Source organism: Apteryx mantelli, chromosome Z (assembly GCF_036417845.1).
Source record: "Apteryx mantelli isolate bAptMan1 chromosome Z, bAptMan1.hap1, whole genome shotgun sequence".
Lineage (NCBI taxonomy): Eukaryota > Metazoa > Chordata > Aves > Apterygiformes > Apterygidae > Apteryx > Apteryx mantelli.
The window spans coordinates 75,993,308-76,107,296 of NC_090020.1; the positions used below are offsets into that span (position 1 = coordinate 75,993,308).

The 113,989-nt window shown below is 43.4% G+C and overlaps 1 protein-coding gene across 1 annotated transcript; it reads right to left on the reverse strand.

The window, feature by feature from the left end:
* Nucleotides 1–21,502: 21,502 nt before the first annotated feature.
* Nucleotides 21,503–97,134, reverse strand: LOC106492908 (phospholipid-transporting ATPase ID-like). Its single transcript, XM_067315338.1, has 28 exons — nucleotides 96,918–97,134; nucleotides 90,167–90,245; nucleotides 78,271–78,329; nucleotides 67,465–67,578; nucleotides 65,063–65,161; nucleotides 63,941–64,002; nucleotides 62,288–62,360; nucleotides 62,026–62,096; nucleotides 60,357–60,439; nucleotides 56,758–56,916; nucleotides 55,715–55,803; nucleotides 50,144–50,340; nucleotides 48,169–48,377; nucleotides 46,225–46,268; nucleotides 44,448–44,613; nucleotides 43,478–43,666; nucleotides 42,511–42,626; nucleotides 40,806–40,970; nucleotides 38,145–38,256; nucleotides 36,881–36,986; nucleotides 35,948–36,095; nucleotides 33,653–33,836; nucleotides 31,558–31,781; nucleotides 30,249–30,332; nucleotides 29,089–29,334; nucleotides 27,955–28,093; nucleotides 26,030–26,157; nucleotides 21,503–24,288 (listed from the first exon to the last, which is right to left on the reverse strand). Exons 2-28 carry the CDS (start codon nucleotides 90,207–90,209, stop codon nucleotides 24,067–24,069), a joined length of 3,531 nt encoding a protein of 1,176 aa, XP_067171439.1. The 5' UTR covers nucleotides 90,210–90,245; nucleotides 96,918–97,134; the 3' UTR covers nucleotides 21,503–24,066.
* Nucleotides 97,135–113,989: the final 16,855 nt, after the last annotated feature.

A 113,989-nucleotide genomic window follows, 5' to 3' on the forward strand; every position in this document is an offset into this window, starting at 1 on the left:
TTCCCTAGCTGACCACTTGCAACTACTTTGGAAAAAGAATACTGTGCTAGGTGGATCCTTCATCCAAGCCACTATGGCGATTTCTGTCTTCCTGTATTAAGGTCTGATCCTTCCTATTGTTAGCAGCTACCACCTTATTGCCCAGGAACAGAGGCTTTTACAAGCTCCATAAAAAGTCACAGCTACCAGAGAGGGCTAGTTCTGGCATGGATCCCTAGAGGGCTGGGCTGAGTTCCACATACCTCAATAATACTGAGACATCTATGGGAAAACCAAACCAAACTCACAGTCAGCTGCCTGTTGCTAGTCCCTTCCAGCCCAGGATCCCAATATTGTCATATTGCTTTCCAAGGAAAGCACTGTTATCAATATTTTACATGCAGGAGACTAAGGCAACATGGAGATATGGTTCACTTGGTATTACACTGGAAGCCTGTGGGAAAAGCAAGAACAGATCCTAGGATGCCAGTGCCCTTATTTCAGCCCTAATATTCAGTACTTCCTAAAGCAAGAGCACAAAGAAATAGATGAGCAGTTGAGATAGATAGAGGGAAGTCAGGACAGATATAACAGAACAGCTCCTGAATTGCTGTCTGAAGTCTCAGCTTCAATCTGATAAAGAAAGCTCATAAAGTTGTACAGAAAACCTTCAATTAAAGCAAAATTTGGACATAACTGATGCAGTCTATGCTTTCAGAGTGCCTGAAGCAGGAGCCCTGCTATAACAGCAGCCCTGTTTGTTCAAGCACTCACTCAGACTTTGTTGATATAAACCTTTTCAACAAGCAAAGCACTGGCAAAAGGAGCAGAAAGGGTATTATTACAAAAAGATATGCCTTCTAATTTGGCAACCAACCACTTGTTCTGTGCAGACCACAGTAACAGAGGATATTAAGGTGTTATTGGCTTCACTTATATGAAAATTAGCTTTCAAAAATGTGATCAGTGCTGTCGCTACAGCACAATTTACCTCAACTATTAGTACATTTTCACTGTGACCTAACAGTTTCCCACTGCCATGGGGAAAGCCTCAAGTTGCGACATCGGCTCACACAGAGAAACTGATGATTTTGGCAGCCACAACTCTGCTGTATTCACTGGTTTGTATTCTGACCTGAAATAAAAAAAGATACTTTATTTTATACTTACTTTCCAAGGAAGCAGCACAGAAACTGCAGGGCTGAGTTGAACCTCTGCAGCCATAAGCCGGCTCACTGTCTAAATATTAAGGACAAGCAGAGATTGCTGCATACATAGAGAGCATTGCTCAAGAAAGGTGACTGCTTAGGATTCCCAAGATGTACTCAAAGTGACACTGCTTTCCCACTGCAGAGGCATCTCCTGGCTGCCTCAAAGCAAGTGTAACTGCACTGCAAACAAGCCTCAGCTCACAGAGACTGTAATGGATGGGTGCAAACAGGAAAAGGGCAAAACAAAGAAGAAAAACATCTGTTGGACACAAGAGAGGCTACACGCAAGAATAGAGAAAGCCTCCTGCCCTCCTGTCAATAGGATCCAGTCATAAACATTCCAGTTTTCTGAGGAAACAGCAAGTATAGAAACTGCTTGGGACTTCACACAGAAAACCTACTCTCACCTCCCTCTGCACATGTCTAAGCCCTTTTTTGCCATCACTGCTCAGAGCAGCAACACAAGTTAAGCAGTGATATCTGTCAGCTCAAGGCAAAGTGTTCCCAAAAGACCTCCCAGCTCTCAAACACACTCCCATCTTTACAACAAACCCCAGGGAGCATGTAATCACCAGCTGATTTAGAGATACTATTATTTATACTGCTTTTTCCTACATTTCTTCATTTATCACCCAAACTGGCCATGCTTGCTGCTCTGCAGTGCTCCCTCCCCCAGATGGTTATTTTAGCGGCAAATAAAGTAATCCCTAGATAGCTTGTGCTTCTGCAAAGCCCTCTGTGATTAAAAGAGACTGTTGAAGGTACACTCAAAAACCATCCACCAGCAGCACAACACTGGCATGCTTAAGACAGTGCCACCAAAGGGACTGCCAGTGTTCATGAGCATCCGAGCAGGCACTTACAAAAACTGCAAAGAAGAGGGAAAACAGTCCAATTACAGGAGAACTGTTGAAAACTCTTCCTAAAAAGCCTATGTAATGCAGGCTTGCAACTAAATCCTGGCGGTCCCATCTACCTCTTATGCTTTTAACCTGCTGGCTCTTAGAGGGAGTGGTTGTCTCTTACTTTCATCTGTACCACCTCTAGTACAGATACTATCAGCAAAACAGATAAGGTCTACATATAGACAGTAAATAGACATAAGTTATAATCATTACCATGACATCTTAAATAGCATACATTGGACATCCCCACCTATAATCACTGTGCACGACCTGCTCACTCAGAAGGGATCTGTGGTTACTGTAGATCACAGGTTGAACATGAGTAATAGTGGCATTTTGCTTTGAAGTAGACAAACAGTATGTAGGGCTGTATGAATAAGCATCTCATATGCAAGACATGGAGCAATCCTCCCACTCTACGCAACATTGGTTAAGGCCTCAGCTTCCACCAGTCCTGCAAAGATTTGGACAAACTGCTTAGAGTCCAAAAAGAGCAAGAAAAAAACCAGAAAGGAGGAAAGCGCAAAGCAACTGCGTTACTTGTCTGTAGAAAACTAGGGGACACACAAAAGCAGATCTGAAACACATAAAAGGCTGCTGCCAGAAGCAAGAGAATAAACTGTTCTCCCCTGACAACAGGAATAGGCTGCCTGAGGGGCAGCCAGGGAAGTTTAGGTTAGGCATCAGGTGTGACAGATAGAACTAGCCATTTATTACTCCACCAAAAAAGCACAGCAGTCAGGAGATAAGGATGGTTTCTTAATATTTTGCATAATCTGCAACAGGTTCTGGCTCAGAAGTTCTTTGTTTGACATATTTAGAGGCAAACATTCTCATTAATTTGCCCAGATCCTTAGTGTCATAAACTGGAAATGGTCTAAGATCACTAAGAAATGCCCATCAAATGCCTTGGCCATCCCAGCGTGCCATGGCATCAGCAGAAAGTGATGGAGGGAGGGGATTGGGGTGCGAGGCTGTGGGATGCAGCAGCTAATGTCACCATCACTGGAAGTTTCTAGAGACAGGTGGAACAGTAACACATAAGGAATGGCATAGTCTGAGTCAACTTTGCTTGGGTCAGGGAGATATAATTACATGGCTTCTGGAGTTCTTACTTTCTTATGATTTCTGTTTGACTCAGAGGAGCAGGAAGCCTCTGATGAAGAATTAAAAGCCTAGAGAAGTTTATTCTGTGAGGCAGAATAACAGGAGAAACAAATATGCTTCTGGAAAGAGACAGTAAATATATATGTGAAGGCACCACATGGCTGACTGATCCAACGGCTAATCCACCTGGCTGGTAAAAACCATCCTGAGGGTTTGTTTCTTTTTCCCTAAAAGGAATGTGCTTAGTACCGGCTTCCACTCAGTGAATTCATCCTCCTTTTGTCTACCATAGCGAAGAGACACTTCTCTCATGTATTTGGTCTTGCTGAAGATGTTACTTCACCGCAACTGAGAACCCTCTTAGCCTTTTCTTTGGTTATTATAACCTCTTCCCATCTAACAAAGCAGGCTGTAGTAGATTTTCAGCCAGTTGTACTCCAGATCTCCACATCAGGTCATCCCATGATTAAACAATCTTTTGGCTATATGTGCCTACAGGTGTATGCTTAAGCAGCACAAAGAGTCTAATCTGCAGCATCTAGCTGCAGTACTGCCAGTCGTGCCTGGTCTACATCCTTTTCATGCATGTTCCAGCTAAGAGGCACCATATATGTCTGTATGCAGACAGACACACATGCATATGCGCATGCACACACACATACACAAACACACAGAACTAGGAAGGATGTGCCTTTATACTGTGTGGAACAGAGAGCAATTTTGCTCAGGACTGAGAAACACCCACAGCAAAGGAGATGGTTTGGGAAAAAGGGGATTCCTGCATGGGAGGAAATCCTGACATATTCTTTAAAATAGAAAACAAAAGCTGTTAAAGGCAAAGCCTAGTCCAGGGCTCACACAGTGCCCATGATCTGGCACCAGTGAGGAGGCAGATCATAAAGGCAAAGCAGGTCACGGGAGACTCCTGACACACCAGGCTTAGACTGTTTTGAAGAGACTGAAATAGGGCTCAAACCTCATATAAGGCAGACAAAAGAGATGAGGCACTCTGCTCTACAGGGCTCCCTGTGGAGTCATCTTAGTACTTTGAGAACTGCTGGAAACTGTGGTGTGGGGCTCTGGCACCTTGCAGAAGGCTGATGATGAACAGCCTGTAAAGAAGCACTTACAGAGGATGAACAAGGCCATGTATCCCCATGCATCCCAGGTACATCCCATGCATGAGAACAAGAGCACACCAGTGCGGAAAGAGTCCTGAAAGAGCCCTGGGAGCTCTGTGATACATGCCACGACAATACAGAACCTTGGCTCAGATGTAATAATAAACAGGAATGATGATGACTCAAGGCACCTCATATGCTGGCTGAACATTTACAGAGGAGTAGGACCCCCCTAGTGAAGGACTAATCACCCAGAGCAGGTTATTCTGCCTTACAGAATACCTGGAAAAACAAATATGCTTTTCACTTCTGTGATATATTTTCATCTTTGGACAATCCTAAAAATCTGTACTTTGAACACACATGTAAGAAAGCACTCCAACCTTTGCACAAACTCAGCCAGTGCCTTTCATCAGAGAGCAAGAAAAAGAGAAGCTCCACTAAATGGCAAGAAAAGGAGGAATGCTACCAAGGGCTGAGAAAGCTAGATAAGACAGTCAAAGACCAAACATGAAAAGCTGCTGTGCTCTAATTCTCAGTGCAATTGCTGGAGAAAACTCTCAGTCATGACGTTCTAATGGGACCTGCCCTCCATCCCTGAGGACATCTGCCAGAATTAATATTTCCATATCAGAAGAGGTGAAGCATGGAGCACCAAACAGCAATTGTGACCTTTTCAGCAATTTCAAGGCCTGCTGCTTTCACAGCAACTTTTTGTATCAGCTTAAAATAAATCCAGCCCTTCAGAAAATGAAGTACTCGGAGACTGCAGAAGCATCTCACCCTTTCTCAACAAAGCCAGAAACTGGCACAGACGGATGTCAGGTTGCATACACAAAGGCCAAAGAGCTACACAGAGGGATTAATGCTGTCATTCAGAACCTCAATATGTAAAACAGAAGTGCAGTCTCCCCTGCCCACAACACTGCTACCTTCAATTAAAAGCAGATAGGTGACCCCAAGCACTGCCTCCAAGCTCACATCCAGGAGACATCTCAGCTCTTTCCTTCTTCTGCATTCACGGCCCCACATGTTAAGCCATGAAACAGCAATAGGGTCTGCACTGCCACACTGGGTAATGTGAGAGGGTGGCATCTCCTATATCCCATATTAGACCAGGCAAGAGTGGAGCCTCAGCACCTGCCTGCAAGAAGAAGGGGCATCTCTGTCTTCAGATGCTTCTCTAAGCACGAGCCCCTCCAGAAGCACTTCTGTGAGCTCTGGGTTCCATGCACGGGACACAAGTGGTCAGTAGGGTCTCCTGACACACACAGCCCTGAAGCAGGAGAGACTGATTCCAGCAGCATGGAAGCAGGTGTGTACATGTTACATTATCATAGGACTTGACCAACAACAGGCAAAGCCCAGCATGAGGGAAACAAACTGCAGCATTCAGCTCCTCTAGTGAGAAGGGGCAGCCTGCACTGGCTACATATTCCAAGGAACACTACTCCCCAGTATCCCAGCAGCCTCTGCAGTGTGGTCCAGTTTTTAGTTCTAGGCACTGACCATGCCATGAAAAGAGCAGGATTTTGGAATTACTTTTGTGATTATGTGGATAGCAAGAATGTCCAGAACTATAGCTGTTAATTCAACATATAACTTTAATATCCTTTCTGCAATTAAACCAGTCCCCAGCTACCAGTCCTCAGGACAAATTTAATGTAGGGGCAGAATCTCTGCATGTGCCACGGCCAGGGCCCAGGACCTTTTGGAGAAACAGCTAGATAGATCTGGCCACTGTCAGGGACTTGGTGGCAGGCTAGAAAAAGCTCAGGTTAACCCCTTTTGGCATTTCCTGTCATTAGAGATAATACTCCGAACTTATAGGGAAAGCTCAGGAGCAAATAACCTAATTAGAAGTGAAAGTCTCACATCCTCATGATGAACAGCAGATCTGCTGAACCTGAAGGTCAGTGACCTCTGTGGTCAGCAGGGCAGCAAGAACAGAAAAACACTGGGAGCCACGCTGGGCCCTGTCCTGCTCCCCCCACTCAAGGGGCCAAGGCTGTTCTCTGTGGAAGATTCCCCAACACTTTGGCTGAAACGATGCCAGCATTTGGGCAGGGCTTAGTGTTATTTTTAACACTTGTTCACATAACTCTTTGGGTGTACCCTGGGAAGAGCTTGTCACCAAAATAGTATACTGTGGGCACTATTTATACACCCACTGTCAGCAGAGCAGGGCATGCTAAAGAGTTAGAGGACCCTTTTCCTTCCTCAGAACCTAGGAACTGGGGATATGGGGAGGACATGGTTTTCTGTTTCAACTAGTCCTCAGAACAAAACCATCACTTGCAAAAGGCCTGACCTCCTTGTCTGTCCTGTTTAGGAGATTTCTCCGCCACATAGAAGGAAAGCCCAGTTACAACAAGCTTGAGGAAGATGAATGACTGTGTATATGCACGGGCAGGCACACCCAACTGCTGTGGAGAGAAAAGGGAACAGATCTGCCTAAACACAAGCTGGGTCAGAAGAAAATGCTACTGCCCTCTCATTTTATCTGTCCTTGGCTACAACAGGGACATTCAGCAGGGGTAGTGTCTCTTGGTCATCATCTCTTGCCCCTCTTCAGCTCCAGTTAGGGTATATAGAGCTGGGAGAAGATGAAGCACCAAATGCCAAACAGTGAGGGGTTAGCTGAGAAGGAAGACGTCAGCTTGACAAGACTGACTCTCCTCTACTCCCAGAGACAATAGCTGCTGTAGGTCTTTCTGTATTGAAATGGCTTGTCCTAAGGGACTGAAAGAAAAAAAAGATATCCTTTTGAGACTATCCTGAGAAACAAAGCTGTTCCCCTGTCTAATTTTCTGACATAAGAATAATTTATCTTGAGCCATTTCAGTGCCTATTGAACTTCCTTGATTTTTGTTTTCCATAAATTTCTTCTCCCTTCCCCTTTCTCCAGAGACATGTCCAGACTGTTCTCTACTTTCAGAGTGCCCCTACCTCCTGGAAAAGCAGGTGACAAAATTGCCACAAAATGCATAGGATGCTGCACAACAAGAAAGAAGAGAGAGAAGCTCTGGAGTACCAGAGCATAGGGAGCCAGAGTTTTTTCTGCTAAAAACAAAATGGATGTATGCATTGCTCTTCCATGTCATATAAGCTACTGCCCAAGCAGCATACTGACTGTTCAGAACTACAGAACAATACAGAATAAAAACACATATACACTACTCATTCAGGCATATTCAGGTGGCGGTATGACTGGTCACATTACTTTTAGCAGTACAAATGGAAGGATTCAGCTCCTACCTTGCCATATACAATCTCCCCAGATCGTGGACTCAGCTCACTGCAGCTGGGAATCAGGTACAGCAGCAACTACATGAGAGCAGCATGAATTCAGCCTGTAAAGCCAGAGATAATCCAAAGCAAACCAGCTTGTCCCAGTGTCAGCTCAGGGATCAGCAAGCCCTGCTGCAGGGAGTCTCTGCAGGTAGCTACCCAGCTGCTGCAGGGTGGTAGGCAAGAGGCAACATGACAAGGCACTTCTCCCAGATGGGAGCTGGCTCAAGGATTCCTCTCGCTGCCAGTCACCTGCCTCTCCTTGGGAACAGCGATGCCAAGGTACTTATCTCACTCACAGAGCAAGCGGGCAGGAGGGGAAAGCAAGGGCTGCTGGCAAAGCAAGGACCAGATTGCTAATGAAAGCCCCAGTGTAAATACACATGCACTCTGGGGAGGACTATGGCAGAAATGCATCTCATGTTACAGAGAGCCATTTAGAGCAAGCTCAGAAAGAAGCGAGTGTGATGGGGCTGTGCGGGCTGACTCTGCAGCCTGCCTGCTCACGCAGCAGGGATAGGAGGGCAGCTGCCTGTGAGAGAAGGCCATGGGGTGAGATGACTGCTAGCAAGGGGAGACGCCCAACTCCACACTCTCTAGCTGCTCCTACAACTCCATACACAGCAACTGCTAGCAGTAATGCAAACCTATGCAATTTTCAATCCCACACCACAGTCTGGACAAGCTATGACCCCTTTTCCACCACCTGGAGATCCAGCCCCACGCTGTCCCTGGTGTGCACTGCTACGGCAGCCCATCATGCCTGGGGAAAAAGGCTGATCTGAGCATTGCTCCATCACTGCACATGATCAACCCATGGTGCAGCAGCCACCTCTGCTGTCCAGGCCCTCTCCCCACGCACAGGGCACTGCAGTCACTGTGACTTAACCTCTGTTTCCAGTTAACTGCATTTGGCACCTACTGCTAAGATTCTTTTCCTTCCATTTTAGGATCATCTACAAACCTTACTGGACCTGGATTTACACCAAATAAGGAAGATGGGGAAATAGAACCTAGGTCAGCAAAGAAGCAATGTGTCAATGTGAGCTTTCCCTTGTTGACCCCATAGCTGGAATCAACACTAGAAGGGTTTTGCAAGCTTCAACCACAGCCCCTTAAACTAGTACTGGAAGATCTCACCAAAAGGCTGAGAAGGAGCTGTGTCAGGATGCGTACTACAGCGGGCATAGCCTATTTTCACTAAGCCCCTAATGCCAGACAAGCCTATAGCTCACACCAGTGACCTCTGAGTGCAACTGGTGGGAAAGAAGAGGGAGTCCATATGGCTCTGTAGCAACTGATGTCTATTCTATAGGGGTTGGGAGTACCTCCTTTGAAATAAAAAATACTGCATATCCTCAAAAGGAAGCTGAAAACAGTTGATTTAGGCCAATCACATCAGAGAATGCCATTAAAAACCTAGACTCAAAGAGAGCACAGGGACCCCAGAGTAAGCTGCAGGGGGAGCAGACGTATGTCCTGGTGATACGTATAAGAAGGGTTAAGTAAGCCAGGTATTAGGCCAGCCTGATGTGCTCCCTATTCCTGAGAGCAGCAAGGTTGTATTATCTATTGTCTCCTGCCTCCAGCAAACTGCTGGTACAGCCACTACCCCTTCACATGGCTCAAAGGACAGGTTATTGGAGTTAACACTTTCTCTCCCTGCACAGGCTATCCATCCCCTGGGCTGCTGGTGTCTGCAATGAGAAAGGTACTTTCTGCTTTTCCCCTCTGTGGTGTAGACATCCTCCACCACAGCATGGCTCAGCCGACCCCAGGATAAGATACCTTTGTGCTACTGCTGCACAAGAAAAAGGGAAAACTTCCCAGGCATGGCTCCCCAGATCTGTTGGAGACAGAATATTGCCAGGACTTACTCTCCGAGCACATATCCATCACGACGGGCAAGACGGCTCCACATACGAGGATACTTCTTCAAACTTGATGAGCCTTCATGACTTATTCCTGCATAGTGACAAATTGGGACATGCCTCTCCTGGGGCGAAGCTACTCTACACTGACAGGCTGGTTCCCTGCTGAAGAAGACAACACTGAACCCACATCTTCAACTAAACTACTACTGCAGCAAAACTGGTCTCAACCACTAGATGAACCCAAAGGGTTTGAAAATCATTCACAATAGGCCAGGCTCAGACAAGGCATTTGAGGGTGTTTGGACCAAGGCTGCAGTAAGGCTTACCACATCTCCAGCAAGTGCAGCTCTGCCAATGTGCAAGTCCTAGCCCTGCTGCATCCACAGCCTGCCACAAGCATGAGCACTGACCCTGGCTGAGGAACCCAGAGTTCTCTCCTCTGTTCTCTGCCACACCTGGAGAGATGGAGGACAGTGACATCCACAGAAAACGTGATTTAGAAATCTGTACAGCTTGGCCTCATCTCATTTTGGAAGCTGCTCTTCCCACCAAGCACTGCTTCATCTCAGTCTGACCCACTGTCCACACTCACCTTTCACTGGAGGAATTCAGCTATTATAGGAGAGAACAGGCACCACAGTCAGCACCACTTCACAGGAACTTACTTTTCCAGCTCTAGCTGCTTAAAACCTCAAGTAGACCACCTCCCTGTTCTGTGCCTCAGCTTCCCCACTTGTGAAATAAGGATCATAACACTTACCAAGTTTCTGCAGATGCTGTGAGGATAAGTTCATTATGGGATGCAGACATTCTGTAAATAGTAATAAGCATGTTGCAAGATTCATTTTCCACTCATAAAGCAGAGAGTCCTTGTGGCTTTCCCAGATATACAAGCTACTGCACTCAGCTTTCTTCCTCCTCACCAACACAGGTATGCTGCAAAGACAGTGATTCCCATTGGCCTCAAAAGCACAAGCTTCGGTAGCTCCACCAACTGTGTCCAGACCAGCAGCAATGCAATGCATCAGCTGAGCCCTCAGCACGAGCTGTCAAGGCACCGGAAGGGCTGGGGCTGCACCGCTCTGGAATTCGAGCAATGCATAAACACCCCATCAGCATGTACCAGGAATGACTCCTCCCTGCCCCAGACCAGGCTGAATCACTGGAAATACCAAAACAACGATGAGGTCACGTTCCCAGAGCAAGGAATTGGAGCCACATATAGATGCACGGAGAAGCATGCTAAAAAGGGACTCGATGTACAGGCTGGAGGCTCTGGCAGACAGGCACCCCAGTCATTTGTCTAGTTTAAAAACAGCTTGAGGCTGCCAGGAGACTTTTTTTTTTTCTAGCAGGGAGCGAGGAACTGCGGAGCACTACAGGGGCTTTAAACTCTTTATCTGGCCTACTGAAAGAAACACAAACATTAGAGCTCATGAGTGTCTGGATTTGAGTTCAGCTCTTCACAGGAAAAGACAGAGGTAAAATTATGACTGGACTCTGAGTCCAGTTTTCCCGAAATCTCAGTTTTGCTGTGATACCAGACGCAGATTGCTCCACCTGCAGCAAGCTGAATGGCAGGCACAAACCCCATGATCACTACTCTCTGGTTGCTTTTGCTGCAGCCTCAGTCAGCTTCAAGAAAAATGTTGGTTTGGTAAGTTTACAATGGGGTGAGCAGCAAATAACAGTGAATCTTGCTATTGCTCCTAAAATGAGCATCCAAGGCACACTGCCATCAGTAAAATGACTTTTCAAAGCAGTGCAGTTCCAGCCTTTCCCAATCCTCAGTGGAGGAAGCCTGGAGACATTTACTGCTTAGATTGTGATGGAAATTACAACAGAGGACTTGGAAGAGACAGAAGAATTTGCAGCAGAAGCCTGCTCTTTCCTCTCTCTGAAAAAATAGGCATTTGGACAGATAACAAGAACACCCACAGTTATAAAAAGAGGTTCTAAGAATCCAAATCTAATTCCATCAGGACATAAATCAGGCCCTGGTAAGAAGCCGTGGGGGAGCAAAGATGGGACCAGGCAACTAAATCCAAGCATCTCACCTGCAAGGCTGGACTGCAGTGGTTGAAGCTAGCATACTTTCTGCAACAGCCACAACAGTGTCTGGCACACTGAACCGGTGTGCTATGCCTGCACCAGTCTTTTTCTCCTGCAAGTGGTTTCAGATTTGCTAATAAACGATGTGAAAAAAATCTGTGGTGTGAGGTCCAGGATATGATCCTGTGCATAACTCCCACACATTCCATTAGATCAGAAGTGCTGAAAACCAGTTCAGCTTTTTCTTTCCCCACTGTTCCAGTGCATTCTGGTCATAAGAACCACCATACTGGCTCACACCAAAAGTTCTTCTGGTCTAGTGTCATATTCTTGACATTTTGGCACTGGCACATACTTAAAAAGAATATAGAGTACAGAGTGATCTTTCCCAAGGCTATACTCTTCCAGCTTGCAACAATCAGCAGTCAAGAAACTTCCAGAGCTGGAGGCTGCAAACTCATCACCATTTTTAGCAGCCACTGAAACACATATCTGCCATTTAGGTATCCAGTTTCTTTTGGAATCTGTGTATATTTTCAGCCTTTACACCATTTTGCAGCAACATGTTCTGTAATTCAGCTGTTTTGTAAAAGAACTTCCTTAATCTGTCACCTAATAAATAATTTTGTTGGATGTGCTGCAAGAAACAGCAAGTGCTCATTCCTTATTCACCTTCTCCTCACCATTTTATAGAGCTTTACTAGTTCCCACCATCATCCCTTTCCAGGTGAAGTCCTTGTTTAATCTCTCCTCCTACAGAAGCAATCCTGTTCCTTTAATCCTCCTCTTTGCTCTCTTCTGTATCATGCCCAGATCTATACCACCCTTTTTGAGAGAGGATGACCAGAACTGCATGTGGTACTCAAGATACAGACACATCAAGATTGTATATATAAATAAACAAGAATATATACCATTGTTTTCTGATTTATTCTTTATTTTCAGTAGGAAGATTACCTTTTTGGCTATAACTGAACGTTGAGCTGATGGTCTCAGATAACCATCCACAGTGCCTCCAAAGGGTTTCCTGCAGGCATGAAGAAATCATTCACAATTCATCACTATATGCATAAAGTTGTTCCATTTATCAGCATGGAATTTTATCATGCTAGTAGCTTTGCAATATCTTTCTGTAACTCTTCAGTTTTCAGACTATCCTGATTAACTTAGAATCATCAGAAAATTAAGTCACCATAGTCTTCACCTCTTCTTCCAAATCATAGATAAATGTGCTGAAGAGTACATGTTCCACACAGATCCCTGAGAAACTCAGGCACTGCAGGTACCAGAGCTTTGATGCATAGCAAAGACTGGCTTATGACAAGGAGTACTGTAAGCAAAGACACTGGCAATCACGATGAAATACGTGAGCTGAGTGTAGTGGGCATATCAGTGAGTCAGGCCTGTAGCAACAACAGACCTAACTCTTATCTCCGTATTCACTTTAAAGGAACTAGAAATGAAAGAATAGGAGCAGTGAGGAGACAGAAGTATGAACTGGAAATGCAGCTAGCTTCCAGGATGGATGACCAGTAGAGCAACAAAACAAGAGGGAGTGGGGACACAGAGAGCCACCAGCACTAAGGAAGAGATAGGCAGGATAAGCTAAGTATCAGGCCAGGCAGGACAGAGGATACAAAGCTATGGCTGCCAGAGATAGGAGAGTATGATGTTGCCTGGGAGTAGGAAGGGAAGGAAGGAGCCAAGGCAGAGACTCAGTATTCACAGCGCAGCAGAGTACTATACTCCCCACTGCTTAGACATACCTCATCATGCCATTCCCTGGGAGAATCATCAACCTGGGGGCATCAGTTCAGCTTGGCAGAGATGTGCAAACATCACCAGAGTAAATTCTCCAAGCCTCATGCACAAGAAAAGCACAGTTGCACTTCAGGGGGAACTGGGACCCATGCTGGCCCCCAGGCAAAGGCTGCCTGTGTTGCTGCCACCACCACCTCCAAACCAAAAGTACCAGACTCCCACCACCACCCCAGACAGGAAACTCTCCTCACATGCTTACATCACTTGCCTCTGCCTTCACTCTAGAGCAGTGAAAGAGGAGGATCAGGAAAGGGCACAGACAGGCGTTGCCCTTCCTCTGATAAATTGGAGCCCACAATGGAGCAGGGCAGGCTGACTGGCTCCCTCTCCCCAGCCTGACAGAGGGACACAGCAGTGGATTGCAGCAGGTGGCACTTGACAGAAAAGGTATTTCTAATCTTCATTGAGGCAGACCTCTCCTTCCGTCACCTCCACGCACACCACACAGCCTGGCCTCTCTGTCCCCTTTCTCATCAAGATGTGGCTCAAGACAACTGAACTGTTTGTCCCACACTAGCTCCTAAGAGCCTGTGCTGCCCTGCCTGTGAGGGATATCCCGCTGCTTCCTGACACAAGGACCTGTGGGAGCTCACATGGTACAACACTAATGCTTAGCTGCTGGTTCATGCTCTGAATCTGAACTTGTGCTCTCATGGGACAGAATATGCAGGGCCGTGCACAAGTAGACACCTCTACTAAAAGGCCAGGCTGTCCTCAAAACTTTTAATACAGCTGCTGCCAATGGACTAAGATGCACAGGTATTTTCCCTCCTTTCTGCTTTCACCTCTACACCCAACTAGAGTCTCAAAAGAAACCTCCCAACCCCTCACCCCATCACAGACACCTGCCAAATACACCACAGGCTTTATCAGGCACAGTCTCAAAGCTCCCTATAGGCAGCTGTATATGGTAGCACCTGACTACCACAGTAGCAGGGCCACACCACATCCCAGCACTGGGATGAGATTAATGGCACATCAAATTTGTTCTTACACAGTGCCATCTGAACCAGTGTCATGCCCTAGCAGTCACGGAGGATCCTGGTGCAGTTTGAACCAAGCCCTGTGAAACCAGCCCACAGAATCTCTGAAGTCTCAAAACAATTGAACTAGCAGACAAGTGGAACGCAGCCTAAGACAACAACAGCCTTTACACCTTGTGCGAGACTGAGATACCAGTGCCACCAGAGCACCCAGAACAGCAGCCTGAGATCTGCTCATTAGGGAATGTAGTTCAGACAGACCAACTAAGCAGTCCTGAGGAGGACACGCACTCCCATCCCAAGCTTTACCAAGGACTCGATAGGAAGTGCAGAGTCCAGGGCAAGGCTCGGGGCTCAGCAAATACCAATTCCAGACACAACATGTGCAAGTTGTGTAAAGCAATATTCCCAGTCAAGGCAAACACACACAAGAATGGGAAGAGGGGGAGAAGCTATGCGTTTCAGATGAACAGCAGCTACCACAAGCAAAACCCCAACCAGGCCGCACATTCCAGAATCAGAGGAACAGAGTCCTGTGCTTATGCCCAGCAAACCCCTGAGAAGACCCTGCTATGCATCCAGGCCTTTGGTGAAGAACTGGGAATCAGGTGTTCAGCAGAAGGCAGGCTGTGTGAGGCCAAGCAGAATTGGGGGAATCAGCCTCCCTGAACCTTTGGGAGGGACACAGCAAGCAGGAAAACTCCTCCCAGCCAAGTTTACCCTGAAGCACTCCAAGCTGAGCTGGCAAATCAACAGGATCTGAGCCTGGCCCAGCTTCAGCAGAGCTAACCGCAGGAAAGAGTGGCAGGCAGCTACAACTCCACGCAATTTCTGTTTCATTTATTCCAGGGGCTCAAAGGTACCCTTGCCAGATGGCAGCTTGCTGGAGGGGTGTGGGGAAGGGTGAAAGAAGCACTACATCTATTCCTTATCTGTTCTATGCAAAACCCCTGCAGTCACAGCAGAGAGGTAGAAAGGACATTTTAGCAAACCATAACCTCTATGAGCCGTCTGGGATATTACATACTCCAGCTCACATAAAAAGAGAGCAGTCACATTCCTGTACATTGCCCACCCCACACTGCCCAGTCAGCCAAACTGCAACTCCAACATATACAATACGTAGTACAACCAAGCCACTACAGTAGAGAAAAGTCGCAATGCCAGGCATCCTTCACAGGAAAAAGTGGCAGGCAGTGTTTGCAGCCACTGCAAAAATTGAAGCAGCAGTAGAACTGCAGGCAGAATACAGGGCAACCATAAGCCAGGCCAACACCTTTCGAACATTCGATGTTCCCTTATCCATAACCTGAAGGTTCTTGAGGCACCTGATTGCCAGCAGGGAAGGAAGCCTCCAAAGCAGCTGCTCTAGGTGTTGCCATCTAAGCCCAAAGGATGCAAACCCATTGCTGTCAATGAAAGGACACCAGGCTGGGACCTGGTCTACCAGATTCAGGGAAGCACAGGAACTAGGAGACTTTCGGACTACAATTTTTAAACATGAGAGTACAAATTAGTTTTCTAAATACAGACCTGTACTCTACACAGTATGAATGGCCTGAATGCCTGCAGGGCGGATGGAGGGTAACACTCTGCTCAAGAAGGCACAAAAGACTTTAGTTTAATTCAGGGCAGCTATTGACTCCCTGAGTCATCTTGGTCTGCATACTTCAGGTCCCAGCTCTGTACTGCATAAGATACTGATCCTGCCTGCTCCTCAGCAGAGTGGAAATGCATAAGGCTTAAAAGACCCCAGGATCTCTGTCATAAATCCCAAGGGGGGTAAAGGGAGCAAACAGGGTTGTTCACTATGTATAAAAGCAAAGCTTCTTTTATTAAGTGCCTAACATGGATGTGGAGGCAGGATGCAGTCAGTAGCAAAAACATTGGCCTTCCCTTGAGACACAACCCTCAGATCAAACGGAGCTTTGTTTGTGGTGTTTTGCACCGGGCTGGTCACTGGACATAGCACCTACAGGTCTGCCCAAGCTCTGCATTCAAGCCTGGGAATAAACCCTCTCACAGCGCAAACAGGCAATTCAGCAGCATAGCCTTCCCTGGGGCACAGACAGCTAGCCCCCAAACCAGGCACACTGCTTACAGAGAACCTACTAAAAGCCAGTGGTAGGAACTTATGTTTTCCTAATTAAGAGGAAGCCTGGCCCAGCTCTGATTTCCCGCAACATCACATGGAGTTGGGGGGGGGGGGGGAGTGGGTTGGAAGAGGCCGGATCCATTTATAGCTAAAGAGTCTGGCAGAGAGCTCAGCTTTGTGTGGAAAGGCAGGGAGCTGACAGCTCAGTACAGCCAATTCCACCCAGCACAAGAGGCAGACTGGGGGAGATACGGACGTATGAAAAAACACTTCCCTTCAAGCAGAGAGCGACAGGAGAGAGGTTGCTCCTTCATAGTGCCAGGCAGAGAAAAATCTTCTTTACTTCTGAGAGAATTATAAAAAGTAGGGCAGCAGAAGACCAGCTTCTGAAACACTGAATAGCAGCTGAGCTGTAGCTAAGGCCAGAAGCACTCTCAGGTCAAGCCCAGCCAGCAGGGCTCCGTACCCATCTTCCAAGCCCTGTGCCACATCATCCCTCCAGGAACTCAGTCCCCAATAACTGAAATAGAGCCAAAGACTCCTGGACAGACAGCTGAAGCTAGGAATTTGCCTTCCCTAGGGGGAAGGAGAGCTCCCTCTCCCCAGCATATTTACAATGGCCTAAACAAAAAGTCTCACACAGCTGTCAGGGAGAAAGCTTCTCCCTGGGGACAAGAAAGACACCAGTTTAATGCTGCAGCATACACAGACTCACGCTATAACGACTTTGGCTCCTCCCCACGTTACTGGGCATAAGACAATCCAAGACAAGAAGTATTCATTTAGCCAAAATCTAAACTTCCTCCAGACACTTGGGAACTGTGGGTGCTAGATGCCCTAGCTGGACAGATACACAGGAATGCAACCTGCTCAGGGGCCTCTGTTAAAAGCACCTAGTCCCATATATCAGGAGGCTGTCCCAAATGGACATCCCTGTGCCTCTGCTCCACAGGTGAAGTCTCCCTGGATAGGCACTGGCATGAACTGGAGGAAAGATGCTTCTCATAGTAACAAACAACAAATTTACAAAGTCAGAACAGGAAGATTTAGATCTATCCAAAAGGATGGTGTTGAGGGAAAGGCACATTTTCAAGCTTATCTTCTCCCATGTCCTGTGGCTTTAGAGATTGCTTGAGTGAGATCTTGGCTGTAAGTACCGAGCTGGACAAGTCTGCATATTCACAGAAAAGTTAGGAAAAATAACCATACAGCAGTTAATCAAATCAGTCATCTACAAAAGCTGTACTAGGGATTACAGAGATAATGTGGCCATAAGAAAATCAAATACAGTCTAGACAAGGCACTGACCTATCAGTACTATTGCAGAGGCACTGGTGACAGGAGCATCATATATAAAATTCCAGTCACCACATTTAAAAATGACAAACTTAAATGAACAGGTGCAGAAAGTGCCACAAACATGACTGGGGGAAAGAGAAATCCTATCAAACAAGAAACTTAAGAACCTGGTTTTTTTAGCCTAGCCAAATGTAGGCAGAGAACAGATAGGATTGCTCTCTAAATATATCACAGGAGCCAAACAGGACTGCTGAAGCAAAAGGATAATGCTGGCACAACAAGTGAATAAATGTGCTGTGAATACATTTAGGTTGAAAAATTAGAGAGAGGGGGAAAAAAAATGTCAACCATCAGAACAGGAAGCTTCCCAGCTGGCACAGCTGGTTTTAGGATGAAGTTCGATCAGTGGTCTGAAGGGGTTATATGACATGGTACATATGCCCAAAGGTACCCAAGAGGTCTCTTATGCTCCTCTCTTTGATCCCATCTGGGAATTAGCACGGGTCATGATTCAAAAGGCTCCTTTCTTACAGCAATCCTCGTTCAGGAACACTCAAGTTGGATACCTGAAGGCAAGCATGTGGCACTCCTTTGCCCTCCCACTCTATAAGAGCTGCTTATAACTAATCACTTCTAGACTACAGGTCAGTGGAAGAGAGTTGCCTGGATGAACACATATAAAGTGAGAGCCACAAGGCAGCAGGAATGTACGTGTTGCATTTAGTTATGTAAAACACTGTAAAGGTGCCTCCACCCAAAAGCACATAATGCTGCACTCTTATTTGCAGAGGTAGCACAGGTTACCCCATGGATTCTAGGGGGAAAGAAGCTATCATAATCTACATCTTCCTCTGCTGCAATAAAACTGAAGTAACCATCTTACTCACTGGTTACCACCACAGCCTTATCATTCCTGACCCTGAGATTACTATCCAATGGGCCAGTGAGTTTTTAGGTGCTACGCTGGAACTGAACCCACTGTTCAAACCATGAACCTCTCCATTATGGAATACCTAGAACAGGAAAAAACACCCCAGGGATTAATCTTTTATATACCTAACTCTCTATCAAATATTGGAGGCTCCATGAAAGACAAAATTATCATTCTCAATGATATTTAAAAAATATGCTGTACAACAGATCACATGAGGCCTAAACACATCATGCCTGATCCCCCCTGTGGAATTAAGCAGGAGTACTGTGCATTTTCACAGAACAAATGATGACTCCCCCAGGATCTTGGCCTATTTATCACCACTGGTTTTCAGACATTCCTCCATGTCTGTAACACAGAGTGCAGACAAACTCCAGTTGCAACACGCTCAGCTACTGTCTGATAAACCGGGTAAGAATGTATTTATAATACTTTATATAGCCATTTATTGGATTTCTCTACGACGGCCACTCAACACTGCTGCGTACATCGATGACCCCTGTAACTAGGAGGCTTCCCTGCCTGCAGCAAAGCCTACTGTGAGGTCTGCAGGCAGAGGAGCATTCCAAGCTGGTCCACGCTGCTCAACAGTGCTCCCTTCACTGCCAGCCCAGGGAGCCAGGACAGCACAGACTCAAGGCCAGCCTGCTGGAAGCGGACACACACAGTGATGTGGCTGGCAGAAAGGAAAGCCGTGGTAAGGAAAACACCCAGCTGTTTTAACCCAAGAGCCTGCAACCGGAGCCTTTCCAACGCGAAGGGGCCATCTCCAAGGCAGCAGGTCACGTCAACCGCGGCTCCAGGCCCACCCTGCGGGCATGGCCCGGGCAGCGGGCGCCGAGCCCCCGAAGCTCCCCCCTCGCCCCTCACATACTCTCGGCGCCTCGAAAAAGGCCGCGGCCGCCTCCCCGGCCCCCACAAACAGCCGTCGCCTCCACTGTCACCGACCCCCGGCCACCCCCCGCCGCCTCTTACCGGCCCAGCCCGCGCCGCGCCGCGCCGCTGTTTACAACCGGGCGGCGGGGCGGGGCCTCGCCGCCTCCCGCCCACTGCGCGCGTCCCGACCCGCCTCGCCGCCAACGCCCGCAACCGCCAACGGCGGCCGCGTTGCGGCCGGCGTGCGGCCGCTCGGCCCCGCGCCACAGCTCCGCCACCCGGGGCCGACCCCCAGGGCAGCCCGGTACTCACAGCGAGCCCGGCAGCAACACTGCGCCATTGGTCATACACACATTAACTGCCCCCTCAGCCAACAGCCACCCCAACGGTCACAACCACACTAACTGCCCCCTCAGCCAACGGCCACCCCAACAGTCACACACACACTAACTGCCTCCTCAGCCAACGGCCGTCCCAACGGTCACACACACACTAACTGCCCCCTCAGCCAACGGCCACCCCAACGGTCACACACACACTAACTGCCCCCTCAGCCAACAGCTACCCCAACGGTCACACACACACTAACTGCCCCCTCAGCCAACGGCCGTCCCAACGGTCACACACACACTAACTGCCCCCTCAGCCAACGGCCGTCCCAACGGTCACACACACACTAACTGCCCCCCTCAGCCAACAGCCATCCCAATGGTCACTCACACACTAACTTCTCCCCTCAGCCAACAGCCACCCCTATGGTCACTCTCACACTAACTGCCCCCTCAGCCAACAGCTGCCCCAACAGTAACACACACACTAACTGCTCCCTCAGACAACGGCTGTCCCAGCAGTCACACACACACACTAACTGCCCCCCTCAGCCATCCTCCCTGGGAAGAGCTGTTTCAGCTGTCACAAACTAATTGCCCCCTCAGGCATTGCCCCTGGGAACAGCCACCCCAACAGCCACTCGCAACACCCATCACCCTCTTATCCACCACCACCATCCACAATCACCATCCACAACTGTCTCCCATGGCAACAACAGCTCCTGAAGCCATCACACGCATTAACAACCTCCTCTACTGCCACTCCCGACTTTGATGGCGCCTCTAACTGCCACCATGGCAACAACCACCTCCCTTACCACGCACCAGCACCAACACTCCCCCAGCCTGCTCAGTGGCCCAGTGACACACAGGCTACTTGCACCACCTATCCCAAACTCACTGCACGCTGGGCAGCAGCCTTGCCTCTTGTCACCACTGCCAGTTTCACCAGCTGCATTCAAAATGGGGAAACAGAGGTGAGAGTGTCCCTGGCCTGCTGCTGCTTCACTATGTTACTGCAGTTGACATGTCCCTTCATCAGAGCATGGCTATGAAGCGACTCTGTCTTCTGCATTCACGCAAAGCAGGGTGCTGCTGTTGCCTCATTGTGCAGAAGGGGAATAGCTCAGGGAAGTGAAGAAATCATGGAAGAGCTTCTGTGACCTGCTAGCTTCACTGGGAATAGAAATCAGGCACTCCCTCTTCACTCCTCCTACCCCCACAAGCCATTTTTCACAAAATGTTTGTCTGTAAAACATCTTTGAGAAAACATTACTATAAAGCACAATCAAACTTTGAATTTGCTGTTACCCTTGACCACTGAAACCAGAAGCTCAAAAAAATGGACAGCATTATATGGCTGATTGATAAGAACACCTAGAGCTCACTTGTAGGATACAAAGGAAGTTCATTGTGGGGAATTCCAGCTTCTTGGCATAATAACCAGCTATTAATTCACAGGGCTGTTCCTAGGGGCTCACTATTCAGAGCTGTCCACTGTAGCTTCCTTACTTTCCTGATTGTTTTCCAAATCAGGATACCAAATTAAAAGAACCATTATTCCAGATCCATCCTCCCACAGCCTATGCTTTCACTTCAGGAGATCCAGGAACAACATACACATGTCTGGTTATAAACTCCTTTAATCATTAGCAGACTGGCAACGAATCAGTCATCTCAATGGTCTCTTTTTATTTTAAAAAATAATTTTACAAAAATCAGGAGTGACGTAGCTTGAACATCACTACCAGTTGATATGTTTCAAATGTTGAACTTGTCAAGCCATTGAAATATTTGTAGCTGGAGCAAGTTCACCAACATGTCCTATGCAGCATTTGCAAGTCCCCTTCAGCCACAAGGCAAGCTAAGTGCCTTGCATGTAAACCATGTGAGAAGAGTGACACAGTCTCAGAGTTTCCTTGCTCTGTTAGGAAAAGGTCTGCCTCTACTGCTCAGCATTATAGTCCACTGCTTTACATACTTGGAACAGCTTTGACAGGTTTGTCAGTCCACAGGCCAACCTGGGTATTGTGGGGTGTCTGCTCACCTGCATAAATCCTCCTTTTTCTTCTAGCCCCATGGAGGCTGACTGTGAAAGGCATTATCCTAACTAGAAAGCTATGATTGTCTCTGCAAAGTGACTTGTAAATTAGAGGGAGGTGAAGAGCAGTAACTATCACAGTAGAGTTTTCTCAGTCAGGGTGCAGGCTCTCCCTTTATTTGGATATATCCTTGCAGGGGAGATCACTGGGTTAGAATTTGCTCCTTCCCTAGCAAGCAGCTCCAGGCTGCTGAAATCTGGATCCAGGCCCAGGTCTAATTTGCACTGGCTATACTGAAATTTAATACTACAGTTTGCAATGAGCCTCTCAAAGCAGCAGGTGCAACAGACCGCTTTTTCTGTGCTGAGTTAAATCCAGGCAGATGAAACCTTTTATTAGAGCTTAAAAAAAATTATACAGTAACTGCTGAAACTAGGACCACAGGCAGTAGGTAAGGTGCTATACGCAGACCAGATGAAGTAGGGACATGGCTGGATTGTTGCCATGACACATTGCCTCCACCGATAGCTCAGAGACTCAAGGCAGAGAACTCCCAATAAATATCAGATGGTTAGTGTGCAAAAAATCCCAATTCAAAACTTCTATAAAGGAGCTGAGAAAGTATACCAGCAAAGGCTGCACAAAAAAAGCTCCATTTAGACAGCTCAGCAGCACTGGCAGGACAGATTCTCATTTTGGTTTTCCACCTCGTAATCCCACTGGTGCTAGTTTTATAGTACTGTGTAACAAACCAGTGAGCAAGTCCCAGTCTCTCAATATCACTATGTCTTTGGCTGTGTTTATGCATTTTAGGTCCCTCTGCTGGCAGTCAGATTGATAGGATTTGGTGGAGCCTTCAGCTCTCTGGAACTGATGATTGATACATGAATCTTTCTGAATAAAATACCAGCCACCACAGAGAAACTCTGCCGAGGCCCCTGAGCTCTCACTAAGTTCCTCTGAAACCTGACCACACTGATCATCAGGGAAGGTGTGATCACCAGATCACACTTCATCTGTTGCACTGACCAACAGCACCAGCAGAGTAAAGGGCAGGACACCCTACACCAGCAGTGAAATAGCATCTGTCCCTCCACTATTTCTTGTGTAATTTCCATCAAGTCAGATGTGCATGTGCCTCAGAAGACAGAAGTTGTCTCAGTCTGTTACGGTGAGAAAAGCCACCTGATGTTGGAGGCTCCCAGCTGAGTCCTAGCTAAGGTATGGGCTCCTCCGTGCTAGATTTTATGGCTTGATCTATATAGGAGCCTGAAATTCTTTTGCCCTTCTATTTTAAGTCTAAAAGAAATGGCTGGTACCCAGCTACAACACCTGAGACGGCTCTGACAATGATCATTTACAACAAGAGCAGATTTGCATTGCAGATACAGGGCAAACTGATGAATGTTGAGTCCTTGTCCCTTGATCAAGTAGGCATTTCTCTGAGCTTGCAGCACCTCCAAACTGCAGATGCAGGAAGAGGGTTGCACTTGTGGCACTGGCCATCTTCTGAGAAACTGGATTAACCATTAATTTGGAAGGAGGTTATTTGCAACTCATACTTTCCGAAGTGCTTTTGCACATTATAGTCAAAAGGCTACAAAATTACACATATTACAAAGATTGGGGATTTGGGGTTTGTATGGCTGGACCTAAGGCACACCTGGGGTCAATACTGTCAACCCAGGAATATGGCCCAGAATGGATTCATGACAGAAACAAAGGCAGGCACATGAACGAAAAAGGCATCACCAATTCTGTCTGTTCCTCAGCCTGGGCTTCACTTTGTTCTGAGGTATTTAGTTAAAGGGAGAAAAAAATGGCATCATAAACAACCTCGGTGACTGAAGAAGCCTCCCACAGCATGTTCTCTCTCTTGTTCCAGGGAAGCCCTCTGGAATACAAAACAGCTTTAATTCATCCTGCTCTCCCCACTCTTCCCTTACTTCCCTAGGAGCAGCACATATCTTTGGAACAGAAGCTGCAGTCGAAGACTGCAAGTGGGTAAAAGGAAAGGTCCGAGTCCTTGCTTTGGTAGCCCACAGGGCAGAGCTCTGAGCAGCCACTGGCTCGGTGTTTTGCAGGGAGCACAGCCTCCTTTCCAGACAGCCCTTTAGGTTTTCTTTGTTTGTTGGTTTGTTTGTTTTTTAAAGTCCTTTGTGTTTGTTTTTGTCACTATTGGGTGAGAATGTTCCTGTTGTAGCAAAAGGTGATTTTGGCCGCATGTTTCTTCCAGACATTATGAGTGCTCCAAAGCCATGCTGATGGGAGAAGGCATAGCCAGAGCGGCGGGTACTGGTCCGACGCAGACGCCTCTTGGGTGAGGGTGGAGGTGGCCTCTTCTTGGCTTCTTTGATCTTGAGTAGGATCTGAAATCAGAAAATAAGACTGAACAAGTGGGAAATGCATCGTTATTCATGAGCACAGCAAAAGAGGAGCTCAGAAGGGGAAACAAAAGCATGGGTCCAAAGCCAAAAATGATTGACAAAACAGGAGGATGGTGGAAAGGGCTGCAGAGCAGGAACTGAACTTGCAGCACTAGGGTAGCACTTTGGCAAAAGGAAAAGCATATCTTACTCCAAAAGGCATTATTGGGAATGTCATCTATAAGACATGGGAGAGAATGATATCCATTTGTTACTCCTCACAGCACTGTGAGGCCTCAATTAGGGTATTGCTGAAGCTCTTTCAGGCACTTCAGTCAAAAAAATGAACATATGAAAGTCAAAGAAGTCCAGAAAGCATGATCTATAAATGAAGATTGAAAAATTGGCTTACTTAATCTAGAAAACAGACTACTAAAGGGGATTTCCAATATATAAAGGCTTTTTATGATGAGACTGGTGATCAGTAGATTCTCATATTTCTTGGGAAAAGGGAGAGTGCCAGTGGCTCAGCAGGATCCAGAGATGCTCAACCTCTGTCCTGCCTGTTTGGGACAATGGCAGCTGCAGGTACTTGGGCTCTCTGGCCATCAGGCCTGTGTTTAGTTCTTTTCAGGTTGGGGATTTCTCTAGCAAGAAACCTAAACGCTCCTCTCCTGTGACAATTCACTTCCCAGACAAATTCTGAAGGAGGTAGAAAAGTTAAGTGATTTGGCATTAGAGAGAGAGGCCAACCCAAAGCATTAAGACTGGGATTCTGGGTCACATTTGTGTCAAAGTGTTCTACTAAGCTGAAAAGTAAATCCAGCCCACTTCTGTGTATTTTGAACAATCTGAACTTCCTCCTCTAACAGTGTGCTGAGGACCTTCCAACCAAGCAATCTTCTCTAGCACCCACCTACCCCCTCTGCCAGGGCTGGGAATTCCCCTTCACTCATCCTCAACAGTCCTGGAACAGGACTTACAGACATCCCAAGAATGATTAAAGCAGCCACTGAGGACCAAGTGCCATCCCTTGAGACTTTACTCAAGGATACTGGTGTTTCACAGCTTAGTGTAGGAAGAGGAAGGAAGCACCAGGTGGCAGCAACATTTAGCAGATATCCCTGTTTGAAAGACAGCCCGGGGATCTGTATTTATGCTGATCTTGTTCAGGAGTTCCTTGGCTGTAGTGAGCTGGGCACTTTCTGACCCTTCCATCTTTCTCAGCCTCTCCTTGCCCTAATGGCCTCATCTTCATATTTTTGGGCATGGGGGGCAGCTTGTTTCAGAAGGGGAATATAACCATTGGCTGTAAAGGAAGTAAATTCTCAAGCCAAAAAATCACCAGCAGACATGTATGCATGGCTGGAGGGTGAAGAAGTGCAGTCTGCCAGGCTAAAAACTGTATGGCAGCAAGGTGTCACTGCTGACTGTGAAATATGTTCCTGCTTTGCCACTGAGCCACACCCTGAAACCCTGCACCTAAAAATAGTGGTGCTTCCTCACTCCAGTGCAATTTAATCCATGTCTAAATAATCTCAGCACTGCTCCCAGCTGCAGATGGTTTGAACTGTGCCAAAACACACGCTCAATCCTCCTTTTAAGGGACTAGAAGACAGAAGGATGGCAGCACTTGCACCTCCGGGGACATACACTAAGCAATGCCAGGCCCCTGCAATAAGGCCCTGCAGTAGGCTTAGGTGGCAGTGAGAAGGGTTTCTGGTTTATGAGCATATCTCCTTACTTTATCAGTCTCAGTGGGCTTTAACTGAGCCTTCAGTCGATAGCCAACTATAGGCAGCACACAGAGGGTGACGCTGAGGAAGATTGCTAGCCACGCACTTGGTTGGCTGAGGGTGTTTCGAGCTGTACCTGAAAAACAAGAGCATCATTAAAACCATGACAGCAGCACCTCTCACCTTATTCACCTTGAGTCTTCCATTCTCTGAGATCCCACAGCACTTAGCAAACAGATCAGAATATAAAGTAGATCCTTTTATCCAACAGTGAAATCAGCTTGCTGCAGAGAGGACAGTAACACCATCATCATAACTGTCTTAGATGAGCAAAGAAGAAAACAGCATTCAGGCTGAACTGCAGCAACTACTCAGGGAGACAGAGATGTCAGAGTGAATGCCTTGTCCCATTACGAAGAGTCAAACCACTGCAACAGGTTGATAGGTAAACGTTCAAGAAACCTCCTTCAGCTGCAATCCAGCCCGCTAGCCTTTTGCCAGGACTCCAGTTAAAAAGGAAGAATACTATTTCCTTATTTGCCAGTACTGTTTCCTGAAGCATATGAGTTGCTAACTCTTGAGTGTCCAATAGATGGTAGGATCACAGTCCTTTATGAAAGGAGCATGCATTGCTCTGGGTGTCTGCACAGAGGGAGTAGCCTAACGGGTATACTGGCAGAGCAGCTGCCATGTGGTAACATGACACTGACACATTCTTTGAAACCAAAGTGCTCACTGTTGGCTCCTCCAAAAACTGAAGGAATGTAGGATAGAACAAACAGTCTGCAAAAGCCTCATTACAGCATTTAATGATGCTTTTGTTGGCAGTAAAGTTGCTGAATGTCTTCTTTTCAGTTAGCCAAATCCTGCTGTATTACAACTCTGCTGAAATTAAAGTAACCAGGTTAACCGAGTCCAGACTTGAAAAACTTTCATTAAAAATGGTCTCACAGTGAGACCTTAGTAAGTGGTACTCAACATTATGGGTATTTTGGCCTAGGTAGTATCAACAGAGCAGCATATATAGATGTCCCTGGTAAGTAGGTTACCAGCTGTCTCTGGAAACTGAACAGACACTCTGCCTTCTCTCACTCAGAACTTCTGATATTAAAAGCCATCTCTACAGTGGATCTGGCCACCAACATGGAAAATACCTTACAACTGACCTGCATCTCAGATATTTCTAAAATGGCCAAGCACCTTGGTACTGCAGATGGGCAGAACAAATGGCTTAACAAATCCCAAAAGAAAGGCATTGATTATTCACCAACTTGAGATTTGAAACAACAAACTTTGGGATTTTAGAAATAGAGTTTCATAACAAAGCTCTATCAGTACTGGATATAGATGGACAGAGCTATTTAAAATGGCTAAATTACTTTGCTAAACTTTTGTCTTCCTCCTGCTCACAGTCTCAGGAGAGAGATTCATTTTTATATTATTCTTCACCTTTTGCATGTGTTCAGAAAGATTTTACGTAGAGTAAGGTTGCTGGATTTCTATGCCTTCCCACACCAACACATTAACTTATTTAGAAGAGAACACACATACTTCTGCAAACAAAATGCTCCTAAATATTTGTAAGGATTGGACATCTGGAAATAGAATAGCAAAGAGCTATCAGAAAGTTTTCCATCCACTTCTGTGGACTTATTTAAAGGATCATTCCTGTGGCTGTTTGAATGTGCATGCTTTTGCAAGGAAATGAACATGGGACACATGTCCACATGGATGGGTGGGATTCAAAATAAGCATTCCCAGCAGCCTGCAGAAATACCACGGTATTTCTTGTAGAAATGGCAATAAATATGTTCTGTAGCATGTTATTGCCTTTTTGAGAGCTCTTCCTATGCACATACTAGAAATACGTGACAGAGTTAAGCCCAGCAGTTTGCCCATTTTGAATGCAATTGAGATTTGTCACAGGGCTTACCAACAAATGGGAATGAGGCTGTGAAGATCAGGTACATGCCATCACTATACATGGTGAAGGTGATGGCAAAGTAAACAGAAAGGCTGCCCCAGATGAAGAACTGGTTCACAACTGTCCAGTAAGCAGTGTCCAAGCCAATCTAAAAGAATGGAGCAATACAGCTGCTGTCAGTGCATTAATTATTTAGCATAACTATGCTGAATGCAGCTAGAAATCTTGCCCACCAATCTGTACCCCCCTCACCCCTCGAGACGGTTATTTGTTATGCCATCTGTACTTTCCTGTTCCAAAATCGCTGTATAATAACTAAGAGAGAAGCTCCCGGCTTCTCCCATGAACTCTTATTAGAAACAGTATGTACTATCAGATACACAGACACGATTCAGGGCTCAAGAAATACCCAAGCCACAGATCATAGGATCCTGGAAGAACATTCAAAGCAAGCATTACTACATTTGCCTTGTTCTTGCCCTTTTCCAGAGCATTCACTGGTGGTGCAGTACTTGAGACAGGATACTAGGTTCGAAGCGGCCATTGCTTATGTCCTTACCCCATGCTGAGATCTAGCTATCTAAAATTAGAAGGAGCCTATAACACCTCAGACAGCAGAAATCATTATCTAGAGAGGTGAGACAGATTAGTTTTTCTTTTGAGAAGTTTCTCTCATCCTGCCAGTATCATCTGAATTTTTCACCATCCTAATCTCAGCCACTTCTTCCAGCCAGTGCAGCTCTAGCATCTGCATCACACATCGAACCAGGCTGCAGAAGCAGCACCACAATGGAGACCTTATAAATGACTGCCTGATAGTGGACAGACAATCCTGTGCTTTAAACTCATCCTGAAAAACTGATATGAGTCCTTCTCTTCTCCCAGCCATAACTGCTTTGTTTACTATGACTGTAAACTTCCCAAGGCAGAGGTTCTGTCTTCCTGTGGCCCTGATCCTTCATGACACACAAATTCGTTGTTCTGTTGAACTGAGGAGAATAATCTGGTGTCTAGAGACATTTTTTGAAAGACTGCAAGATGAAGCAGCAAACAGAATGCTATCAGGATTTCAAGTGGCCCATCCAGATGCTGCCTTCATAAAACAATAACTAATTCCTAAAAGCATTACCAGGGATGCTTTACCTGTACAGACACCACAATCAGTAGGCTGGTCTGGGCCATCAGCGCAAAGGACTGGTAGTCAGCAATGGCTTTCCCATCGCTTCTCATTGTATTATACATGGCCCCATAAGGGATGAAGAAGAGAATGAGGGAACTGTAGATCCCGTGCAACATGCATTTGACAAACACTATTTTGTTAAAATAGAGGTTTTGCTGGCCAGGCACATAGAGCTGAGGACACAGCATGCTCCAGCGATCATCCACATCCTGAAAGTAAAGAGGAGATGATTAGAGCCTTTTGCTGGCACCCACCCAACTGACCTCACAAGACCACTTAATGTTGCCACGCCCCTGAGAATGCACATTTCCACGAGAAAAGGCTTTGCACACAATTCACTCATTTGTGCCAACTAGCATGCCACATCCCAAGGTCACCTAGGCACATTTTACATATTGAATTTCATCTTTCTCGTGCTGAAAAAAATGACAAGTGCTGCAAAAAATGAAGGCACATTTCTTCTTAAGCAGGCTGCATGTCCTTCTGTCCTGAAAGGTTCCTGGAAGCTAATGGATAGGAAATACCTCCACTGGGTCCACACATAGGCAAGGCCCTCTGACTTAGATTCCTTAAAAGAGCTGCACACTGTGAACCACTGTGTAAGCAGCAGGTGCCTACTCACTTGTAAAAGGCATGTAGGAACAGCTTTATTGCTTCTATGTATTGCTGAACAATAATAGCATATGAGGTAGAAATGCATATGTAAAATTACTGCAAGAAGAGCTCCATTAAAAAGGCTGAACAAAGAAAGCCTGGCTTAGGAGATCTTCAGGTGTCTAGTTCATTCACTGTTCTGTATGGTCATTAAAAAGGTACTAGTCAGGCTTTAGGGAACAGAGCTAATAGGACATGACTATGTCAGGGGAGTGTTGCAATAGCAGGTTTTACTGTAGTCAACAGGCTAACCCAAAAGTCCCACCACACACTGAAACCCACTGTCCAGTTCAAGACAATAAACAATCTCCTCCCTTGTGCATCCTTTTTTTGTGCTCCTAGTTGTCACTGGCAAGAAACTACTTCAGGGGCTACCACAATAGCTAGCCAAAGAGTCAGCTGCTTTTGCTTCATGGAACCAGTCCAAAGCACCCCTATAAAAAAATCCAAATAGTGATAGAAACAATACCTGATCAAAGAGGCTCATTCCTAGCACCGGGAGGGAGGTATATACCAAATTGTAAAGCGTAATGAACCACTCATCATATACAGTCTAAAGAGAAAAGCAGAGCATGGAGTTATCAAAAGGCTGTCTTTTCCATCTCTCCTAAAAGTATACACAATGAAACACTGGAACATCTTGTTCAAAACAGTTCTGAGACCAAAAGTATAATGTCAAGCTCAACAGTCCATAACTGTTCATTACCAGAAGCTGAGGGAATACACAGGAGAAGGATCACTTTATGATAGTTCTGTTTTCTAAGTATCCACTACTGGCCACAGCCAGAACAGTGTACTGGGCCAAAGAGCCCTTTGGCCTGGCCCAGTATGACTGTTCTTGAGTCCTAATGAAATGGCAGCCCTGGTGCAGTCTGCCTGTAACTATTTCATGCCTGTATTTGCAGAAAGCAACATTCACCTCTAGGCAGAAATAAAATGCCAGAACACCACTGGAGTCCCATCTAAGCCCAGCTCAAAACGCACATTGTTGGTCACTTCAAACACACTGACCAAGGTACTCAGCTCTCAGTGGCAGTGCTCCTGTGTGAGAGAAAGCTCTGAGCACCAGGACAGCAGTGACAGGGCAGACACCCCTGGTCCCCAGCTGGCCCAGGGCCCTCAGCCCCCTGCAGTGCTGCCCCAGGCACTGTTGAGCAGCTGGCACAGCGGCAGCCGCCAGGTGGGAGCTGCGGGCTACTGCAGGCTGCAAGCTAGCAGGCAAGGACGGTAGCATGCTTCCTGCACCATTGCACCCTTGGCCCCAGGACTAATATTTTCACACTAACTGTGCTTTCCTGGTGCTGGATTGGGGTGGAGATACATTTGTCTTAAACTAATGCTGCATATTTCATTGCATAGGATTTGCTTCTCTTACAAGCTGCTGAAACACACAGGCAATCTGGGGTTAAACTAACTGCTTTAAATGTACTACTAAGGCAGCCATAGGCCCTATACAGATCTGCGTCAAACTGGTCAGGCGTCTGTCTAGACTGTATGCTTATTTGATGGCTGTAGTCAGTCTGAACACTTTCAAAAATCCCATGAGGTAGCTATCTGCTTCATAATGCACCTAAACATCTTCAGGTATCTGTCCTTTACCACCAGTCCAATGAAGGAAGCCGTATCTGCATTAAACTGGTACAGCTGGAGAAGACAGGCCTATGTACCTTTCAGTGAGGCAGAGGGAATGGCTTATTTTATTTACACTTTTAAAATATTTCCAGATACTTTGCTTTAAAATGCTAAACATGATCATGAGAAAACAGAAGCTGACTTGCCTGTGCTGAGAAGCCAGAGAAGAATCCATACCAGAAATGCACTAATGTGAAGGCAAAATTCTTATAGAAAAAGTATTTGAGGAACTTGCTCATGCGGATGTAGGACCACCGGCCATGGACTAAGAGCAGGCGCTGGAGGTAACGGAACTGTGCAAAGGAGAAGTCACTGGACAAGACTGCCTGCATCCCCTCCTGGCCACTGATGCCAACCCCAATGTGGGCAGCTGCAACAAGAAGATTATTGGTCATGTCATTAAAATGAGAGCTTTGATAACTCCAGTTTTTAAATGTCCCCCACACTGGGACACTGTGTTAATTCCCTCCCAGCCTGAGTAGAAAAAGTCAAATGTAAAGCTATTTATGAAAAAAAACACTGATTTGGGAAAACTAATTTTTTCAGCAGCATCACAGTTTTTGCTATGGTGGTACATTTACAATAACTGGGCTTATGTTATTTGAATGGAATTACACCCTCAGTGACAATACATGTTTTCTTTCTTAATGTTTATCAATGGCACAAAACATCACCGCTGTTATGAAGAAATACCTTTAATTTCTATTGAGATGTGACCTGTATTTATATTCATGCATGTTCTTCTAGCAGTCCTAAAACGAACGTCGCTCCAAACCAACAAACTCCTTACAGATTTCTAAAATGCAGTGGTACAAGGCAGACTGTAACCATTTTACATTTTCTGGGTCTTATTAGTTCAATCAAATAATTAGACAGAAGAGTCACGTCTCTTTTAATAGTAACTTGGGTTTATTAAACATGGACATAAGTTTAATGTGACAGCTAATTATACAGCTTTAACTAATGAGAACAATCTTGATGGCTGGAGGTTGCTTAGACTGAGAGGTTTCCATGGAACAGTGAGTTGATAAAATCCCAAAGTCCCAACCCTCTCGTAGTGGTGGGGTTCATTTCTAATTATCATGTACATTTTAACTTGCTTTTCTTATCCTTTCTTGACTGGCTGCCTGACTTATCTCCCTTGAAGCTCCCTACTTAGCCTTTGCTTTCTTAATTAAAAGGCTCCAGTTAATCAATTTTTGCAAATTAACACAAGGAAGATTAGTAATAGGCCCTTCTGAATAATCTTAATTTAATTATACCTAGTTAAGGCATTTTTTTCATAAGTTCATTGAGGTAATGTAGCACCAAATGATGCTCAAGGACAAAGGGGCTAGAGGCCTGTTTTTTATAATATAAAGGAGATAAATGACAAGTAGCCCCAAGCCACATGGAAATGTTAAAAAATTCATATAACATTATACAGACTGTTTACAAGCATGAAGATTCTCCTTTTGCATTGTTGATAGGCCATCTCTCTGATATAAATTTGTTTATTCTTAGCATTGCCACTGCGATGGTAGTCACACAGACATAGGTGGACATGTGTCACAGCCCCTACAGGCTTTTCTGTACTCTGGAGGCAAGAAGTGAGCAACACTTGACCCCAGGGAGCAGTGGAGTGAGGGAACCAGTAGATCTAAATCAAAGGACCTCAGGGGATGGTCAATTTGACACAGTCAAGGATGCTGACAAAAATTGAATCCTTGTGTATTGGCACAGGACATAAGGGTTGAGAAGTCTCCCTGCGAGCAGGAGCATAACAGTTGAACTTCCTATTCTCTTAAGCCTAGTAAAGTGCCCATTCTGCCTCAGCATTGCCAGGTTTTAACATACCCTCCCAGTAACAAAGCTATAAACAAAACATGCTTGAAAGATCAGTGGATAGAAATGAAGCAATAGACAGTAAGTGCAGTCTTAGCTTCCTGTGTCTCTGGTGGTGGGAGCACAGCCACTAGAGTACCAGTCTTGTGTACCCTCGAAGGCAGTAGATGGGAGTGGTCCAAAGTGACAGTGCTCTGCAGAAGCCTCCAGAAACTTGGATCCAGCCACCTTGATTCCACAAAGAGGAATATACAGAAGCCACTCAAATAAGCATTTCTGCTGCAAAGCCCTATAGTCTGAAGTATGCTCACAGCAAAGAGCTGCTCCTGCCCACTTCACGTAGCAAGTAACAGCAGCACAGCAGCCCACCAGCTAGAGCATGCTGGTCATCAGCCAGGACACAATGCTGTTACTCACTTTTGATCATGCTGACATCGTTGGCCCCATCTCCAATTGCCAGGGTCACAGCCTTCTTGTACTTCTTCACCAGCTCCACCACTTGGGCCTTCTGCAGTGGAGTCACCCGGCAGCAGATCACCACTTTGCACATGCAGGCTGTTCTCACCAGCTCCAGCTCCAGATTCCCTTCCAGTGCATAGGCCTGAGAAGAAAGGGCAAGGGCGGGTCAGACTAGCAGCAACTCACAGCCTTACAAAGCAGAAACAGTGGGAAGAAAATAAGAACTAAACTAGTTCTTTCATTCAGCATAAGGAAGGTATGAGATGCCTGATATTCTCAGTGCTGCAGCAAGTGTTTCTCTCACCAAAAATGTCTATCCCGTCTCTTCACTAAAAGTGACCTCAACTGAATCTGGCCGTTCGGTCAAAGGGAATATCCATGTTGCACAATATAATGCCATGCAGAATACACCTACCAGCTTGGGTCTTGGAAGCATCACAGCCATATTAACACAACACTTACTCTGGCTAATGTATCCTGACAGTGCAGTAGAACTGTCAAACAATAGGAGCAGTGCATTAACACAGCTGTTTCTGGACCTGAGCTAGCTTACATATCTCCATGAGAGTGAATTCTTGCTCATCCTTCCTGGTTTATTTTTTAAGCTCTGACAGATCTGTGCTATAAATAGAATAGATTTCAACTTGGGAGTACTTAATTTAAAAAAAAAGGAAAAAGCTATACTCAGGCATGAGAAAGCAAAATACAAAATCAGACAGAACACGACTTTATTCTGAGTGCTGACCTTTTAATTAAGTCAGCGTGTTATTTCTATTCTGGAAGTGTACAGTTAATTGGGTGTCTGGTTACCTCTCCAGCTCTGCATGGGAAGGAGGGAGCAGTGTTAGCTTTTCATATTTCTTACTGATTGTGCTTCTTGAGTCTGTGCTTTGGTGTCTCTACTCAGTAGACATTCATGGAAGGAATCTACGTGACTGTCTCCTCCTCTAAGCCATTGCAGCAGGGCAGCTGCCCTTTCTGCATAAGGCAGCCAAACCTTAGGCCAGATGCCCTTTCTTCTTAAAACAGAGAGCTGTGAGTCACTAACACCCCCGCCTCCCTGCCATCAGTGACAGGCAGGTTTGCTCAGCAAAAGAGACCTTTTCATGATTTAGTTTTAGTATACTGGCCAGTCACTGCAGTTAGAGATGGTTTTTTCCCACAACATCCTGACTGCACAGCACTAGCAAAATGTTATCATATAGTAACTCTACTAATGGCACTGCACACAAATCAACTAATTGTGTGATGATGCCATTACAGACACTGCTGTGCCTCTGTTCTTTTGCTTTGTTTAAGCAAGACCACATGCACACATAGTCCCAGTGCTGCCATCAGCAGCCATCACAAGTCTTGCAGATGATGCTCCTATATACCTATCTCTCTTATCCTTTGTGTGTGCAGTTGATTACAAGAAAGTGGAGAACAATGCATTTGTTCTTACTGAATTGCATTCTCTATTTTTCAAAGTATCACCCCAATTTGTTAAAATTATTTTCAAATCTAATCTTGAACTCCCTCAAATTTGCAGTTCCTCCCAGGCTGGTGTTATCTGCAGATTTAAGAAGCTTGCTCTCTTTTTAAGCAGTTAATTAAAACACTCAATATTGAATAGATGTGGGATAGCCCCCTGCAGATGCCACTTAACTGTATGTTTTAGATCAACAATGAGCCATTAAGAGCCATAGTTTCCAAGCAGTCCTGCATCTGCCACATAGCAACTTCATCTAGATCATATTACTTCAGTTTGCTTAGAAAAACATCATGGGAGAGAGCATCAAATGATTTATTAGTCAAGTTATATGATATCTATCCTATCTATTAGTGGAAAACAGATATATTTAAGAGGGTATGTTCTTGACATACTTGAAATCCATGTCTGATGTTATCTTATCTTCTTGGTGCATCCATAGACTGCATGGTTATTTTTCCAGTAACTGTCTGGAAATCAAAATTAACCCAGCTACCCTATTCCTCTTTCTGTTCACCTAACATCAGGGCCAATTTTTCCCTATTCCAGTCTTATGAAACCTTGCTCAGCACCCCTGATTTTTCAGATAACCTCTAATGGTTCTGAGTTGCTGCCGACAATTTTACAAGAATTATCAAGAGCTCTGGATCTAACCTTCATCTAGGAAAAAAAATCCAGAACCCTAAGGTAAATTTTTTAAAGCATTTTCAGATTTCCCGTATGTCCCTATCACGTTAAGTTCTTATGAGAACTCAGTCTTAACATGACTGAACCTTCCTTACCAGGCTATGGCCATTGATAACAAGACCGTACACCCCATTTGCTTGTTCATCAGGTAGAAGTTTTGCTTTTTTGGAAGATTTTTCAAACTGAATGTTAACTTCATCACTGTCCAGAAAGGAGTCTGGCTTCATCTTTTCCCTTGCATTCCTACAAAAACACCCAGAATAATAATTAATAGATTGTAAACAAAGATATATATATATTTTATTAAATCAACTTCATGAAAATAAAAATATTATGCTTCCTTTTGTTAATTTAGTTCAATTTTCCCTGTATCCCCACTACAACATGCATGGATTAGCTGCTCTTGTTCATGCAGTTCACCCATGTGCTTCTGAAACTCTAATAAGTGTGTGCTAAATGCGAGCTGACCTAAAGTCTCACAAATCGTCTGAGTGTCATGAAGAACATTATCCCAAAAGCCATCCCAACTTTCTGTGCATATTGTCTGGCAACTACCTCCTTCAAAAGAAAAGGGCCTGACTTCCCCATTTTTCCCTGAACCTAAGAACTGGTGTTAGGCAAGTTCCTAGATAGTGCTAGAAGAGGAACATATCCAGGGAAAGAACCACAGTGTGGATGAACTGCAACAACAGTGCAGCAACTTCATAGCTCAGGCATAGAGTCAAAGGCTTTGTGACTCCAGATCACCAGTCCAATGTCAACCCATTGTGCCTGCCTGAGTCTGCTTCCTTATACATCTGTGTATATTTAACATCTTGGATCAAGAAGCTTCAGAGTTTCTCTTCACAGAAGATTTCTACACCATGTTCAGCTAGCTGCTGGATTATTCAGGGAGTCAGCTAACCCTTAGCTAAGGTCCCTGCAGTGAGCTGCACCAGGTAAAGCACACAGAAAAGATGGAATACTACAAAGCTGCTTCATTCCAGCATCAACACACAGCAATGAAGCTGCATATTTCAGCCATTTACCTGAGTTCATTAAGTACGTCATCAGATGTGCTGCCTTCAATAATGAAAACATCTGCCATGTCATCATTCAGCAAGTTACAAGAGTAACCAATATTCACTGCAGTTTCTGGGAAAGATAAATCAGGAAGATAAGCCATCTTAGGAACCCTGAATTCACCCCACAATCTCTGTGGCCTTTTTAGATACATGACAAAAACTCTCCTTCTCATCCAAGAAAGTCCTGAGCTTTTCAGAGCCAACAGTTTAAGTGAGCCAGGAGAGTCACCTTGATGAACACTGTGGCAAATCTCCACTAATGGCTTCACAAGGCCACAGAAAAAAAAGAATTCTACCAAAACAAAAAGCTTAAAGCATCCATCAAGTCAATGCCCTTGGATCATTCAAAACATTTCAAGTTCATTCAAAATTTTTTCAGGTTATTTCAGTTTTTAAATTTTTTATTTCTTTGTTGGAATTTAGGTCAGATTCCCCCCCCCAAAAAAAAAAAAACCCAAAGCATAAGTTCTGAAGAAGAATATCAAGAATTTTTGTTTAAAAAATACTGAAAACCAGTGTTTTGGCATTTCATAAGCAAAACTATTTCATTCCGAACATGACAAAATGAAACACTTGATTTTTCTCAAAAATTCTCTGCTCTTTTTTTGAATTAAATGTATTGCAAACAGTTTTGTTCTCCCTGAAATACCATTGTTTCAGCAAAGTTACTGGATTCTATTCAAAATTTCTTCCAACTTAATGCTTTCTTCAAAGGCCTGTGTTTCCCCCATTTTCATTCCAGATCATTAATCCCAGGACCAGATTAAAACTGACCTAACATCAACTTTAACATTAGCCCATATCCCAGTTCCTGGAAAGCAGGACTAGATTTTTCCAGTCTTCTTTGCCAGGACAGGTGATTGTACTAAAGGGATACCTCTTCTTTCTCATAGTGGAAAAGAATATGAGGAATATTGCTTCCTGGCTGCTTTTTTCCTTTGCGTATGACAGGGACCATGAGATCCCCTCTGTCACTTCTCCAAAGGCAAAGGATGCTATATTCATACTATCTCCAGCCTTAGGACAAGAATTAAGAACATCTACTAGCTACAGTTATTTGGTCCAATCCCAGTTAACTGGAGTTTTGTCTAGATGGCAACCAAGCAAAGCCCTGTAAGTTTATCCTCTGTGCAGTTTTTAAAAGGAGAAAGAATCAGAACATGGGTCTTTTCAGAATCATCCCACCAATGGGAGAGAAGAGAAACATCCAAAATTGTAGCCTCTTTACCTTGTTTGTCTCCAGTGAGAACCCATATCTTAATGCTGGCTTTGGCAAGAGTCTCTATCGTCTGTGGGACTCCGTCTTGTAACTTGTCCTCAATCGCTGTGGCACCTAGCAGCTTAACAGAAAACAGTAGGGAATCTGTAAGTCTTCCCATCATTAACGAAGGAGAAGCATTGGACCTCCAGGTAATTACTCAAGCAAGCACAAATGAAATCCAGGAGCAAGGTGGAGCTGACTTTCATTTTTCCTCAGCAAATCTACTATACAGAGTACAGCCCTGATCCTGCAAACAATCTAGTCTGTAATCTCCCAGACTAAGATGGACTATGAATTTCTGTGAAATTATTTGCCAACATGTTTGCAGGGCTACAAATAGTCTTTATATTTTTCCATGTGGTCCTTTCACAGCAGGTAGAGATTTAACTATGTGACTAAAAGAACTGTGGATCCCTGACCCCTAACCTCCATTGGCATCTTCCAGTGTGGATCTTGCTCCCAGCCATACTGTACAGCAGCTGTCATATGGCTGCACAGCATCTCCTCCAGCCCACAACAGAGCTGTCTCCACCCCTGCTCCATGCTGCCACACAATACTATAAACCACAGACTGTACAAGAAACAAACTTGCATTATGATACAGTTATTGCTTTTTCTGCATTTGGAGACACTTGCTGGCTTTAACCTATCGTGAAAGGGACATGAAGCTTTCGCTGCTAGCTCAGGTTTAGGCAGCATCTGCCACCACCTACCTCCTGCTGTTGGGGGACTAAATTCAGCATTTGGCTTTCATCCCAAGGTCCTTTTTGGCTTCCTGGGATGTTCATAATTCATCTGTTAAGAGTGTTATTAAAGCACACAACTCTGAGGGAACTTCTCTGTAGGGATCTCAAAGCTACACAATATACATTTTACATCAGTGGTCCATGGTCCAGCTACCAAGAGCTTAAATGCTTGTAGCATACAAAACCACCTCCTGGGAGTACCTGTTCATTCTTGGCAGACCTCTGAGTCTGGGTTAGAAGCCCAAAGATGGACACAGATATCAAATATGCCCAGCAACACAGAATAAGGGTTTGTATTCCCCACAGACATTGTCTTTCTGGAGCTGCAGAAAAACACAATAGCACTGTTGTATCTGTGACTGGGCACTAATAACAGGGACAGCTGTGCAATCATGCTATGAGTTATGCCAGGCCTTTGCCTGTCTGCCCATGGCTAGGTATAAGAGCAGTTGGAGGAACAAGCATGCTTCCTTCCTTACTGTGGCTCTTCCTTAGTTTTTAGGAGAGTCAATGTTAAATTGTATTTTTGCGTTATTCAAAGCTCTGAACATAACCATTCCATCCCTGTTCCACCTTGCTGCCTTTATCTCCTGACTCCTTCTCAAGATCCCTAGCATTAAACACAGGGACTCTCATTCTTAACTGTCAACCAGACTGTGATACTTGGCAGTTCTCTACACCTACATAAGACCCTGCTACTTCCTTCCTGACACTGTCCTTCAAACTCATTCTCTGTCACAAGACAGGCTTTCCTACACCCACTCTCTGTCCCTTCCTGCAGCACCTTCTGAAAGTAAAGCCATCCCAGTACAGGGTACAGAGAAGGTCTAGTGTAAATGGAAGTGTTCTCCTTCTGAACCACACTACTTCCTCCTGCAAGCCCATGACCTCTTCTATACTCAGACCATGAGCTTCATAGTCCTTTCTTGCAAAGCAGGTGGTTCCTTAGCCTCCTAAACCTCCATGCCTTTCCTGCTTTGAACATAACCCATAAGGCATTTGTTTGATGTATTCTCTGAACTGGACAGTTAGCACTTTCCACTGCTGTATTGAGATCCAGGAGGGCAGTAGGCTCTGCCCCATGTACTATGCAATTTCCACCTGCCTCCAAAGGTCAGCAGCTTCTAGGCTCACACTTACTTCTTCACAGGCCCTGCTGGCATCCTGAACATACAGCTAATGGAAGCAGCAACAGTACAACTCCCAGGGTTTCCAAGATTTCAGAAGAGCACAGTTGTGTGTGCAAAGGCTGAACTGCTTCCCCTCAGATCCCACAGATCTTATCCTTTTCATTCATTATTCATGGCTCTAAAACATAGGCAAACCCTGTGGCATTCAAAAAGCTGTAGTAATACTCATGGAGAAAAGAATGACTTGAAGATCACAGTTTAGCCCTATTTCAAATTGACACAAACAACTTCATGGACATCATCCCCCATCTTGCCCAGGGCTGCAAGAACAAAGACGACACTCTTTGAAATGGAGAGGGACCTGGGGATTATTCACTGCCTGCCATTTCAAAGATAGAAGAATAAATACATCAGCCATTTGCATGTACAAAGGATAGCTATGAAATATTTGTGTCCCTGTCATCTCCCTTAAGTTCTGGTATGCTGCTTCATCACAGAAAGCTACTCTGACACCCCTGTGGGTTAAAATAAAACTGTTCCCATGCACTGATGGCTGACATCCCAGTTACTGGCTCCTCACAGAGACGCCAGTGAAAACCCAGGACTGCCATGCTCCAAACCACTCCAGGCACACAACCCACCAAGCTGTTTGCAGAACAATGTTTACTGAAGCCATACTGAGCTGTTTATTGACAAACTGCTATCCTTGCCACCTCCCCCAGAGCTTGGCCCAGATTCCATGAAATACTAACCATTAAATCTTTTTCAATCTCTTCATACAACTCCGACAATTTATCTTCCCTTCCTTCCAAGGCAGTGCTTGCTACATGGTGACGCTTTATCCAGTCCTCAAAGTATTCTTCGTCCAAGTTTTTATAGGCCACAACGAGCGTCCTCAAACCTTCACCAGCAAACTCCTATGAGACAGTGGTGAGGCAGAAGAGGTCAAAGAAGGACAGCCGCCTCACTCAGGTTTACAAAGAACCCTCTTTGCAAATAACCATTTTCTTTCAAACTTCTTCCCTAAAGTCTGCACAGGAAAGGTGAAAAATCACACCTTAGACCACAAACCTAGGGGTATTTTTTAATAACTAGTTCCACATCACTTTATAATTGACAGCCACTGTCCTTACAGAGACCAAATTTAAAAGGGCTTTCCTACATTTTCGCTCTAAAACTTTACATTAACGAAGCACTTTTTTCCTTTGTTGATATTTCTTAACATGAAATTCAGAATAATGAGATCTATAAAACACACTGAGCTCAGCCTTGAATTGAAACTGAGCAGTGTTCAACATTTTTATAGGTGCAAGTGCTGGTCCAATTGTTTGCTTAGTATGAGCACCATCAGACATGACATCTCAGCAAGTCCTTGTAAGTGGCCTTTCTGCTTATGCTTAACTGGAGAAATGAATCTCAATGTTTGGTGGATAACAGAGAACCCTTTCTGCAAACTGAGGGCCTCCTCCCCATAAGATGACATAAAATTTCTCTCTCCTTGTGGATTCTGAAAGAACAGGCTTGAAGTAAAGTTGTATAAGGAACCAGCCACAGTGGCAGCCCATCTCCCGGTGCCCTGGCCTTTCCTTCACCAGCAACGTTCCCTGGCTCAGGGCAGTGAGCAGAGATGTTTGTGCCCTTGCAACTTCTCTGTCAAGGCTTTCTGTTACCTCGTGCTCTGTACCAGCAGAATCTGGCATTACAAGGGAGTAAATATTGGCCAAAACATCCACCCGTGTGAGTAACCACCTCACAGTGTACACCATCAATGATATAAAAATCCACAAGTTTGAATGCCACATTTTCCATGCTGCCCAGTCAATATGCCCCTATATGATCTGGGAGAAGGGGAGGGGAGTCAGCGTATGCCACAGCACCTGTGTAGTCCTTTCTGACTGAGGCCTCTCAGATCATAATCACTGCAGATCTAGATTGTATTCAAGAAAGGGAAAGGTTCAGTGGCCCTTTACTGTTTGCCTGAGTCATTCCAATCCAAGGCATGTTCAAATATACTGGGTGCATGCATTGCACAGTAACAGCAGACTTAGGTGCAATTTAGTTACCAAAACACAGATGTGCAGTGCCATTTCAGATGCCCCAATTATCTTGTCTGGCCTCAAGCTCCTACTCCAAAGAAACACAGGTCTTCTAAATGTCCTGCGTTGTATTTGCCATCTGTGTGCAGATGTCTCGAATATACTAGAGCACTTCAAATGGCACCTGGTGCATATACTTAGGCAACTGATTTGAGACCAAAGGCTTTATAAATTAATTTCTTTGTCCATTCCCCATGAAAAATAATAAAATACTTGGTGTTAGGGTACTGCTTTTGAGACCTGCTTTTCGTCCCAATACAAATTGCATTTCCAGCCCAGAGGAAGGCATGAGAGAGGTTTGAATACATGGACAAAAGGGAACCATCAAATGCAGAGTCGTTGTGCAGAAGGAAGCACTTACATTCAGGTGTTCTGTTGTCTCCTCTTTGAGAGAATCACAGGACGAATGAAGCAGTTCAAAAAGAATGGTGTCAGCCCCCTTGCAGTACAAAGTCAAGTCACCTTCTGGACTCCGCACTACAGGAAAGAGGAATAATAATTCTACAAATACCAGACTAAGATACTCAGCATTCATAGCACTTGCATCTAAACAAAGAAAAGTTTTTAGAGACATCCCTACTCTGCCATGTGTTGGCAAATTGCGAGGAATCAAGATGTGCTTTGCTTACAACAGAAGATAATGCAACTACCCTCAACTTTAGTGGTAGCAGCACAGACAACATTTCCCAGACTGTACTGGTCTGAACAGATGCTCTGTTAGATTATGTGGTTCCTAACAAACAGCACCTCAAGGAGGACATGTATGTTCAATAGACAAAAACAGTCTGTTCTTAGAGAACCAGTCCTGCTGCCAGTAAAGGTACTGCCACTCTCTTGTTACAGTTGTGCCATCCCAGTCCCTAAAGTATCTGAGGACGTTGCAAGATTAATAAAGGCTACACTAGGTTTCTTGAACTGTTTCTCCATTTCCCATGTGAGAAATTGGATTTCTCTACTTGTCTTTGCTTTCTCAATTCCCACTTCCTCAGCTTTTGCTGATAATTTTGAAGCTGACTGGAAGGAAGTAGGTTCCTGCTTTGTTATGAAGGAGATGAGATGTGTAGAAAGCCTAGTGTCTTCAGGAAGCTGCTCCATCATTGTGGTCCAGCTGTGAAGATATCCTCCCATCTACTCAGTTTAGATCTTTATCTAGCACTGTTGCTGTGTTATTGAATGGTTGAGGATGCCCATCGCAAACACTTAGAAGTAAATGTTATTCAGAAAGTGATACAAAGGAGCTGTCCTTGAGAAAGGCATCAAAGCAGAATGAGGGCAAACTTGAGAGCATAAAAAGTCAGGAAGGAAAGAAGGGAGTGAGGGGGACATACCAATAACAGACATTCGCTTGCGCACATTGTTGAAATCAAGAATAGCCAGCAGCTTGTAGATTTTTGTTTCTCCCATTTCCACAACAGTGATGGTCTCCGGTGTGCGAGCCCGAAAAACAAATCCAAAGTTTCTGGCAGCAGTGACGAGGGCTCCCTCATCAGGAGATTGGGCCTGATACACCAAGTTACCTGACGTGCAAGAAAAAAAAAGTAGTATCACTTCTATCTTGCTCCTGAGGCTAAACAAATACAAGATCAAAGACCTTCCATAGCAGTTAGCCATCTGTTCTTCTGTCTATCTGCAAAGATGTAGCACTAAAAAGCACCTTGACTGCAACTCTCCATACAGTTCCATCCACCCTATTCTCCAGGTGAGTGCAAGAGAGACCCTAGCCTCTTTTGGGGGCCTTTATCACTCTCTTTGGAGTCCAACAGATCTCACTGGGAGGGCAACTTCCTTGGGTTTAACGACTTCTAGTTACATCTGCATGTGTTTTTCTCATCAGTACTTTCACTTTACATGTATTAACAGTTCTAGCCTTTAAAGCACCAGGAAAGACAGAACTTCATCCTAACAGGGCCAGTACTTGCAGGAACACTGGATGAGAAGACCTAATGAGTCTCCAGTGGATAAGTGCCATATGCTCTACTCTTTATAAGAGTTGGTGCAGAGTAGAGGCAGAGTGACGCAAAGCATCTACGCATCTTCTTGGGGAAGCTGTGGCACTGCAATTTCCAAACTCCAGAGATGTGGTGGTTGCACTAGTATCATTCCACCACAGGAACACATGAGGAGTGGGGGCACTGGTTGTCCCATGTGGCACCTCCAAAGACACAGATTTGCATGTAGCCACATACTACAGAAAATCACCAGGGAGTCAAAAGGAACAGTAACAGCTTCTGTGGAGAAAAGACATACTATGATGCAGGGACATTAGCCACTCAGTCTGGTGCCTTCAACAGTCCTCACCTTCCTTTTTCTCTTCTGGCATCACTGTGTGACAAAGTGAGAGTAGCCGGAAGAACCTATGTGTCGGGACATCACCCAGCTTCACAGCTTCAACCAGCCTGTGGTCATAGAAGGCAAACTTTGGGTCGGCTAACTGGTTGTATGAGAAATCAACCTTCTCTGTTTTCTGCAAAAATATTGTTCAGCATTATCTGTAAAGCTCTCACATCTCTGTACACCAGTGACCACCCACCATAGCCCCCTCTCTTTCTTACTTTTACAAAAATCCCTCTCCTATAGCACTGTTCACAACAGTGAACACTGTTCACATCACCAGAGGCTGATGAATCTAAATAAATGGGAGGCCATGTAAGCTATTGAATCACAGAACAGGACAGGCACTTGAGGTGCCTTTCAAAGCAGCACTCTAGCTGATAACCTGATTAGCTAAAGATGCCTCCTGTATTAAGCAAATGCTCCTATAGAATGCCTGCTAAAGGATTTCTGTAGTGCAGAAATGCCTGCCTTCACAACACACGCCTGTTTGGAGCTGTTATGCTCCTGATTTCAATGGCTGTCAGCAACAGGGGAATGTGGAGGCCCAATTTAAAACAATTCAAAAGGCTGTGTTCCCCACCCTATTCTCTCACAGCAAGAAAAAAAAAAGATATGGAAAAGGATGGCAGACAAGTGATGTAAAGGTTCAGCTCCACAGGCGCTGCCCTTTTTGCCTCAAACAAGGAGTCCCAGTCAGAGTGGAACGTAGCAGAGAAACATCCAGAAGCTCAAAGCATGATGTGTCATGCAGGAATGTACTTCTGAGCCTGCCCAGGAGAATTCAGACTCCCGCCCCATCCCTGGAGAGCTCAGAGTTTCCAGGATGGGAGTCATGCTTTTGACCTGCGCATGCTGGCATTTAGCACTTACCAAAAGAGCACAGCCCCCTTTGCTCCCCCACTAGCCAGCACAACAAGCTCTGGACACTGCTACACCATGGATGCGTGAGAAGCAGCCCTTTGGCCTGCAGGATTCTGTTCCGTGGGGTAGCAGGGGCAGGAAGAGCTGCCAGGCAGCTCGTTGGCAGCAAATCAGCATCTCTCCCCAAGCAAGTCAGCCCTTCAAATTTTTTTGCCTGAGCAAGGGCAGTCTGTAGGCACAGCACTCGGTACAAATAGCCAATTTGAATGGATAATTTAAGTTTTAAAGGGCTTGGAAATTAATCACTGAAATGAGGAGTGGGATTTTTATCATCTTGCCATTTGTTACTTGGATTACTGCATACAGTTTTCAAACATTTTAGGCAGTGAAATCCCAGACAGGCAAGTTTGTGACAGCAAGTAGAGGCTAGATAGAAATGGGAAGGTCACTCATTTTCACACTTTCTAATGTCCAGGCATTAGGAGAATTTGACAGCGACCTTCTTACAGATACAAGCTGAACTCACTGATTCCCAGCTAAAATTTTAATTCACTGCCAAGGATAATAGCATTCACCAAAGTCCAGGTTTCCAACAAACAGCAATGGCCAAGTGTTCAGAGGAGCTGGGCATGCAGTAGGATACTATGTGAAGCTGAGGGACTAGCAGGCACTCAGGATGCCCTCCCTGCAGGTTTAAACCAGGCCTACTGAAGGGGAATGCAACTCTGACAATCCTCTGAGGCCCATCAGAACAGACCTCCCTGTTGTCAGGATCAAGAGGACCATGAGCGCGAACCGTGCCTGGGTGGAATATACCAGGAGTCCACTGGCACCTATGGAGAAAGCACAGAGCCTGCCTGGTTAGTACTTGAGCACTTACCTCATTTATTTCTATCCTTTGGCCAGCTAGGTCATACACATCACCTGAAAGCAAGAGAGACTGGGGTTATAGCCACAAACGCCAGCTAAGTGCAGTCTCTAAGCCTCTCTACCACAGGAACTAGTTAAAGTTTTAAAGCTAGGATCAAGTTAAAAAGTTTCAATAATCACACATATTTTGACATGAAGACTGAGGACTGATGATCCATATCAATCTGTCCCTTTGTTAGTCCATAACAAAATCCAGAATCTCATCTCAACTGCATATGAGTTTATCCTCTGAGAACTGTAGCCAAGAGACCTTTAGACACCTCCTTCTCAATGGAAAGCCTAAGCGTCCAGAGTACCTTCCCAAGCAGCAGAACCAATTCATCCTTTCTGATATGGCTTTCCCAAATGCACCTGAGCAGGCAATCCAAAGAAGTGTATTACAAGGAAGAAGCTAAGCACTTAGAAAACAATAGGGAATAGACAGTCTGCTTTATTTCTGCACATTTCCCATTCATTTCTTGAACCCACATCCTATGTCTATGTTCTGTGGTGACATCCACTTTGGAAAAGTCAATTACAAGATATGAATAAACAGACTGAATATTTCTCAAACTCTGATTAGCAGTACTAATGCTGGTTAGCATAGTAGTGCTATTGTAGATATGATGGTCTACAGATACAAGCAAAATTTACAGGAAGAAACAACTTCTTTTATTGGACCAACGAATAGCACTGAGAAAAAAGACAAGTTTTCTGGCACACTATAGTCCATCAGCAGGTCTGACACAGGCACAACAAACATCAGTCTACAAATAAGCTGTGACTAATTTCTCTGGGGGAGTATAATGATGTCAATCAATTAGACAGTTTGTGAATCCTTGACACCTCCTGAGGAGTACGGAGAAAACAGTTCTGGACCAGACAATGAATGAGCTTGTTAAGCCAATGACTATTAGGATCAAACAGAGCTAACAACTTTTGTTTCCCATTTTTTCCAACTCCTGACAACCTTTTCTCTCTTCTAGTAGGTGAAGTAATAGTTATGGCTGCAGACAAATAACTGAGCCATTGAGTAGGCCTTGGCCTAAGGTTAAGCTACCTGAACAGGATGTGGAAAACCACTGCTCATGACACGAGAAATTGCTGAATGCAATAGATAACCACATGAGAAGCTGACAAAAGTTACAGATAGAGCCGTGATGGATGGCTGATTTCACAAGTGGTTAAGAGGGAGTTACATGAGAAACAGCTGAATGTCACAGATAGTTGGAGGGAAATCCTGGGGACCTTTTGGGGGGTGGAGTCTTGCAAGGTTAACAATACCTAGGTAACAATATCAATAATACCATATAAGCCTGAGATCACCTTGACAGCAATATCAGAAAAGACAAATGTGGGTACAGATGTAGCAAAACTGGGACCAATGGGAAAAAAGTAATTAGGGGCAGGTTCTTTATTTAGGAGGATACTAGGACAGAAAAAGGGAGGTACCACAGTGGCAAAAAGGAGAATCAAGGTTCATAAAAATGATATTAAGATATGCAAACAATGTAATTAGGACTGTCCAGGAATACTTGAGAGGCAGCCTTGCACTTGATCACTGCAACTGGAGTAGGACAATAAACCAAACCTCTTTTTCTGAGCATAACACATGAGTGAGACAAACTTCCATGGTCAGGAGGACTGGGGTAGGTAGAGGATACTTTCCCCTGCAGAGGGGAACACCCAGACAGACAGACAGATCGAACATCCTGGCATCAGCATATCAGCACCCATTCCAGGCCTGACGGCATCAGCAACCATCCACCACTTCAGAGCAGTAATTCTCACATAATACAATTTAAGTCTGTCCCACTTCTTATAAGACTGTCTCTTCTAGATATCATTTTAGTTGCTGTGGACTGAGGCATATAATGGAATAAAACCCAGAGAATAAGATAAACACATATCATACCATAGGATTTGCCATTGATGGAGCACTTGTTGAAACACATGATATTCTGAGTGAGAGTTCCTGTTTTGTCTGAGAAGATGTACTTGATTTGCCCCAGCTCTTCATTGAGTGTGGTGGTACGGGCCTGAGCCGGTGTGTCATTCACTGGGTAATACATTTTACGGTCCCAGTCAATGTAGAAGCTGTTGCCCAAGCGTATAATCTCTACACTGGTGAAAGAGGAAAAGAAGATGATGAAATATTCATTAGTTTAAGGGACAAGATCTTTATCTTAAGCACTACCATTAGTAATTGAATTTAGAAAACAACTTTGAAAGTAATGACAGGGAGTACTCATCAGGTGGTCCTTAAAGTCTGAAAGACATGAGTGTCTTAAAGAGCCTATATTAAGCACTGCTGAAGTAAGTCCAGTTGAAAAAAACAGGTTTGTGGTAAATTCTTTTCCTTTATTTATAAAACAATTTATAAATACATTTGAAAAGTTTCAGAAGTACATAAGAAACTTTAAACATCTGATGCTTTCTTTCAGTCTGTATTTGTTTCTGTCAGGGCCATCCTTCCATGACAGAAAGCTTTAGACTGGACACTGAGTTAAAAAAACAGCAAGAAGTCACTCTCATCCAGATTCCCCCAAACCTTCATTAATCCCGCTGTGAATGAGCAGCAGCACTGCACACCAAATAGGCTGTGCATAGGCCACGTCATTGGACCAAAGAGCGAGACAGCAGCAGCAGTGTGTTTCATTTGTTGCAGTTTAGGGAGCGGTGATCAGACTGAATGCATTTTCAGCGGACTCTGGGCTGGGCTGAGCTGCGATGCCTGGGTTTGAGTACAGCCATGGCTGAAACAGCCCAGTCTTCCAGAACAAGTGAGTCACTGTGTAATTTAATATAATCACAGAGCTTTATCAGCACACAGACAACATGAATTTCCATTTTGTTGGCGGTGTGAAATATTAGGCAGGAATGGAATGAATTCTTCATATTTCCTAATACAAAAGAGAGTCTCAGAATGCAACTTCCAAACTCCTAGCCCTGAACACAACTCTTCACCCCTCTCAGCAGCTTTATCGAAAGGGCATCACCAGCAGCTATGAGCTGTCCTTTGCAGTCTGACATCACAAACTTTACACGAATGATCTGTATGAATTATACACCAAGGATTCACTCTGCAGTCAGTAGCAAAGCTCCCTGAAGAGTTAGAGTCAAACAAAAAACGACCCAGGCCAGGTCAGTCTACACCCCAGCCTAAGGGTTTCAAAAGCACAACAGGCATGTTGCCTGCCCTTTACCCCTGCCTGCTTATCTGCAGTAACCAACATAGCACTACATTCTCTAGGCAAGTGATGACATTCTCTCTGTTCATACTGCACCAAGGACAGCAGATCCTCAGCCTGGTTAAACATACATATCTGGAATCCACTCTTCACATGAGCCCTACAGCCACATCGGAGAATGTGACATTCACTTTCTTTGGTGGGCAGTGTAACCATGAGAGAGCAAGGTGCTATTGATAGCAGGTTTCCAGTCTCACTCCCATAGGATCCTAAAGGAAAACCTCCCCTTCAACTGCAAAGTCATCCTCTCCTAAGACCTCACTGGTATCCCAGCTCCAGCCCTGACAGAGCCCTCCCAAGGCAGCAGAAAGAAGAACAATATCACTGTGGTGTGGAGTTATCCAACAAGATGATTTTGGACCCTGACAAATAAATGGGGGAATTAAGGAGAAGAAGAAAAGGTTAACCCCCCTGTTCTTTAAAACCACATGGGGCTTATTCTGTCTAGTCAAGACCCACAGAGAAAGCAGTGGCTATCAGAGGTCCTCATTAGGTGGCAGTGGCATACAGAGCCGGCCTTGGCTGTGTGTCATACCCACAATGTAATTCATTCATGTATTGGGAAAAGAGCTGCTCCCAACTACGCTAAAAGTCAAAACTCTCCTAAGATGAAACATGAAATGAGGTTTAGGCACGTACCTGACATAGAGTGAAATTGGCACCACCGTGTTTAGAATGATCACGTATGACCAGAACATGAGGAAGCCAGAGTAGGGGGCAGAACTGACACCTTCTGCCCACGGCAGATAGACCTGGAAGTAGTAGCCCTTATTGTACTCCCAGATGCCATTGCCAATGGCTAGGATAAGACACATCAGTGCTAAAAATGCAAAGATCTGCAAAAACAACAAAGATATTGCATTTTAGAAAGAAGGAATTTATTATGTACAGGTTAATCAAAAGACCCTAATCAGATTGGGTTGGACAGCCTGAATCACATGGAAATGGTTCCTAGAGAAAGGAGGAAAAAGAGCAAAAGCATGACAATTAAATTCAAAGACAGAATTACACTGTACAGCCTCTTTGGTGATTTGGAATCAAAAGGCAAAAAACACAAGGGAATTTAAGTTCCAGGTAGGGACCTAAAATGAGGTGCTCATGGGTAGCTGGCTACAGAATGTCAAATCTGAGTTGCATTGAGGTGAGCTGCTGCTTCTCAAACATCTGGCAGCACACTTGGGAACAGAAACCTCATGAAGCACCTTATCTGGCCATTTGCTGGATGTACCATGGGCTAAGAATAAAGTTTTTCTCAGTTTCTGAAAAAAATACTAAGGATAATTTTTAATACAGCAAGTCCTGTACTCAACAAGTTGGAATTCAGTACTGGATACCATTCTGATGGTCAAAGGAGAGTTAATCACTGACTCAAAACTAATGGTTGCCTTGGTACCTGCCATCATAATCTGATCATATTTCCTTTGAGCAAACAGAGAGCAGTACTAACCAGTGATGTATATCTTCGGACTTTAAATAAGCCTATTTCCCGAAGCCTAGAGCAACCAGTGGCACAGCAAGGGGGAACAGAATTTCAAAGTGGAACACCTTAGTGAAAACTGGGAATTGCTCAGGAACACCATTCCATAGGCACAGAAATATTACATAGGTCATAAAGCATTTCTTGGTTAAAAGACCATAGCAATAAAATTATTTGGAAATGAATACAAAAAGAAGGGAAAGAAGGGAAGTTAAGAGAAATTAATATAAACAGTGAGGAGTTATTGAACTATGAATATCTAATGGTCATATAAAATATCAAGAAAAGAAAACAGTAAACTCATAAATAGAGATGTGGGAAAGGCAGTCATGTTCAACAGACTGCTTTTCTTCATTTGAAATGAAGCAGAAGGATATATCTATCCCATATAATGTAGCAGATGGAAAAAACAGTTTACCTTCTGTAACAAGGAACAATATGTAGTCCTATGTGCTAATAATAAGCATTGTCAAAACAGAAGGTCCAGGTAATTTAAATCTAGCAGTTTAAAGGAACTGGCTGAGAAATTCTCTTAACCAGTAGAGTTAATTTTTAACAATGCTTGAAAAGCTGGGAAGCTCCACTATACTGAAAATCTGCCAACATAATTCCAATATTTGAAAGGTAGAAATGGTGACCGTGGGAAAGATAAACTGAAGTTAGCATGACATCATTCCTGGAGAAATGATGATAAAAGCAATTCTGTTGATATGGAACATTTGGACTTTTCCAAATATATGACTGAACATGACCAACATCCTAATAAAAACATGAAGATATGGAATCAACTGGCAGCACAATAGGGGATTAAACATCATCTCTTGCAAGTAAGGTCATTAAGGAGGAAATACCAGTAAATTGGGCCATTATGTATAAGGCCACCCAGCAACAGTCATATTACAACACAACAGTTTAAAAAATAATTGAGGTACAAACAGAGAAACTTTTGCTAATAAAGCTGATATTTATATTGCTGAGGTAAACTATGAGGGGAGGAAAGATACCTTTAGGGAGTGATTTGAATCACTGGGTTAAAAGTTCATACTCTACCAAAATGAGTTTAATATCAAGAAGACGCTAAATAAGGACTGCACTAAGTAAAGGTGCTGGGCTCATTCTCAGAAGACCAATTTATTCCCACACCAGCAGGAGCTTTTCTATTGAATTCCAGCAAGTCCATTAAATTACTCCATTTATGAAATGGAGACAGCTACTAAGGAATGTGATGTGCTTTTCAACCTCTGTGACTGGCACTAAAAACAGACTACAAGTTGCTGTTATATTCATGATGACCTAAGGATAGAACAGAGGCATGACCTGGGGATGGGTAATGGACATAGATGGAGAAAACACACAAGCCTGTCCATTTTTCTAGAAATAAATGAAAGATATTACTTCCCTCTGGAGACCTAGTCTCTTGCAAAAGAAATGAATTAGAAGAGCTAGCCGGCTCTTTTATCATTATGCCCTGAAAGATTCCTGGCTGAGGATCCACAGGTTAAAAATTGTCAGTTTTTAGAATATCATCTTCTATGCAGCAAATTCAATGTGGAAACAAGTATGATTTAGCAGCAGAAATAAACATGGGGCAGGACAGCAGCTGAACTTTCCCATATCACAGCAGCTCTTGTCCCTGGGCCCAACTACTGCACTTGCTTTATATACATTTTGCTTTATGTACATGTTGTATATCTGCTGTCATCCATAACTGGTTTGATTTGTGTGTAACACTTAGGCTTATACAAGGATCGCTAACACACTATTTACTTTGAGATAAATGTGAAAGACTGAGCTGTTGACCCACCAGCAGCCCCAGAGATTAATTTCTATAAGGAGAAAAAACTGTGTACAGGGTGTTGCAATCATTACCACAGCCTCTATAAGAGAAGGACACGCTCATGGGGCTTCCCACTGTGAACACCCTCTCTCTCTGGGACTAGACCATGCAGTGCCCGTGATGTATTTTCTGCAGGACTGAGCAGGGTGTTTTTTTTTTAAAAAGAGAAGACGACTTTTGACAGACATTTCATGTTAGACTATGACTGTTCCAGTTTCCTTACTGGCACTTTGAGTTCATTTCTGGGCTTTGAAGCAATAAGGCATTTAGAGCCAACAGTGACAGCTCCATTTCTCTGAAAATGTGCTTACCCAAGCTCGCAGAAAAAGCAAATCTCAGAGCAAAACACATTTGTGGTGCTGGTGGGTGTGTCCTCAGCCAAGGAACATTCACTTCTCTCCGAGCTCTCTGAGAAATATTGTGTTCCTCTCCCTCTGATTTTTAGTCCTATGCTGCCAAAGAGTCTTGCAGGGGATATACTCCCAAACATGAAAAAAATATATGTTTTCCATATGGAAAGGTTTATTCCTGATTAACCCTTGTTGAGACACACAAGGGCTACATTTAACCAGGACTCTCTTTGAATATCCTGCTTAAATACTATTTTGTCCCTGGAAGTTTCATGGACAATTAAACACAAAATAGCTTTGCCTGTGTTAACATGGAACAAGTTTCATTTCACTTAAAATGAGCTATTTATAGCAAGCGGTAGCTGCTTTGTGTTTCCAAACTCAAGACTGCAACACACTGTCTCTTTTTATGACCATGCTTTGTAAACTTTGACCACCCAGTGAGCTGAAAGGACCTCATGCCACATTTCCTTTGGTGTATGAAGAACCTTGTGGTTAGGGTATAACAAACTGTACTTAGACACCAAAATGTTAGGTGCCTTAAAAATGCATAAAAGAGAAAAACACACACTTGGCTCCATCAATGCCCCAAAACCTAGGCAGAGGCTGATGCAATCAACTGCAACTTGCTCAGTTTTTTAAAACAGAGCCAGGAGCTAAATTTATCTTGTTCGCATTTACAAAGAAAGGCCAAACAGTCTGAAAGCCCTGGGTGGGACCCTTAACTTGTTAAAGAAGAGTAGGCAAACCCTAATCAAGTGCTAAATCCTGAGTCCCCTACTCAGTCTTTCTCTGCTCTGTTTCCTTGCACTGGGGATCCCATACAACTTGACCCTGCAACCCCTCCTCCTTCCCAACTACATCACAACAGGACACCTAAGAAAATGTGAAGTTTTTCAAATGCCTACAAAATTCTGAACGTAAGGCGCTCATACTGCACAAACCTCCTTGTTTTCTGTGCCCCACTAAGTCTGAGCGGACAACACACTGAGGGAAACCTGCTAATGATGGTATGCAAGAGTTTCACTTGGCATAGATTGGTGTAATGTTGCTAAAGTCAAGGGAGTGAATATCCTTACTGTACACTGAGTAAGGACTCAGGAGTGCTTGAAGATGAGGCTGGAGTTGCTCTCTGTGCAGTGATGTTGCTTTACAGCAAATACGCACATGCACATGTTCAGGAGGCCACTTCAACAGCTCCGGAAACCAGTCTCACTGGTGCTGCTTTGGTACAATTTTGCAGTCTCACAACACACTACACACAGCCTGTGTTCTGGCAGGGGCACAGCTGTCCGCTAACTTCTCCTATCCCTGAGCAGCTAAAGAGCTTTTGCAATTCTAAGAGAAAAACAGGAGGGCGGGGCCTGGATAAACTGCCAGTGATGGAGAGAGGAGGAAGCTTGGAGATGTATGTCCTATAAGCCCCCATGCTGAAGAGGCGCAAAGCCACCAACGGAAGGCAGAGTTCAGAACAGCCAGGCACGGGGCCTTGCACTGGGCTGTAATGGGCAGGCTGCTGGGGGAAGCTTCCAGCTCTTTCCTCCCCTGGGCCTGCTCCAGTGCCAGGGGGATGAATCCTGGCCCCAACTTGCCTGGAGAGCAAAGGCAGGAGGGAAGAAGAGGGAACAGTGGGCGCTTGTAGGAAGAGGGGACCATAGGAGCAGCCAGCCCTTCCCATAAGCTAAAGGCAAGGCAGCGGAACATGCATGAAAAAGCATGACAAAACTGCATCCAAAGGAAAATACAAGCCTGAAAGTAAATAGCTTTTCTTCAAGCAACATCGATTAAAGCAGTGTCAGAATGCACATCTCTGAAGACTGTCAGCAGCAACCAAAACAGTCCCTTGCCTGAGTGGCTTTTAGCTCAGGTGGCAAAGTTCTGGGAGGGTTTCTGTAGAAAATTCATTGTCTCCAGGTGGAAAAGTTTGCCATTTGTTAAAACTACTGACCAGCTTAAACCTCAAGTCAAATGTCTTCTAATTTGTGGAGAGTACCTGCTATACAAGATTAGTGTTCTCAAATTTGACAGCTGCTGAAAACAGCAGTTTCTGGGTGTTAATGAGATGGTATCTAACATTTTACTCTAACGTGTTAAGTCAGAAGACAGCATTATGTACATCAACAGACTTGATTACCAAGTTCTATGCAGATATCACCAAAGATGCCAAGAAATCATCAAGAAGAGGGAGAACTGCTAATGTTTATTTAAATAGAAAGTGACAAAATTGCCAGGAAAACAAAAGCATTTGCAAGCTTCAAAGAGATTCTCATGAAAAAAAAAAATGTGGAGAGAGAGAGAGAGAGAGTGCACGCAGCAAATGAAAAGCTCAGAAGAAAGGTCCGTAACATTGCCAATGTAATGGCCTTGTTTTGCAAGATGGGCTGGCCAAGGCTCTGCAGAACTCCACATGCTAATAGATTTTTACAAAATTCCTCTTTTTATCATTAGTCACTTCTGATATCCCCTCATTTGTGAGGACAAAGAGGTGGAGCATGCAGAAATTATGAACACATCTGAAGAAATGAAGACAAATTAATCAGACTTACCACTAACACAAGGACATTCATGAGCCGATCGATGCTTGTCCGTTTAAAAGTTGTTTTTCCACTGTTCTGCATTAGTTTGGTGTCCGGCCCTGGAGGTCAAATATACTCATGATTAGTAACAATGCTTAACAGTTCAAAAGCTGATTCCCTTTGATGCCTCACAGTGCTCTACAACATAAATATCCATCACAGCCTTCTCGAAAGGCAGGTGCATATAGTTGATAGTGTTGGTGGGAAACTTAGGCAGAAAAAGGTTAAATCACTTGCTTTAGAACATATGGAGAGACTCACATACAGAACCATTCATTCCGGATTTTGATCCTGCTCTCTTCTGTCAATAGTCAAGCCTCCCTTTCAGTTTTAATTACTTTTCGTAGAATACCTGATATGCTCTATTATTAGTGGCATATTATACATTGTCTCAAATATCTATAGCACTATAGAAACAATAGAATTTCTGCATTCGTAAAAAGCAGAGATCTAATAGTCTAGAGTAATATCACTAATGATCCTCATATTCCAATAGGGATTGCAATCATATAGAACTGATACGGAATTTTAAATCAAATGCTTCAGAGTGGGAAGTTTTGTACACGCCTGGAGATACAGAAAAAGTCTCCTATTGGTCAATGCATCCTTAAACAGATTTAATTCTTAAATTCTCCTTTATTGATTCATCAGTCAAGATTTCTCTCATGTTATTTGCTCCTTGAGGTTATGGAATAAGAGACTGCCTTTGCTTACAAAAGTACTCCATCAGGATGGAATTGGATGTTGCAATATAGCATTTGCAATCCAGATTTCTCTTATAGATCACTATAAAAAAAATTCAAGATTAAAATCCCCTGTAGTATGCAAAATTTCTAGGCTGGAGTTCAGTCAAAGGATAACATGTATAGTTTTGCTCTTGTACCTAGTAGAAAGAAATTTTCTGAAGAGGAAAATATTTGGTTGCTTTGTGCTTCCTGTGTTTTATGTGCTCAAATGCTAATACCGCTGTGGTTTGCAATTCACAATGTGTACATGTTGGGTTTTCGACCTACCAGCATAAATAACGAGACCAAAGCACCACTCTGTGTTCCTAATAGTACAGCCCCTCAATAGCATCTTCTCACTGTCCAGGGCATACTTCTCTCCTCGAAGAGTAAGAGTTCCTGTGAACTTATCTAGTTTGTTATTTGGTGCCTCACATTTGACTTCACCTGTAAAAAAAAGAAGATAGAAGATGGTGGAAATCTTCCTAGCTTAGAAATATTTCAGTCAATACATACTGTATTCTCAGTTGTTTCCCAGATTTTGCTGCAGTCCACCTCCTGGCTCTGTCATGCCCATCCTTTATCCTATATTTACTTATGTTTTGGGATATTGCTCTTACCCATTTTCATGTCGTAATCAAATGGGCCACAATGGATCTGGATTTATCCTACTCTGAACATAGCAGTTTTGTACTGGTAGAATCCAACACAAAGTTTCCATTCCTTATATGTGGGTGAGAAGAAACGTTGAACCAGCAACATACTTTTAATCTTTCTACAGCAAGTTCATAGTGGTAGGATGTCACTGGATAATTTAGGTAACAATTGCTGATCTCACATAATTCTTATTCCATCTTCTTTAAAAACTGCAGGAGCCCAAATGAGAAAATCAATGCCTGAAGGTTGCAAGAGAGTAATTAAGTGATGTGTCCTTGCTCACTGTTTTCTAATTTCAACACTTTCATACCCTAAGTCCCTCTGGCACCTGAAGAAAGAAGCTGGTACCTTTGGCTATGCAGCTGACACTGTATGTGATTGGAGAGACTGTTTCTATTTCCACATTTCATATTTATTCACACAATACTGTCAACACAGATATTTCAATATAAAAATTATTATTTAAATCAACACTTACAGCAACATCTAAAGATTCAAAGAGCCCAGGGGATGTATTGGAAAGAACTGGAAAATACAGTTTATTGAAAAGGATTCCAACAGCTCGTTCTAGTCTGTTTATCAACAGATGTAAGATATTTTGATCACAGACTACAAACATCTACATAAGGTCTAGCACTTGCCTAGAATACAATTCTTCCAGCTGTTCTCAGACAAAACACATCAAGCTCAAAAGATTGGAAGAAAAATCTAGAGAAATCCAGAAAAAAGTACATTAAGTTTCATGGTAGTGTCTCCATCATTGCAAATTTTAAAATCAAGAACAGATGTTCTTTTTGTAGAAAAGTAGCTATACTCTAGTGCAGACAAATTATAAGACTTGACAGATGAAGCAATTAGGAAATTCTAAGGCATGTGTGACATCAGAGCCCATACTAATAACTATGATAATCTTCTATTTTATCATCTAGTTAACCTAAAAACAATCATACCTGCACTCCAAATCTCTAAAAGTCTAGGGTGACCAGGTCTATCTCACTACAACCCTTGCAACACTTGAAAAACACAGAGAAAACAGAGGTTTTGCAATGTAACCTGAAACAGAACACAGTGAAACTTTGGTAAACCAAAACCAGGGCATGACTCGGCAGCTGAAGATCCCTCCCCAGCAATATTGTGCCTCTCCTCCTGCTAACTCTGGGACAGTGCTTGTGTGAGTACTTTGTATGTTAACATTCAGAGCTGCTTTCCAGTTAAGTGGGTGGATGCACATTATTGATACGCTGATAGTGAAATCAGAAGAGACTCATCCAAGTCAGACTGGTCACCAAAAAGCAAGACGCTCTAGAGATTCACCCAACATAGCTGTACCGACTCTGGTAACTCTGCAGCTGAAGATACCTCAGCAAGACACCATGCCTCTTGTCTCCTTCTACCATTACGAGCAAGAAGGTATCTGAATGTGTTTCACCCAAATGTGTTCAATACTGAAAAAGCCTACATGCAATCAGTGATCAGTAACTGAAAAGTATTGTTTCCTTTCTCATCTCCCAGTTCTCCAAATCAAATAAAGAAGCTCAACTTTTTGCATGCATCTCCCTTATCTGAACCATCACAATGTCAACAAACATAACTGACATTAAGCATTCCATTCAGTGCCTCTATTAGTTGCTCAACCCTTTCCTCTCTTCCTGTCCTAAGAAGTAATTAGATAAAGAGTTACATAAATATTTAAATACTTCTACAGAGGTTAGCTAGGGAAATGCAAGGTTAGGTCTGATTCCAGGCACTCTTCCCAGTATTCTTCCAAATATAAATCATCCTGGGAAACATTTTATTCATTTTAAGTATTGCAAAGAAGCCACTTTTATTTACAACATAACTAAAATAGAGATTTAAAGAGTAAATAAATATTAGATAAGAAAAGTTTCAATTTTCCAGAAGATTTTGAAACATTTTATAATTACGCAGTTTCAAAATTGCAGTATTCTTCGATAACATTACACAGAAGATTTTTTGAAAAATGATTTAGAATGAAGATTTTGCTTCCAAAATTGATACACACTGCAGCCTCTTCAGGAAAATAATTTAGACGCACAACTGGGATTATTAACGTAAAGCTTCTAATGGCACCTGTAAGAACATATTTCCCAAGACCTAAAACACTCAGAACTTCAGCCCTCACTTCAAAAAAATCCTGATGTTCTGAGTTGTCACTCAGCTGAGAGGAAACACATTATTTCATAAAATCTCAGTGTAAAAATCAAAAGAAAAGCCCATGCTTTTGGACAGTACTACCAGAGGCTGTCCAAGCTATGCCAAATCTCTGCCACATCCCAACCATTTGTCCTGGAATCATCTAGTTATTTCAAAGAGGGTTTTTTCTTTTATTTTTCATCTTTATCTAAAAATATTTCCTGAGAATCTGGTGTCCTTGAGAAGTTCCAGGAACAGCAACACTCAACTCCACCCCTTTCCATACAGATTCATACTGCAGTCCTGCCCTGCAGTCCTGTCATATCTAAGCCAGCAGGACACTGAGAAACACAGCTAACATCAGCTGGTCTGTTCTCCCATCCTCTCGCCAGAGAGACAACTGGGTGAGCATGGATTATGCTGTTTTCAACACGTCTGGCTGTTTTCTGTGTATGTGCTGTTATATGTTTATGATATAGACAACAGTGCTAAGAAAGGACACCTTGTCCGTTAACCACATCTGCACTGTATAAATATTTTAAAACACTGTCTTTGTTGTGGCGTTGAGAGAGCAGAAAAATACTGGCAGTGCAAAGCTGGGAAGTCAGTCCTATGTCATGTGTGCACTGAGCAGAGTTAGTCCTCAGATCAGCACTGCAGCTAGGAAGTGCAGCCTCACAAAAGCTAAAGGTTACATCAGTGTAAAATTGGTCTGATGTCAATACTGTTGAGAAAAGAGTTCCCACTGTGCAATTAAAAGAACTCTCAACATGTACAGACAGACACTAAAGAAAAGTGTGCAGCTACAAAGAGAGTTTGTACCCAATGCACTTTGATGCAATATCCCTACCTGGCACCTGAGAGACCTACAAGCAAAGGGGAATCTTTTCCTCTATATACACTGCCATTATCCATTGTACAGACTGCAAGGTACCAGTTCTGTTTTGTTGCTACTACATCCAGAGGAGTCCTATGCAGGGAGCAGGGCATAGCCTGGAAGGAAGACTCCCAGACTCTCCCTGGACTTTGGTGTCTGGGAAAATGCTTTGGGAATTTAATTTTCTACGTAGACTCACCATCAAACTCTGTCAGTTTCTGAAGATCTTCTCCAAGCTCTGCAGTGACTGTCAGTGCCTGCTTCACCTTGAGGTTTGTTTCACTGTAATAAATTACATGAGACATAAAAGAATCAGTCCAGCTCCCCCTGAAAGGTCACTTCTGTTCCTGAGGATAGTCTTCCTCCTTAGACATCTGATGGATAATGCTGTCATGGGCCTTTTTTAGCTGACCATAACAATATCATTATCTCTTCCTGCTCCAAAGACAGGTGGTCCAGAGAAATGCTGGACATGTTAGCAAAGAGGTTGAGCTGGTTCTGTCTTCTGTATTCCACCACAAAGTGTAAGACCAGGCATCACAGCTCTCTGAGCAGCTCACTGTCTTTCCTGCCACTCATACCACACTCAACCCTGAGGTATCTGAGCATATAGGAGAGCTCTGGATCTTCTGCCATGATACTCTGGCCCTCAAGAGTACTGAAGTCCTGGGACTAGTTAGCTGGAGAAGTGAGTTGAAAATGGGGGTCCTGCAATGTCAAAGAAGCACTTCACATGGTCAGGGCCTCCTAGAAGTATTCCCTGGCACTTGCATGAACCAGAGCTAGAGGCTCATTTTCAGCAGAAAGTGGAAGGAGAAAGTCCAGAGAGCTGTATGTAGGGACTGTCTGGAGAGACTGGGTCTCTCTCGTCTTGCTTGGTCCTTCAAGCAAGGCCGAAGTCCAAAACTGAGGATGGCTCCAGGCAATGCAGAAAAGGTATGCAAACTGGGTCATAAAGATGAGGTCAGCTCCAGTTTATTCCAATTCATACAAATTAGTTGTAGGCCTCTGACTTGTGGCCAGTTGCCAGTTGTGCCCTGGAGTGAGCAAAGTTTGGATGCCTTTGCTGTGTGCATGGATATAGCAGTTGTAGGAGATTACTGGAGCTATTCATTGTGATTATTTCACCTAAATAATTTGGCTAAGAGAAAAGACTAAGGCAGATATAAAAACCAGAAGGCTTCTGCCAGTGACTTCAGATATCGCAGGAACAAATTTAAACTAACTCTGAGTGTCAGAAGAACTGTTACTAAAAATCAGAGGGTACAAAGTCCCTCCCCATATGACATTTGACCTGGGAGAGTGAAGGGTATCCACCAGAAGATGTCATTTTTCAAGACACTTACCTGAAGATTATTCTAAGTATTAAGAAACTATTGCTACAAAAGTCATTGTAGGTAACGAGGTGCATTTTGATTTAATCCTGCACCCACATCAGATAATTGCTTGACTGAATAAATGATGGATCTGATTGCAATCTTTCCATGCAGCATGTTGGAGCTAAGCAATTATGCTTCCATCTAGTGATAAACCCACTTTGCAGGAAAGCTGAAATGACTTTCAACTCTTTGGAGAATAATAAGATAAGAGTATGGGGCAGGCAAATGTCCAGTAGGCAAAGACCATATTTAAATGGTTCTCAGTATGGAAAAAGTGCAGATAGGACGAGGGAGGAAACTGCAGGCAAAAATGATCGATCTTTGTTAGCCATGTGCAATCCTGGTAGTTGACCTAGCAGGATATATGGTGACAGCGCTTGTGATGCAGCTCTGAACTTGGCAGTGCTGGAAACACAGAGACAGCTAGTCTTCGAGGCATCAAGGGTCACCACACAAGATTTGGCCTTGCAAAGGGCCAGGCTCACTTACCCATCCAGTTCAGCTGTCTCGATATATGTCAGGCTGTGTGGCTCACTGCTCGACAATAACAGTAGATCGGCCTGAACACAAACAAACAGATGTGGCATGAGCTAACACTGTCAGAGAGCGATGGCACCACTGTGCGACTTGCGGTTTCTGAACATTGCAGCTCTCTGAGGCAGTTAGCATCACTACTGTCTAATTTGCTTGTGAGTGAGAAAAGTAATTACAGAGACTAACTGTGCACATGATGGAGAGAAACTGTACTCACCGTCACAAAATTGTTGTTTTCTAGTTTTATTATATCCCCCACTTGGACATTCATCCATTTTTCATCCTTCAACCTGCAAGAAAGCTCCTTTTAAGTAAGCACATAAAGCAAATACGCTTAGGAACCTAGGAGACTCAGCTTTGCTCCTAAAGCCAGATTGTAAGCGCTATGAGGAATTGGACTGTAGGTTAAATGGAGCAGGGCCTGCCTGTTTGTGGTCTGGTCCATGCTAAGCTCTAAGAGACTATCATGATACAAAATGGTAGTAACAGTGTTCAAGCGGTGACACATGCAAGGCCCCACAATAGCAACACAATCCATGTGCACTGTCCTGTATGGACTGATTACTCCCTTCCTTCCCCTAAAGAGCCACACTGGCTTATAAAGAACTCTCTTCTTCATTGTAATAGATATCCCAAATGCCTGGGAAAATTGCCAGTTATGCTAGTTTTTCTAAGCAGGATTAAGGGCCAGAGCAGCAATTCTGACTCTGTGTGGGACTGGCTGTCAAAAGGGCAGGAATCCAGGTGCTACAGCTGGTTAAGCCAGTGCCTGCAATGGCCTTTACAGAGCTCATCAAGATGTCCAGCTAAACGGCAAGTGCCAACCTAACCAAGTCACATTATCTGTATCTGAAAAAACTTAGCGATGAAAAAATATCAAGAGTTATTTCAAAACAGTACTGGGATTCAAGCTTGAGCTCATCTCAATCCTTTCTTATTTGATGTCAGTCAGAGTTGGGCAGGACCTGGTTTCTAGGTTTTTTGAAACAGGCAGAATATTAGCAAATTTGTATTTCAATGCAAGTGTTTAGTAGATACAGTAACTAATACACAATAAACTAAGAGACTAGTTTACTTAGCTGAAAACACAAAAAGTATGTTCCTATTCTTCAGTTTCCAGTTATATTTTTAAGTGTTTGAGCATCTGTTGGAGTTTACACAATATACTGCTATCTATAGTACAGAAAAAAATATCAGTCACCAGGGACTTCACAGCTGTCAACAGCTGTGTTGTATGGACAGTTGGACTCCATGGAGCTGCAAGTACAGAGCTCATCTGTCTGCCACCAAAGCCAAAGATTCTGTTGTCTTTTTCTGAAGGAAAAAACAGGACTAGCAGTACAATGCCTAAGATATACAGCTGAAATGTTTTGAATACCTCTAAGACAGAAGTATTTCATGCATAAGTAGACACGCTCAAAGTATTACAACATGTATGGAGAAGTTACTCATGTTTTTTAATCTAAAATCACTTGTTAATTATGTCTAGCTCTGCTTGGCTCAGAAACAAATACAGTAAACACAAACGGCCCTGCTTGGCGTCTCTAGGGTGAAGAGTAAAATAATACGATACTCTCAAGGCATCACCTATTTAAAAAGATATATATCATGGAAAATAAATAGTTTACTTTTTCTCTGTGCAGGGGCACAGCCATAATGTCTGCACTGATTGTGGTATTGTCTTTTGGATTCTTTAATCAGATACAGTAGCCCAGAATTGCACTGAGCACTGTGAAAAAACAGGGTGAAAGAAGATTACTTTTTAAATTGTTTAGTGCTCTTTGGAAATTAGACACACAAAATAGCAATAAAATGCTCTTTCCACTGGTAAATATTTTGTTGAAATTACAGCAGAAGAAACAAGACTTACCTGCCATTGATCAGCACCTGGACTGGGCGGTTGTTGACATGTTTGTCACTTTTGTGTCGATTCTGAAAAGTTGATCAGCATGTTAAAAGACATTTCCAGGAAACCAAGCATACAAGATCTGTAGGTAGTGCATTAACATTTTAGGTTTTCACCCAGCTGGCATAAAAGGGCAATGACACTATAGGCATGAATGTAAAGACAGATTAGAGCTGTAGCTGAATCACAGTTGAGACCATGTTTAGCTAGTAGGAGATGGCATAACTAGACTGCAAAGAGGAACGGGTGACACAGGGCTTGCTCTTGGAGGGAGGAAGGAGGGTAGGGCCTTATATGTCACTTAGCACAGTCCTGACTCCATCTGGGTTGGCCCTGCCCATCACAGTTTCGTGAACTAACTACCCAGAGAAATCTGTTCCTCTGCTCTGATATGGAAAGTGGTCACAAATGTTCTGGTATTGTTTCCTGGGAGAGCACCTCACCATCCCTGACCGCTTACACTCCACAATAACGTCTCTGTCTGCCTCCATACAAAGTTGCACCAAGTCCCCACAGACCAAGCTAGGGCGTCAAACTTATTTTAAAGAACAGACAAAATCAGGTGCTAAACTCAGCTTTGGCCTAACATCACTCAGTGAAGTCAATGGAACTTTTACTGTCAGCTTTGATGGGAGCAAATTTCGGCCAAGGCTGGGCAAGTTTGAAAAATTACACACAAGTTGTATACTTACTTCCTACCAAATGTGCTTTCCTAGCAGGATGCTCCCCCCATACACACACATAGGACCTAGATGGCAGAGAATGAGTTTTCCAGAGTGGAAGCCTAAGAACAGACTCCTGTGCATATATTCAGGTATTCCTATCATATTGTCAGACAGGCTAACCAGTTCCAGAGAAAATCAATGGAGCTGCTGGGCTGCAGTCTGGAATTTCAGCAATTTGGAAATTCTGGCTCCTTTTTAGGTAATGAAGTATAGATTTGGGAATCTAATCTCAGACCCCATCCTGGCCACAGACCAATTCTCCAGCAATGTGCCACTGGCTGTGTTTATTTTCAGTAGTTTGCTTTAGTCATAGCTCTGAAGAATCATGAGCAAACTCCAAAGTACAGGACAGTAATCTTACGAAATCATCGATGGCATCCTTGGCTCCTGATACAGCCAGCACCAGCACTAGGGGCACCACCGTCGTAAACCAGGACAATGAGGAAATCTGAGGAATCAGCTGCAGAAAAAAGAGATCTGGGTTGAGAAGTTTCCTGTCAGTTCAGCAAAAAGAAGGAAATAAAACACTGTGTTTTGTGGAATCTACAGGCCATATTTTTCTATGATATCTGAGCATAGAATAAAGACAGAAATGCTGTCCTGTCACTTACATGTCACCCCACAAAGTGGAAGAACCAGGGAAACCATGCTTTGCTTACAAGCCAAACTCTAATTTAGGATATAAAAATGGAGCTCTCAGGAAATGTAACGGATGGCTTTCCCTTGTTGTTTGTACCACTAGAATTACAAATTTCCCAGTGGATTTTTGCTGGACGCCCTGACATGGGCAAGCCTGGTGAGAGGGACACAGCTATCTGAGCAAGGCCTGCTGTGCAGAACCTTCAAATGCTTCTATTTTTGTTTCAGTAACTCTTGGTATTTTGCTGAAGTAAACTTCATGTCAATAAACAACAGACAGCTGTTGCCAGGGCTGACCTTGCCCTTACTAGATCAACAGAGCCATTTTTGTTTCCCACATTTTTGCTAGTGTGAGGACCTGAGAATTGAAAGTGACTGCTGGTCAAAGCCCTTTCACTGTCACTGATACAAAGATGCCTTACCCCAGCATAGTTGCCCCCTTCCTCTAGAAGACCAGCACTAATGATGGAAGCAATGCGACTCCAGCATCATCATGTCCATTAGAATGGATTTGGGGAGCATCAGCTCCATGAGAATGACTGAAGTGACATATTTGCTACTAAAGCAGCTGCGTTCTTAAGGATGGGGAGCTGCTCTTTGGGATCACTCCTTCTGCTGCACTGTCATGACCAAGATCCTACAAGCACCACCAAATCCAGTCAGGAGGAATGATGTGTAGAGTCAAGTCCAGCTCCATTCAGCTGTGGAGGGTGCATAGCCACATAACTGCTATCTTGTCCCCTAACTGGGAAGACACATGTCCTACTGGGCCGTGCCAATGGAGTGGGGAGGCAGAGTCCCCACAGCCAGCCCATCAAAGCCATTCCTGATGCAGGTAGAGATACTTTCAATGCTACAGGGATGGAGCGAGTGGGCAGACAAGGGACAAATTTAAATGGGGTAATATGATAAAAGACTAATAATAGCTACCCACCCTAGCCTACTTTGATAAACAAAGCAGAAAAGCTATACATTTTTATATACAATCACTTCAAAAATGGTTCAGCAAAAGAAACAGCTGAGGAATTTAATAGCTTGAAATACTCTAAATTTGACAGACAAACAGCTAGAGTGCAGTACAACACAGGAACAGTGCTGCCAGCTTAGCTGAAAATGCATTTTTTTACTATAAACTAGTTTCTTGGAAAATATACATGCGGGCTGAAATTTCCCAAATTTGGTCTCTGTAAATAAGCAAAGAAGATTGTGTATAGTTTGCTCCAGCCTTAACAAAATCTTGCCTACACATTTTTGAGCTACGAGAGAAAAAGATTGTTTGGAAAAGGCCCTTTTGGAAACTTGTTTGCACTGAAATGATCAAATTTAAAATATTATACTTGCCGTATGATAAAAATTAGACCATTTTTTTGATAACATGTATTCCAATATGACTCAGAAATGACAAAGTGCACAGCTTTTATCCAGATTCTAGCAAAGTTCAAAAGGGCAGAAATACTGATATCAATTTCTCCAATATGCTCAGCTTTCAGAAATAGTAGTATTATCAAAAGCACTGGGCAAAGTGCAACTCAGTGCCATTATGAGCCACAGGGTTCAATAGCATTGCCACTGTTTGACATGCTCCATGTTAGAGACCTTCCTTGCCCTGCCGAGCAGAGAGCAGCAATACTCAGCTCTATGCAAACTAGCTGCAACCGACAGCCTTCCTGCTGTTAACTCCTTCCTTTCCAGGGAAATTTGTTCTTCTTCATGCTATTTTCTATGAGGCAGTCAGTGGAACACAAAGAATTTGCATTTAAACATTTGGATAAAAGACAACTTCCTTTTGTACTACAGAAGGAATTACTAGCACAAAGTCAAGGACAGCCAGGAGCACTCAGATGTAGACACAAAGGAGTAGTAGGACAGGGACAGGCATGAAAAATGTACGCAACTTGTTGAAAATTTTAATTAAATTTTTTCTTCACTTAGTTCAAACTATCATATTCAAAGGTAAGAGAGGAAATTGCTTTTTCTGCCCTACTTTCTGTCTACTTTAAGGCTTTGCTAAGATGCTAATCCCTAACAGGCATATAACTTGCACTTTATTACAATTAGCAATACATAGCCAGACTTTGATAACAGACAACACAATCTTTTAGAAACAGCACAGTGAATTCATACCTGCAAAATCAGCAAGAAAAGAAAGTAAGCATTGGCTATTCGCTGAAACTGTTCAAACAGGTTGAGAGGCAGGAAAGTGAAGAAGTTGTATTTCGATGTTTTAATTGAATTGCTCTGTAGGGAAAGAAAGGCAAAAAAAATAGGACTGGTAAAACAGGAAACAAAAATTACAGCACAACCCATTTCAACTGTGTTTTTACTTGCTTATATTTAGCAATAGCATTGTTTCCAGCAGCAGCTCAAAAAACATTTCCTTTCCCCAATACAGTCATGCTGAGTTTGGATAAACAGACAGAATTCCTCATGGAATTGGTGAAAACCTGATGCTCAGTTCATGCCAGTGCAATTCCAGATAGGGACAGGTACATATATTCACTCACACCCAGAGACATATTTTCCTTTTATTATTCTTTCCACTTATGAAATACACAAAAAGAATTAAAAACTGTAGCCAGAACACAACTCAGATGTTACCGTTTTGTTGTTAGCATCGACAAAGCAGCGTTAGAAAATGCATGCTGTGTCAGTTATCCGTAACTTCTCCTGAGGCTTCTAAGCACCATTCAGCCAGACAACCTCATAGGAGCTACAGGTCTGCCTAGGAGCTGAATCTTATCTTAAAGCTTTTAGATGATTCAGCAGCTTCTCACCCAGCAACTTGAAGAGGCTGCTTGTTTCTATTCCATAAAGATCACTTGAATGCAGTGTTGTGCAAAGAGCCACTAATACAAGAACTCAACATTTCTGTAGGCAAGCTGCAACTTTGTTCCCTATTTCTACTTTCCTTTTTGAATTGCAGGCAGCCCCTCCAGCCACAAGCAATAGCTACTCCCCCTTCTGTCTTCTTCAAACCAGAGAAGAAAGACCAAAGATAGGTATTACAAGTCTGAGCATTTTCTTCCGCAAAACTCATGGCATTCTGATACAATTCTATCCACTCGAGGAACAGGCTCAATCCATCCTACTGAGTCCACCAGCTAGTTTTAGCTCAGATCTGCCTCCACTTTGTAGTGCTCTTTGTAGCTGGCTACACCCAGCTCCTGGAGCAGCCCACATCTCTCTGTGCCTCTCAGCAGTACGGTAGCCAAAGCAGCAGCAACTGCTGTTTCTGTATTATTTTTTCCAGAGTGGTCCATACCAAAGATTTCACTGTGTTCGGGGCTGTAGCAACAACATGGGACCCTGGACTGAGGGTCTAGCAACACCCCAGAGATTTACTGTTATCAAATCTGACACTCAGTTGGAATATCAATAGGCCTGAGTCTGGAGGACTGTTAAAATACAAAGTCTTGAGGGCATAACAAAGTACAAAGGGATCCAATGAGCAAAGATGGAGGCATAGTATGAGCACAGAGTCCTGACTCCAAGGACAAAAAGAGCTATGCACAGCTGGACAGGCAAATGTGACCCACAGGTTTCTTCCTTGGCCTGAGGACATGTTTTGATACATACTTTTCCCAGTGCTCCAGTGGAACAGCAGCTACTTTCCTCCCCCTCACTATTCAGGTGTACTGGATTTTCTTTTTGTATGAAGTTTATCAAGCACTCATCCATGTTTAGTCACGGAAATGTGTATGCAAGCTGTTGCCAGCACATCTAAATTTACCCCAGAGAAGCTCTCCAGAAAGGTCCATTTAGCCCTCTCATGGGAATCTAAGGTGTGACAGCAGAGGAAGGCAGATACTGCACAGTGCATTTCTATCCAGTAATAGATTAGCAATAGATAGCAAGTGGTGACTGCAGTATTGTAATAACCTTTAGATATTGGTAAGCTGGGATGGATCTGAACTCCTCTGAACACACAAGCTAGTAAATATGAACTACAGACCACTTCCAGTCCATGCATTAGTCCAGGATCTCTACTCATAAGCTGACTCACATCAGCCTGTTTCTGTCATTAAACCAATTATTTAAGCAATTCAACCAATTACTCAACATGACCACCATAAGGCCTGCATGGGGGAAGCTATTCCATTTCAGGCAGTTACTGGATTCCTGGCTGTGTCCAGACACAAAGTACAACAGTCTTCAGCATTAATTTGATGTATTATCCTTTTGTACAAGCCAGTCAGTAAGTCTCTAAGAGAGCAGAAATGGAAACTCCCTTCACGGAAGTGCTAACCAAATCCTCCAGTTGACCGCACTCCAGCAAAGAAGAGATGTTTATCAGTGATCATGATTTAGGCAATGTTGCCTGTGTCTTGGCATCATGTATCCATCTCTGGGTGTGGTTAACTCTGCCTGTGATCTAAATGTTAGCAAATGTCACCACACATTTTTAAATTTGGTTTATTTCAAAGTTCCTAATATGTGCTGCCCACAGGCTCCACAGACACTGCTAAAACACAAGCAATGAAACAGCAGCATTCTCTGTAAACCCAAAATGGCAGATTTTTTAATAAAACCTGGATCTAAAGAGGCTTCTTCCCTGCTAATATGAAGAAAAATATCACTGTCACTTATTTTAAAAGGAGAAGACAGTAGCTACAGGAAAAAGTATGTACAGGGGACTTGACCTTCACACGTCACCAGATTTTGGAGACAGTCACATACAATGTGAGAAAAACTACTCTGTAAACATTCACATAAAGTTTAAAGGACTTTGTCTGCAAAATCTCAGAGGTGGATAGGAAAAGAAAGGGAGTGGTTTATTTCAATTCCTGCCTTCTATTTCTGACCATTAATTACGTCAAGAAAACCACTGAATGAACCAGAGTCATTCATTTTGTTTCCTATTGCCATTAAGCATGTTAAAAACCCCAAACATAACAGCTTCCAAATGCTTAACAAGGATCAGGCCATCCAGCATTTTCTGCATAGTAGTTCAAGATCATGATATTGTTTGTCACACTCTGTCTTTTGGGATACTGGGACACTACAGAGAACAGGATGAGGGTAGGTAGTATCATAGCCAATTGCCTGACTGTTACAGAATCTATAATTAAAACTAAGCACCAAAGGAAAAAAATTACCCATAATCAGTATGCAAATTTATAATTCAACAAGTAAACTTGTTGGCCCTTAGGGGCTATGGGAATATAAATATTAAATGATAAAAACAATCTAGGGAAACTTCAGTCTTTCCACTTCAAGGCTCTGAATTCCCATTTCAAGGATACGGTTGAAGCTCTCTGTAAGAAATGATTTCTGTTTTTGTGCAATACACTGGGGTTGTGTGCTCTGACAGCCCAGGCTCTCGGTTGACTAGAGGGAAACCTCAGCCGGCTTTTGCTCTTGATTTTATCCCATTTCATGATGCCTAGCACCACCCTGTCCTTTCATTCATTTACAGCTGTACAAGAACCTTATTCTGGGATGGGAGGGGTACTAAGGAAACCTCAGTACTGCAGTGTGTTAAACAGTCCATACACAGGCATCATTTTACAAGTAATGCCTCTAATGCAGCATCCTCCTTACCTCCCCTGTGCTCTGTCTTCGGTGGGGGAGACATCCATGTGAGAAAAGTGATGGAGAGGAAAAATCTTGGAAGAAGCGATTAAGTATTACGAGGACTTACAGGAGCTTCTCATTCTCCTACAGAATTATAAAAATTAAACTTCCAAGAAAAGCAGCCCTCTGAGCCACATACAAAGATGGGAATCAGGAACTTTACATTTATTCCCGGTTCTGCCCCAGACTTCCTCTGTGATCCTGGACAGACCTTCTGTGTGTGCCTGTTCCCCTAAGCAGTAGGAACAACAGTGGTTACCCACCTTCGGTTTCAAGATCTACAGATGCAAAGTTTGATGAGAACAACATTGTCTGTGGGTGATGGATTATTCTAATCTGCTCTTTTCAGGGACTAGATTCACACCTCCTGGAAGTGTGACTCCACTGAAATGCTGTCCCCAAGAATAGTGCTTATAGCACCACAGTGAAACAAGTCCAGATCTGACTGATGAGCTGTTACTTCGGGGGTGTTTTCAGAATCCTGCCTGTGACGTCAGACCACAGGCAAACGCTCAGCAGATGGCTCCTACCTTTGTTCCTTGAACAAACAATCTCCTCACCGTAAAAGCCACTAGATACATGAGACACTGCTGCCTTTGTGGTCAGGTTACAGGGGCTAAAGGGTGATACTCAGACAGGACAGGGTATGGCAGGTAGGAGAGCAGTTGCCCATCTGAATTCATATTCCCGGATCAGCGACATTAGTTTCTCACAGCTGGACAAACTGTCTCAAAGCAAACCTTTACAGCAAGCTTGGCTGTCCCGCAAGGAGGTGTTGTGCCATGACACCTGCCATTTGCACTGGTGCCAACACAGCATAAGGTACAAACCAGTGAAGCAGCTGAGAAACAGAAACAGCCTTCCCAGGTGCTTTGATAAAGCTTTGGAAGGTAAACGCTGGAGCTCAATTCAATGACATTTTGTTTAACTGCAGCAGTGCAATTTGAAAGCATGCAACTGCCATATGCAGAACAATCTTGTTTGACTACAGCCCCAATTCAAGAGAAGAGTGAGAAAAGCCCATAGGAAGTCAATGGGGGTTCATCTGGTCCCTGTAAAGATTTCATCCTCATCCCCAGAAGTAAAAGGCTGGCCTAACACCAGCAATGGAAAGATTCATATGCAACCCACACTCCTCTTCTTTTTTTTTCTTTTTTTTTTTTGCATTAACAGCTTTGGGAATTTGTTACACATATAACCCTTTGACCCCCTCTGCCTCTTGGCAGCAATAACATAAAGAATTCCAGAATATAATCATACATCGGGTATTCCAGGAAAATCTCTAGGAAAATATATTCACTGGGATTGATTTCCTACGCTATTCCTTTCAGATGGAGTCACCCCATTACAGAACTGTTAATCAGTGTGTCACCCCTGCGGTGAGTATCCTTACCCTACTGGTGCAGAGGAATGCATGGAGGTAGAAGGGGGTGGCATCACTTGCCTGATGTCACATCATCACTCTCAGACAGGCCAAGAACAGGATCTAAAAGCCTTGTCTCCTGGCTATCTGCTTTAACTACACTGCCTTCTCCTCCAGCTTAGTTCAGTACCTGAACAGAAGTTAAGGGTAGAACACTGCTGAATGATATAGAGAAGGCAAATACCAATCCATGATCCCCTGGTCACTAAATTTTCACACGAGCAGGCTCCCAACCAGTGCAGTAGTTTTGTCTGCATAAGGATTGAACTAAAATGAAGAGCCAAGGGCTTGGTCCAGTGAGAGTCCATGGACTTCACTGCACTCCATGCCTGGGACAACTCAGCCTTTCTGTGTCTTTCAGGGTCCTGAGGGCACTAACAGGCCTTAACTGCCCTAAGCTCACCTGGGTGCTTCACCCACACCCCTGCCCATGGCCAAGGAGCTCCATTTAAGCTCAGGCCTGGGCCTTCAGTCCTTGCCTGAACTTTGTCATTAGTGTGCCTGTCTCTGGATCTGTCTGTCCTTGTTTCCTGGATGGACCTCAGACCTATGCTGCCGGTATCTTCTCTTCAGCCCTGCCTCTAGCCCCATTTCCTGCTGCTCCTGACTGGACTCCCTGAATGGACCCTGGACATCGTTCATCACCTCCCCTTGCCTGAGACTGTCAGGATGGACCCTGCCACCAGCCACCTGCCCTGCTCACCCTGATCAGATGCTGCAGGACTGTGCACTGGTCATTGAGGGCACTACCTGCACTGGAGTCATCCTCAGCTCCCAGCTTGTCCCCTCTCATGCAGCAGCCCTGCCCTTGCTGCTCTCTGACAGTGCTTCCCCAGTGCACCTGCTCTTTGGATTGCTCCAGGTAACGCCTCCCTAGATATAGAAAGAGCACCACAGGTTGCTGCTCTAGCTATTTGTTCAGGAGTTACTCAGACCACTTTTCACATGATTAGACAATATTCCCTTCAGCCTTGGACGTGAAGAACACTGGGAAGCATTTGCAGGTTCAGTATGGGATCAGATTGCTGCCATCAACCGCACTGACAAGGGTCTTGGAGGATGACCCACCAGGCATCCTTTTCAATCAGAGTACAGGAAATGGAGTTGAGTCTGAGCCCACTGTCTGAGCTCCTTGCTCTCATTATTTCAGAGAGATGAGATCCCAGCTGCTGCTCTAGCCCAGGGCAGTATCAGTCATAGAAAGTTATATGAATCCCTCCTATTTCACTAGAGAATTTATCAGGTGACCAAGGAAAATACAAACAGAGTCCAAGCAGCCCCCTCACTTCTGGCCCTGCAGAAAGGATGCTAGTTTGACCCTAGATCCTGATCCAAGATGAAATTTGTCTTTGACTCATGGGCCCTGCATTTCCTCTCCTATTGTCTGAAAGCCAATTTCAAAGTTGTTTTTGCAGCCCTTTGTGACGTCCCAGTGCAGCTGTGCTGAATTCCACCATGAAAATGAAGAAATAACAGAGAATTTGAATCAGAGAAAACATGAAAAATCTTCAAAAGAGATTTCCTTCTCCAGAGTGTCTGTAGACAGAGAGGTGCAGACGTGGACCATCATGGTGGATCCACACTAGAGCAGTTGCCACTGCAGCTGTTTTGGGGACAGTGTGGCCACACTGAATTGCCTCACATAAGAATCTTAATTAAACTCCTTAAATCTCAGTGGACCACATATGGCACCCTGCTTTCCACTTTCTTTCAATCTTTACACAGATAAATCTCTTATTGAAGTCAGGGAGAATCTGCCTGTCTGCAGTGTGAATAAACACAGGATTTGGACTTGACCTTTCATTTTTACAGACCAATATTGAATCCATTTTTGTGCTGAATTAAGTGCCTTTGCACATGTCACTCACTCACACTTGGTTTCTGACTCATCACTAAGTACTCTTGGGGGCTGGTGAGTAGCACAAACCTTCATACTCAGTCCTTCCAGTTAACTGCACAGCACTTTGCTTTAAGATCGAATTTATTTCTCTAAGCTACTGCATTCTTGCTGTGCAGAGTAAAGCCAAGGATGTTTGGGGCTGGACCAGTCTGAGAGCTCCAGTTTCAGCATACACTAATGCCTTCACAGTAAGTCCAACTAAATCCTGACCTATCAAAGAGCTCCCAGAGGATCACTCGGAGTTACTGCCCTTAATCACAGGCACCTCCCGTTCCTTAATCACAGCAAAAATTGTCAGAAGACATGTGTAAGAGGCATTGTGCTTCTTCAGATAAGAAACATTTCCTTTCTCCTGTTCTCAGTCTGCGCTGTCTCCATTCACACAGATGGCAGAGACCACCCCAATCTTCCATCGATCTGTATGACACATTTCATAGCATTCTGTCCATGGGGACAGGCTTCAGCTCTCCCTCTGAGAACTGCTGCCTCCCCTTGAGGCCTCTGTGTTAAGAGGATTTCCACTGTGAGCAACTCCTGTCCTCTTCTTACCTCACCAGCCCAGCTTCCCACACACTGTCTAACCCTCCTGTCCTGCCACTACTCAGCTTTCAGTGGCTGGAGCAGTATCATAGTGACACACTGTAGCTTGACCTCTCGTGTTGTGTTCTGACAAACTCTGGAAGGGAATTTGCCTTCTGAAGTCTTCCACAAGCCCAAGTGTGATGGATCTGAACATTCCCTTACGTGAACTAGCAGACACCACTTTTCACAGTGTGGCATCATGTTTCTGCAAAGCTGGTTTGAGAATATTCCAGAGTCTTGCTTCATATCAGGAAGGTGAACTTTCTGCAACTGCCAGAACGATGTTACACTCCACATACAATAGATTTTCTCAGCTCCTCCCTTCTTCATTTTCAAATATCCTGTAGACTTTGCACCATGAAGGAAAGATAACCACAAACTACTCAGGGCAACACATCTACCTCTGATTGTATGCTCCCACTTCCCTGTTCTCACTGAGCCTAAACAAGGACAAAGCATTTCTGCACCTTTGATCTATGCCAACATAAAAGAAACTCTCTTTTTAGTGAAAGGCTCAAACCTGTACACCAGCTGTGACATACGGCCTGGTGGCAGTAGTAAGGCAATCCACTACACTTCTATTTGCATTTTCCTTTCTTCTTCTTATTGGCCTTTCTCAACAACAGCTTCACCCTGAAGAAACATTTACCCTCTCGGCTACCTTTGTTACAAGAACCTGTTCTATAGGTTTTACAGCTAACAAGGCCTTAAATTACCGAGTAAAGTGAATCTCACCCCTGTGGTTTACATTGTCTAAAACACTTTCTAAGCTCTATTATATTGCTGTGTTTCCTTCCAGTTTCTGCCTTATGTCCCTTTTATCTGGCTGGAATAACTATATAGTGCAAACTTCCTGGGACAAGAGGACAATCCTGCCTTGGAACAAGACTCTCAGGCACTCAGACTAGGACTGATCTCCCCGTTGTGGGACCAAGAGCTGAATGACAGCTGTTCTCCTCCTGGCTGCTATAAAGAAGACTCCAGTCACCTGTGCAGCTGTCCATGCAGACAGATTCCCCTGGCCTGAAGACCTGAGTATCACAATAAAGCATAGACAATCTGAACTCTTCTGTTCCCCCTACACAGGTCAAATTAAATAGATACAGGTGAGAAGATGTCTTGGGCAGGGAGGACTGCAGCTGCAGGAGACAGAAATTACTCTGCCCAGAAAATGCCAGCACACTGAGAGCAAACTGACCCTAATAGCTGCTGTGCTTTGGCAGCCCAGGGCAGAGTATGGTGTCAGTATAGTTTCAGTCCCACTGGACCACATCCTAGTGCTTAGCAGTGCAACCTCACAGTGTTTGGACAAATATGAAAGTGAGGAAGGGGCCCAGATTTCACCCTTCCAGCAGACTAAGGCACAAGTAGAGCCAACTTTCAGGAGCATCGTGCCTATGTTGATGGGAAGGGGGAAGGAGGATCTCCCTTTTGGGCATTTCCAGATGTATCCAACAATCTATAACGTGTGGTCTTAAGTAATTTTAAGCAAGGTTAGTTCCTTTTCATGCACCATTGCAGTGGGGATTTAATAAATGTGACCTGAGTTATCAGGACTTGTTGGAAATAAGCAGCCCAGGAGAGTGCTTGCATCATCACTTAAGGATGTTTTTTTAGAACCACCCCACTCTGACACCACCTCAAGATTTGTCTTTTTCTAGACAGTTTTCTAGAATTTCCAAGCCTTGATTTACACTGTGCTCCAGAAATCATGAGCCATAACTGACTAACATGAGGGGCTGGTTAACAGAAACTCACTGCCAAGTTTTAACAGACTATACTGAGCTGGCTGTTTGGCTGCCTGCACTTCCACACCTAACCAACGGACTTTTGTGGAAACCCTTCAGAGCTCTCAGCGCCCTCTCCTTGACTTTGGTTATTTGCAAATCCCTGGGCAAGAAGCAGTGACATGCAAAATCTGTTTTATGGATGGCTTTTCACAGAAATAGACTCAGAACGGGAATAGTTTCTTGCTCTCCCTCTGTGCCCTGAGATCATTGTACCTCTCCCTCCTGCCTCGCTGCCCCACTTCTGTACATACTCTGCATTGCAACATCCAATCAAAGAACATAAAGCCATGCATACTGGCAATGCTGACCCCCTTGCTGTACTGGCAGGCTCTGTGCAAATTAAATGCACTTTCTCAGTCTCAAATCACCAGGCCTGACAAGGTATTCGTGGTGCACAGCCCTTTACATGTATTACCTACAATGTGTTTCATATTCAGTATATGTGCAGCAGCTCCATACCTAGGAAGTCTCTAACATGTGCAGGATGGTTCATGGAGGTGACCACCGAAAAACATTCAGTTCACTTTGCCAACAGATCAGCTATAATAAGACCTATAGTCAAAACTGGTGGCAAGTGTGAACTTCTACCTCATGAAAAATTAAAATGTTCTGAAATTTTGGGTTGTTCCAGTCCTGAAATCTAAAAATCACTTCTGATGTTCCTAAAACAAAATAATTCAAAGGAGCTCCGGAGTAACACTGAAGGATGAGTTTCGCCATTGGAATTCAGAGATGCACAGGACAAAAATTCACAATATTCATTTCAATATCAGTTGGCAGCTGCAAAGGCTTCAAAAGAATATAGCTTCAGGATAGCCCCAACAGAGAGATTACCTTACAGCCAAGAAGCACAGGCCTACCAGCTGAGCTGACTCTCCTGCATGCACAGCTTCAGCAAATGGTCCCCAAGCTTCAGAAATCAATTTATCTACAGGGCTGCCTGGCATCAGGGTTTGGTAGACCTGGGTCACAGCCAGACTGTGTAATGGTGCTTATTGGAGTCATGGATTTCATGGCACAGTGTGAACCCAAGTAGGTTGTTAAGGAGCTGGAAATAAAAGCTGGCAGGAAGCCATGAAGGCCAGATTCAAAATCTTCCTGCCAGAGAGGATTTCACTGCAAAAGCTGAGGAACTGACACATTTCCTTTCATGTTTTACTTTAAATGGAGCCACATTTTCAACAGAAAATTTCCAGCCAGGTTCCGTTTTTGAAAGGCCTTGGAGCCTGATCCTGCAAACACTTTGACTCGCATAATTTTCTGGAAGTGTGTAAAGTTACTCTGTTATGCTCTTCCAGAATTAGATCTCTTTCAATTGCCCATTTGCAGGGCTGACTCCAAAGACAGATCTCCCTATGCCTGGTTCAGTAATGAAGCATCTCTCTGACGTGCCCTCTGGCAGAGTTCCCGTTGTCTTTTCACAGGATACAGCAACATGCGTAGTCCAGGTCTTTCTGTGAAGCCCAGGGAATTAATCTTCTTCATAAAGTGTAGACTTAAGCCCTTTGTTTGCAGAGTCATAGCTAGCATGTACTGATGTGAAACAGTTGAAACAACAAAATGAACATGAAGGGAAAGATCCTCACAGTGTGAAGACATGAAGCAGATGTGACCACATCTGTGATTACAACTGCATTAAACAATGTATGCTGGTTACTTACAGCATATTCAAACTGTAGATTGAAGTCCCGGTTGTTTGCTTGAAGTTGTCTCTCTTCCTCTGTAAAGAAGAAGAAACACATCAGACTTCGGCAGAGGAAGAGCTGATGATACGCACTTTTGAAGATAAGCAAAATCCACATAGACAGGAATGAAGCAGCAGCAGAAGAAAGAAGATCTGCTCAGAGGTACTATCATGGATAATCTGTGCTCTGTGCTAAATGCCCCACTCAAGGGGACTGAAGAGGCTGGCGGCACTGACAGGGCAGCACTGTGAACTATTACGATAGTAATAGTACTCCAGCTCTCCCCCACGCGCGCTTCGCTGCAATGGCAGCACTGCTTTAGCAGGTCACTCACCTGTTCTATTAGTTCTCCTGGGCAAGAATTATCACTTAACTAGTGGTGCTTGAAACCCTGCCCTGTTCCACCTCTTCCCCTGAAGTCTCTCTGTTGCCATGAACCTACTGTTAGTGCCGTTCATCAAAAACATATGTATGTCCTAGCATCGTCCCACAGACAGGACATCACCACCACAACAAGCACAAAATCCAAGACCACCAGAAGGGATTTCAGGAGGTCATCAAATCTATCCTCTACCTCAAGGCAGGGTCATGTCTGTCAGTCTCAATAAATGTCCTAGCAAGTTCCAGTGAGGACTATTCTTCTGTCTATTCCAGGACTGCAGTGTCCTTACCATGGGGAAGCTTTTTCTCATTCTCTAACATAAAACTCATTATTCAATTCAATTGACCTAGGATGATCAAAAATGTTCTTCTGTTCTCCCTTAGGTTTCAGTTCCTTGTGCTACTTGCCAAGGACACAGAGCACAGATTAATTTATTACATATTTGAAGGCTGTTATGCCTTATTCTTCCCTAGGCTAAACAACTCCAGTTTGTTCAGTTGCTTCTTATGGATCAGTAAGTCAGACTGGCATCACTCTTGCTACTCTCCAGTGGGCTTCCCAGTTAGTTTACCTCATTCTGGAAGCACAGCGCCCAAACTGGGTCTTAGTTAGCAGCTGAAGCCTTACCAAAGCTGACCAGAGCATAAGGGGCACTCCATCTATCTTGCAGGCAATACATATTTTACTTGGAATTCACTTATAAATAATTTAAAATAATATCCTTTTGCACCACTAGGAATCAGCTGACAGTGTTCCAGAATATGATCCAATACATACTCACATCCTTTTTGGCAGAGCCAATGCCTCATCAGGATATGCAAATCTTACATTTGCCCTTACTGAACTGCATCCAATTTTTTTCGGACTATTTCTCCAACTAGCCAATTCTAATCCCATCTTTTAGTATGCTTGTAGTTACTATCTTTCAGTGTGCTTGTAATTCCTGCCAGGGTTGTACCATTTGCAGATTTAATAAATGTGTTCTTTATTCTGCCAGCCAAGTTGGAAGAGAAAATACTGAATGCCAGATCTAGGATACATCCCTGATGAATCCCGCGAGTTTGATGATAATGAATCGTTGATAACAATTGTCAGTGTATTTTTTCTGAAAAGTTTGGCACTCACTCTGTGGCGATTTTATCCTGAGCATGTCTCTCAAGATACATGACAGCTGTCTATGACTTCTTCCCTAGCCCTCAGGCCTGCCACTAATACAGAATTAATTTTGGCTTAATGGAGTTTTTCTGAACTGCTGACTGTTAATCATCTCTTCCCTCCCCAACTACTTTGAAGTGGTTTGTTTGATTGTTTCAACATTTATCCAAGAAGCAAAGCCAATACATCTAAAATTGCACCGTTTTCTTCTTTTCCCTCTGTTTCAAGATAGATGTCCTAGAAAGCTCTTTTGCTCTTTTCCCAGTCTTCTGAACTTTGCCTCTCTGTGCTCCAAAAACTCCCAAAGACAATATTGCTCCAGGCAGTTCTCTTTTAGTACACAATTAACTTTGCCCAGTGAAACCAATGGAAAACATCTACCTTACCTAAATGACCTGTTTTTTCTCTATTCCAGGCAAAAATCTCTCTCCCCCCTCCACTGTTGGCAAGAAATGTGTTAGATGTCTGACTAAAGCAAAAAAAAAAAAAAAAAGAGCAGACTTCTTCACATTATTTGCTGAGCTTTTTTCACTGAGTAGCAGACATAAATCTTCATTGATCTGCCTCTTAATAGAAGGGTTACAGTACCCTAGAGAACCCAATGGTTACAGAACAACTTTTATTGCCCTCTATGTCCTTGATAGCTTTTTATCACTTTGTGCCTTTGCCACACAGTTTGTCCTGGATAAAGCAGCCTGCTGTGCAACTTCTATTGGCATCCTTCTTCTGTCTGAGGTGAATGAAGAGCTTATGATTTAGCTGCTTTATTCACCCTTCCAAAGCTTTCTCTGCAACATGATAGCTTGCACTTATGCCCTTTATATAATTGATTTAAGGAAATGACAGCTCTACTTAATAATTCCCTCCCCACCCCAGATTCCCATGAGATATTAGTTACTAGTTCTCCATATTTACTGAGATTTCCTTCTTGAAGTCCATTTTAAACACTTCCCTGTTGTCAGTTTTTCCTCTCCTAAATATCATACTGCGACTTCATCTCTCTAGTTCCAAAAAACTGTCCACCTCTGTATGGAAGGGTTGTACCAACTCACTCCAAGAACAGGCTGAACAGATCATGTTCCCGTACGTTCCTTTCCAACTGTATGTCTGCATAGTTAGAATTCTCTGTTACCACCGTGCCCTGTATTTCAGATAACCATACTAATTGTTCACAAAAGACTGTCCTTCCTGGTTTGATATGTTTATGTTCTTCACCCTTGTATCACTATTCAGAGATCTGCTATTTTGTTCGTTTCTTTCTACACGCTGGATATCAGAGCACATGAACATACAAGGAAAACATCTCTTCCCTTTCCAGAATAAGCTCTGTTCTTTTACATTAATAAGCTCTGTTCCTTTATATTAATAAAAATTAATTAAATTAATATAATATATTAATAAATTAATATAAAATTTATATTAATATATTTAATTAAGGCCTCATGAATTAGCCCATCGCGTCTGTTATACCTATTAAATGATTTATTAAGACATCTAGTTCTTCCTGTTTATCCACTCTTGCATTAGCTAACATCTAAGCTATTTAATGTATTGAACTGCTATCCTTCCTCCTTTTCCTCCAGTAACCCTATAAATAACACTGCATCCCTAATTTTTAAGACCCTTTCCAGATCACCATTTGTCTTTTAATGTCTGCCTGTAGGCTGTTGTCATCAGGTCTTCTAATTACTTACTTAAAACCCTCTTACTGTGTTAGCAGGTGAATGTGCTTTCCCTTTTTTTCAGGCACATCTAGTCAGACATTTTCAAATCAGTTCCCATCTGCCTTGGCTGGGTGATTCAGATCAGCACAGAGGCTTCATTCAAGACCCTCAGAGTGCTTAATTCCTTTACTGCTTTCCTCAGACACATTTTTCTCTTCTTTCACAATGGGTAAAACACTGTACAGAGAGATCAGGGTAACTTGTCCAGTGTCCAAAAGAAAAACAGAAGCAGAGCTCAGGAGGTTCGGGCTTGCAGAGCTTTAACTATTGTGTTACATGCCCCTTCAGGTATTTTCTTGAGCGTAACTGGTATTATCAAAGAAGATAACAGATACAGTCATTTGTTAAAAACGGAACTTCCCTACACTCACAGATTTCCTCCTATACAGTAAGTGCTACTCCAGTCCTCTCCCCAGGGACTCCAAGTCTAGTCCCAGCATAAAATCCACAAAAATGATAAATGGCTTCAAAGTAAATAGGATTAGATGACAAAAGTTTGAAAAATCTATCAGCTTGTAGAAATGCACTAGCAGAGCTCGTGCTAGGCCAGGGGACAGAGAGCCAACTCTGCTCTCAGCTGTCGAAAAGCGGAGGCAGAACTGTTCAAACATGCCACGCACTTACACAGAAGAGCTCAGACAAGCAAAGCATTTTTCCCCCTTTCTCAGGCTGCTGCCCAGCATCACACAATCCCCTCTGTACAACTACGGAAGAAGCACCTGAATGGTGCACCAGCATCAACATGGTACCTAAGAGCAGGATTTCCTGAAGGTCCCACATAGCCGTGAACCTGGGTTCAAAACTGATTGGAAATTCTCTGGCCTGCCCTAGCAAATCCACCCTGAACACCAGGACTCTTCCCTTTCTGGAGACCCGAGCTCTTAATGGTCATCAGCTTTCTGAGAAGTGGCATTCCCAAAGGCCAAGATCTGAGGCCACTTTCTAATGACAAGATATTCATTATCCTTACTGGAAATAACAGCCAATACCTTTGTTAAAGCAAGAACAGCCACAACAAATTGCAAAGGATGCCTCATCCAACATGGTCAGCAAGCAAAACTCTCCTCTAGCTACACAAAAGGAGAACCACCACTGACCACATGCGCAGAGCAGCACTGTCTCAGTGGTTTTATTTTTACCAGCAGAGAACAGAGGCCCTCCTGCTGTGTTTCTGAAACAAGCAGTTCTCAACTGTGATAGGTCAGACACCGCTTTTATTTGTTTCTGTAACAGTTTGGACAGAAATGAAGCCTCTTGGATAATCGCTATAAACAAAGTGCTAGAGAAACCCTACCATTAGCTCAGATATGCCTGGAAACCACAGCTCAGAATATTTTGGCTGTAGATCCAAGCACACATGTCTTATCATGCACTGTTAATTCTGGAGGCACTGAGTAAAAAGGGAGGGGAAAACTGAAGGGTTAGCAGATGAGAGTTTTTTTCCGATTCTTGAAACTTTTACCTCTAAGCAACTCATATTAAACCTTCTGCTTCTGCAAACTGTGGTCACAAATCACTGGAAAGAAGGAATGAGATTTGTGCTCCAAGTTATCATTTCACTGCCACTGAAAACTATTTTAAATTATTCATCAGTGGAAACTCAGCATACACAAATATGGCCTAGTGCCCAGTTTTTGGTCTAACCACTGAGACCAAGTCACTGGGAAAGTGGCTGTTTTCTCAGGCAGACAGATTTAGGAGCTAAACCACAGAATAACATCTGGATTGAATAATGTTAAATCCATGCCAAAAATCAGCTATAAATGTAACTGGCCAGCCCACCAGGCTTCTGCATTAGGACTGTTGCATGGAAAAGTCCTGCAAAAGGTTAGATTCAAGATCTGGTCAGAGATCCTGGAAATTTGCTGCTGGTTTATGCTAAGGAGCATATGCCAAGAGAAACGCTTTGAACAGGCCATTGGAAAAGGTTTGCAGATACTAGGTTTTGTGGCTCCAAGGAGCAGGAGGTTAAGATCTGCTTGGTTTTGCCAAGTTATATACAAGCTCATGCATGAAATGAACACAACCCATTTAGGGGAGTGCCGGAGCAACCAAGACTGACAATAGTGTAGAGACAACAACAACAACAACAACAACAAAAATCTCTGCCCCACCCTTTAAACAAGTAACCTCAAGAGCATAAAAATTGCACTGAATCAGCTACAAATAGTGGCACCAGGGTGCTGGCCTCATCTATTCAGTTTTCCCTGAAGGGGAAAAAAAAAAAGCATACCAATACCAAGATGTGAAAGCTGGGCTGTGTAACACTCTTCTTCTGTTCCCCGGAGCATGTATCTGACCTTCCCAATCCTATCCTTTGGGCAGCAGTAATTCAGGCCTCCCCCACACCCATCAGGCTATAACCAGCCTCACAAGACCTCCACCGTGCAGCACATTTTTGTTTCAGATTTCACAGATGAGCCTCCTTCCACCATGTCTCATCTCCCTGCTACATTTGTGGCTCCTACTTTCAGGCACCTCATCTGCTGTTGAGGTGCCGTGTGATCCAGCTTTCTGCACCACCTCTCAGTGATGGCAGAAGTGCCACTGTGCATCTGGCACTCAGGAGATCACCCACCTCTTCACAGGCAGAGAACTGTCCCTTATTTCTGGTCTGCGCCTGACTGTTACTCCATGTGGGCAAGTAACTGAAATCTGCCATGGTGTGCTGGTACCTCTGTCCCCCACCCCCAAATAAAGAAAATTACAGTGTCCACCAAAGGACAACTCCATGGGAGAGGGCAAGTCATTATATACTTTATTAGGGAAATTAAATTGTTACTCCTACGGAGGTTATTATGCAACCTACTAGCTAAAGTCTCCCTTCACATTAGAGCAGTAACTGCTCCATTTTGCAATCATAAGTGATAAATGAACCATGCAACAAGTTTCTTGATTTGCAGGTATTGTACTGGGGCAGAGTCCCTATAGTTGGGTTCAACTCAACAAGCATAATTTTTATAACAGCAATACCATAGGATTTTAAATTTATAATACAGCAGTGCCTGCGGGGGTCAGAGCTGCACTGAGTGAGTGCTATACATAGACGTGTATATATATAAATATATATATATATAAAGGATCTTTACCAAACAGTTTTTTACAGCTTACAATTTTAATAAAGATCAGAGAATATGTGGTGAAGAGACGAGCTATATGAGGGACCTGAGGCTCACAGGGGTTAAACATCTACACAGACAAAAACTGTAGCATAATTACCTGTGTATCAATCTAACACTGTAACCTATAGGGTGCTAAAATGTGCCAGTTGCTCTATAGTACCAAACCAAAGCCCATCTATGACTTGAAATGCAGCCAAAGTCTGATATGGTGCAGGAACTGTGTATGCAGCAGAAGGACAGGTAAGAACCAGGTGGGACGGAAGTGGGAAAGCTGAAGATTACAGTCAAGCCCTGCTCAGAGCACGCACATGCACAGGTGCCTGGTAAACAAACGTATTTTTTATTATTGACTCAAAGGAAGGGCTCTCAAGGCCGCCGTGTTATGAAACATTTTTAAATGGCAGATGCCCGTTCCTCCGTGGAGCCTCTCTGGCTGCTGTGGCTGGAGATAATTTGTTCTGGCAATCACTTGCATTTTCATCTTTGGCACAGACTGGTTTATGCTGAGAGTAAAAGGGATTTAATTTAAAAATCCTGAGGCAAGACCATTCGGATACACCACTATAAATAGGTTTAGCCCTATTCCCTCCTGCCTGATCTTCTGTTCTTAAATGAAGATCTTCCTTATCACATCTTTTTGCCTCCCATAACTTAAAAACAAGACAGAGTCCTCTGAAAGGACTAGAATCCTCCTTCCTTATGAAGAAATGAAATGTAAGAAATATACTTTTGTAGAAGGTAAACTCTTTGGTCAAGGACTGTCTCTTTTGTGCCTACTACAGAGCTAAACCTACTGTCAGCACTAAAAAACCACTACATGACAACTGGAATTTGACAACACAGGTAAAACATTTTGCATGTTCCTGGACAAGGCATTAATGCAAAATGATTTTTTTCTGGCATCACCTAATGTAGGACCCCTTCAAGAGATGTCCTAAGATATCTCTATTGTCATACAACAGATGCAAGGTCTGAAATAAAAAATTTTGAGAGTGAACTGGCATTATTTCTGCCTCAGGTCCAGGAAATATTTAGCTTTAAGATAAAGTTCAGTATTAGGTCCTGCAGCATTTCATATTATCACCATAAGGAGAGAGAGAACTGTGAGAGGAAAAGAGGGCTCCAAAAGGACGCCTCAGCTCTGCCCAACATGTACTACACAGGTGGCCAAACAGTACCTCTGTGACACAGTCCTGGAAAGTCCTAGAGAAGCTTAAAACAAAAAATACTCTTTATTAGGTCTTTATGGCAAGGACAGAGGCTGCCCCACATCTCCCTTTCCCCTTTTCCTGTGATAGCACTGGTCCTGGTTTGTCCTTCCCTTCCTCCTGCTCAAGATGTCTCACTCGTCCCTTGCCCAGACCCTCAGCTAGGTGGAACTCACCATGTCTCAGAAATGCCTTGCAACAAATTATTTCTTAAGGAATATCTACATGTTCACATACTCGTTTTCAGTCCACTTCAGAATGAAAACGAGTGCTTTCAAACATTTTACCAAGTGGAAATTCTGTCTCTTCTTCATGTTGGGAAATTTTAATTTTGGAAATTCTATTTTTCCAAATTTGGTTTCGAATTTTATATCACTTGTATTCTGTTTTCTGTAATAGTGGTTCATCATATTTTGACAAATATCAACATGCCAAATAAAACAGCTGAAATAATAGTTAAATTATTTGTATTTTAAAAACTATTCTGACAGTGACTAGGTGGTACTAATCGAACTATATCATATCCTTTACTAGAAGACAGTATCTCCTAGGCATGCTGGTAATGCAACAGCTTGATGCAATTGCACATGTTGTTAATAACAGTGATACACAGTGATGGGAAGTGATGTAAAATCATAAAAATAAATACAGCTCTGAAACAAACTTTGAAAAGTTTTTCAATTCACAGTTATTTTCCTCATGGGAAATTATGTCAAAATAAATACATTTTTCATACCCAGTGTCTGTGGTCATAAAAGATTTCCTATTAGATCTGAATGGGAGTCCCAAAGCCAGCCAAGCTTTACGTCAGCAGAGCCACTCTTGGGCTGTAGATCAGGCACTGTCACCCTCCCAGTCAGGCTTCTCCGTATGGAGCTGCTTGATCCTGCTGAGCTCTGCCCAGAGCTTGGCTGCTCATAAACCAGCTGTCCTGGAGAGCAGGCTGTCTCCAGCAGTGACAAGGAAAACCCAATGCAGTTCACTTTCCTCAAAACCTGAGTTCAGTTCCTAGCCTTCCTCTTCCTCTCACAGTGTCCCTAGGCTGGGCTTAAGGTGACTAAGTTACAGGAATGACGGGCTCTAACCATCAACTGGAAGCACTCCCTGGCACACACCTAGGGGTCAGGTTATTAGTGTAGTGGAATTTCCCTGTTCTCTATTGCTGTTCATTTCACAGATGGTACTCAACCATCTTCATCCTTTTGTTTTGGTCTGAAGTTCCAGTGCTGAGTTTAGCTGCCATGGGGCCAAGCCAATGAGCACAAATATTCCGTGTTTATTAGCCATTGTCACAGCCTGATCCTTAATTTTTCCCACATGCTACATGAACATAAAGTCTCCCCATTCTTCTCTGCTTAGGCAATGCTACTTGCAGGTTAAACCTCAGCATGGAAGATCTCAGTCAGACATCTTTTCCACAAAAATGGTTCTGCTGCTTATCTAAAACATGCATATTTCCCCATTTCAGCTTGAACAGCTTCACTAAGGTTTAGTCATCTAGGAACTGGTTTCCTTCAACAGTTTTTGTGCAAGTATCTCACATGGCATCACATATTATTGTTTTATGAAACTGAGGTTTAATTATATCCCTGCTACTTGTGTAAAGAACACAAAACTATAAAAAGTTGATTCTCGTCTCCAAGAAGTTCAGAACATGTTACTTGTCTAGTTAAACTATATCCATCCTGAAAAAAATCCTCCTAATTTTTCTTGCATCCTAGCTTATAAGAAAACAGCCATGGCTTGCTGGGGAGAATGAGCAAAATGTTACTGATTCTGATGGGAGGAATACTGATCCCAGTTTCAGCAGTTTACACCTGAGGTAATCCATTCTCTCCCATAAGTGTCTTTCGAGGCCTATGCTAGTGGTATAATGTCAAGTTTAGTCCAGCTTTGTTTTTGGAATGGAAATTAGAGCAGTGCTGTCCCCCTAGGAAGTGAGAGTGTATTGGGTGTTCCCCACAGAGGAACCTCATCTGTTCTGAGGCAGCACAGGCCTAAATATGTCTCCCAGCACAAAGGCTCCTAAATTGTTTTATTAAAATAGCACTTCATCCCTGGCATGTACTCCAGTGAAATGTTTGCAAAGAGCAATCATAACCCCATTGGCTTTTAGGCTGCAAGACTAAAGAATTAAAAAGAAAAAGAAAAAAGAAAAAAAAACTTTTTTAGCTTCCTTTTATAGAAACTCCTCATTCCCTGATCAGCCCAGTCTCCCTTAGCCTTCTCTGAACTTCTTCCTTTCTGAATTCACTGGTTTTGAACTGGTGATCAAAGCACATAAAATGTGAAAATAAATTATCTTTCCCTGAAAAGTATGTTCCTTTATATCTAGGAAGATCTGAGGTTCTGAGTCTTTCAGACACTTGGTTGGAGAGGAACTGAACACTACTCCACTAAAGTCCAGATACAGGGCTGGGCAAAACACAAAATTTTCCTAATACAGCAACACAGTATTTTTGATAATCAGAACAACTACTGCTTTACAAGCAGAGGTGCCCTGGGTGGACAGTGACTCAGACAAGCACAGGGTATCTCCTCTCCAAAGCCAAGATGGAGAAAGAGACCTCAAGCTGGCAGAGATTCTTCCCCGTGAGAAGACACAACTCCTTCTTTGGGGACTATCAGAACAGCAAATAGATGCCCCTGTCCTCACTCCAGGGCACACAGTCTCCCCTGCACTAGGAAGGGCAAACAGCAGCACAACTGCAACATAAACCCTTGGGAAAAAGCTGTTCAGTCTTCTGAGCTCAGACAGGTTGGGGGAAAAAGAAAATTCGTGTCAAAGTATGAGTAGGGCACTAACCTCTGTGTCCATCTTATACAGGGAGGAACAACAAGAGCCCTTGGAAAGGCAAAGTCAAAGACTTTCCCTTTTAATGCCGAAGCTGCTGACATGGATTCCTGAAAAGATATCAGGGCACCTTGATAGCAACCTGGGCCTGGAGATGAAATGCTAAAATACTAGACTCAGCTCAGTTACTCCTGCTGCAAAGCCCCAGTACAGATGAACACTGTAAGGAGCTGCAGGAAGCTGGTCCACTTTAAGTATATACCAGTAGCCCTCCTTTTGGATGCCTTTGTCTCTTCTGTGTCCCTCTCAGGACTCAGGGGGCCATCCTGTGAGGCAGTGTGCAAGAGGGGTGGAATAAACAACACTGGTGAGGGGAACAGTGAAAGTAATCATTGCTGGCAGAATATATATAATATATATACACACGCTCTCAGGGCTAAATGAATGGATGAGTAAAGGCCATATAGACAGGCTTCTGAATGAGGCTTGAGCACGTGGATCTCCTGTCTTTAGGCTCTTTCTTCTTCATATAAAAAAAGCTGTTGATGACACCAGCTCCCTGCCGGCATGAGAAAAACCACAGGAGAGCTCTGAGACAGAGCACAGAGATCAGGCTGAAACTTTTGGGAGGGAGCAGGAGAGCCAATCACACAGACCAGCTAAATGGACAAGGCGTCTGAGGCAGCTGAGCCCCAAACTCAACATGTACATCCCTGGATTGCAGGGCGTTTGCATGAGATGCCATTCTCTCTTGAAGCAGCACCCAGTTTACCCCACTTCTATCCTCCAGCCTACCCACAGTAGCTTCCCCACAGAACGTAGATTAATATGCTCCAAGCATCCCTCCCTGCAAGGATTTCTGCTGGAAAATCTGGTGAAGATCATGCTGCAGAGAATGGCTGTTCCCTATCTCTATACCCATTTGTTTCGGGGTCTGTCTCAGGATGCCACATGGAGCTCACAAGGAAGGAATTGTGTAGGCCCTGGTTTCTACTCCAGGGCTAGTGTTCCCTTCTGCAGCTTTCAGGGTGCTCTCAGGGTGCACCTCTCTACTTTCCTCTTCTCCTTGCCTCTACTAAAGGGAATATCTGGGCCTTTGCCATTAACACTTTTCATCATCAAGTAACGGCAGCAAGCCATCAGACTAACTTGCTTCTGCCTTGAGAGAGGGCACTGGGCATCACTCCCCCCACTCCAAGATACCCATGTAGAAAGGACACCAAAAAAAGCCAGTTGTGTTCTATGATAGAGTACAAACTTTACAGACAGTTCTGTTTTTAATGTTCTCCTGTTCACCAGGACACAGTCTGCAGCACTTCCCTGAGGTAGCAGTAAACGCAGGGAAAGTAAACAGAATGCGTCTTCCTGCACCTGCTCAGGGGGTGTAAGACATGCTCCCAAGCATGTCCTCAAGGGCTAGCGCATGTGCTGAGTTCACATTCCTTAGGTTGTCATCAGTGACAATGGTATTACCAGACCTCACTCACCTTTCAATTTCTTCTTTCCAAATTTTAATCCAAATAGAGGCATCCCAAAACTTTATTTTAGTCCAACTCCATGGAATTTCTGCAAGACAAGAGAGAAGGTAATTCACAATGGGGGTTTCTATTCACGCAGCATGACATGATGTAACACAAACATATGATTTACAGCCTTACAATGGGAGATACTAGCTCCAAAGCAATATGATCAACAGCCACAGTTCTTCACATAGCAAGTTTTAAACATAAAACCATCTCAGGTTTGCAAGTTGCACTCTTTCAGTGTAGGTTACTTTACCTTGGACATTTTGATCTGTTCATCTCTTGACATAGCACAGAGAAGGGGCCAATGAAGGAGAGGCCAAAAAGAATATTCCCTACTACCTTGACCCTATATGAAAAGGATGAAGACACTCACAGGGCTTGCATTTAAGATACAAACGAACTGTGTGACTACCCACAGCCAGACTAGCCTCACTGAAGAGAAGCAAACAGTGGGAAACACTGGCTTCCTGTATATCTGCCTGTTCTCAACATGTGCTGGCTCACACTGTTGCCCATCTGTTGGGTATCCTCAGTGTTTGAGGCTGACTAGCTTGTACGGCTCCAAGGAAAAGTTTTCCCCTAGTGGCTGTAAAATTTCTGGCTCAGAAGCCTAAAGCTAGGCACCTGAAATGCTTTTAAGGCACTTAACATGTTCTGATAGTCAGAGAGACTGAGCATTAGAAAAATCATATCAAATCTGTTGGTGATGAAACTTCCTGTGCTCCCAGCATGGCACTGTTTATTTAAAGGATTTAATGGTCATGTTGGTGCTGACAGGTTGTGAAGATCCATGAACAGTGGGAAAAGGCAGCATTCCCCTGCACGCCTGGCTGACCCAGAGCCTGAATCAACAGGAATGCTGTATTAATTGCTAAACAGAGTAATGGAGCCAAACAGAGAAGTTTGAGGGAATCATGATTTAACTAAAATAAGTTTTCTAGATGACTGTAACTAAGTGATAGAATGAAGTTGTTGTACTTTGTCACTGCTCATGTTTCATGAAGAAAAATTAAAAGTTATGGGTAAAGAACACCCAAAATGAGTCCACAGCAACTTGCAGACATTCATACTGTCTCTCATACAAAAACATACCAACTCCTCCTGTTTAATTTTAAAGTGCCACTTACTTTAAATCATGTTCTACATGTGCCCGAGCAAGGCTGGCTAAGGAGACAAGCACAGCAGACAATATACCACATTTCAGAAACTCACAAGCGTGAATATGGCCCATGCCACTGTCTAGGTGCACTCCTGATACAACATCATTGGTCAGTGCCGGGTGCAAGCTTGAGTTTCACTTCTTTCCAGAAAACAAATATAAACTTGAGGAAAAACTCTACAATGATTGCATAGGTTGAACACTACTGTACAGATCTTCTTCATCCCAGATGCTAAAGCAGAGCTATTTTCAGCAGCTGTAATTCAATGAGCCTGAAATATTGCAAACAGCAGCTGGTAATGCTCCAGCCAACCTGCTGACCGCTGGAGGCCCTGGACCCACAGCAGCCTAGGCACAGTGCTCCCAGCTATGCACCAGTTGCACTCAGTTACCGCAGTGCTCAGGAACCCCTCTGTGCCCACTGTCCTTGAGAGAGATCCTTTTTTCAGTCACTCACATAGATCCAACTGTTTCTGCTCACCAGAACGAATGTTTGGGCAATACTTCTCCCGAAAGTTTCCTCTGTCCATGGAGTTAAGCCACTTAAAGTTACAATACTCAAGGTCACAACCTAAATCTTTCTCAATCCTGCTGTTCTTTTGAGGTTAATATAAAATATCGCTAGCACTTCTTTTACTTTCCATCCCTAACTGACCTTACTGTATAATTTTCAACATATTCTTCCGTATCATTTTGGGATTGTTAATCCTATGTCTTATAAAAAATTCCTAACTAGGACTGAGCTCCTCATAAACAGGTGGGAGGGGTGAGACATGCTCCCTGCACACCTAGAGGTAAAGACCTTTGACTCTTCCTAGAGCACCAAGAGCTGCAGATCTGATAATCACAGTCCACATGTAGCATAAGATTGCAAAGGGTTGGTCGGTTGTAATCATTTGATACAGGTACAGTGCTGAACTCTGGACTTTGCTGTATTTGCCAAATGCTTCAGAAAGACTATCTGCAACTACTAAACCTCTCCCAGCTGTGTACTTAATTGAAAGGCACATAATTTCAGTAGAGGAAAAAAAGGGTGTTTATTTTTATGGGAGAGCAGAGAGAAGGGAGGTTATAAGCCTTCTTTCAGCAATAATAAAGTCAAACAAACAATAGAGTTAAGATCAGCTTCTCATAAATAAAAACATGAAACTTCCTCCAGCTCTGACACTTGGGTTTTGTTAATTACTGTGGTACATTAATCACTGGTTTCTGGCATGACAGCAGTATGATAAAAAACCTGCAACAATACACTATTTTGTCGCAAGGCATCTTTAATTCCTTCAGCTTCTCAGTGCATTTGATCAGAATTGCATCTGTTGAATATCTTTGCTCAGCAGCAAATTCAAATTACCTTTAAGGGCAGCTTGATTAAGCACAAATATTCCTACAGGCTCACCATTCCAATGAAAACCTGTATTTTAGGGCAGACATGGATGATAACTTTACCATATCCATTTGTACTGATATCTTTCCAAATATGTTACTTGCATCACACAGATTTATCACAGCAGCTTGCTTAGCTAAAGCCCATGAGTTACAAATCTTTCCAAAGCTGACCTGATCCTCTAAGCAAAATTCAGTTCTTGCCTTGCCAAAATCACAGTGTCATTTGAGTATGTCAGTATTCAATGGGTGCACCCATAATGACACTAAAGGCTTGACACTAAAGGCCTAACCCGCTAAGGTGTACTCTTTATTTTGATAATATTACAAATATCTTATTTTTCCAGTTTGTTTTTGATGCATGCATCTCATTCTCATACTCCTTTAGCTAGCAATCTTATCTCTGAGTTTTTCACAGTCTGTTGCTTCTTTGTGTGCCTGTCTGCTAATAGCACAGTTTCTGGCAATACACCTTAATACTTCCATGTGCTTGTTTTCAGCCTGAGAGTTCATTGTCTTTCTGCTGCAAGTATGAAAACAAACCTAAGCAAATGGTGGTGGAGTTATCCTCTTTGTTGGTGCTCGGCACTTCATACCAGTGCTAGCTGTCGCTTCGATTGCTTTGATCACTGCAGACTGCTTTGACCGCTGCAGTTCCTTCACCTGTTCCTCAAGTGCCAGGTACAGTTCTCATTTGTGCTAGTGCTCACAATTTCTACAGCAAGATGTGTTCCTCTTGGCTGATGTTAACTCTGCCAGCCTTTTTTTTTTCTTGGCACATTTTGGGCTCTCAGTTGTACCTTAAGGGTCAAGGAACTCTCCACCTGTATCTATCAACAGTCTCCTCCAGGGTTTTGTTCCATATTCCAGTTGTGATCAGAATTCACATCCTTGTTCAGTTGTCTTTTCTTATGTCTTGCTTTATTTTTAAATCAGAGGTTCAGCTTCTCTTCAAAAATTGCAACAATGGATCTTCAGCCTCGTATCAGTCACATACACTGCTATGGTTTTAATTTCCCTTTGTGCTTTCTGGAAGAATGATGTCTCTCATACGCTTCGTTTTCATGTGGTGTGAAGTACTTCTCAAATTTTGGTATGACATTTTCACAACCTCCTATTTCTGAATTAACTGAAAACCATAAAACATATGAAAACTTCCTATAGTCAAAATACAGACCACTTCCTGTTTGCCTTCATTTTCCCGGGCACCAGTGATTTTCAGATGCAAAGTGAAGCACTGTTTAAATCTCCTCAAGTTGTCTTTCATGGCTTATGTCAGCTCAGCTGGACTTTTTTGCTGCTTCATTTTCTGTTTGACTATTTTGTTTCATTTCTGTTTCCTCCTGTGCTGTTCAGTAATCAACTGAGGCCCACGATATTCGAAAGAGATCTTACTCATGCAGTTCCAACTCCCCTGCTTAACAGGACATGTGTTACTTCCCCATCTTTCCAGAGCCTATAGCGAAAATCATTTAAAGATCAAATTCCCAGTTCCTCATTTATGGGGAGTTGGGGGTATAAGCTATGAATAAATTTCCTCTTCTCACTGTGGAAGACTTTCGTATATACAGTGCTCTACAAACTGTCTAACTAGGGCCTATGCTTCTGCAAAGGCAGTCCACCTGCTCTACGGCTACTGACAGTTTAATCATGAGCTCTGAGCACTTTAATATCCGCAGTGAGAGAAGCTACTTTGATGGGTCTTAAATAGGGAGGGGACGCTTTTTCAAAATCCAAGCTCAGCCTTATTTAAGGCCTGAGAGACAAAAGCCAGAATCTAGATTTGGCTTGAGAACGCAATTCCAATGTTCCTTCTGCGTAAGAGGCAGGTTGTAATGAGCCATGACAAGTGGAATTTGCAGAGGCCACAACCTAATCCAAAAACGTGGCTTGCTAAGGGTAATTAGCCAACCGAGAGCAAAGGCAGTCTACTGCAAACTGCAGATGGAAGGAGGCACTCCTTGCCACTGCAACAATAAGTAGAAAAATCAGAAAAGACACCACTCTGATGAACAGAAAGCAGATGTTCCAAGTGGAAAATATGGTTTGTTTCTTGGCCCAGTTTCTCTGGGTGTAGCTACATGATACATCAGATTCAATGATAAATATGAATTAAAGAACACTTGGTGCTTCTGCTCCCACTACCTTGTTCCCAGGCTCTGTGAAATGAACCATGTTAAATATAATCATTTTTGGAAGGGTTATTTTTAATCCAGATCATGGGGTGTAGTCCAGTACAGACCAAAATTCCTGTCCAAACAGTGGTATTAGCAGATCTGACAGGGCAGTGAATTGTGATATGATGGTGGAAACAAGCACCCAGACTCCAGCAGAGGTAGGCAGGAAAACAGGATTTCTCCAGTCAGTTTTGCCACCAAAAATAATGTGATACATATGCATCCTTATTATGCAATAGCCTTGCTATCTGAAAATTCAGAACACATGCCATGCCTTCACTCAACAGCTTTCCATGTCAAGTCAGCTTCTGCATGTGAGCAAGATTTGTAAGGAAATGTTTTCAGCTGTATTCAGCTGATGTAGCAACCACAAATATTTACAGGTCTTAGAATTTTTTCTTTTTTTTTCTTTTTTTTTAGTACTAAATATCCAACCAACAGCTCAGTATATGAGAAAGTAGAATCCCAAGGACAGAACATCATGACAGAAAAGGTTCAAGACTGCCTGTGTTGCCTAGTGCTCTTGGCAGAGTAGTGCTACTGCATATCATGAGATGAACCAAGTCTAAGTCCTCAGACTTTGAACGCATGTCACTCTAAACTGGATTTGGAGGGACAGTTGGGAAAATATGTAAGGGTTTAAATAAATTAGGTAAGTCTCCTAACTCCCTATTTTTTCCATGCCTTCATTTCATACCTGCTAAGGGGGTGCACAGTGTCAAGTACTAAAAAAGAAGAGTCGCATTTGCTCACAGGTATCATACAGAAGGGCATCGCAGTTGGTACAATGCTTCCTAATGCTCTGGCAAGAGCAGTGTAAACGCCTGGCATGCTTGGTATGGACTGACCTTGTAACGTGCCACAAAAAGTCATGTCTGTAAAGGGCCCCATTTAAAGTGCTGATGCATTAATAGTTTCAGTCAAATTGTTCAAATCGTGGTTCCAAAGAGCAAGCTGCATTTGCTTTCCTCCATTTAAAGCAAACATTAAAATTTCAGCCATTAAAAATAATTAATACCAATCATCTTTAACATTAATATACATTAGCAATTATATTTCTCTGCCCCTCCTTCCATCCACCTGTGTTTGAACACCTCAAAAGCAAAGCAGAGAACAGCACAGGTTGTACCTCTCCCTATTTGCAAATGGAAAATACAGAAAATGAGTGGCAGAACAGGCAACTGAAACTTGTGTTTTTAATCTCAGAATAATACTGTCATTTTTGGTTGCAGCTGGATTTGCCTGGATTCAACTTGGAATAAGTTTAAGAAACAATAAAAGACTAATCTTGCAGTCAGGATTCACAAAAGTGGTGACTCAGATTTAAATTTCTAGCCCTCTGCAAGGAGTTTGAAAGTTTGCCTAAAACTTCCCCAGCTTTCTAAATCAGGAACACCTGAACAGGTATCCTGGATGAAGTGAACCAGCCCTTCAGCTATTTTCTGGTGCTGTTCCAAGCTACATGTAAAGAAACTCATGAAATTATCCACAGACCAAACTGCTCCTACTCCTTACCCTCTACTGTGTCAATACAATTAGCTATAATTGCTGGGAAACAGACTCGGTCTGTTATCTGCCGCGTTTTAAAGTAATGATCCGATATCCTCCATCTGTCTTCATTAAAACCCTCTTTAAATTGACACCAGAATGGCTGTCAAAATTTGCATTCAGCTCCTTTGGGTATGTTAGTTGTAATGCTCAGGTTACTGATCAACAGTGGAGGAAGAGAGTATTCACAGAAAGAAATGCAAACTGCCGTCTGCTCCCTCCGAAACAGTTCAAACAACAGTAGTTTCCTCATACAGCTGCTGGCTAAAATTATGCACAGTTCAGTTCAGTCCACCCAGAAGTCTATCAATGCGGGCATATAAAAAACTCAACCCAAAGCACTTTGATTAGTCTTTACAAAAATCTCGGGTCTGAAAATGCAAGTTTTCTGCCCCAGAAGCTGACAGAGAAAAGGAACTAGTCAAAGGAAAGCATTCAATCTTACCCTTGAAGGCTTCTAAAAGTCACAGCAACAAAGCTACTGCCCTCCATAGCACTCCGATACACTCCTCTCTTCTCATTTACACGCTGCTTTATCCCCTCCCAAGATCAACAGCTTCGCTCATAGTCACAGAGAGACAACATTCATCTAAGAAACCAAAGCTTCTTTACACGGTGAAATAGGCATTGTATCCTTGTCTCCAGCCCTGTAAAATGCACTGCAGATCCTGTCTGCCATGAAAAGTCCCAGTAACTAAACTTACTCTAAGTTCCCTACTTCTTACTTCAGTCACTAGTCTTGGCTCCTTGCCAAATTCTTCTTTTTTTTTCTTTTTTTTTTATTCTGTTTCCTGTTGATATGGAGAATGTAGTAGCTCTCTTAAAATAAAGTGCCCAGGACAACAAACTGTGAAAGACTAAAGCAGAAAAGCAAAGCACCCCGGGTTGTAATAGCCCATCTAATTCCAAAGACAACTGCTGCTCTCTTTACCTACCTCCTGCCGATGCAGAAGCTTTCAAAAGGAAACCAAGAGAGTAAAAGAGCCCAGCATATCAAATTGCTTTTAAAAAGGATGAACTTGGTAAGGGATCCATTTCCCAGAAACAGCCCCACTCTCTGCCTGTATTCCCAAAGTTAGTCAGGATTCTTTAAACACATAGAGACTATCCTACAAGCTGATCCCAAGGCTCCACCTAGTCCGATTTCCAACAGTTGCAAGGAGCAAACTCTGCAGAGAAAAACCTCATAAAGTACAGTTGCATAACTCAACCACAGAGCTTCCTCTAGTCAGCCAGAGGACAGCTTACGCGCCCAAACGTAAGGGTTTACTCATCCCTTACAGAATTACCTCCCCTTGGCCTCTCTGACACCCGCATGGCCGCACAGACAGAGCACAGCTGTCAAGGTGGTCCTCCTTGCCAATTGCTCTCAGAGTGATCACAAGCCTCTTCACCTTCCCACTCGCTCTCCCACCTTCAGCAGACCACACTCAAATTCTTTGTCAACTACAAGGACCCTTCACACCATAGTGCCCCCTCCCCGCCATGTGCCTGTCTCCCAGCATTTTACCTACCAGCTACTCTACAAAAATAGAACTGGGCCAACTACAACTTCAAGCAACCTTTATGCTTCCCTACACCTATGAACTGCGATTATTCCAAGATGTCCATATCCCTCCCTAAGATGTGTCAACAGTAATGCCTGCCAGAAACATGCTGATTTATTACAGACAGCAAGAGAAAGTCTATTTAACATAAAAGTTCTATATGCATTTCTCTTCCTCATTTTTCTTTCATCTGTTGTGTTTTCCCATTGGATTTGTGTGAACACTATTATAATTTCAATCCTACCCACAAATTCATTAACCAGCTGATTAATCCTAAGAACATGAAAGTCAAGGGTTTGTCAAAGAGCATTTTCTGGAAGGTGAAATTTTCTTGAATCCCATTGATGTAAAAGCTGTGGAAGGTCCTGGACAATGCAGTGGCAGTAGTCTAGTGGTCACAAAGGGATGAAGTGTAGAGAGGCAATAAACAGGATCTTTTTGCATTGTAAGAAATTTCTGAAGGAAGAGCAAGAGCCTGTACCCCTCTGTGTTGATGCCAGGGTTATTCTTCGAAGCTACACCTATTTCAGGTAACATTCATTGAATCTGATTTCTAATTCCAACATGAAGGATTCATACAAACAGCCAACATGGGACAGGACATGTGGGAATGATCTCCTCAAGCCCAAAGTCATTTTCAGAGGATTGTGAATGGATAAACATCTAATTTGAAGAGAAATTTCCCCTGCACTGGCCATTTCTCATGTTCCTGCTACCTACACCCCATCTCAACCCCAACAGTCAGTCACTCACTGAAGTATCACATTTTTTCCTATGGCAAAAGAACAAGGATCTATATGAATTTCAGTCCTTCCACAATTTCCAGAACGTCTTGTTCTTGCACGTACAGATCCATCAGCTACTGGGAGATGGGGAGGGCTACACATCACTACCAGAGCTGCAGCAAAGCAAAGTGTGTTTTCATTAGAATGACTGCTGGGTAGTTGCCAGTAACAGCCTTACTTGAACCAGCTGTGCACAGTTTGTTTATAGCAGGACAGGAGATTGGATGAGGTATCTAATAAGAGAGGATCTTAGCTCCTTGTGGGCTGACCAAGCAGTGTGACTGTGTTCCCTTCCTGTGTAACCTCTACCAGGTCAGAAGTTGGCAGGATTCTGAATATAGCACTGGCTGTTTTCGTGGTCTGGGAGGGAAATGGCCGTGCTAGAACCCTGGCTGCAGTCGTGGGATGTTGTTCTGCTCATCCGCTATTCCCTTGTCTGTACTCAGGGGACATCTCTTGGGAAACTCCTGCCGTTCTTGATTGCTGCCTGGACTCCAAAGGCTGCATTGATTGGATTTCCATTGCCTATAGAAGGACTTAGACACTTAATATGCATGCAGATACCAACATGTAGACATCTAAATTTAGTTTTCCTCCTTCTTAGACTCAGAACTTTTCTCTGCTTTTTTAGCTAGTGACAATTCATTACACACCACTCCCACTTTCTCTCTTTGCTGCTAACTTTATACCAACATGTTACTACTTTCACCCTGGCCTCAGACATTTCTTCCTTCATAGTTTTAGGTTCATCTCCTTCCTTTGACAAAAGAGTGGACCTAACCGTAAAATCAACTGGCCTTGGCACTTGTTGTTTAGGACTGACAATAGCTCATGGTTGGGTAAGCAGTTTTGTTTTTCATGCTTTTTTCTTGGCACTGAAATCCGCATCATCTACCTTGGTAATGACTTTTCCCCTCAGCTAACTTTCCTCACAGACTTCAATGAACCTGCTCACGTAAGCAAAGTTCAACACGTGAGGAAGCACTTAGGAGTGCGGCAGTGATTCAGTGTTATCAGCTCAGCCCTGAGGTCTCTTGTATTCGCATTAAACATAGGTCCCTGGAAAACATCTTCCCAATGATCACACCATTTGCTTGCTCCTTTGCAAATTTCTGAGCACATCAGAGAGGGTTCCTGCCTGTGAAGTAAGTTGTCTAAATTTCAATGCCTGCATAAGGTAACTACATGTATGCTGGCTGTCTGAGCTCCCACTGCAGTCAGTGGAGCCAGTCAACATGGCTGGGCAGAGATTCAGCTGACCAGAGGCAGGGACTACACTTGGGTGAGATGAAGCACTCTCCAGACTCCCCTAAGTGTATTCATTAGCTCTCCATTGGTGGTAGTAGGAGCTCAAACACTGAGCTCACACGCTAATATCTAAATTTAGGTGTCTTAATCTATGAGTTGAATCCTATCTGAGGTGCGGGTTGACAAAGCCAAACAGAGAAACTTTCTATCTACAGCATCCAAGCAGCAAGGCAGTGATTAGATTGCTGTGCTCTCCTGTAGCCCTGGGCCTTCATTCCAGTTTGGCACAGCCACACTTGTGGGAAGAAGGCGTTCAGGCTGTTACCTTTTCCTTAAACAAGAGCTGTTTACCTGGACAGGTAACTACCTCCATAGTGCGGTGCTTCACCTTTGCTTCCTCTGCTTTTTCTGCCACAGAAGGCTAGTGTAGAGTAGGATGGATTTAAATTCCTGCCATTTGAACCTTATCCTAGAACCATAGCTGGCAGAGTGACTTCCAGTCATTCAGTCTGTGTTGGATTTTGCCCATGATCAAGACGCAAAACTGAGGACTTAATGAGAGTGGTGTTTAAGGGGTGCCCTCAGACCACCCTCAAGATCAGATTCTCTGTCCTTCTAAACAGCAAACCTCTGAGAGTCGGAGACTTTGGTGCACACAGGACCCAGACATGCCTGATAACCTAGTGCAGCATTGGGTGGCTTAATATGCTTCCAAGCAACCAGAGAGGATAACTATAATGACAGGAGAGAAACACACCCTGGAGCATGCCACATCCTGGAGCGTGCCGCAGTGTAGACTTAAACTAAATGCCAGTCCTCTCAATAAGCCCTCCCTACGTCAGGGCTATCAAAACTACTTTCAACCAAACGCCTCCCCCAGCCGGCCAAAAGGTCCTCTTTGTAGGGGAGTGATAAGGAGTAAACATCACTTTGGGGCCCACTGGCAGGTCTGTTATTGTCATAAGAGCCCACAAGGGCTGTGAGGGGTCAGATGGGCTTTTTGTCTTGGCTGCTCTTACTACAAGAGACTTTTCCCATCCTGTTGCTGTTGAAAGTCAGTGTAGGATGCATAAGGGATACAGGACTGAAAGGAACAACTAGGGACATTGATGTCAATCCCTTGAATATCAGAGAACTGTTTAAAAAGCGCAGTGTAGGAGGACCCACAGAACATCCTCTTTGCAAATTGCCATAGGCCACAAAACACTAGCACAATAATAAAGCAAAGAACAGATCAAAAGTTCCAAAATACAGTGTGTCACAGGCAAGGGCAGGAAAGTTGAAGCGTACTGATGGTGTCCTCAGTCCCGGTAGAGAATGCAACAAGTAAAACTGGCCATTGGCAGCAGAAAGCACACTATGATTCCACTGCAGAGGAAGGGAAAAAGAAATCCTAAAGGTTCCTGTTAAATATGACCAGACCGTGGGGTGAAAATGAAATGGACACAGGAAGGCAACCTTTTGAAGTGACTAGACAGGAGGATCAGTTACTGTCAGAGTAGCCTTGCCTGTTGGGAGCTACTCAGCCAAATTCATTTAACTGCTCCTCCAAAGAACTGACCCTGGTTCTGATGGAAATTGGTAGAAATTCAAAGTTATGTAATTTGGAGGGATGCTCTAAGTTCCTATCAGCATACATCTAGCTGCTTGGATGCAATCTGAACAGAAGTGTGGTGAGCAGCTTCAGCACTGCAGGTCCGTAGAGAAATATTCCCATACTTCACTTATTATTCCAGCACCCAGGAACAGAGAGGGTGCTACAAGTTACATGCCGAATGGAAACTAGTCAGAAAAATAGTTTCAGTGGGTGTGTGCAGAATAATGTGACTCATACTGGTCAGGATTCGGTAGAGTGCCACTTACCTGCAGCAGGGAAAGCAGGGTGTGTAGCAAGAAATTCCCTTTCTCTCTCAGAGCCCCTCAATCAGTACTCCCAGCCCTTAAGAAAAAAATGATCATCTGGGGAAATTCATAAGAAATCCACAAAGCTGCAGCCTCTTGCTCCAAAAGGAAAACAGCAACTTGTTCTGGTGACTATCAGTCTCTTCTTCCTGGCACCAATACCAGCAAATGGGATACCTTCTGATGTTTTAAAACAGGAATTAAAACAGTCTCTCTGTCTTCCCCCCTTCACAGTCCATAGGAGACAGAGCGGAGTTAAAGAGGTTTTGGTCAAAGAGCATTCCTATGGGTTCAGCAGTTCGAATTACACTGAAGGGGAGATAAAGTTTGCACTCAGTTCTGTGGGGAACGAGGCCTGAGTTCATCCCTTCAGTGAGGTCTGGTTCTCACCGCATTTTGTGTTTTGTGCTTACAAGCTCTCCTCTGGCCAACAATTTTCATTTCTCCTGGTGGGGAAGGGGCTGGTCGATAGGGATGAACTCTCGCAGGCACCTAAAACATTTGCTGTGATCTTGTGAAGCATTAGGTGATTTGATGGTCACCAAAGTCAATGGGAATTGATGGAGATGCACCTGCGACGGGATTAAATTCTTGGACTATAAATCTGTGTCTCTTTGTTTGCCTGGGACTCTGCGCATGCCTGACTACATGGGGAAAGAATACAGAATAATCAGCCACTGCAGCAAAGCCCAGGTGTGTCCATGCTGCTTTTAGCACGTATTTCCTAATCATCTTCAGTGAACAAAGTGGAATCATGGTGGGGGGAGGAGGAGGGATAGATACTTGGGAGGGCTCATTAAAAGCTAATCATGCCTACGTGAACAGAAAAATCAATAGCCTGGCTCGTTAGAGCCTCAGATTAAAGTGCCCTTTGTAACATGGGTATTACACAAGACCTCCTGCTGTTATTTGCAAGCCAGTAACTGCCACAAACACATATGCCGTGTCTGGTGGCACTTCAAATGCTGTCACATGCACACTCCTCAGATACACATCAAAAAACAAGAGCATTCCTCTGAGGAACTGGGATGTCCCTCAGTGGGACCCACTGCTTGAAGACAGGAGAAATTCAGCCTATGCAAAACAAGTAAAAAGCATAGGCATTTTACAGAGTCATCATTCCCCCCTGAGCTTCCCTGGGAAAAAATGACACTTTTGGCATGGTATAACATGACCCAAAACATCTGTAGCCTCCCGCTAACTGATGCTCTGGCCCCAGTTGTGCTTAGCCTGGGTACTCTTTCTGTGACCCTCAACTGCAGTGGAAGAGCAAGCACGGATGCCTAACAAATGTGTTAAGAGAGGTCAGGAGGCAAAGGAGGAAGGGGCGCACTGGATCTGCGCTTTAGTTGTCCAGTCTGTAGTTATAAGGGACATGAAGGAGCAGGGTCCACCACTCTGGACAGGCAGTTTCATACAGCTGCAATGCAGCTCTGTCCCTCAGTGCCACTTCAGCACTAAGCATATGTGAAGACAAGGAGAGATCCATGGATCTTCAGGGAACAGATAGCTACTGCATTACCTGAAGCATCACCCAAAGGCCTGGGATTTACTTGTTTAAACTTTTTGTGGTTTCCGTTATATATTGCTTTGACATTGAGTTATCCTTACCAGGAAAAACTCAGGTGGCACTTCAAGACAATTCCTTTAAATACTGTGTTACATCTATTATGCTCAGAAATACTTTAACTGTATTTCCAAGTGCATATATATGTGCACACATATCTGTACTGTCCCTTCTCCAGGTTACACATATAGCCTGCAGGGAAAAATACTGAAGCAACCTGCTGCTTTCCATGAAATACTCTCTTGTATCAATGATATTTTAAATATTTTATATTATTAGTTTCTATATTACTTTTATTGTATTATTATAGCTTTTGCCAGCTGCCATTTACCAGACAGCAATAAGATGGCCCATCTTTGAGAGGTCAGCTGGAGCTCAGGGAGGGTCAGAGGGACATTCTCTCCAGGGCTATACAGCAGCGCCAGCCTCTCCGTACCTGCACACTCCCAAAAGGTGACACAAGCACACCGGAATATATTACGCTGAAGACTGAGACTGGGTGACTTCTTGACCTGTCCTACCTCACGTTCTGTGAGCTCTAATGAGGAAACCTCTGACTTATGGCAAAGGAGCATGGAGTGACTCAGGACAGAGTCAGAAAGGAAGAGCCATCTCATAAAACAAGGCCCAAGGACCTAGTTTATTGAGAAGAGAGAACCTGGCTCCCCTCTGAAACATCAAATTTTTGCTAATTAACCAAAGATCTTAAATGGCTGCTCTAATACCTACTGCCATACATATGCACAAAACTATTAATTTCCCTGAAGATCCCCCGAAAGGAAACTGCATGACATATTCATCAACGGTTTGCACCTGAATTGCAGAATCACCTCTATGCTAAATAAGCAGTATATAACATGGCTCTGCCAGCACAGCATAGACTGCCAGGGCCTGGCACTGACAACCTTTGCTTTTATTCAGTACAAGTTTATTTTATGTTGGATTGTTCTGTTCTCTGTTCTCCAGGTGTTTGAAGGAAATGCATGTTCCTTTGCACTCGCACAGCTGAGAACAAAGGCCTGCATTATTCTCATCTCTGTGCACGCAGACAGGCTTTTAAGTAGTGAATTCCCATTAACTTCAATGGAAGTTTTGCACATAAATCCCTCTGCAGCCAAATAAAAGAGAGGAATAATTTGATGGGTGTACAAGGCCTTCAGGATATGATGGCAGTGTTAAGCAGGACATGTTCTTCTCCCAAAAGCGCTACAACAATTTAAAAAAACACAACCTGGAGGGGGAGAACACAGCAGCAGCTCCTAAGTCAGTGAGAAATCCAGAGACAAGGTACAACAGTGCACGCAGCCACAAAGGTGCTAGGGGTATAGCTCCGATCTGAGGTTAATCATAACTATTTCTCCTATTGGGGTGCGATGTAGATCACAGAAGATCCTTATATAATCAAGGAGATACATGGAGAGGGAGGCAGGTTTTCATATTAAACACGCTATTCCCACTGTTACCATTTGTCCTACCATGTTTGGTTTTCTTGTGTGGCTCACAAGATGAAACTAGTTGTGAACCCTGCAAGAGGAAAAGGCATCTGCTATTTCTGATAAAATCAAAAAGGTTTTCCCAGTGTATCTCCAGAAGGCTGTGACACACACAGCCTGAAGCTAGGAATGTGCTAATGAAGGCACACAACAAAAAACTTAATCAAAGAATTGCAGAGATGAAAGGGAATTAAGTAAGGTAGCAAAAGTACTATGTGGTACCGAATACCAAGTCAGGCGGAAATAAAGAAGGGAATTTTCTTAACAAGGAAGTAAAAAACCCGATGGCAATCTGGCATGGTGTGGCACAGAAAGAAAACCTCAACCTTTGCTCACACGTCCTCTGCTCCAGGAAAGGGGGAGGAGACAGCAGCCATCTTCGATAATTTTCAGCTAATGACAGGACATCCCAACTGAAAATAAGACATACAGTATAAGCTACATGCAGGCTAATGCAGCCAACAAGGAACTGTGCTGTTAAGCATAATCTTCAGAGTCTCTTTTGTTATTTTAGGGGGTTTTGTTCCATCTTCCATTATTTACAAATCTGCATTTTTAACTTTCATGCAAATTTGAATCTTGGCAAGTGATACAGCATTCCTTATCCCAGACATGGAGAATCTCAAAAGTGCAGTTCTGCAACATCTTTCCCACAGCCCAGATCCAGATTAGGTTACTACCCCAGTACCCAAAGAGTACAGCTGCCAGTTTAGTTGTTTAGGCTAGTTTGAAAGCTAGTATTGCAGGGCTTGAGTGAAGAAGAAATGTTTTCTAAGGACTAGTAATACCTGGACAAGTTCCCTGGAATGAAGCAAAGTAGTAGAAAACACATGCAATCCCTATGGATATTTGCAACAGTGGTAGCAACAGCAACAGCAATCTCTTTCCTCCTGGAAAGAGAAAAATGGGATTAGCTTTGGGGTGGAGAGTAGCACACAGAGATTCAAATGGCTTAGATACAGGTCTGAGGGCTCTTTGAAAGTCATCTGTTGAACAGGAAGTGTTTGCCCAGAAAGGCACAGCTTCATTTACATGGGCATGGATTTGCTCCCGCACTGAGACTGCTATTTTGGCCAAATACCATTTTGGCCAAAGGAGAAAAAGCAGCATAAAACACAAAGGGGTCAGGCAAAGGTAGTGTCCCAAGTGAGTTTGTGTAGAACATTTGGGAAGAGAGTTACACTACTCTAAGAAAAAGTGTCGAGAAGAAATTTTGTTTGTAAACCAAATAAAGAAAAGCACTTGTTACCCTGGCTAGCCCATCTGCAGTACAGCTCTACAGTTAACCAGAAGGGAAATTGTGGTGATAATCCAGAAAATGATGATCTTGCCAGAGCAAGCAGCCAGAGTCAAAAGTAAAGTCTGGTGATCAGCAGTACCTAGAAAACCTTTTTGGTGTGTGGCAAGCTAGTGGGTAGCAGGTCTATACCTTGAGAATCCCCAATAAGTTTGTGACAAGAGGCAACCATCCCAGAGAGACATGACATGTAAATAGACCAAAGTGTATATTGCTTCATTAATCAATATCTGGAATGACATTGCAGGATTATTTCAATTTATACAGTGAATGTAGTTGTAAAAGTTCCAGAGTAAAGTTTGAAGTATTTGCTTGGTACAGATGTTGCTCAGAATGGCTCTAAGACAAACTCCAACGTTCAAAGGCTGGGAAAGGAGGCACCCAGGAAAGAGATTCTGAGGGTTTGTTGGGACCTAGGCTGTATCACAGGTAATCTCCAGGAGTTACTGTCAATTAGTGGTGTAAAGTTTTTGAAACAATTTCTTGAAAGCTGGTTTCAGTCTCCGGCTCATCTTACAAGTGTCCTAAAATTTTGATCTGGTTTTTCTATTTTTGGTTCATATTTCTAGTCTTTTGTTTGTTAAAGAAACAATAAGGGGCCTCCCTGGAGCCTCTTACAAGCACTGATAGAAGGGACACAAAGAAAGAAGAAGGTACTTAGAGTTTGTGAAGATAAGGTAGCAGAAGCAAAAGGATTCACATGCAAAAAAGAAAACTTAGAATCATATTAGGATGAAGTAAAACAGCCCTAAAGTCAGACTTAGACTGAAAGACAAACACACTTCTTGATAATTATAATCATAATGAAAAGCACTGGAAACCAGTGAGTTTAATGTGACTGCTTAGAGGTAAGAGCTTATGTTTCATATGACTGCAGTCTCAGGACTCCTGTCACATTTATAGGTAAGTTTAAGACAGGCAGTTGAAGCATTCAGTGGTCTTGCAGCTGAAGAGGATGTTACTCAGAGTAGTCAAGGTTTACAGCCCCGCAAAAAAACACAAACGATGTTACTTGGAGTAGTCATGGTTTACAGCCCAGCAAATAAACACAAACCACCATCAATTTCAGTTTATGCTCGTATGACAGTTCCTATAAATAACAGCAGCTCAGGAGATGTGCATCTGCGTGGTTGACCTTGCTATGAAGGCTCAGCCTTCAAGAGATGTTTGAGATCATAACCACTCCAGCCATCCCAGCCCTGTGAAAATGAGCCAGAGCCCTTAGAAATAAACCCTCTGTGGTAGAGTCCGATTCCTCTGAGTCTACAGCACACAGCACCAAGGGCAGAGGGGTCTCCTCTGCTTAGGGCAGCCAGTCAGTGCTGCAGCATTGAGAGGAAGAGAAAACCAGGGAGAATGATCCTTATTAGGATGGAATACAGCAACATGTTGCAACCAACCATAGTTTAAGCAAAAACATTGTTCTCGCTCCCCTCACTCTTGTATCAATATTCTTTATACTGTTGAAAATTTGAAGCTGTAGATTTAGGATGGAAAAGTAAGCTAAATCTTATTTGTTCAAGAAGTGAAATGCCAGGTGGAGAGAGCATTGGCAATATGCCTGACAATGCCAACAACAGTATAAATTACACACAACAGCTCTTATCAAAAGGCAGTGAAAAGAAAGTAAAGGTCTTAATGTTAAACTGCTAAGCAATCCAGATGGTCACTGAAATTGCAACCAATAGTAGCCAAGAGTCCCAATAAACTAAGGATCATATGAATAATGAAGTAGGAAGGAAGCAATGCGATGAAAGTATAATATTGTAAATAAGGTCTCCAGGCAAGCTGAAAGCTGCACAGGCCCCTGGACTGAGTGGGGGAAAGTGAGAAGGAGCCTTGTTCATCTAGGGGTTACTTACTGGCCCTGTCCACAGAGCACGCGCCTAGATTTGACCTTGGATTTACCATAATATTGTCCAGCCATCAGTCTTAGCATCTCACACTGCTATCCATCACTGGAGCATGTGAGAAAAAAGCAAAGTGTTCAGTGAACTGTGACTTACCTGATTTTCCCCCATTCAATGCTCCTGCTTGGGGCATGGCTTTGGAAACACTGGTAAACTGCATAATTCAAATGTTTGAGGTGGGAAAGTCTGTTTTAAGTATACTCCAGGATCTACAGACAGTAGAGTAGAAGTCACCTCTCCAAGCTTCCCAGCCTTAGAGCACTAACAAGTCTAGGGGTCTCAGGTGGATTTACCTCATCACCGCTATATCCACTTACATGTGTACAAGAGCCTAATCCTGCTCCCCGTGCACCTGCAGTACTCCCACCTGCAGTCAGTGGTGAGCACTCGCTAACATTAACGCACTAGCAGTCAGTCCTAGATGGGACCCATTAGTGTGAGGAACTCCAAGGCCACCCAGACTAACCGCGGAGCATGCAGTAGCCTCCCTAGTGCAAACAACCTACCGCTTGTTTCTTGCACTGGGGATCTGTCTTGGCTGTTGAGGAATAACTATTCTCAGTGAGAATGAAAGCAAGTCTCCAGCCCGACACGACGACAGTTATACTCCCAGCAAACAGTGTGATTTACTTTGATAGCACCAAATTAACATACTTCACTCTTCCCTTCCTTTTAGGGGTTTTCTTTTTTTCTTTTTTTTTTTTTTTGCTTAAGCCCAGAATAGTGACTTACAGTAATGCTGAACTGTATGTAGGTCATGAATAAGCTAACAACTAGAATCAAAGCTGAAGTGCAATAAGTCGCACATTTTACTAGGAAGAGATCCACAGAGAATTTTTACCTCTAAGAAAAATAAGCCGTTCACTTGAGAGGAAGTAAACAGCTACATTTGTAATGTGAATGGCAGCATATTTTGCTCTGATGGTTTGCAGCCAAGTTACACTGATAAAGACAGTGTCTCTATCATCAATAGTACGGACTTAACCTTTCTTTCAATATTATTTTTGAGCTAATTTCTCATTTGCGAAGATATACATTAGGGTTAGTGCAACAAGTTAACCTTAGCTAAAAAAGGGTTCTACACCTGCTAGCCTCACTTAGCGAATCTCCTGCTGGCTTCTATGGGATCTTTGTCTGTGTCGGGGTGCCTGAATAGTCATGTGTTTGTGGACAGAGAGAGAAGAGCAATGCTGTGTGGTGAAAAATCCTACTTCCGCACATGGCTAAAATGATTTAATCATGGGCTGAGAGTCAAATCAGTATCGGATATGGGGTAAGGCTGGAAGAGTCCCTGTATCGGAGTAGCAAGGACTTGGGGGAGAAGGAGTCATTTTTTCTCTGTAGTAGAGAAGATACTTTGAATATGTTTCATTTAGTAAGTTTTCTAACATCATAATGTCTTTGGGCATCAGTGTGTTGGCCTCTTCTCTTTGCATAGTGTGGCACATATTAGTTTAATCAAACAAAAATAATGGTGCTCAGTAAAAGCATATCTAGGTGAAACCTAATGACCTGAGATATACGAGGGTTCTAAGCAAGTGATGCAAATCCTCCATTCTGGTCTTACCCTCCAATTTTAAAGGCGGCAAGATCATTATTTTCATTTAGTATACAACAGGCCACAGAACAACACTCACTGTTTTGCTCATCTACCTATTTGAGCTAGAGCATATATTTTCCAGAGATAGTCAGTTATGATGCAAAAATCTTTTATGGTGGAGGCAAGAAGTTCCAGTGCTTCATGCCTTTACTGTTAAACCAAAATGCAATTGCCAGCACCAAGAATAGAGAGAGCACTGAGCCCCCAGAGAAAGCAAAGGCCTGGCTCTCCCTTCAGATATTATAAACAGAGAGAGAACAGAGACCTAAATCCAAAGCCAGGAAAGTGAACCCATGCTTTCCCACTGATTTTGGAAGGCTTTGCTCTAGCCTCACTTCAACAGTCCCAACTCACCAACTTTTCATGTGTGGCTGACATAGTAAGACTGACACTACCTAAAGTAAACTTAAACCACAGGACTTACTTTCAAGAACCAACATGTACAGATGCAGAATAATTCAGTATGCTAAAGCAAAAAAAATACACAAGAAAAATAGCTGAAATCAAGGTTCCTACACAAGGTTTTACACTTTTCTTCTAGATCACATGAAGAAATTGGCCTACCTTGCTGTTCTGTGTCTCCTTTTCTATCTGGAGCTGTTTGTCAAGACAAGCATGAAGGAATTTTTCAGCACCATTCAAAAAGGTACAGTTTCTTTAAAAATCCCTAGGTGATTATTCAGCAGAGAATGCCAAGCTTCTTTCTAGCTCAGCTGCAAAGCTCTCTAGGGAACACCACGCTTTCCAGGATCTGGAGGTAAACGCGGGCTGGGACACGCTGAATGTGATCCTCACGTCCCAGAAGTTACAGGATGTCTCGGTGTGCTTCATGTGCTCAATAAAAGCTGCAAGAGAAAAGGGAAAGTTCCTGACTCTGTGGGTGGAACGTGGCACTGTGTTGCACTGAGTAAATAAAAAGCAATTGATCCTTGGACTAGTATATGACATCAGGTATAAATAAGGAATATACCACAAACAGGACTTTGTTTCATCCAAGAGAAATACAGCCTGAAAAACCTACTTGTGCATGCTGTTACAGCAAACCAGTAGCTAGAGATGTGAACAAGACATGTGCTCAACTTTCTGCAATCAACAGATGATAGATTTTCTTGGACAGCCCTCAGCTGGAGAATTTCAAACACAAAACATATTCTTCCCCAAAGGCCAGACATTTCATTATCTCCTATAAGGACTAAAATGTATGTAGCTTCCATGGGGCAATTCATTCTTTTAGGTTTTTATGGCACTGAGTACAACAGGATCCTGATTCAGGCTTCTGGCTGCCACGGTAATGCTAACAAAATATGTAAATTCAGCTTTTGACTCTAAAGTATTTAATTCAGTGCCCTCTTCAGCCAAAAAAAAGTTTGCAAAGAGAACTCTGAGACAGAGGAGAGCCAGAGCTAATCTAAAAAAATCACCTAAGTACAACTACAATAGGCTGTAGTATGAAAACTTAAGATTTTTTTAAAATCTTAATAATGGCATGTGTCAAGCCATACTAGCATTCCAGATTTCCCTGTTCAGTAATACAAGCTTCCAATGCTAATTCATAAGCTTTGATTTGCACTGGTAGGCATTTTTACCACCTGCTTTAGGTTTGATGACATCTTCTGGCTGAAAAATTCAGAACTGGTGTCAGGTTAAATAAGCAATGTTTTTTAAAGAAACAGATTTTTTTTTTTTTTTACTTTCCTTGCAACATGCCAAATTATTGAAGTGGAAGGCTTTTTAAAAGGTAATTCAGACCTCCTCGATCATCTTGTCTGGGATTTTTTGAGCTGTTTGTTCTCAGCCGATGAAAATAGACTAGTCAGTACCACTTCTGTTTATAGCCTATTTCAAACAAAATTTATTCTTTAGTTTTCAGTGCAGTAGATAGCACTACAAACACGGCAATGAAAGCTTCCTGCTTCATTGAAAATTCTTCCATTAGGTAATGGGCCATGGCTATGACTAACAGTGTCATGTGAACATCTGAAGAAGGAAGAACAGCAGTCTGAGCAAACACTGAAATGAGAGGCAAATCCATTCTCACATCTGTGGCAGATTATGGGCGAGTCTGTTAATACTGTTGTGCTTCTATTTTCTTATTCATGAAAGGGAATAATAGTTCTTCACTTCCTCAAGAGATGGAGTAGGATGCATTAATAAGGACTATGAGGCATTTAGAATCATATCAAGGACACCTCAGTACAAAAAAATTGTTAAGTTTCTCTCATGTAACGAAGGCCTAGGTTATCCCAAAGTCCTGGTAAAACCTCTTGAAGAAAAAAATGGGAATCTCACCTTCTCTGGGGGAAGAAGTGAATAAGCTTTTTTCTGCTCGCTTTTCAGTTCTTGTATTGGTTCGTGATACCATTTTCAAAACAGAAAAATCTCTTCTTAAGAAAAAAATAAAGGTGTCATGACAACACTGCAGAATTCAGGTTTAATATCAATAGTAACATAAAATACTCTGGTGCCAGCATTTTGACAGCTATGAGTCAGTATGCTAGTAGGAAAACTCTTACACAGAAGTCGGGATCATTCTTGGAAGATATGCAAAATTATAATTCTTTCCTGTCTTTGATGTTTCAGTCACTAAAATAAAAATAACTTAAAATTAACAATAGCTAACAATTTGGAACTAAAACTAGAGCTTGAGCTTAAACCTTTCCAAGCATGAGAATGAAAGCCCTTTGTTTGGAGTTAAAAAGCTATTGTTTAAGAATGATGTAATATTTAAGGGGAAGAGAAAGGCTACATGCTGCTGCCTAATGGAAAATCATTTTGCAAGAATTACTCACAGACTGCTCTTCCCTTAATCTCCCTCAGCTTTTTCCCAGAAGCTTTCTTGCAGAGGAGATCTTTCAAAAGTTGTTGTCCCCTCTACAAAATACAACAAAGCTGGGAGGGGTTTCCCCTCTCTTCCATCTTCTACCTGTCTCCAGGTTCTAGACTGTAGATGGTACTCAAAACCCATTTTCCTTCCCCTCGATGAATTCAGAGTCCTTGTTTGTGCACACTGACCCTGTTTCACCATCCCCAGTTTCTATTTTAGAAATATCTTGCTATGTTGTGGCCTGCTGTATAGCTGTAACATGCTGGGAAAGACACAAGGCAAAGGACGGATCTCTAATGATTTCCCGGGAAGACTCATCCTGCCGGTAATAAGCATCCTAGACTTCCTGTAATAAGAAAATTGATCGTGATATCATGACTGATGGATGCAAACACAGAAGAAAATGAGGTCTGGCTCTCCTGCAGATCCAAACAGGAGGACAAAACCAATCTCACTGAGGACTGGTTCTAAAACACAGAGGCATCCGTCAGCCACATGATTTCACTTAACATTGTGGACAAGGATCAGCCCTAATTTATTCTCTAGAACCTGCTATGCAGGCCTCAAAGACTATATGGATTGTCACTAATACATAAGTGAATGTTAAATATTTAAGAACATGTGATGGTTGTGTGTGAAGAGAAGCAGGCACTTTGAATTAAGAACTCATGCCTAAAGGCAGCTCAAAGCAGCTGGGCACAAATCTCAGTTCAGACAGACTGCCTATGCTACAGACCATCAGTTTAGTTCATAAGACAGGGAAACCACCTTAAGAAGCTCCTGTTTGCTCCCGTCCCTCAGAATGGGAAGTGATTCAGCAAAAAAATATATTTGTTCGCATTTTCAGTTGGATCAATTCCATCATCTAACTTACTGCCACAGTCACAAAAACAACATCAGCCCAACACGAACAGTGACAACAAGCTAGAGGGGGCCTGGTTAGGCCCATCTGTGGTTGCTGCAATGCCTGTGGAGCCGCAGGCTTACCTTTTTACACAGATACTTTCAGCAACTGAGTTTAAAACATGGCCTCACAAACACTTACGCTGGCACAACCCATGGGACTGTGATGCTAGGATCCAGGAGGGATTAACTTCTTAAACCATTTCATTGCTGAAACCAGTGTCTCATGGAAGTATAACTTCACATGTGGAGATGATACCAGCAAAAAATGCTCTCGTAGGCCTTTATGACATGGGCCAGATAGTGGATGTCTGCATCATTGCAGATGAGAACTGCTGCTGTTGAGTATTCAGCTTCAACTTGTCTTCAAAGACGTGATCCAAATCTCTGGAGGAACCTCCCATGTATATTCAAGACAGCTACCCAAACTCACTTGCAGAA

What these genes read in the sequence shown, in the direction of transcription:
- LOC106492908 (XM_067315338.1), bottom strand. Translation starts at nt 90,209, where the DNA reads ATGCCTCTATTTGGATTAAAATTTGGAAAGAAGAAATTGAAAG. An exon ending in TTTTCTTGCTGATTTTGCAG is followed by an intron (nt 65,162 to 67,464) that starts GTATGAATTCAC and finishes TTTTTTCTGCAG; the next exon opens with CTGATTCCTCAGATTTCCTC. An exon ending in AAAACAACAATTTTGTGACG is followed by an intron (nt 62,097 to 62,287) that starts GTGAGTACAGTT and finishes GTTTGTGTTCAG; the next exon opens with GCCGATCTACTGTTATTGTC.